Source organism: Bos grunniens, chromosome 8 (assembly GCF_055505025.1).
Source record: "Bos grunniens cultivar Pamir isolate PY7600 chromosome 8, Bosgru_T2T1.0, whole genome shotgun sequence".
Taxonomy (NCBI): domain Eukaryota; kingdom Metazoa; phylum Chordata; class Mammalia; order Artiodactyla; family Bovidae; genus Bos; species Bos grunniens.
Genome location: NC_141172.1, coordinates 70935904 through 71080082, shown reverse-complemented (window position 1 = coordinate 71080082; position 144179 = coordinate 70935904). Strand labels below are relative to the sequence as shown.

Sequence of the window (144179 nt, the reverse complement as noted above, 5' to 3'; positions counted from 1 at the left end):
ACATAAGAGCTTATTAGATAAGACTGATTAAAATAACCAGAATTTTTAACTGCATGTTCCCACACTGGAAGTGGATTTAAAATTTTAATAATGAGTTATTAAAGAAACTTATGATCAAAGAATACCAATTATCTATTTAAAATATTTTACACAAAAGGAAGAGAATCGTCTCTTCTCATTCCTATCAAACTTTCTTTTAAAATAAGCATAGGAAAGAAAATAGTGGGAGAGAAAGTATACTGACACTAAAAACAAAAGAATAGTTCCAGCAACACACCAACACTTTGAACAGAACTGAAGGAAAATATCTGAAATATACCTGGGTGTGAGACAGGATTGAGGGAATTACTGAGTGGCCTGCTGTTTACTACAGAGTAGAAAAAGCCTGTTTTTGAGGAACACAGAATTCACTACCAAATAGAGCTCTAGTAACATCTCCTGGTGCAGAAAACAACACACCGGAAGGAAAGAAGTCTCTGGTGGAATTGGTAAAAGCCTATTTTCTATCCTACTGATCTTTTTAGGGAAATGAAGTGAAAGTAAAAGTGTTAGTCTCTAAGTCATGTCTGACTCTTTGTGACCCCATGGACTGTAGCCAGCCAGGCTCCTCTGCCCATGGAATTCTCTGGGCAAGAAATATGGGGTGGGTAGCCATTCCCTTCTGAAGGGAATCTTCCCAATCCAGGGATGAAACCAGGTCTCCCACATTGCAGGCAGATTCTTTACTGTCTGAGTCACCAGGGAGGTAGAGTCCCCACCCCCACCTTTTTTAAGAGACTCCTTTTTTAAAGTCACACCTTTTACTTGCTAAGGAAAGAACAAGTCAAATAAAGTGTGGGTAGTAGCAATATTCCACTCGTCACATTTGGGGTTAGCTAGAGAGAATAATTCGGAGAAGGCAATGGCACTCCACTCCAGTACAGAAAATCCCATGGATGGAGGAGCCTGGTGGGCTGCAGTCCATGAGGTCGCTAGAGTCGGACACGACTGAGCGACTTCACGTTCACTTTTCACTTTCATGCATTGGAGAAGGAAATGGCAACCCACTCCAGTGTTCTTGCCTGGAGAATCCCAGGGATGGGGAAGCCTGGTGGGCTGCCACCTATGGGGTCGCACAGAGTCGGACACGACTGAAGTGACTTAGCCGCAGCAGCAGCAGCAGAGAGAATAATTACGGGTTATCTTCAGTTCTGTTCAGTCTCTCAGTCCTGTCCAACTCTTTGCGACCCCAAGGATTGTAGCACACCAGGCTTCCCTGTCCATCACCAACATCTTAGCGCATAATTAGATCTTACTGGCTAAGATATAAACAGGCTGCCATAATAGCTTGTATTTTTTTTAAGATTTTTATATGGATCATTTTTAAAGTCTTTATTGAATTTGTTTCAATATTGCTTCTGTTTTATGTTTGGGTTTTTGGCCACAAGCCATGTGGGATCTTAGCTTCCTCTGGAGATTGAACTCGCACTACCTGCATTTGAGGGTGAAGTCTTAATCACTGGACTTCCAGGGAAGTCTTGATAATAGCCTTGCAAAGGCAACTTTTAACCACAGAATCAAAGCTGCTCCCATGACATATAGTCCTCTATTACCACCAAAATTCTTGAATATGTGATGTGGCAAAATTAAATTCTAATAAACATAATTTTTTCCACCTCCTCTAGGGTATCAGTGACTTAAATAGGGACCCAAACATTATCCGAAAGTACCCATTTCAACTCTCTAAAAAACATGATCTCGTTCTATTAGATTAGTAAACAGAAGTGTCACTATAAATAGAGGAGAAATCAGTAAGTAAACATATCTTATGGAACGCAGCCACTGAAAGAAGTAAAAGAAAACTTTAGACTATCTTTAACTGAACTTTCAAAGAAATCTGAGCAAACACTGCAGCTATGTATATAAAAAAAGAAACAAATTCCCAACAGAAAAGAAGTTAAACACATGATTGCTAAACAAAAAAAGTATAAGGGAGGCAGTGTACTTAAAAATAAAACTTAAAAATTAGAGGACATTTTAATAAGTTACTTAGAAAAATCAGAGTAAGGCAATAAGGAAGTAAAAGATAAGAAAGAAATGATCAGAAATATAGATCACAGAACAAAGAGGTCAAATATAGTCATAATAGGAGTTTTTTAAAAAATGAATTGAGGAGAAGACATAATAAAGAAAAGGGAGAAAAACTGCCCAAGGATAAGAAAACTTTGATATTTAGATGCAGAGGGCTCCCTACTAAAAACTAGATAATTTTAATGAAAACATAACCCACTCCAACAATATTTTTGTCACTAAACATTTTATACTGCTGCTAAGTCACTTCAGTCGTGTCCGACTCTGTGCGACCCCAGAGATGGCAGCCCACCAGGCTTCCCCGTCCCTGGGATTCTCCAGGCAAGAACACTGGATGGGTTGCCATTTCCTTCTCCAATGCATGAAAGTGAAAAGTGAACGTGAAGTCGCTCAGTTGTGTCCAACTCTAGCGACCTCATGGACTGCAGCCCACCAGGCTCCTCCATTCATGGGATTTTCCAGGCAAAAGTACTGGAGTGGAGTGCCATTGCCTTCTCCGAAACATTTTATAGGGAAATTTAAAAAAATTATTTCTAGAATAAGAATATCTCACAAGTATCCAGTCAGAAAATGATATGAACATATAACTTTGAATAATAGGAAATAATATTAATCATTGGTTTACAAAAGCAGAAATCTAAATATCCAAAAACATATGGAGAAACAAAGATGTGAACAGAGTGACAGTTTTCTTATCATATTGAAGTAAATTAAAATAGTACAAAACTTGGTATTATCAAAAGTTTGGGAAAGGTGCACTCTAGTACATTTTTGAGGGTATAACCAAAATAAACTTTTTGCATAGCAGTTTTTAATATTTATTGGAGTATATTTGCTTTACAATGTTATATAAGTTTCTACTGAACAGCAAAATGAATCAGCCATACATACACATCTATCCCTTCCCTCTTGGGCTTCCTTCTCATTCAGGTCATCACAGTGTATAGAGTTCCCCATGCTGTACAGTAGGTTCTCATTACTTACCTATTTTATACACAATATCAATCGTGATATATGTATTAATCCCAATCTTCCAGTTCCTTTCACCGCCCTCTCTACCCATTGGTATCCATACATTTGTTCTCTAGTTTGCCTAACTAACACGTAGCTAATGCTTTTTTCAATTCTGACAAATTTTCCATCTCCTAGTGTTTATTCAAAAGAAAAAAAAATGTGTAAATATCTAGCCATAAGAATATTCAGCAAAAAGTATAATAAGAGTATAACTTCAGAAACAAATATCTAAAATTTGTCCTTTGGGTAAAGACAATATGATCATAGTAATACACTTAAATAGAAAAATATTCACAAAATTAAAAGAAAACAAGTTTTAAAAATCTATCAAGACTATATTTTCAATTTATGTTTACATGTTAAGTTTATTGCTATGTAAACAATATGTTCACCCTTTTGTTTCTACAAAGCCTTCCTCCCCCAGCCTTTGGTTATTCACTCTTTTCTGACTGGCTACCCCCATGCACTCTGTATCAAAAGTGTTGTCCTCCTCTGGGCTGTGAGTACATGTGGCTAATAAACTGTCGTCAAGCACACCTGTACAGTGTCAGATGTCATGTGTTTGACCATCCCGATAACCCTGCAGTGGGGATCCCTCTTTCACCAATATGGTTAGGAAGAGGCAAGTAAAACAGACAAACAACAAAAAAGAAATAACAGGGAGCTCAGCTGGGTGTTCTGTGACAACCTAGAGGGGTGGGATGTAGGAGTGGGAGGAAGGCTCAGGAAGGAGGGAATATATGTATACTTATACCTGGTTCAAGTTGTACAGCAGAAACCAACACAACAGTGCAAAGCAATTATCCTCTAATTTAAAATGCAAAACAATAAATAACTAAGGAGAATCTACTGTATAGCACAGGGAACTCTATTCAATGCTGTGTGGTAATCTATACGGGAAGGAAGGGGGGTATATGTATATGTATAGCTGGTTCATTATATGCTATACAGTAGAAGCTAACACAAAATTGTTAAGCAACTACACCAATAAAAATTAATTTTTAAAAAAGAAATTAAGGCTTGAGTGAAATGGAAGATTGATGGAACAATATCCTAGAGCACGGACAAGCTGATGGATTCCAACAGAAAGATAAATGATTTAATTTTGCCAAGAAAGAGAGCTTCATCCTCTTAAATAGAAGAAAGGGAGAATAGAAGGATGGTGATCCAGCTGTGCCCTTGCAGAATAGTTTGGGCCTTATTAGTAAAGTAGGAAACAATGACATCTGCTAAGACCAAGAGGCAACAATAAGAGTTGGACTTATGATGTTGATCCCTTAGGATATTTTTGTTCACAAGTAGCGTAATTGCCAACAAAGAGTAATTCACAAGCAATGAACTATCTCTGATGTAGGAAGCTTAGAAGCAGGCAATTTCAGGATGGGTTGACAGGCTCAACAAATATCAGGACACAGGTGTGTCATTTTAAAAACTTTCTCCATCTTCTGAAAGTGCTAAGATGGAGGTTGCATCACAATTTCCCTCTCCAAAGAAGGGAGAAAGAAAATAAAAAAGAAACACATTTTTGCCTGAATATAGATATTCAGTTAATAGATGATGATGATGATGAGTGTGCTAGTCACTCAGTTGTGTTAGTTGTTCTGTCACGTCCGACTCTTTGTGACACCCCATGGACTGTAACCCACTAGGCTTCTCTGTCCATGGGATTCTCCAGACAAGAATACTGGAATGGGTTGCTATTCCCTTCTCCAGGGGATCTTCCCAACCCAGGGATAGAACCCAGGCCTCCTGCATTGCAGGCAGATTCTTTACCGTCTGAGACACAAGATAGGTGATACATACATACATATATAGGTTGATAGATATAGATATATAGATAGATAGATATTATATATATATATTATATATAGAATATATATATTATAATATATATAATGTTTTACAGAAGCCACTGGCAAATATCCCCTAATCTCATTGGCCAACACTAGTCAATACACACTCCAGTACTCTTGCCTGGAAAATCCCATGGACAGAGGAGCCTGGTGGGCTGCAGTCCATGGGGGAGCTAAGAGTCAGACATGACTGAGCGACTTCACTTTCACTTTTCACTTTCATGCATTGGAGAAGGAAATGGCAACCCACTCCAGTGTTCTTGCCTGGAGAATCCCAGGGACAGGGGAGCCTAGTGGGCTTCTGTCTATGGGGTCGCACAGAGTCGGATACAACTGAAGCGACTTAGCAGCAGCAGCAGTCAATAAATAACCATAAATGAGAAGGAAAAAATGAGATTAGCATGACTGACTTAGAATAATTTGTTCTTACTCTGGGGTTAAGCATTTTTTTGCTTAATAAAATGGGGGTCCTGTTAGCAAATAACAAGGAAAGGGATAATTCAAATCAAGCAACTTACAGAGTTTGTTCAAGGGAGTTTGGAAGTTTTGGAAGAGCAGTTGTGGATAATGCCATAAGGAACCCATAAAACATGAATGAAAGGATTACTGGGCAGCTGTTAATACAGCATTGAAAGTGGAAAATCATGAATTTATAGAAAACATAATATTCTAGTTTGAGGCTTTCCTTGGAAACACATAACAGACTAGGAATCAGAAGTAACTATGTAGAGTATCAAAGGAAACAAGAATGCTAGGATATTCACGAAAAAGATTTCTAATGTGTCACTATGACATTCAGAACTTTAGAAGGATGGGCCTAGCTATGAGTTACAAGAATGGGCTCAACTATGTTACAAGAATTAAGGGAAAAAACATATAGCTTTGGGCATTTGGAGATCTGGATGAAAAAAAAAATAGAATTAATTAGCATTGTCATAAAGGGAATAAAGAGATTTTAGTAAAAAAAAAAAAAAAAAAAGGAATCCAAATTCACTAGCATTTGGAATAATTTTGCCTCAAAGTGTAGACATGGCAGAGACAGTCTGAGAAAATATGGGTATAAATGCAGTGGTTGTAAAGAGATTAAGAATATCAGAAGGATATTTTTTGGTGCAATGAAGACAGTGGCAGGAATACTTTTTATTTTGCCTATGTTTTCTGTATTCCTAATTATACTACATTTTTACCTCAGGTCAGGGAGCATATTTTACATTTTTTTCTTATCCTAATCTATGAAGTTGGAGAAGGAAACGGCAACCCACTCCAGTATTCTTGCCTAGAGAATTCCGTGGACAGAGGAGCCTGGTGGGCTGCTGTCCCTAGGGTCGCACATAGTCAGACACGACTGAAGCGACTTAGCATGCATGCATGCATTGGAGAAGGAAATGGCAACCCACTCCAGTATTCTTGCCTGGAGAATCCCAGGGACAGCAGAGCCTGGTGGACTGCTATCTTTGGGGTCGCAGAGTCAGACACGGCTGAAGCGACTTAGCAGCAGTAGCAGCAGCAATCTATGAAGAGGAGTGAGGAATGGTGATTGTGGTGGGGTTGGAGACAGTCCCCTAGGCTTCCAAGATTTCATATGGGCTTCAAATTTCAATGATCACGTTAAGCTTGCACAATTAGATTTTAAGTACTTTTGTAAATAATTTTAAGAATTTATAATAATTTCATATTATTAATTGAGTTGGAGATATTCTATTTGAATACAATTCTTTTTCCTATATCTTCAAAACACATGCTCATCTTATCTACCAGTGATGCATTTCCTCCAAATTCAATCTAGGTAAAGACTAGAAAATGCAGGTGCTGGGAAATTTAAGCCATGCCACTGAATGCCAGTTGCATATCTGGTATCAGAGTGGTATTTATTGTGCTTAGTTTAAAAACAGGAGGCTAGAAAAAAAAGTTTAAACAATAGTCAAGAGGTTGAGTAAATTGTGATATTTCTATAAAGGGATATCTTATAAGACATAGCCATAAGACAGTATTATTTTTAAAAATATGTATTGACATAAAATTAAAGCACAATTGAATTCTGAGAATCAATACTTTTACTCATGTGAAATATCCAACAGTTTTGTTTATAAGAATGTGGGTGATTTTCAAAGTGATCTTTAGGATTTTATTATTTTTCCAAAGCAAATATGTATTATTTAAATAATAAATCTTGGGTTCATGTATAGTTGTATCTGACTCTGCAACCCCATGGTTGTAGCCCACCAGGGTCCTCTGTCCCTGGGATTCTCCAGGCAAGAATACTGGAGTGGAGTGCCATTTCTTTCTCCAGGGGATTTCCCTGACCCAGGGATTGAGCCCAGGTCTCTGCATTGCAGGTAGATTCTTTACCATCTGAGCCACCAAGAAGCCCAATTCTTATGTGACAAATATCAGTGACAGACCTTAAGCAAACCAGTCCATCCTATAGGAAATCAGTCCTGAAATATGCATTGGAAGGACTGATGCTGAAGCAGAAACTCCAATACTTTGGCCACCTGACGCGAAGAACTGACTCCTTTGAAAAGACCCTGATCCGGGAAAAGATTGAAGGTGGGAGGAGAAGGGGAGGACAGAGAATGAGATGGTTGGATGGCATCACGAACTCAATGGACATGAGTTTGAGTAAACTATAGGCGGAGAAGGCAATGGCAACCCACTCCAGTACTCTTGCCTGGAAAATCCCATGGACGGAGGGGCCTGGTAGGCTGCAGTCCATGGGGTCGCTAGAAGTCGGACACGACTGAACGACTTCAATTTCACTTTTCACTTTCATGCATTGGAGAAGGAAATGGCAACCCACTCCAGTGTTCTTGCCTGGAGAATCCCAGGGACAGGGAGCCCGGTGGGCTGCCGTCTATGGGGTCACACAGAGTCAGATACAACTGAAGCAACTTAGCAGTAGCAGCAGTAGGACAGGGAGGCCTGGCATGCTGCAGTCCATGGGGTCACAAACAGTTGGACACGACTGAGTGACTGAGCTGAACTGTAGGCAAACTATCCTTTAAAAAATAAAGAGGATGATTGGATCCGGAAGGAAAGAATAAGAATTGTTGAGAGCACCAGAGGCTTTTCACGTGCACTGGGCAAGATTTCCACCCACTCATGGACTCCTCTCCCCTCCCTCTCTCCCTTCCCTTCTTCCTCTTCCTGCCAGGTAAGTAGTGAGATTAAGCTCTGAGTCACCATAGTTCTTATAGCTTTGTTTCTTGTTTGGGACTCAGGCTAGAAGATATGAGCACAGTCTGATTCACCCACTGTTTTAAATAAATATTATTTTAAATAAAGAAATATTACCCAAGGCTTTTCCGAGTCCCTCAGGCAATTTTCCTTCACCCTTTCAGCATGTTTGTGTTTTATCATCCTATGATGCCTTCTAGATTGCCTAATTAAAAACACTCCATACTTGGTCAAGATGCCTTTGAGGTCTCTGAACACTCCCATGTTCAAACAGGGCTGAGTGCATGACAGCTGTGAGGGTCCTTTGGTTTTAGCTGGGGCTCTATGAAAAGCAAGCGAGGAAGCTGAAGGGTGCTCCTAGGGCTGACGACTGGATTCCCCAGGAAGATCATCTATACCACTCTCACAAGTATCCTCCACTGGTACCCAGGACTGACTCTTCTAAAACTGCAGTATGAGTATATAAACAATCCTAAAGCAAATAAGCCAATGTCAATAATGATTACATCCCAGGATATTGCCATGGTCTGCTCCTCTTCTTGTTTTTCCTGATGCTTTCTTCATTTGTTCAGGTTTCTTCACAAGCCTTTCTCCTTTTTTAAAATGTCAATTATTCTCAAGGATCATTTCTATTTTCTAAACTGTCTGCCTTCATACCCCATCCTCTACTTGTTCTAACTTCTACAAACATGTGGATGAATTCTAAACTTAGGTCTCTTTCAGGATGCTTCAGTGTTCTGTCTAGATCCTTCTCACATCCCTTTTTCTAGCTCCGTGTGCCCAACCCCCAGGTTCTGCAAGTTTTGTTTCTGAAGGCTTGCTTCTGCAACCCTCTTTGGAAGGCAGTTCTTGGGCTACTGGAGTCACTTTGCCCGAACATGTGACGTAACTGGAATTTTGTTCCATGGTGCAGGCCATAGGTAATGACAGATGTGTGTGTGTATGTGTTAAGTCGCTTCAGTCGGGTCCAGCTCTTTGCGACCGTATACTGTAGCCCACCAGGTTTCTCTGTCCATGGGATTCTCCAGGCAGGAAAACTAGAGTGGGTTGTCATACCCTCCTCCAGGGTATCTTCCCTACCCAGGGATCAAACCTGCATCTTTTACCTCTCCTTCATTGGCAGGCGGGTTCTTTACCACTAGTGCCACCTGGGAAGCCTGCTAATGATGGATGCTACAGTATCAACACCCAGCTCCCTTGTTTTGAGCAGCATTGTTTTGGGTGTGGTTTGTTCTCCAGAGTTCCGTTTGGGATCAGAGAAGGCTGGAACTTCACCTGAGACTGCATCCTAGATTTTATTGGAGTGTAAGTCTTTACAATATCATGTTATTTTCTGCCGCACAGCAGTGTGAATTGACTATTTGTATACATAAATCCTGTCCTTTTTGAGGCTCTATCCCACCCCTCTAGCTTGTTACAGAGCATCGAGCTGAGCTTCTTGTGCTATACAGCCAGTTCCTGTCCTCCCCTTCCCTATTCAGCTTCCACTACTCCTGGAAGCACTTCTATAAATCACTCACACACGAATTTTTATCCTAGAATCTCATGGGGAAACTGACCAAAGATGCTGCTAGACTTGTAGTTTATTTATACAACGTATCTATCAACATAGTCATCTGGATGACCCCCATGTACCTTAAGTTCAATTTGTCAATAAGTGACTTTTGTCGTTTTTCTGCTAATCCTGCTCCCACTTTCATATTCTCTAATGTCTAAATGCACTCAGGCATCTGAGACAGAAGCATAGGAGTTATTCTAGATGTTTCTTTCATCTTCAACCCCACATTCCCTCAATCACAATTTTTACCCATGTTAATTCATTAGTGTTTCTTGAATATGTCCTCTTGTTTCCATTACCTTTGTCATTATATGTTTCTAGCCTCCATTCTTAACACTTAATCTTACCTAGACAGGGCCCCAGAGAGCATCAATTAGCCTTTTACCAGAACACTCCTTTCCTTTTCATTCCTTTCCTTCTGCCACAACCACCAACTTACCACTCTCAATCAGTTCCAGGATGTCTTATGTCCTCTTTCATATAGCTGAATACTGCTAGAAAATTATCACTCAACTGTCTTAAGTGTGCTTATACTTAAAAACAGGACTTCCCTGGTTGTCCAGTGGTTACGGCCCTGCATCTCCACTGCAGCAGGTATAGGTCCTTTGGTCAGGGAACTAAAATCCCAAATGCCAGGCAGCACAGCCAAAAAACTTAAAAAAAAAACAAACCTATTTTTAAATGAGTTTGCTCATATAACTCAACTAAATTTACTGATTCATTACTTGTCTTACACAGTACTTTTAAATTTATTTCTGTATAGTATTTTAAGGTTTTTAAAAAATTTATTTTAATTAGAGAATAGTTGTTTTACAGTATTGTGATGGTTTTTGCCATACATCAATATGAATCAGCCATAGGTATCCATGTGTCCCCTCCATCCTGAACTCCCCTACCACCTCCCTCCTCAGCATATCTCTCTAGGTTGTCACAGAGCACCAGTTTCGAGTGCCCTGCCTTGTGCATCAAACTCGCACAAGCTATCAATTTTACATACGGTAATGAATATGTTGCAATGCTATTCTCTCAAATTGGGTTAGGGCTCATTAATTTTGTCTTCTGGGATATAATAAGCAGTGAATTTTGTTTCTCTGGTCTCCAGTTACCTTACTGAATATTTTCATTAGTTGTGATAACTTTTAGATGTTTATCAAGAGTGCTTGAAAAGAATGTGTGCTGGATTTAGTTTTTATATATTCTACTGAATCATATGAAGTTAATTGCCAGTATTATATCAAGAATGTTTGAATAGTGGTAATTTCATAAGGTATGTATAGACCTATATGTATCTGTTGTTGTTGAGTCATTAAGTCATCTCCAACTCTTTGCAACTCCATGGACTGTAGCCTGCCAGGCTCCTCTATCCATGGAATTTTCCAGGCAAGAATACTGAAGTGGGTTGCCATTTCCTTCTCCAGACAATATTCCTGGTCCAAGGATCCAACCCATATGTCTCGCATCTCTTGCATTGTGAGGCACAGTCTTTACCACTGAGCCACCAGGAAAGCGTCTATATGTACCCCTATATCTATATCTGTCTATGTTTTCATTGTGTAACTTAAGTTTTATATATGCTTACTAAGATTTTTTCTTTCTGTTCAGTTAATTAGCTAGTGACATACTAAATTCTGTCACTGCAATGATGTATTAATATTTAAATGTTTCTTTCTGTAATTCTATCAAGTTTGCCTTATGGAGTCTGAAACTTTATATACTCTGAAGCATGCAAATTTATATCTTCTTGATAAGTTTTTTATCCTATAATTATGTGGTGACATATCTATGTTTCTGCCTTAAAGTATTTTTTTTTCTTATAGTACTGTAGCTTTACTAGCTTTCAATTGGTGGTTTGTCTATTGTAACTTTTATCTTTCCACTTTCAACCTCTCAGTGCTCTTTTGTTTTAGGTATGTTTTTGTAACAGTATTTTCTTCCATTTTTCCCTTTTTACTAAATTTCACAACTTTTTAGCTGATAAGCTTTGTCTTATTACTTACATTGCAAAAGTTATGTTTATCACATTTTTCTGTGTTTCTGTTTACCATGTTACTTCTACAGATACTTTCATTTTATTGTTTCTTTTATTCACTAAGCTTGACATTTATACAGTGTACTTCTGTTGATAGTTGATTACCCTAAACTTGTAGCACATGTAATTCCTTCACAATGTATTCAGTCTCCCAAAATATTCAGGAGCCTTAAAATGCTTAAATTTCAATTATTCCCCTTTCACCTTATATCATATTGTTGGCCGATATGTTAGTTGCACCTGTATATACCCTCTGCTAAATTAGTCTTTGTTATTATTAATACTATTATTTTATTCCATTAATGCTGGTTCTATTTTCCTTCATGTTCACCAGTTTATTTATTTACCATTCTGTTTTTCACATCCTATCTTCTTTTGGTTTTTATTGTTTTTCTTTCATAAGTAAATTGTTTAGGGATCCTTCAGTGAGAGTATGTTAATGGTAAACATGTTCTTCATAGACAATTTGTTTTCCGTTTCTGGTTATTTACAGAATCTTTTTTTCCTTTGGTGTCTTGAAGTTCCCTGTCATGTGTTTAGCTGAATCTAATTTTATTTATCCTTCGCTAGATTCCTTAGGCTTCCTAAATCTGAGCTTCTAAGCCATTATGTCTTCTTTTATTTCTGAGAAAATTCCACCCATTCCTTCTTTAATGCTGAATTCTCTTTGTTCTGTCTTTTCAGTGCTCCAATTGGCAGCACTATCTGAACACTTGGGCAGGAGAGGTTCTTGGATACCATATTTTAAAGGGTCCTGCAGATCACAGCGCACACACAGGGAATATTATAAAACTGCTGTCACTTGGAAGTCAACATTCAATGTTGGTACCCTACACTGCAACCTAAAACTAAATATCTGGTCTTACAAGTAACATCATTTAGACCCTAGAAACCTTCTCTTTTGAATTCTTGTGGGGGGTGGGGGGGAAATCAGTGAAATGCCACAAATATTTGAAAATTGCTTGACAACCATTGTCAAGGATGGACAATGCTTCCCAGTGTAGAGGTTAGTAAGACAAGGTTAGTTAGTTAGTGAAGAGTTAGTAAGAGAAAAAAACTATATAACTTGCCAAACCCTTCTTTTCCCAGAGATTGAGTATTAAAAGCTCTTCCGTAACATAATGTATTTCCAAGTAGTGCCTTAAGTCCAGTCTCTTGCTTCTCTCTCTCTTTCGGCAAGGCAGGGTCTTCATTGCTACATGGGCTTTTCTCTAGTTGTGGAGGGTAGGGGCTACTCTCTGGTTGTGGTGTACAGGCTCCTTGTTGAGACGACTTCTCTTGTTGCAGAGCATGGGCTTAGCAGGATGTGTGGGCTTCAGTAGTCGCAGCACATGGGCTCAGTAGTTGCGGCTCCCAGGCTTTAGAGCACAGGCTCAGTAGTTGTTGCTGCACAGGCTTAGTTGCTCTGCAGAATGTGGGATCTTCTCAACCCAGGGAATGAATCTGTATCTCCTGCGTTGGCAGGTGGATTCTTTACCAATGAGCCACCACAGGGAAGCCCTTTTGCTTCTCTTTTTATTATCTTTTAGTTTATTCCAATTTGTAGATTGTTAGTTCTGCCAGTTTTATTGTGCAGTCCTTAGGATTGTGTACAACCTGTTATATACATTACCTGCAAACAAGATAATTTTACTTTTTCTTTTCTGATATAAATGCCTTTTATTTATATTTCTTGGCTAGTTGCTCTTTGGATTTCTGATACTATACTGAATAGAAGTGATGAGAGTGGGCATCCTTATGTTGTTCTTGATCTTAGATGAAAGACTTCCAGGTTTTAACTGTTGAGTACAATGTATTTTGTTGAGAATTTTCACCTCTCTGTACATTAATGATACTGGTCTACAGTTTTTCTTCTCATGTAGTGTCTTTGCCTGACTTTGTTGTCAGGATAATGCTGGCCTCATGAAATTAGATTGAAAGTGTTCCCTACTTTTCAGTTGTTTTGGAAGAGTTTGAGAAGGATTGGTGGTAATTCTTTAAATGATTGGTAAAATTTATCAGTGAAGCCATTTGGCCCTGGGTTTTTCTTTGTTGGGAGGTTGTTGATTACTAACTTATTCTCCTTATTCATTTTTAGCTGTTTAGAATTTTCATGACTTAATCATGAGAGGTTGTGTGTTTTTAGGAATTTGTCCATTTCTCCTAGCTTATACAATTTATTGGTGTATGATTGTTCCTAGCAATCTATAATATTCCAGTTTATTTCTATGGCATTAGTTATCATGTCTCTTATTTCATCTATAATTTTACTTACTTAAGCCTTCTCTCTTTTTCTTCATCTATCTAAATGTCAATTTTTGATTTTTTTTCCTATTGTTCTTCTGATATCTATTTTGTTGATTTCTCTCTACTTCATTGTTTCCTTCCCTCTGCTAACTTTGGGCTTAGTTTGTTTTTCTTATTTGAGGTATAAAATTGGGTTGTTCATTTGAGATATCTCTTTTTCTTAATGTAGCATGTATCGCTAGAAGCTTCCCTCTTAGAACTGATTTTGTTGCATCTCATAAGTTTTAGGATGTTGTATTTTTATTTTCATTTGTTTCAGGATATTTTCAATTCCCTTTTAATTACTTCTCTGACCTATTAATTGCTTAGGGGTGTGTTGTTTGATTTCAACATATTTGTGATTTCCCAGTTTTCCTTCTGTTTTCTATTTTTATTTTCATACCAATATGGTTGGGAAGATAGTTGGTATAGTTTCAGTCTTCATTAGTTTTTTAAGACTTGTTTTATGGTTGAATATATGATCTTTCCTGCAGAACATTTTTTGTGCACTTGAGATGACTCCATTCCACTGCTATGGTTAAAATGATCTGTATGTGTCTGTTAGGTCCTTTGGTCTATAGTATTCATCAAATTCTCTTTTCTCATTGATTTATTGCTGGCATGTTTTATTTATTGTTGAAAATGGGGTTCTGAAGTTTCCTATTATTTTATTGCTGTATATTTCACCATTTCTTCCCTTCCTTCCCAAGGGGAAAGTTTCATGGCTGCACACCTTCTCCCAACCTTGCAGATCCATGATGGCTGATGAGCACCAATTGTCCATTTTCTTTGTTCTTATCTACCCCCAGCCCACTCATTGGAAAAAGACCCTGATGCTGGAAAGACTGAAGGCAAAAGGAGAAAATGGTGACAGAGGATGAGATGACTGAATAGCATCACCAATTCAAGGGACATGAACTTGGGCAAACTCTGGGAGATAGTGAGGGACAGGGAGTCCTGGCATACTGCAGTCTATGGGATTACAGAGAGTCACACGACCTGGTGACTGAACAACAACTACTCTCAGACTTTCATACTTTGTTAATTCCCTCAACACTTCAATTCAGTTCAGCCACTCAGTCGTGTCTGACTCTCTGTGACCCCATGATCCACAGCACTCCAGGCCTCCCTCTCCATCACCAACTCCCAGAGTTTACCCAAACTCATGTCCATTGAGTCAGTGATGCCATCCAACCATCTCATCCTCTGTCATCCCCTTCTCCTCCTGCCCTCAATCTTTCCCAGCATCAGGGTCTTTTCCAATGAGTCAGCTCTTTGCATCAGGTGGCCAAAGTATTGGAGTTTCAGCTTCAACATCAGTCCTTCCAATGAACACCCAGGACTGATCTCCTTTAGGATGGATAGGTTGGATCTCCTTGCAGTCCAAGGGATGCTCAAGAGTCTTCTCCAACACCACAGTTCAAAAGCATCAATTCTTCGACACTCAGCTCTCTTTATAGTCCAACTCTCATATCCATACATGACTACTGTAAAAACCATAGCCTTGACTGGATGGACGTTTGTTGGCAAAGTAATGTCTCTGCTTTTTAATATGCTGTCTAGGTTGGTCATAACTTTCCTTCCAAGGAGTAAGCGTCTTTTAATTTCATGGCTGCAATCATCATCTGCAGTGATTTTGGAGCCTCAAAAAATACAATCAGCCACTGTTTCTACTGTTTCCCCATCTATTTGCCATGATGCCAGGGACCAGATGCCATGATCTTAGTTTTCTGAATGTTGAGCTTTAAGCCAAATTTTTCACTCTCATCTTTCACTTTCATCAAGAAGCTCTTTAGTTTTTCTTTGCTTTCTGCCATAAGGTTAGTGTCATCTGCATATCTGAGGTGACTGATAATTTTCCCAACAATCTTGATTCCAGTTTATGCTTCATCCAGCCCAGTGTTTCTCATGATGTACTCTGCATATAAGTTAAAAAAGCAGGGTGACAATATACAGCCTTGACGGACTCCTCTGCCTATCTGGAACCATTCTGTTGTTCCATGTCCAGTTCTAACTGTTGCTTCCTGACCTGCATACAGGTTTCTCAAGAGGCAGATCAGGTGGTCTGGTATTCCCATCTCTTTCACAATTTTCCACAGTTTATTGTGATCCACACAGTCAAAGGCTTTGGCATAGTCAATAAAGCAGAAATAGATGTTTTTCTGGAACACTTGCTTTTTTGATGATTCAGCAGATGTTGGCAATTTGACCTCTGGTTCTTCTGCCTTTTCTAAAACTAGCTTGAACATCTGGAAGTTCATGGTTCACATATCGCTGAAGTCTGGCTTGGAGAATTTTGAGCATTACTTTACTAGCGTGTGAGATGAGTGCAATTGTGCAATAGTTTGAGCATTCTTTGGCATTGCCTTTCTTTGGGATTGGAATGAAAACTGACCTTTTCCAGTCCTGTGACCACTGCTGAGTTTTCCAAATTTGCTGACATACTGAGTGCAGCACTTTCACAGCATCATCTTTCAGGGTTTAAAATAGCTCAACTGGAATGCCATCACCTCCACTAGCTTTGTTCGTGGTGATGTTTCCTAAGGCCCACTTGACTTCACATTCCAGGATGTCTGGCTCAAGGTGAGTGATCACACCATAGTGATTATCTGGGTCGTGAAGATCTTTTTTCTACAGTTCTTCCATGTATTCTTGCCACCTCTTCCTAATATCTTATGCTTCTGTTAGGTCCCTACCATTTCTGTCCTTTATTGAGCCCATCTTTGCATGAAATGTTCCTTTGGTATCTCTAATACCATGTGGGGCCACCCAAGACAGATGGGTCATGGTGGAGAGGTCTCACAGAATGTGATCCACTGGAGAAGGGAATGGCAAATCATTTCAGTATTCTTGCCTTGAGAACCCCACGAACAGTATGAAAAGACAAAAAGATTGGACACTGAAAGATGAACTCCCCAGGTCGGTAGGTGCCCAATATGCCACTGGAGATCAGTGGAGAAATAACTCCAGAAAGAATGAAGGGATGGAGCCAAAGCAAAAACAACACCCTCAACACTTCACTCTGGGTTAATAGAGATAGAAGCAGGTCTCTTGGTGGAGACTTCCTTAATGGTCCAGTGGCTAAGACTCTGCACTCCCAATGCAGGGAGCCCGAGTTTGAGCCCTGGTCAGGGAACTGGCTCTCACATGTTGCAACTCACTATGAGCTCACCTGCTGCAACTAAAGATCCTGCATGCTGCAATGAAGATTGAAGTTTCAATGTGCTGCAGCTAACACCTGGCACAGCCAAATAAATACATATTTTATTTAAAAAGAATTAGATCTCCTGGGAAATACCCCCAAATACTGGAGAATTGATTGCATACCTCATTCTTTCTCCCAAGGGAGACATCCCAGGTCAAGGTGATCTTAGTACTGGTCTGTGACAGTTTGTGGGAGGGCCTAACATTGTAGAGTGATGCTGCTCTTCTTATTCATTTTAATAAGTTTACTCTTGGATTTGTGTTCATCTGGGACACTGCCAGCTCTTAACTGGATTCTGGAAATTGCATAAAGGTATTTTGATCCATACATTGATATTGTCAGTGCTTTTGTGAGAATACAAAGACTAGGGCTTCCTATTCCAAGATCATGATAATAACCCTAAGAGTCACTTTTATATCTCAAAGTTCTATTTTATTTCTTTTAACTCTGTTATCAATTAAAAAAATATTGAAGTATAGTTGCTTTGGGCTTCCCAGGCGGCCCAGTGGTAAAGAATCCACCTGCCAAGGCAGGAGACTCAAGAGATGCAGGTTTGATCCCTGAGTTTCGAAGATCTCCTGGAGGAGGAAATGGCAACCCACTCCAGTTTTCTTGCCTGGGAAATCCCATGGACAGAGGCTCCTGGTGACAGTCCATAGGGTAGCAGAGTCGGACACGACTGAGTGAGCACACATGAGTGTACACATACAGTTGCTTTACAATGTTGTGTTATTTTCGTTGTACATCAAGGTGAATAAGCCATTCATATACATACATATATATACACATATATTTGTGTATATATATATACATATATATATATATACACACACACACACACACACATACATATCCGTCTTTTTGGGATTTTCTTCCCATTTAGGTCACCATAGACCATTGAGTAAACTTCCCTGTGCTATACAGTAGGTTCTCATTAGTTATCGGTTTTAGGCATAGGTGGCTCAGATGGTAAAGAATCTGCGTGCAATGTGGAAGACCGGGTTCGATCCCTGGGTTGGGAAGAGCCTCTGAATGATGGCACCCACTCCAGTATTCTTGCCTGAAGAATCCCCATGGACAGGGAAGCCTAACCAGCTATAGTCCGTGGTATCACAAAGAGTCAGACATGACTGACTCTTTAATATTTTATTTAGTATTTAATTTAAATATTTAATATTTAATTTAAAATCACAACACAGCACACATGGTGTATATATGTCAATCCCAACCTCCCAATTCATCCCACTCCTCCATCCCACCTTGAGGTCCATACATTTGTCTTCTACATCTATGTCTCTATTTCTGCTTTGCAAATAGTTCATCTGTAGCATTTTTCTAGATTCCACATGTATGTATTAATATAATTTATATCATCTTTTTTGTTGTTTTGAGTCCTTTTTATGTGTATAAAAGCTTTAAACATTTTTCCTTAATAGCTCAATGATGTACTCTTCATTCTAGCCCCACCCCCTTGATTTTCACCGAACACAGTGTTATACAGGTGTATTTGGCTTGAGTGTGCCTATTTCAGGAAGCAGTGAAGATGATGTGCTGAAAAGGGGAATGTCCACACACTAGTGTGTGTATGTGTTTGTGTGTGTGTTTGTATTTTAGGTGGCCATTGAGATGGCAGAGAACACACATAAGATTAAACATCTATAATTTAAAAAGGTATAAGCATTCATTGTTTTACAGTGTGACAAAGTATTAGCAGAGCCTTGAAGGATTCATGCGTCTCCAAAACTGAAGAATATTCTCATCTGAAGTAAATTAGTCTCATAGCTGTTGATTATAATCGTCATCATAACAATAATGCAATTGCTATTTTGCTCAGTACTTTTTTAAAAGTATGTTTTTTCCATTGTTGAGATGGTTAAGCTGTTTCAGAAAATCAAAACAAAGTACAAATGAGTAAGTGAACATGCCATAAAAGTCTTTCCTAAATGATGAAAACCCTGGCTATCTCAGTTATCGTCAGCATTTTACCTGCCTCTTTTATAAATACTGCTTTTAACAGTCAGCCAGCACATTATTAAAGGTCCATCTGTACTCCTTGCTTGGGCTGAGGGTCTCAGAAAATTGGAATGATTATTGAAATCACTATATGTTCCCTTCTCCCTGTACTGTTATTATTTGTGCTTATAGCAAGGGAAAGTGTTAGTTGTTCAGTCATGTCTGACTCTTTGTGACTCTATGGACTGTAGTCTGCCAGGCTCTTCTGTCCCTAGGATTCTCCAGTCAACAATACTGGAGTGAGTTGGCATGCCCTCCTCCAGGAAATCTTCCAGACTTAGGGATCGAACCCAGGTCTCCTGCCCTGCAGGAATATTCTTTACCATCTGAGCCACCAGGGAAACAGCAAGAGAAGGATATTTAATTTAAAATGCTGGGCTTGAATTTTCTCTCTTTAGATTATCTGATTTCTCTGAGCCTTGTTGATAGCAGATCAGAGGAAAAAGGAAGAAGAGGTCCCTATACTCATAGTAATGGTTATTTTCCTACATCATAGACAAAATAATTTCTAAATCTTAGCCTCTGAAATCAACCATTTTAGGTAGGACACCTGACAAAAGACAGAAATACAACTTTAAAAAAAAATCTAAGGGAAAAATTGTGGATAAGAGAGACATTTTGTTTTGTTTGTTTGAAGAATACTGGAAGCTTATATACTCAAAGAGTTAAAAAGCAACCTCTGAAAACAGAAGCTAAGATAGTTCTAGTCCTCAGGCAATGAAAACTAGGATCCAGTTCTCAGCGTTCTCTCCCTCCCTCAGCTTCCCTTTTCATCTCCGGTTTTGCCTATTAGTTTTACTCTTTCCTATTATAAGCCAGTGTCTTCACACAGTGGGGGATTTTGACTCTAACAGCAATAGGTTCACAACCTCACAGCTTCAGACCAGAGATAATAGAGTTCTTTTTCTACAGCTCCAGCTAAAAATATTCTTGGAAAGGAATCCAATTAACCAGGCTCAGCTGGAGCCACATGCTCACCACTTGGATAAACCACTGTGACTAAGGGCTGAGGAGCATCACTATGATTGCCCCCAAATTAAATTACGTCCTCTCCTTTGACTGTCACTGAACTTTGATAAAAGTTACTGTCAAGGGGTATGGAGATGTGCTCTGAGGACCATTGAATGAGAGTTAGAAAAGGCAGTACTGTCCAAATGGCAGAAAAAAGGAGGGATTTAGGCAGGAAAAAAAAATCAAACTTAGCATAACATTGATTTTATGGGACGTTATGTTCTCTGTTCCAACAGTTCTCCTGATGAATGAACTTTGTGAACTTACGAGTTGGGGACCGCCTAGATCTGAAAAATTACTCAAGGGAAAAAAAGACAATAGTTATGGGAGAAAATGCATCATGTCGTTTATCATCTGTTTTCCCCTTGAAGAACAGGCGTGGCTTTCCTTTGGGTTTTTTGGTGGTTCCAGCAAGGTCGCTTCCTTAATGGAGAGTCCAGAGCCATTGACCTTCAGGTCAAAGCCCAAAGTCAGTCTGATTGTCAGCATTAATAAGGCCCTATAAAGTACAATCTCTCCCATCCTCTGAGGACTGAATGAAGAAATTCTTCACTTTTAGTGGAGTATAAAACATGTAGGTTATCTCATTCAGGTCAATGTTTCAGGTCAATTATAATATGCATAATATAAAGGTTTAAATTAACACCATAAGATATTTTATATATATATATATACTTTCTATATTATTTTACTTTATTCCAAAACACTTACTCTAAAGTTCACATTAGAATACTCTTTATGATGAGATTTTAGTAGTAATTATCCTTATACCAAATAGACATATTTTTGTTAGACCACGCCTACATAGAAACACTATAGTGTGCAGTGTATTCATTTTATATGAATGCCAAAAATACACAAATGAATACAACTCAAAAACCATGCTATGTTTATTTGGCCACTGAGCCCTGCTGTAGGGTATCTAAGTAACTCATCACTTCTGAAGAAAGATCTATAGGAATAGAGTGCAGGAAAATTTACTCAGAGATATTTGGCAAAGAACTCTGGAAAGATTTTTTAAAAGTCACTTCATAGTATTATTTTACAATTGTTGAAAAAAGAAAAAAAAAAAAACAGGACATGGAAAGCTTCCAAAAAATGGAAAATGCAAAATCCAACTATCAAAACTGAAATACAGTTCATAACAGCTACCAGATTCTCAACAACTTCCTATGGAATAACTCACAGAACAAGTTAACATCTTCTTGTTTGTAAAATAAAAATGCCCCCTTCTCCTATGCTTTTTTTTATTATTATTACTTTCTTTCCCTTCACTGTGAGAGAATGTAAGATTTCATAACAGCAGACATGCAGCATGCTTTTGATTCAGTCACTTTATGTAAATGTTAGACTATGCAAAAGAGAGAATTGGGCAAGGAAATACTCTTCCTATCTCTGACTGGCATTCTTCATTTACTCAGTGGAGCATTTGAGGTGACATCCTGGTCCTCAAAAGTTGTCACATTCTGTGATTTAATTAGAACCGCTCACTTTCAGGACAATTGAACTGAAGAGTTTTGCCTTGGGAACAATGTACCCAGTGTGAAACAAGCCAGACTTCATCAAGGAAGCCTTCAACTTCTACTGCAATTGATCTTGGATTTGTAGCATAGAGGAAACAAGTAAGAAACTTTGCCCTGTCTGTCTTCAACTTTGGCAAATCTTTTCTGTGGGATACAAATATTTTATTATTTTCTTCAGTGGGTGTTGAGAAACCCACTAAGATCTGCATCTGCTCTGTTGCAAAGCATTTCAACTGTTTATTTTGGCTTTAAATTATTTCTTTTAGTCAAATCCATTGTCCAACTCATCCCATTGGCATAGATGGAGTATTAGTTGGAATTAAAGTTTAACAAGCTCATGTGACTATCATTTCAATTCAAAGGGAAATTTGATCCCTGGGAACAGAAAATGGACTTATTTCATAAGCAGAGTTAGTAGTAACTCTTGTGATTTAATTTTGAATAATTGTCTAATGTCCATATACATCCCCCTAACTTTTAGCTAGACTTCTTAAAATTCACAATTTCAGAAATTATGTTAGGAGAAGCAATGGCAAGTACCCAAAGAATGAGTGTTTTCAAATTCAATAGTTGCATTTTTTAAGTAGTAATTAAGTGGGTAGTAATCAAGTGGGATTTCTATACATTAAACATCTCAATGATAATTTTTCATATTTTGACTTCTTTTCTTTTTTTATAAAATAACTGAGATTGAACAGTGAAAGGAATAAAGAGAAAGTGAAATCAAATTCGAGATCAGAAATTTTTATTTCCACATCCAGCACAAAGTCATATGTCATCTGGGACAATCTGCTTCAACTCACTGAGATTCAGTTCTCTATCTGGGTATTATTGAATGATAACTGCTATAACAAATGGGGCTTCCCTTGTGGCTCAGACAGTAAAGAATCTGCCTGTAATGTGGGAGATCTGGGTTTGATTCCTGGGTCAGGAAGATCCCCTGGAGAAGGAAATGGCAATAAATTGCAAAAAAATATTTTATTGTGTATAACAATCAATAATTATTAATACATAATAAAAAATATTCTCTTATCTTTAAGCTGGATGAAGATTTTCTATATCAGATGATTCTTAAATGGCCCTTGAGGTAGCACTCTGACAAGAAGTAATTTAGGGACCAGTCCCCTCCCATTGTGGCTCTGTTATTTTGGAGTCCTTCAGTTTTGGCTCCACGGGGAGAAGGAAAGCATGAAAGAACTTATGGGATGATTTTAGAGCCAGACCTGAAAACAACTTATATCACTTTTAACTACATTCCATAGACAAAAGCTCCAAGACATCCACAGGGTGGATAATCTACACTAATTCTGACAATTAGCAAACTAAAGAGAATTCTCTAGATGTAAGTCAAGTTGCGATGTTGGACACAGGGTATGAGAGCATTATTTTTGCCACAAAATGTAAAATGGCCTGGGCTATATCAGTTTAACATTTCCCTCCAAGGGTCTGTCATTTAGTGGAAAAATTAAAGAGAAAATACTGAGTAGGATTCAAGAAAGGCAGAACTAAGTCAAAGTTGCAAAGTGCAGCATAAAAGACTTGACTGTGAAACCCTGGGGAGTAAGAACTGTATGTGTGATATTTCTCATAATTTTCAACACATTTTCAAGAAACTTATGGACATATTCATATCTGCTGTTGATGATACTGGAAGCATCATTGACTTAAAGATAGGCTGAAACTCTTGCATTGTGTCTGTTGCTGGCCAGGCTCCTCGGTCCATGAGATTCTCCAGGCAAGAATACAAGGGTGAGTTGCCATTTCCTTCTCCAGGAGATCTTCCTGACCCAGAGATCGAACCCACATCTCTTGAGTCTTCTGCATTGGTAGGTGGGTTCTTTACCACTAGCACCACTTTGGAAGCCTGAAACTCAGGCTGAAACTCACAAAGAGAGAAAATAAAGGTTGGGTATTCTTCAAGATAAACTTTTTAACCTCATTGATGGCAAAAAGAGAAGAGGGTGGCAGAGGATGAGATGGTTAGATAGCATCACCAACTCAATGGACATGAATTTGAGCAAACTCCAGGAGATAGTGAAGGACAGGGAAGCCTGGTGTGTCCATGGAGTCCAAAGTCGCAAAGTCCATGGAGTCGCAAAGAGCTGGACACAAATTCGTGACTGAACAAAAACAATAAATGTATCAATAGCCAGTCTTGGCATGGTTTAAAAAAGTCACTATGGAGCCAAACAATCAGCTCAGAAGAGAACATACTCTTATATGACCTACCCCTTTACATGTGCATCTCCATTTCTGTTGAAGGGCCTGGGTCATATTCCCAATCATGGCATTGCAATTGTATATATCAAAACAGAGAGAAACGCCTTCTGGGGAGAAGGACAGGCCTTCAAAATCTCCTCAAAAAATTTTATTTTAAAATTTTGTATTGGGTTTATTTGCTGTTGATGGTTTTTTGTTTATTGTTTTTTTTTTTTTTTTTGAGATGAAAAACAAACACTTGTGGATCAAAGAGTCTTGTTTTTGTAGGGATTTTTCCAGGATCCATAAACTATCCATGAAGATAACTCTTCAAAAACACAATGATTTCAACAAAATAAAACAAAGCTGCTGGAGTTTTGCCATTTGTTGTCAGAATCAAAGGCGTGTCTCTTAATTAGAAAGCCTTTTACTATAGCCTAGCCACATGGCTTGACATTGCTTGCTGATTTCTATCAGTTATGATTCCAATATGAGCATGGTTTCTCAACTCAACAAGGGCAGTGAAAACACTGTCTTAAAAACACTTAAAAACACTCGTGCTCTCACACCAATACAGGAACAAACAAACTTCTAAGAAGTTTATCAGCAGTCAACAGTTTTTAAGTACTTCATTTGTGCCAAGCACTGTTCTAAGATGTTTGTATGTAATAACACAATTAATCTTGCCTTTGAGAGAAAGTTGCTATTATGGGCCTCAGTTTACAGATGAAAAAACTAAGGGAAAAAAAGGCGAAATATTTTCTCAAAGGGACATACTTAGAAAATAAGTAAAGTCAGAATTCAAACTCTTTTATCTATTGACTTCAGATTCAAGTTCTTAACTGCATCATCTATATTGCCTCTGGAGACATGAAATATCACAGTCAGTCATTTCCAACCATAAAGAAAAAGAAATTTTGCACTGAGAGAGATTTTTTTTTAAAGAGGATGATGCCTCTATTCTTAAAATTAGAGAATAAAGAGTTAGTATTCTAGGGACTTCCCTGGCAGTCCAGTGGGTAAGACTCTGCACTTCAAAAGCAGGAGGTGCAGGTTTGATCCCTGGTCTGGGAACTAAGGTTCCACATACCGTGTGGCATGGTCAAAAAAAAAATTAAGAGTTAATATTCTAATAGTTCACATTCGTCTTCCAGCATCTGTGACATATAAAGAGCTTGAAGTCATCACTTTCATCTTTATAACCAGAAAAAATTAAGCCAACTAAAATCAAGGAAAAACTAACAACTCTTCTTAGACCTACTAGAGAACTAAGGTTGTTGGGAAAACTGCCACCCCAAAATCATGATATAGGGGACTCCAAAGAATCACAGCTAAGATCTACTTACCTGAAGACCAGAAACCACTGGAATCACAAACTGGTAGAAACACTTAACCAGTAATTTTGATAAACTGCTGGAGATTGAATTGGACCAGCCTGTGGGAGAGAAATCCCTGGTGGCCAGAGTCTTTTGGGGGCACAATTTCCTAGACTTTACCTCCAGGAAACCCACCAGGTTCTCAGGGTGAAATGCTGAGAAAGATCCCCTTCTGGCTCCAACAGGAAAAGGAGAAAAATAACAATTGTGAAATATGCCCAAAGCCTTCTCCATAATGGACAACTCTCCAAGGAAAAGTAAAATGTCACAGAGCCTGACAGACCACAGAGCCTGGTCACACCTGAGATAAGGGCACTTCTCTCACTTTGTTACCTTAGAGCTTTTGTGATTCATGGAAGGAGGTAAGAAAATGTAAGACATACACGCCCAGACACTTAGTCGTGCCCAACTCTTTGTGACCCCATAGACTGTAGCCCTCCAGGCTCCTCTGTCCATGGGATTTCCCAGGCAAGAATACTGAAGTGGGGTGCCATTTCCTCCTCCAGGGAATCTTCCCCACCCAGGGATCAAACCTGCGTCTCACGTTTCCTGCGTTGGCAGATGGGTTCTTTACCTGGAAGCATGTGAAGGCTCATACTTCTCGGCTCACTTGGTGCCAGGTAGCCAGCCATCATTAACTTCAATCCCTTTGTGACCTAGGACTGCAGCAAACACTACTTCAGTGTCTCCCTTACCTGTGTGACGGTAGATCACGCCTGCCTGGCTCTCCAAGGAGCTGCTGCAGAAGTACAATGTCTGTTTCATGCTCATGTATAAGGACGACGAGGTCCAGGTGATACAGGGATACTACATAGGTTAGTGAATTGGGAATGCAGCACAGGTGTAGAGAAAGACATATATCATCTACATCAAGTGGATGCAGTGTGAGAAGGCAAATAGCACAATCGTCCACATGGCCATTCATCTGAGAAGGTGGTTATCTCTAGGTTAAAATAGGGGGAAATTTTCTTGCATGTAAAGAAAATCTTGAAAAGTTGGGAAAGAGAAAGACTGTGAGGTAAAAAGATCTTATGAGAAAAAGTAAGATTAAATGTAACCTGTTGTGCAACCAAGGTTCAACTGTAGATTTTTAGCTAGTTTGTGTTCCTTTGGAATTTTTCATGATGTCTCTGGTACATTTCGTTTCCCTCATGTTTTGTTATTGATCTGTGGCTCTGTAAATCTAGTTTTTCAATTTCCATCAGTAATCCTAAGGATAAAAATTGGCAATGTTTCCTAAAAAAATAAAAATTGTGAAGGTCACAGAACAGGGACATAGACCTACTAAAAGAAGGCGATTTGATCATATGATTACAAAATGGTTCTTCTCTCCCATCCCACACTACCCCCAAGCCTCCAGTATAATAACATCGGATTGCAGCTGCTAGTTTTGCGAGACACAGACTTCCTTTGGGGAGTAATATTTAGGGAAGTACAAAGTCAACAGAGGGGACAAAAACAAGGACACTAATTCATGGAGGACCGGCACCTACAGCTACAGTAAACATTAAACGCAACCCACTCCTACCTACATTAACACAAACGTCACACCAAAGGCCTACTGAGCTCACTTTCTATTCACCAACACATAATGTCAGGCTTTCAACAAAAATAACAAGGCAGGCTACAAGGAAAGAAAAGGCAGTCGAAGGATCAAAGCAAGTATCAGAACTAAACTCAGATATGGCAGAGATGTTGGAATTACACTGGAAGTTTAAAGTAACTCTGATTAATATGATAAGGGCACTAACGGAAAAAGTGGACAGGATGTGAAAACAAATGAGTAATGTAAGCAGAGTGATGGAAACTCTAAGACAGAATCAAGAGGAAATGCTAGAAATCAAAAACACTGTAACATAAATTCAGAATGCCTTTGATGGGCTCATCAGTAGATTGAACATGGCTAAGAAAAACACTGAGTTTAAAGACAGATCAATAAAAACTTCCCAAACCAACAAGAAGGTGAAAAGACAATGCAGGTAAGAGGAGAAAAGTTTCCCCAGACACACTGTAATTAGTAGACTTATACTACCATCTAGTACTAGGACTTGTATCTAATAAGAAGTTCAACTTGATTAAAAATCTATGTGTTCTAGTCTCTAGCACTGACATGTAGTCACTATTATGTGTAAAATATATAGCTAGTCGGAAGCTTCTGCATAGTACAGGGAGCTCAGCTCTGTGCTCTCTGGTGACCTAGAGGAGTGAGATGGGGGCAGAGTGGGAGGGAAGTTCAAGGAGGGAAGAATATATGTATACTTTGGCTGATTCACGTTGCTGTATGGCAGACACCAACACAATATTTTAAAACAATTATCCTCCAATTAAAAAGAAAAAAATAAAAATTTTTTAATTGAAGCTAGAGTATAGAGAAGAAAATATTTAAAACAATGAAGTAAAAAAATCTATGGGTGATTTTTCATATCTGAGCAGAGACAATTATTAATACAAAGGCTTTACCAGGCGGAAGACCTCATGTGGGAAATCTGCCCTCCTCACACGGGACTTGGTGCATAGCTGTGTGTTACAGTTTCTGAAAGGAGGTGTACTCTGGCTGGTTAAGAGCATACTATTTGCATATTTGTATTCCTAGCCCCATTCCTAAATTTGGGCAGATCTATGTAGATCCCTCTGCTAAAACCTCCTTTTGTAGGGGAACAACTTTAAGATACTGTACCTTCTTCAACTCTGTACCCAGCACTTTCACACTCCTTGCCTTTACTCCTCTCCTCCCAAACCCAAGGTCTATAAAACTGCCAGCCTTTTGCTGGAAGCTTCCTCAACACTGGGACAACCACTGTGTCCAGGCTGATCCACACAACTCTCAACTGGTTCCTGGTTCCATGGGGAAAAATGAAACACGAGAGTCAGTACTTTCTCTGATTTTAGCCTCTTGTTTATACTGTTTCAGTAAGAGATTAAATGTTTAACTCTTTCGTTTTTGCCTTGTGGCTTTAAATGACTACTCTGACAAATGGCAGCTGTACTCCCAGCTTAGCTTCACTCATGAAATCTAAAATACTTTTTAAAAGTTTACAGCTCAATGATAAAACAACAAATAACCCAATTAGAAGATAATCGAAGGAGCTGAAGAGTTTTTTTTTTTTCCAAAGAAGATAAACAAAGGGACAGAAGCCACATGAAAAGATCTTCACCATCACTAAACATGGAATTGCACAACAAATTAGATAATACTTCATATCCACTAAGATGACTATAATGAAAGAGACACGTAATAACAATATGAATGAGAATGTGAAAAAATTGAAACCTTCACTGCTGATGTGAATATAATATGATGCACCTGCTTTGGTAAACAGTCTGGCAATTCCAGGAAAGGTAAAAATAGAGTTACCATATGACTCAATAATTCTACTCTCAGTTATATATGCAGAAGAGGTGACATAAACTGAAAGATAAATGAAAACATAACCATATAAAAACTTGGGCTTAAATGATCATAGAAGCATTATTCATATTAGCTAAATAGTAAAAACAATAGAATGTCTATCAACTGAATGAGCAAAGTAAATATGGGATATCTATACAATGGAATACTATTCAACAACAAAAATAAATGAAGTATCATTACTTGCTAAAGCATTGATAAACTTTGAAAACATCATGCTAAGTGAAAAAGTCACAAAGGATCACATATCATGATTCAATTTATATGAAATGTCAAGAATAGGTAAATACACACAATATGTATATGTATACATATAAATACATATTATATATATATATATATATACAGAAATCAGATTATTAGTTGTCTACCCCTAGAGGGTAAGGTGGAAGGTTTGAAGAGTTATTTTTAAGGCACATGGGATTTAATTTGAGAGCAGTGATAATATTCTAAAGCCGATTGTGATGATAGATGCATTCAGTTCAGTTCAGCTCAGTTCAGTCACTCAGTTGTGTCCAACTATTTGCGACCCCACGGACTGCAGCATGCCAGATCTCCTTGTCCATCACCAACTCCCAGAGTTTATTCAAATTCATGTCCATTGAGTTGGTGATGCCATCTAGCCATCTCATCCTGTCATCCCCTTCTTGTCCTGCCTTCAGTCTTTCCCAGCATCAGGTCTTTTCAAATGAGTCAGTTCTTTGCATCAGGTGGCCAAAGTATTGGAGTTTCAGCTTCAACATCGGTCCTTCCAATAAACACTCAGGACTGATCACCTTTACAATGCACTGGTTGGATCTCCTTGCAGTCCAAGGGACTCTCAAGAGCCTTTTCCAACACTACAGTTCAAAAGCATCAATTCTTTGACGCTCAGCTTTCTTTGTAGTCTAACACTCACATTCATACATGACTCCTGGAAAAATCACAGCCTTGACTAGACGGACCTTTGCTGGCAAAGTAATGTCTCTGCTTTTTAATATGCTGTCTGGGTTGGTCATAACTTTCCTTCCAAGGAGTAAGCATCTTTTAATTTCATGGCTGCAATCACCATCTGCAGTGATTTTGGAGCCTCCAAAAATAAAGTGTGACACCGTTTCCCCATCTATTTGCCATGAAGTGATAGGACTAGATGCCATGATCTTAGTTTCCTCAATGCTGAGCTTTAAGCCAACAGTTTCACTCTCATCTTTCACTTTCATCAAGAGGCTCTTTAGTTCCTCTTCACTTTCTGCCATAAGGGTGGTGTCATCTGCATATCTGAGGTGATTGATATTTCTTCCAGCAATCTTGATGTTAGCTTGTGTTTCATCCAGCCCAGCGTTTCTTATGATGTACTCTGCATATAAGTTAAATAAACAGGGTGACAATATACAGCCTTGACGAACTCCTTTTCCTATGTGGAACCAGTCTGTTGTTCCATATCCAGTTCTAACTGTTGCTTCCTGACCTGCATACAGGTTTCTCAGGAGGCAGGTAAGGTGGTCTGGTATTCCCATCTCTTCCAGAATTTTCCAGTTTGTTGTGATCCACACTGTCAAAGGCTTTGGAATAATCAATTAAGCAGAAATAGATATTTTTATGGAACTCTCCTGCTTTTTTGATGATCCAGCGGATGTTGGCAATTTGACCTCTGGTTCCTCTGCCTTTTCTAAAACCAGCTTAAACATCTGGAAGTTCATGGTTCACGTATTGCTGAAGCCTGGCTTGGAGAATTTTGAGCATTATTTTAGTAGCATGTGAGATGAGTGCAATTGTGCAATAGTTTGAGCATTCTTTGGCATTGCCTTTCTTTGGGATTGGAATGAAAACTTACCTTTTCCAGTTCTGTGACCACTGCTGAGTTTTCCAGATTTGCTGGCATATTGAGTGCAGCACTTTCACAGCACCAACTTTCAGGATTTGAAATAGCTCAACTGGAATTCCATCACCTCCACTAGCTTTGTTCATAGTGATGCTTCTTAAGGCCACTTGACTTCACATTCCAGGATGTCTGGCTCAAGGTGAGTGATCACACCATCGTAATTATCTTGGTCATGAAGATCTTTTTCGTACAGTTCTTCTGTGTATTCTTGCCACCTCTTCTTAATATCTTCTGCTTCTGTTAGGTCCCTACCATTTCTGTCCTTTATCGAGTCCATCTTTGCATGAAATGTTCCCTTGGTATCTCTAATTTTCTTGAAGAGATCTCTAGTCTTTCCCATTCTATTGTTTTCCTCTATTTCTTTGCATTGATTGCTGAGGAAGGTTTCTTATCTCTCCTTGCTATTCTTTTGATCTCTGCATTCAAATGGATATACCTTTCCTTTCTCCTTTGCTTTTTTGCTCCTCTTCTTTTTACAGCTCTTTGTAAGGCCTCCTCAGACAGCCATTTTGCTGCAAGAGTGATCATCAACATTTTAGGAATCAGCGAACTAAAATGGCCTGGAATGGGTTAATGGGTTAATTTAACTCAGATTACCACTCTATCTACTACTGTGGGCAAGAATCCCTTAGAAGAAATGGAGTAGCCATCATAGTCAACAAAAGAGTCTGAAATGCAGTACTGGATGTAATCTCAAAAACAATAGAATGATCTCTGTTCGTTTCCAAGGCAAACCATTCAGTATCATGGTAATCCAAGTCTATGTTCCAACCAGTAATGCTGAAGTTGAATGGTTCTATGAAGACCTACAAGACCTTTTAGAACTAACACCCCAAAAATATGTCCTTTTCATTATAGGGGACTGGAATGCAAAAGTAGGAAGTCAAGAAACACCTGGAGTAACAGGCAAATTTGGCCTTGGTGTACAGAATGAAGCAGAGCAAAGGCTAATAGAGTTTTGCTGAGAGGACGCACTGGTCATAGCAAACACCCTCTTCCAACAACATAAGAGAAGACTCTACACATGGACATCACCAGATGGTCAACACCGAAATCAGATTGATTATATTCTTTGCAGCCAAAGATGGAGAAGCTCTATACAGTCAGCAAAAATAATACTGAGAGCTGACTGTGGCTCAGATAGATGCATTACTGTATGGCTATAAACAAGAGCCATTGAAATTTATACTTCAAAGTGACAAACTGCAAGTTATATAAACTATATCTCAATAACTCAAAACTAAGTCATACTTAAAGTGTTAAACTATATGCAATTTATGATTAAAGGTGAAATTATTTTAAAATGCCCTGACCATATCTTTATACAATTTAAAATGCAACTACTGTATTTTTCTGTGTACAGGTGTATTTATAGGTCTCAAGATAGTATTTAGTACGTGTGCTGTGCTGTGCTAAGTCGCTTCACTTGTGTCCAACTCTTTGCAACCCCGTGGACTCTAGCCCATCAGGCTTCTCTGTCCATGGGGTTCTCCAGGCAAGAATACTGGAGTGGATTGCCATACCCTTCTCCAGGGGCTCTTCCCCACCCAGGGATCAAACCTGTGTCTCTTATATTTCCTGCATTGGCAGGTGGATTCTTTGCCACTGAGCCACCTGGGAAGCCATTTAATACATAATGGATGGCATCACTGACTCGATGGACGTGAGTCAGAGTGAACTCCGGGAGTTGGTGATGGACAGGGAGGCCTGGCGTGCTGCGATTCATGGGGTCGCAACAGTTGGACATGACTGAGCAACTGATCTGATCTGATCTGATCTGGTGTTCAATAAATATTAAATTAATCAAAAGTTGTTATATTAGTGTAATTAGAATAGCAGCAGGAGAATAAAATGAGAATAGAAAATGAGAACTATATAAATTTATAATGGTTCTGAACTATTCAAAATTAATAACAGACATCAGATCAGATCAGTTGCTCAGTTGTGTCCAACTCTGCGAACCCATGAATCACAGCACACCAGGCCTCCCTGTCAAGGGACTCTCAAAAGTCTTCTGCAACACCACAGCTCAAAAGCATCAATTCTTCGGCGCTCAGCCTTCACAGTCCAAATCTCACATCCATACATGACCACAGGAAAAACCATAGCCTTGACTAAACGAACCTTTGTTGGCAAAGTAATGTCTCTGCTTTAGAATATGCTATCTAGGTTGGTCATAACTTTCCTTCCAAGGAGTAAGCGTCTTTTAATTTCATGGCTGCAATCACCATCTGCAATGATTTTGGAACCCAGAAAAATAAAGTCAACACTGTTTCCACTGTTTCCCCGTCTAATTCCCATGAAGTGATGGGACCGGATGCCATGATCTTAGTTTTCTGAATGTTGAGCTTTAAGCCAACTTTTTCACTCTCCATTTTCACTTTCATCAAGAGGCTTTTGAGTTCCTCTTCACTTTCTGCCATAAGGGTGGTGTCATCTGCATATCTGAGGTTATTGATATTTCTCCCGGCAATCTTGATTCCAGCTTGTGTTTCTTCCAGTCCAGCGTTTCTCATGATGTACTCTGCATATAAGTTAAATAAACAGGGTGACAATATACAGCCTTGATACACTCCTTTTCCTATTTGGAACCAGTCTGTTGTTCCATGTCCAGTTCTAACTGTTGCTTCCTGACCTGCATACAACTTTCTGAAGAGGCAGATCAGGTGGTGTGTTATTCCCATCTCTTCCAGAATTTTCCACAGTTTGTTGTGATCCACACAGTCAAAGGCTTTGGCATAGTCAATAAAGCAGAAATAGATGTTTTTCTGGAACTCTCTTGCTTTTTCCATGATCCAGCAGATGTTGGCAATAGATTCAAGAATCTCAATCACTGAACAAGCTAAATACCAATAAAACAAAACCATACCTAGGTTAACATATTAAAACTGCAGAATATCAAAGACAGCTGAGAGGTAGGATAAGAATTATATACAGCACACTTCTTGTCACAAACCATGAAAGTAAGAAAAGAATGGAGTGTTGTGTGTGTTGAAAAAAAATATATCTTGTGTGTTGAAGTAAAAATCCAATCACCTAAAATCATTATTCTCAGGAGTAAAGCAAAAATAAAGACTTTCAAACAAAAAAAGCTGAGGTAATTCATTACAAAGAGATAAGATCCTCAAGAAATATTAAAAATAAGTTTTTCAGGAAGAAGGCAAATAATATAGATAATTTTACAGGTTGAATTTTGTCCACCAAAAAAGGTATCTTGAAGTTTTAACCCATAGCTCTATAGAAAGTGCTCTTATTTGAAAACAGGGTCTTTACAGAGGTAGTCAAGCTAAAATGAGGTCATTCTGGTGTAAACCAATATTAAGGGTGTCCTCTTAGAAAGAGGAAATTTGGACCCTGGGACAGACACAGATAAACAGAAGACAAAGTGAAGATGTAGAAAGATGCCATCTACACTCTGAAGAATGCCTGGAGTTACCACAGCCTGGACTATGAATCATACCCCAAGTTTCAGCCATAACTGATTTGAGTAATTTAGATAATGAGATTTTAAACTGAGAGTTGATGCTGGAATAATTGAAATTTGGGGGATAGAGGTGTAGGGTGGACAAGTCTCAGAAAGAATCGAGATTACTGACATTTTGATTTTGGACTTCCAACCCCCAAAACGATGAGATAAGTGTCTATTGTTTAATCTGCCCTGTGTGTAGTACTTTGTTATAGACACACAGGAAAACTAATACAGAAGATAGTAACAGAAAGTGGAGTGCTGCTGTAACAAATACTTTAAAATGTGAAAATGACTTTGGAATCTGGTAATGGGTAGAGGCTAGAAGGGGGCTTCACTGGTGGTACTAGTGGTAAAGATTAAGAAGACATAAGAGACTCAGATTTGATCTTTGGGTCAGGAAGATCTCCTGGAGGAGGGCATAGCAACCCACTCCAGTATCCCTGCCTGGAGAATCCCATGAACAGAAAAGCCTGGTGAGCTACCATCCATAGGGTTTCAAAGAGTTGGACATGACTGAAGTGACTGAGCATGCACACACTAGAAGAGACTAGAAGAGTTTGAGGAGTTTGATAGGAAAATCTAGGTTACCTTGAAGAGACTATTGTAGAAATATGAATGTTAAATATGCTTCTGGGGACATCTCAGACAGAAATGAGGACTATATTATTGGTAATGAGAAAGTCACCTTTATCACAAAGACAGAGAATTTGTATGTCTGCAAGTAGAACTTGTAAGTGGTGAACTTAAAAAGGAAATAATAATAAACCAAAGAAGGAATATTTTTAACTTTTTATTTTGTATTAGGGTATAGCCAATTAACAATGTTGTAACAGTATCAGGTGAGCAGAGAAGGGACTCAGCCCTCAACCATACTTATGCATGTATCCATTCTCCCTGCAAACCCCCTCCCATCCAGGCTGCCACATAACATTGAGCAGAGTTCCCTGTGCTATACAGTAGGTTCCCAAAGAAAGAATTTTTAATCAGAATGTGATGATACGGAAACTGTCAGCCAACTCATACTGCACAAAATTAAGAAACAGATTCTGGAGACAACTCCAGTGGGGTAACTGGATAACCATTTGCTAAAGAGATGGCATGTGACTTGTGATTCAGTGAACTAGAAACACTTAGCAGAAAGATTTGTAGCTTGGACTGAAGAAGATAGAGATGAGATGAAATAAAGGAAGGCTGTCAGACTTCTGGGATTCTATAGGCAGCAAACAGGAAAAATAGAGCTTCCTGGCTGTGAATGGGTAATATTTTTCTAGAAAAGGGAAGAATGACCTTAAGGGAAATTCAGAGACCAGTGGACCTGCACTGACATTAGAATTCAAAGACCTAGGAGGCCTTCTCAGTTCCAAAAGGTAGAGCCATATCATTAGCTCCATGGGGTGCTGTTGTTTCCCAGGAGAGAGGAAGCAGGATACCACCCAGGGCTGTCATCAGAGGGCCCAGAAGACAAAGCATTGACCCAAAGAGGGTTAGGCTCAAGCCCTAAAATCTAATGGAATTTGCTCTGCTAGTGTTCAGGACTCATGACCCCCTTCCCCTCCTATTTCTCAGTTTTGGAAAGGGAGTGTCTATTCTATGTTTGTCCATCATTGTAGTGGGCTGGCCAACAAGCTCGGTCAGGTTTTTCCATAAGATGTAATGAAAACACCTAAACAAAATTTTTGTCCAACGCAAACGTTTGAAAGCCCCCTTACATCAGAAAACTTTTCTTCTTTTAAATGTTGTTTGTTTTCACCTACATCCTCCTTCATCCTTTTAGTACAACCATACAGTTCAGCAGAGGACTGACCCACACGGGCAGCAGGAGTGAGTCCTGTCAGTGTCTTCCCCTTTGTTAATTTCTATCAAACTGAGTAGAGCTGGATAAATACAGGCTTATGACTATTCATTCACTGAGTAGGAAAGTAGAAAGAGATCCAGCTTAGGCAAGTGGGGAGAAACAACCATCCATCATTCCCTTAGGAAATCGTACAGTGATATTTCCGGATACTATCATACTATCTCAGGTTAAGCAACTGATTCTTTATCTGAAACTCATCTATGAAATCCAAGTTCTGGCACTACATAATCCAGGAAAGACAAAGAAACAATTTACAAGTAGAGAAAAAGTTTTTGTGAGTTCCTTTGCCCCACCCCCTCCTCTCCATCTTCTCCACAGTTTCTCGACAATCCATCTAATGACAAACCCCCACGAAGTAATTCCGTGCATTTTACATTTTACAACACATTCATCCAATCATGGAAGCCATCTCTTCAGCCTACAGTCATTCCCAATTTAGTATGCAAGTACTTCATCTGCTCATTCCAATTTTTAGTCAACCCATGACTTTGTAGGGGTCAGCGTTCTTTTACATGATGCTTTTTAGTTCACACTGCAGTACACACGCAATAAAATTGGTTCTTTGATTAGGGGACAAATAAGCAAGAAGTCCAAACTGAAACTTTATTTTCGGTTCTAGCTTCTATTTTGATAAGGGAATTTGCTTTAGCTACAAGACACGCAAATCCAAACCCAGAATGAATATCTAGCCCAGTGAAGACCCATTGGTATTCACCACAGAATCGTAATTTATCTGCCAGGTATGGGTGGACCCAGATCACCCTGGTATGAAGCCCATGGTTATATCGTCTCTCTCTGTTTTTTTTAATGTTCTATTTCATTTGTTTGTTTCTGACTGTGCTGGGTCTTGGTCGCTGCATGGGCTTTCCTCTAGTTGTGGTACACAGGCTTCTCACTGCGGTGGCCTCTCCTGTTGCGGAGCATAGGCTCTGGGGTGCAGTCTTCAGTAGTTGTGGTGCACAGGCCTAGTTGCCCTGCAGCACGTGGGATCTTCCTGGCTCAGGGATGGAACCCGTGTCTCCTGCATTGATAGCTGGATTCTTTACCACTGGACCACCAGGGAAGCCCTCTCATGTTCTCATTGACAAAAATAACATTTCTCAGTCACCTTTCAAGTTTCTGAGTGGGATAGTTGAATACATCATTTTCCTGCCCATCCTTGTATTGCTTGAGTGTCACTCCAGCCTCTGATTGCCTGTATCCAAAACTCCACCCTCAAAGTGCAAACGGGGCTTTTAATTTGTGGCTCAAGTCACCTTAGAAATCGAAAGGGGGCTTTTTGATGTACAACAGAATGTCTCGTTTTAATTCCCCCCTTCAAGTCCATAATCTTTTCCATAGCAGAGCACCCCAGGTCAATATTCCTTTCATTTTCTAGTCATCTAAGCTCCCCCTTTTCCAAATTACATTACCAGTCCATTATTCCTAATCAAATAATCCTAGCTATTGCCGCTGGGTGGCAGTAACAGACTTTTGCCAGAAGCTCTTGTCAGCAGAACTTCAAAGTAGAAATTTCCACAGCCATGCCAAGTTCTTTATTCAGTTCTCTTATCACGTACAGTTAACCTCCAGGATCTGTTGGCTTTTCTTATAGACTCCACTGAACTAGGAAGTAAAGAGTTTGTGGTCACTGATACCACTGTATATCACAGACCAATACTTAAAGCCAAAATTGCTTTCCAGGGCATCCTGTATTGTTTTAAATTAACCACTTGAGTAGACTAGGATAATTCTACAGTTTTCCTTCTAGCATGCCTAATTATAGTGGAGAAAGGAGAAAACTTGCATATCCATTCCCCAGTGATTTAGATGCAGAAAGAATTCCCGTTCAGACATCACGTCTATTGCAATGATACATTCTGTGCAAGAGCAAGGCAACAACCATGCACAATTTGTATTCATAAATCCCCATTTTGAACCATGCTTTCACTTGCAAGCCTTCCACACTTGTATCATCATATTCTCCTACTGTAATTACATTGCCTTTAAACCCTTCATGAGGAGCTTTAGGTACCAATGCCCAGGAATCCTAATAGATTTGTCACTACCTAAAAGCCACTGGAGCCACACCAATGTCAGTGGCTGGAGTTTTCCTGTGACTTGGGCTCTCCCATCACACAAAGTCCCAATCCTCTCTTTGCTTCACACTTCTCTTTCCATTGGCGAGCACTCTGAAAAGACTGCTTTTGTGTAATACTCGTGTGTTTAATCCATCAAGACCATAGGATAAATTGAGTAACTGTTATTTTATAATTTGAGGAGTTGCTGTTGGCACTTGTATAATCTTTTATAATGATTCATTAAAAGCTACTGACAATTTCATTGACCTCCTCCTTTTTCATGCCTTTTAAAATCAACTATAAGACATTTCTGCCTGGTTCAACTGTCCAGGGCCCCCCACCCCCACCCCCACCATCTCTCATATTCTTATCATTCCATTTTTTCTGAATCACCTTAATTTTTTTCCCTATCTTTAAATCCCATTCAGGGGAGCTGAGCAAGAAGATCTAAGGCAGCTTCCCTCACATCCTCTCACCCCCTCAATGATGTAGGTACCAAGGATCCCACAAAGTTGAAGCTCTCTTTTATCTCAGCATCATCATCACCCGAGTTTGAGTCATAGCACTGGGTTATGCATCATCATACAGACAATCTAAAGCTACTAGCATTTCCAGCTTTTCAGTAGCTTCAGGCTATTCCATTTAATACCTAAGAGAGCACATAGACAATATCCCTTTTCAGGACACAAACCACATACTCTCGCCTTTATGCGACTTAAGACTTGGAGTTTATCCCTCTAAACACATTTCTAGGAAAGCTGCAAGCTAGTGTAAGATCCTAGATAGTGTAAGATCCTGAGTAAGATTGTCCCACAGGCTGCCCCTTCTAATCTTCCAAATGCAATTTCCATTTCAAAAGCAATTCCAAAAAGAGCTGCAAAAGCTTTGGAAAAGGTAACTTAACTCTTTGTCAAATTCCAGTGAAAGCAAATTCCTCCTGGACATTCCTCCCCGTCACAGACAGTCACAGGTCCTAACACAGGGACTGGCAGCTTCACTGATTTCAGGCACCTTACTTAGAACAGGCTTCCCAGGTGGCTCAGTGGTGAAGAATCTGCTTCCCAAGCAGGAGGCACAGGTTCAATCCTGGGTAGGGAAGATCCCCTGGAGAAGGAAGTGGCTACCCACTGCAGTATTCTTGACTAGAAAATCTCATGGATAGAGGAGTCTGGCGGGCTACAGTTTTTAGGGTCACAAAAGAGCTGGACATGACTGAGCAACTAAATGGCAGCAACAGCAGTTAGAAAAGACAGGGGCAGAAAGGCACTTCTTCTTATTAAAAACATATATAGTTTTATATAATTTTCAAAGGCTGTTTTCCATTAAAGTTATTACATAATATTGGCTACATTCCCCATGTTGTACAAAGATGCTTGAGCTGATCTTATACCCACTAGTTTGTACCTTCCACTCCTCTTCCCCAATAACCCCTCCCTCCACACACACAGACGGTAACCACTGGTTTGTTCTTTATATCTGTGAGTCTGCTTCATTCTTTTTAAATTAATTTTTACTGGTGTATTGTTGATTTACAGTGTTGTGTTGGTTTCTGCTGTACAGCAAAGTGAATCAGTTCTACATATACATACAGCCACTCTTGTTCTGGATTCTTTTCCCATATACATCATTACGGAGCACTGAGTAGAGGTCCCTGTACTATACAGCAGGTCCTTATTAGTTATCTATTATTTTGATAGTGGTGTGTCTACGTTAATCCCAATCTTTTTTTATATTCAGTAGAAAGGCATCTCTTATTGACTTTCCCTCTGTTTGAATCTCTTGTGTTGTCTATTTAGCTTCTTCCTCAGGCCCTGGATCTGTAACTACATTTCTGTTCATCAGTAGAAGGAATATTTTTGTGACCTCAGCTTAGGAGTGGACAGGGAGAAACCACATAGAAACAATATTTTCATTCTCCACCCCTTACCTCACTTTTCCTTTCCCTAAACAATGACTTTGCCTTTCTTATCTAAATTACAGCATGGGGGAGGGTCGTTTCCCATGTGCCATCTGGGAGGCTGACTGTTTGGTGTTCAGCGAAGTATACTGTGTTCTCCAGGTTGGGTATGCCACCACTGGACTCTACAGCATGTACTCAAACGTGCTTTTATTTAAAAGTAAAGGATACAGGTGGAGAAAGGAATGGCAACCCACTCCAGTATTCTTGCCTGGAGAATCCCATGGACAGAGGAGCCTGGTGGACTACAGTCTATGGGGTCACAAAAGAGTTGGAAACCACTTGGCAACTAAACAATAACAACAAAGGATACAGGGGAGCAAGAAACAGAGAATGCAGGGGAGCATCAGAGGTCCAAGAGACACCACGTGGCCCAAACAAACAAGGACCTTTTCTCTGAATACCAGGCAAGGGACTGAGCCTCTCGCTTAAACCAGAAGATCTATGTCATGAATCTTAGAGAGAAATCCCCCAAAGCTTTCAATGGCTCTTTAAGTAATCAAGTTAGATTACAAAACTAGTTAGACTTGCAGACTATCAGTAAAGAAACTGACCTACAGATCACTAGGGGAGTTTCAGCACATTGTAAATACCACTGCCATTATCTTGGCTAAACATAAAACCAGACATCCAGGGGTCCCTGGAGATAAAGAGCCAGCATTTCCAGTCCAGCTGTAAGTCAGGTCTCTCTCCACATATCACTTCACCAGAAATCTTTAAGCATTTACTGCTTACATCATTATTGAATTGACAAATATTCAGTAAAAAATTTAAAGTTGTATATGTTTTAGCTCTCTAGCCATATCATAAGCTTTTTGGAGAGTGAGTCTATTTATGAATTGCTACATTCACACTTACTGAAAAAAAAAAAAAAAACATGAAAAATTATATAATTAATAAGTGAAAAGTTGGGGCTTCCCTTGTGGCTCAGCTGGTAAAGAATCTTCCAGCAATGCAGCAGACCTGGGTTCTATCCCTGGGTTGGGAAGATCCCCTGCATAAGGGAAAGGCTACCCACTCCAGTATTCTGGCTGGAGAATTCCATGGACTGTATAGTCCATGGGGTCGCAAAGAGTCAGACACGACTGAGTGACTTTCACTTTCACCAATACAGTGGGAAATTAGAAAAAAAGTCCCTACTTAGCCAAGATAATAAAACAGAATCTGTTGTCACCATGGGGCTTCCCTGTAGGCTCAGACAGTAAACAATCTGCCTGCAATGTGAGAGACCCAGGTTTGACCCCTGGGTCTGGAAGATCCCCCAGAGAAGGAATGGCAACACACTCCTGTATTCTTGCCTGGAGAATTCCACGGACAAAGGTCCATGAACTCTCAAAGAGTCAGAAACAACTGAGCGACTGACATTTTCACTTTTTCAGTTTTCATAGTCACCACGATAAAGACACTACTAGCCAGTTCCTGACTAAGGAAATCTAGTATCTAGATTTTGAAGACTTTGAACTTTTCAATGTTGTGTTAGTTTCTGCTATACAGGAAAGCGTATCATCCACACATATGCATATATCCTCTCTTGTTTCTTTCCTTCCCACTTGGGTCACCATAGAGCACTGAGTAGAGCTCCTTGTGCTATATCATGAGCCATCTTTTCTTTATGTACCCATTTTTATTCTTTTTTGATCAAGATATCAAGCCTTGGCCTAATTGTCCTACTTGGAGTTCATTTGATCATGCTAGTTCAACTTTAGTAAGCATGGTACTAAAAAGTATTTGTTGTTTAGTCACTAAGTCATGTCTGACTCTTTTGTGACTCCATGGACTATAGCCTGCCAAGATCCTCTGTTCTGGAAATTTTCCAGGCAAGAAAATTGAAGTGGGTTACCATTTCCATCTCCAGGGAATCTTCCCAACCCAGAGGCAAAACTTGAGTCTCCTCCATTGGCAGGTGGATTCTTTTACCACTAAGTCATATGAGGTCATACAAAAAAGTCCTGTATGAGAAAAAAACTATCTGATTGTCTAAACTGGGTTTTCTTCCAGATGCTGACACTCATTTCCTATTATGAATTATGTTTAATTTGTACATGTGACATGATCTAGTCTCCCTATTAGGTCTGTTTCTCTTTAAAGACCAAGATTCCATCAAACTCATCACACTTGCCCAAGTATCCTGACCATTCTAAGCATTAAATTATGTGTGCTAACTTTATTTTTTATAGCTGTCACTCAATTACTCATTTATTCAATACAAAAATAGTATAATGGAGAAATTTTAGAGTTCTGTTTTTTTTTTCTCCCCACATTTTGGTATGCAAGGCTAAATAATTAATAGGCACAATACGTTGCATTATTCTTATTTGGGGGAGTAAGAGGAAAACTTGATTCCCTTTGGATTTCATGCTTCCCAAGTCATCTCACAAAGTGGAAATTAAATAGTACTGCTATTTGGCTGAACAGATGCAGAACAACAATTCAAATTGGACTTTAACAAGAACATGCCCAATAGTGATGACACCACATGCATTTACAAAGCATTCTGAAGTGACCAACATTCTTTCACCTTTAACCCTCATGACAACCCTTTAAAGTCAGATATTCCTAAGAGGTATTACCATAGTTTCATGGATAAGGAAGCAGTTTTTAGTAATGCTATGTTATCTGTTCAAGTGACCTGCCAGAAGCAGGGAAGTCAAGCTTGAATCCAGAACTTTGGAGTCATCCAGGTGCTCTTTACACTATATGATACTGAGGTTTGCAGACTTCGTACTGCATAAAAATAATCAACAGAGAAATATTTTGTTTCAAAATGTAAAGCCACTGAATTAAAATAATGAACTATAAATCAAATATCAAATCATACTTAAAGAAGATAAAATGAAAATGGAAGTATAAGCAATATAGTTTTTGTGAATAAAATTAATATTTTTTTCCTTCTCATAGATAGATGGCTTATTCACAGCTGAATTAATCAGAGATTTTTAGATTTTTTTTTTTGTTTATCATCTGTCAACCCCAAATGTAGTAAGACTAAAAATCTATACTTGCAATTTTTTAAAGTTACCATTTTTTGAGTGCCTGGCATGATACAAAGTATTCTATAATTTTCTTTAATCCTCATAATGGTCTTATGATAGAGATAAATATTAACAACTTTCTATTATAGGCAAGAATCTGATATTTAAAGAGGTTAAAAATTGTCTAAAGAGACATAAACACTTATGTCAAAGCTAAGATTTGAACCTGGGTTAGCCCAAACTACAAAGTGTGCTGCTACTGCTGCTAAGTTGCTTCAGTCGTGTCTGACTCTGTGTGACCCCATAGATGGCAGCCCACCAGGCTCCCCCGGCCCTGGGATTCTCCAGGCAAGAACACTGGAGTGGGTTGCCATTTCCTTCTCCAATGCGTGAAAGTGAAAAGAGAAAGTGAAGTCACTCAGTCGTGTCCGATTCTTAGCGACCCCATGGACTGCAGCCTACCAGGCTCCTCCGTCCATGGGATTTTCCAGGCAAGAGTACTGGAGTGGGGTGCCCTGTGAGCTCCTAACAATTCTGCTGTCTGAGCCTCCCATATGTAAACAGAAGACATTAGAAGAAATTTTAGAAATGATCTGATTGTAATTTCCACATCAGTCAGGGTTCAATCACAGACACAAAATCATTAGGCTATGCTTGGATTTGTTACAGAGACTTTATTTTATGCAACTGTTGGTCTCAGTCGGGTTGTATTTGTGACCAATTCTGGAGTCCAAAGTTCACAGGACAGAAGTTGGGAAGGGGAGATGGGTATGGAATGAGGAAGAAGAAGATCAAGCAGGAACCCATGAGCACAGATGAAGGTCGGTATGAAACCCGCATCAGTTTCAGTCATCTCTGAAGTCTATGCTGAGGAAGGAGCTAGGGACACACATACACCTGGCCCAGGAACTGGAGAACTATAAAGAAGATAACTGACACGGTTTAACAATCCAGGCTCATTTGCTGCCTCACACTAGCAAGGTGAGTCAGCAGACGAGTGGCAATGCATACAGTCTACAGAATGGCTATTACTTCACTTTCATCCTCTAAGTCTCCTGTAAGAATCTCTCTTCTGGTTAATGCTAGCTGGAAAGGAGATTAGGGGTTAAGTAATTCAGCCCAGCCATGCGGACACATCACAAAGTCACTGCAATTCTCTTGTTTTACACATAAGAAAGGTATATCTTGGACAAGTTGTGTGATATGTCTAAGACCTCAGAGAGAACTGAGAGGGAAGCAATCATGTTAGCTTGCTGTGCATCCTTCCTTTCCCTATAGACTGGATGGCCTATGGGTTTCATTTTACCAGTCAAGTATTACAGACTGGTAGTGGCTCCTGGAAACACTGTGAAGGACTCGGAGACCATAAGTTCTGTTACTGACTTGAAATGTCTGCTGTGGGCACAAGAGAGGGGAGCCATGATAAATATGACACACGGGTATCACCTTGTCTTCTACTACTCTGCCTTTCTTCAGAAAAGAAGATTGTAAGGGATATGGATAAATAAATCGGTGACAGCACCATATCTTGCTTAGAAATGCATATAAGTCTTTACTTACAAGCACACTTTTGACATGCAAATTATAAACATAAAGTACTTGATATTCTGTAATTACTCATAGGAAGTAAATTACTTGTGTTTTAACTAGTACTGTTTTTAAAGTTGGGTTTTCATTGCAGCAGGCTAGGGCAGTGAAGGGTTGAGAAAATGTTCTTCCACTTAGACATAGGAAGGTTCTGCAAAGTTTACAGACATTTTTGATTAGAATCACACAAACATGTATCTTTTCTATGCATATTCATTATCTCACTCAGAAGCAGATATAATTCCTATTTTCACAGATGAAGAAATTCAGGTTCACAGATGTAAATTTACTTATGGTCCCATAGCTGATGAGTGACAATATAGCAATTCTAATTTCAGTTTAACGACTGCAGGGTCAGCTGTATATAGTTTTCCTGATGATTATATCATATATAAATACATATGTTGACACTAGCAAGAAGGAAAAACTTTCATTTTGAGATTGACTCAGGAAGCATGCCAAGGAATTCTGCTTTCCACCTGAGTCTCCATTCATTGAGTGCTTTGTCATTTACTCTCATGAAAACCTGCTTGAAACACACATTGCTATTGCTACTGCTAAGTCACTTCAGTCGTATCCGACTCTGTGTGACCCCATAGATGGCAGCCCACTAGGCTTCCCCGTCCCTGGGATTCTCCAGGCAAGAACACTGGAGTGGGTTGCCATTTCCTTCTCCAATGCATAAAAGTGAAAAGTGAAAGTGAAGTCGCTCAGTCGTGTCCGACCCTCAGCGACCCCATGGACTGCAGCCTTCCAGGCTCCTCCATCCATGGGATTTTCCAGGCAAGAGTACTGCACAAGGGTAAAACTGTCTCCCTCCTTGATAGGAGACACACACACACACACACACAGAAAAGTAGGAACAAAAGAATAGTAGGGGATGCTGGAACATTTTTAGCTCTCTAGCAAATTTCTATCCTCAAGTATATGCATCTATATTTATGTTTGCCTTAGCTACAGTAGAATAAGTGTTACATTAAAACAGAAGATAAAAATAGGGCCTTTCCATCTGAATGTGTGGCGCCTTGACAACTATGAATGTTTTTTAAAATGTGAAATTTGTTCCTTTCAGACAAGCTAAAAGGATGAAAATCACAGGAATTTGCAAAGGGAGCTAATATTTTCAGAACATGGCATTCTGAGTCTCATTTAACCTTTGCAACCAGGCTCTAAAATAAGTGTCGTCATTCCTGTTTTATAAGTGAATAATTGAAAAAAACTTGAGGGGACTGCTAATGGCCCCAAACAAGTGAGAGACTTTTCTTATTCTTGTTCTCATGGAATTCTTCCTTACTGAGAAAAAAAATTTCCTTGTTTCATTTTTTTGGCCCACAGATGAAGTATAAATTTTGTGCAAACAATAAATCTTTAAGGACAGATAATGGGTGAAACCTAAAAGGTAGAAATCACTCTTTAGGATGATAAAATACAATCAGGCAATGGACAATGGTCAGGGATTTGAGTAGACTGCTGGTGGGCTTCCCAGGTGGCACAGTGGTAAAGAATTCGCCTGCCAATGCAGGAGATATAAGAGACATGGGTTCGATCCCTGGGTCGAGAAGATCCCCTAGAGTAGAAAATGGCAACCCACTCCAGTATTCTTGCCTGGGAAATTCCATGGACAGAGCAGCCTGGTGGGCTACAGTCCATGGGGTCATGAAAGAGCTGGACATGACTGAGTGACTGAGCATACACACATCATTAAATATGACATTGGTTGTGAATTTTTTGGTAAATGTTCTTTTCAAGTTAAAGAAGTTCCCCTATTTCTCTAGTTTGATTAGTTTTTATCATAAATAGGTGTTGGATTTTGTCAACCGCTTTTTCTGCATTTACTGATATGATCGTGTAATTTTTCCTTCTCTAGCCTGTTGATGTGATGGATCACATTAATTGATATTTGAATGTTAAACCTGCTTTGACTATATGAGATGAATCCCACTCGGTCATTGTGTATCATTCTTTTGATATATTGTTAGGTTTGACCTGATTGTATTGTATTGAGGATTTTTGTGTCTATGTTCAAGAGACGTATCAGCCTACGGTTTTCTTTTCTCATAATGTCATGTCTGGTTTTCATATTAGTTTAATTCTGGCCTAGAAAGAGTTAGGGTTTATTACCCCTGCTTATATTTTTGGAAGAGATTACAGAGAAATGGCATGTCTTCATTAAATATTTGCTGGGATTTACCAATAAACCTATCTAGGGTTTATTGTGCTTCTTGCTTGGGAAATTTATTAATTTCTGATTCAATTTCTTTAATAGATATAGACCTATCTATTTCTTCTTGTCTGAGATTTGACAGACATTTCTTTAAAAGAATTGGTCCATTTCATCTAGGTTATCAACTTTGTGGGCATACAGTTGTTCATAATATTCCTTTGTTCTTGGGGTCCAGCCCCGATTGGATCCAGGGATTCCCTCAGGATGACAGCATCAGCGATTAGAATAGCAATAGCTTAATTAGGTATTAATTAGAGATATAAAGAGTGGTTAAATAGGGATAGCTCAGTGAGAAAATGCAGTGGAGAAAAGAGGCTGAATAACTTGGTTTACGTGGAAAACCAATAAAACTCCAAGACAAGGAGTTTGCATCACCTGCGTGGGCCACAGGCATCCTCCCGTTCTCCCAAAGGAGAGGAGACACTAAGCCCTCCCCGGTCAGATCTTAGAAGCCCAGGCAAAATTAGTAGGCTTGACAAGCCTCCACACTCCAGATGGGAATTCAGCCAAAAGATGAGAAAAAGAACGACATGGGGAGACCAAGCTTTGGTGAGCAAGGCCCATAGCTTTATTTTCAACAGGGGCTTTTATACCCTAAGTTGTACATAGAGGATAATAGGGGGTGTGAAATCATGCAAAGTCAGCAGTCTTTGATCCTTATTGAGACCAGGCTTTCTTTTCTGCAAATTTATCATATACAAATGGTTTAGGTGATTTACATCATCTTCTGGCCAGAAGGCCTGTTAACATTTTATGACTCTGACAAAGGTTTGTCAACCATAAGACTTATTTTCTCTAAGAGTAATTATTTTAAAGTTTGGCACCATCCTCCGAAGGTGTTAGATAAAGTTGCATTCCTATAGGGCAAAGGTGCAGTGGGTTTACAACAAAGGAAAGAATTTATTACCTTAAGGGTCTAAAGTTGTTAACACCAAGGCCACTACTTATTTTTTCTACATACCAACTATATTAATTAATACACTTCCAAGGATACAATAGAGGGGATGTGTAAACTTGGCAGCAAGCATTGGCTCAACAATGAAATCTTCTACTAGTTCTATTCTGACGATTTCTAACTCTCTGAGAGGCTCTATACTATTTGAATATCTTAAGCTCCCCGTGCCTCTCACGGTTGGGAGACTGTAAACAATCGTATGCGTAGCTGTAGGAGTCCGGGTAAACCTGTCAGGCAAGTTAGAGAGCCATCTGAGGGGTTTGGACTGAAACACTCCTATTATGCCCAAGAGGCTAATCATCTAGAGCTCTAAGTTGATTTCCTTCAGAGACAAGGTGGTAGGGGATAGCCCCCCCAACCCCCGACCCATGACTGTCAGAGGAGTTGGTGAAAGTCATGAAGCAGTAAAACAGACAGACTCTGGTTTTGGGGTAGATGCTCAGGCAGATCCAGGGAGGGGGCCCTCGAGCCCTGACTCGCCTTTGCATATCAGGGCTCTCAGCATGACCTTTGCCATGGGTGGGAACTCCCGTGCTGGCTCCCGGCACTTCATTATCTTTTTAATATTCATATAATCTGTTCTGAGGTCCCCTCTTTCACTTCTGATATTTGCAATTTCTATCCTCTCCTTCTTTTCTAAATCATTCTGGCAAAAAATTTATCTATTAAATGATCTTTTCAAATTACCAGCTTTTGGCTTCATTGATTTTCTCTACTGAATTCCTATTTTTAATTTCATTGATGGCAACTCTAGTAGTGTATTTTTCACCTGGTTACTTTGAATTTCAGTTCAGTTCAGTCGCCAGGTCATGTCCGACTCTGCAATCCTGTGAACTGCAGCATGCCAGGCCCCCCTGTCCATCACCAACTCCCGAGCCCACCCAAATCCATGTCCATTGAGTCAGTGATGCCATCCAACCATCTCACCCTCTGTCATCCCCTTCTCCTCCTGCCCTCAATCTTTCCCAGCATCAGGCTCTTTTCAAATGAGTCAGGTCTTCCCATCAGGTGGCCAAAGAATTGGAGTTTCAGCTTCAACATCAGTCCTTCCAATGAACACCCAGAACTGATCTCCTTTATGATGGACTGGTTAGATTTCTTACAGTCCAAGCTGAGGGCTCTTTATTGTGTCACATGGGCTCAGTTGCACTGCGGCATGTGGAATCTTAGTTCCTTAACTAGGAATCGAACTGTGTGCCTGGCATTAGAAGGTGGATTCTTCCACTGGACTGCCTTAAAATTCTTTTTTTTTTTTTAACTTTCAGTTCAGTTCAGTTCGGTTCAGTCACTCAGTCGTATCTGACTCTTTGCGACCCCATGAATCGCAGCATGCCAGGCCTCCCTGTCCATCACCAACTCCTGGAGTTCACTCAGACTCACGTCCATAGAGTCAGTGATGCCATCCAGCCATCTCATCCTCTGTCATCCCCTTCTCCTCCTGCCCCCAATCCCTCCCAGCATCAGAGTCTTTTCCAATGAGTCAACTCTTAGCATGAGGTGGCCAAAGTACTGGAGTTTCAGCTTTAGCATCATTCCTTCCAAAGAAATCCCAGGACTGATCTCCTTCAGAATGGACTGGTTGGATCTCCTTGCAGTCCAAGGCACTCTCAAGAGTCTTCTCCAACACCACAGTTCAAAAACATCAATTCTCCAGCACTCAGCTTTCTTTATAGTCCAACTCTCACATCCATACATGACCACTGGAAAAACCATAGCCTTGACTAAATGGACCTTTGTTGACAAAGTAATGTCTCTGCTTTTTAATATACTGTCTAGGTTGGTCATAAGTTTCCTTCCAAAGAGTAAGTGTCTTTTAATTTCATGGCTGCAATCACCATCTGCAGTGATTTTGGAGCCCAAAAAATAAAGTCAGCCACTGTTTCCACGGTTTCTCCATGTATTTGCCATGAAGTGATGGGACCGGATGCCATGATCTTAGTTTTCAAAATGGGAAACTTTAAGCCAACTTTTTCACTCTCTTCTTTCATTTTAATCAAGAGGCTCTTTAGTTCTTTTTCACTTTCTGCCAGAAGGGTAGTGTCATCTGCATATCTGATGTGATTGATATTTCTCATGGCAATCTTGATTCCAGCTTGTGCTTCCTCCAGCCCAGCATTTCTCATGATGTACTCTGCATATAAGTTGAATAAGCAGGGTGACAAATTTAGTTTGTTCTTCTTCTCTAATTTCCAAAGATAGAAATTTAAATTATTGATTTTAATCTTTCTTCTTTAATAATATGTGCATTCAGTGCTGCAAATTTTCCCTAATCACTGCCTCACTCTATCCCACAAATCTTAATAAGTTGTATTTCCAATTTATTTTATTTTTAAACCTTTTTAAATTTATAAACACTCTTGAAATTCCATGGGCTATATTTAAAGCAGTTGGATGAGTAAAATTTTGACTTTAGCTCTGATAGGTTTTTAAGAGTTGCCATCAGTGATACCATCCAGCCATCTCATTCTCTGTTGTCCCCTTCTCCTCCTGCCCCCAATTCCTCCCATCATCAGAGTCTTTTCCAGTAAGTCAATTCTTCGCATGAGGTGGCCAAAGTATGGCAAGAACTGAGATCAAAAGCACTCTGGAGGGAACCAACAGTAGAATAACTGAGGCAGAAGATAGGATAAGTGAGGTGGAAGATATAATGGTGGAAATAAATGAAGCAGAGAGGAGAAAAGAAAAAAGAATTAAAAGAAATGAGGGCAACCTCAGAGACCTCTGGGACAATGTTAAACACCCCAATATTCGAATCATAGGAGTCCCAGAAGAAGAAGACAAAAAGAAAGGCCATGAGAAAATACTTGAGGAGATAATAGTTGAAAACTTCCCTAAAATGAGGAAGGAAATAGCCACCCAAGTCCAAGAAACACAGTGAGTCGCAAACAGGATAAACCCCAGGCAAAACACCCCAAGACACATATTAATCAAAAGAAGATCAAACACAAAGCACAAATATTAAAAGCAGCAAGGTAAAAACAACAAATAACCCACAAGGGGATCCCAATAAGGATAACAGCTGATCTTTCAGTAGAACTCTTCTAGCCAGAAGGGAACGGCAGAATATACTTAAAGCGATGAAAGAGAAAAACCTACAACCCAGATTACTGTACCCAGCAAGGATCTCATTCAAATATGAAGCAGAAATCAAAAGCCTTACAGACAAGCAAAAGCTCAGAGAATTCAGCACCAAAAAACCAGCTCTTCAACAAATGCTAAAGCATCTTCTGTAGACAGGAAACACAGAAAGGTTTATAAACTTAAACCCAAAACAACAAAGTAAATGACAACGGGATCATACTTATTAATAATTACATTAAATGTAAATGGGTTGAATGTCCCAACCAAAAGACAAAGATTGGCTGAATGGATACAAAACAAGACCCCTATAGATGCTGTCTATAAGAGACCCACCTCAAACCTAGTAATCAGAAATCTTCGAACAAACAAAAGCCCAAGATCAGATGGCTTCACAGCTGAATTCTACCAAAAATTTAGAGAAGAGCTAACACCTATCCTACTCAAACTCTTCCAGAAAATTGCAGAGGAAGGTAAACTTCCAAACTCATTCTATGAGGTCACCATCACCCTAATGCCAAAACCAGACAAGATGCCACAAAAAAAGAAAACTACAGGCCAATATCACTGATGAACATAGATGCAAAAATCCTTAATAAAATTCTAGCAAACAGAATCCAACAACATATTAAAAAGATCATACACCATAATTAAGTGGGCTTTATCCTAGGGATGCAAGGATTCTTCAATATTCGCAAATCAACCAATGTGATACACCACATTAACAAATTGAAAGATAAAAACCATATGAGTATCTCAATACACACTACAATATTTAAAATAGATAACCAATAAGGATCTGTTTTGCACAGAGAGCTCTGCTTGATATTCTATAATAAACAAAATAGGAAAAGAATTTGGCCCTTTACTTTTGTGTTTTCTGTCTTTATTACTCTGTGGGTGGTTACAGGCAAAGCAGAGGGTAAATTACTCCAGTCATTTTCTTGGAGGCACTCTGCTGCCTTTTCATCTGGAGAGAACACCAGTCCATCCACCTTCCTAGGGTCTTTCTATTCTGTATAATCTCCCTCAAGACCCTGGGCTTCTCCTTCTCTCTTTGTGAGAAGCTGCCACAAGCAAGGCTCAGCGCATAATTTACGGTTTGGAGCATCCATTGAGCAGCACAGCTATCTCTTTGGAGTCCTGGGATGGCCAACGATATAAATTCCCTTGCCTTTACTCACTTAAAGTTACACTTTTCCTAGTTCACCCCAGGGATTGCGGTCTCAATATCCCTCTTAGGGGAAGCCATAATGATTACATCATAGCATAACCCAGTACCACAGAGGTATTCAGCTGCTAGCAAAGGCTACTCTTCCAACTGTACTTAAAAGATTAGCCACAGCCTCGTGTGTGTGCCTTATTGGCTTGTTTACCTACTACACAAGTCCCTAGAAATGAGGGCATTTTTTAGCTTCAGGGAACCCCAAATCACTGGTCTAGCTGTGGAAATTCCTGCCACTAATGTGTTAGCTTGTTATGGGGTCATCAGTGGCTCCTACATGGTCTGCATGAATGCTCATTTGCTTCAGTCATGTCTGACTAATTGTGAATCCATGGACTGTAGCCTGCCAGGCTTCTCTGTCCATAGTATTCTCCAGGCAAGAATCTGGAGTGGGTTGCTATGCCCTCCTCCAAGGGCTCTTCCCAATCCAGGGGTCAAACCCATGTCTCTTATGTCTTTTGCATTGGCAGGCATGTTCTTTACCACTAGTGCCACCTCGGAAGCCCTTATAATAGAATTAAACTGATAAAATATGCCAAGTAGCTTCTTGTGATAATACATATCAACTAACTTCTACAGATTGAGTTTTGCTATTGTCTTTGGTTTTTTGCATGATGATAGTCTTTATCAAACCAGGGTAAATTAAATATTTTAGTATTTTACATTTAATTAACCAATTAAACTATGGATGGATCCAGTTTTAAAATATGAAGAGTGTAATGTTAGACATTACCATCATACTGATAGAAAGATTTATGTATCCCAATAAAATTACAGCTCACTTCTAACTAAAATTTATTAAAATTTGGCATTATTTACTACGAACTCGCTCTCAAGATATTTTTTAATGTATTTTAATTCACATCAAATTCAGATTTGGTAATGTGAGTTGTCAATAAAGTGTGGAATATTTTCCAGTTATGGGCAAATGTGGGAAAGGAAAAACCCACATCACAGGTCCACATCATGGCTACCACCCTTTCAGATTATTCACCAGTGTGTCTGTTTAGTCAGTGAGTTACAGGGATATATATTAACCCAGGGCTTTACTGTACTACAAAAGCTATTTGTCCTTTCTTTTTGTAAAGACTTTTTCATTCCTTCTAGCAAAATACCGAGGTTACACTAAAAATAAACCCTGTCCATTAGTTTTAGATTAAGACCATCACGAGCAACATTGTGGAGAATTACTGTAAATGTGTGTATACTGATTGCTCCAAGTTGTACCAGTAAATTACCATGGACAAAATCTGAAGTATTATAGCTAAATGAAAAGAATAAGTTGCTTTTGGATGCAAAACCCACACTATCTACTTCCAGAAAAAGGACACGGAAAATTAAGGAAATCATCTGGGTGATTTACGACTAAATTTCCAAACAATCAAAGCTTGAGTAGTTGAATTACTCTATCTCCCTTCCCCAGCTCCCAAAGTATATATGGATCCAGCCAGAATAGTTTTTAAAGTTCATGTATTTCCTAAGTCCTGGTGTTTCACAAGAGAGAATACACAATGAGAAGGCTTCCGGTCCCAGTGGCATAGGATGTTTAACAGGGCTTAATCACATCCATAAATGTCTCTCTCAAAACAAAACATCTTGCTTATGAATGACGTCTGTTGCTATGTGATGTTTCTTTCAGGTGGTGAATTCGCAGATGAAAAATGACTAACACGCAATACCCCAAATAAATTCTATCTCCTCCATCTCTATTGCCCACAAACTTCTTCCCACACACTTCTTCCCTCTTGTTTTAAGAGAATGGAAATAAAGGCAAAACAATCTAGACTGCCAAATTCCATTGTGTACAGAGGAGTCATTTTCTTCCTAGGGTAGTATCCCAACCTCTTTTCCTCTGCCTTTCATTCATGTCCCTGTTGTTGCTGTTGTTGTTTTTATTTTAATTACAGAAAGCAGTCTTGTTGGACTCCTGCCCATGAAAATGCAGAAGCACTTTTAAGTTGTCTTTTTATTATCAACATATCCTAGTGATAGATTGTCGAATAGAGGTGACTGAAAGATAACACTGCACCAAAGGATACTGGCACATACTTGAGTCTTCTCTGAGCAGCAAGATTAAAGAACTTCTATAATGTAGAGCTGAGAAGGATTTAGAGACTGTCTAACTCACCCTCTTTGTATTAAACCCAGGACAGAGGCACGGACAAGCCAATGCCTCCTCACGCCATGTGCTAGTAGGTTGCTACAAAAAGTAATTGCTGCTTATGCACTGTTAAAATTTGCCTTTGATGTTGGAATATATTCTTAAATAAATGTGGTTATGTTATACATCATTTTAATGCACATTTTCCGTTTTGTTTGTTTTTCCTAAATGGCTTATTACTTGCTGTTTATTTTGTATTCATTAAGAGTTCAGACTATGGAAATGGTGTTAGACAGAAAGCAAATTTGTTTTTGTGTTAGACAAAAAGCAAAATTCTAGCAATTTTCTTATTCGAGTTCAAAATGAGCAGTTAAGAAGTGGAGACGACTCGCAACATCAACAATGCATTTGGTCTAGGAACTGCTAATGAATGTACAGTGCAGCAGTGGTTCAAGAAGTTTTGCAAAGGGGATGAAACTTGAAGATGAGGATCACAGTGGCTGGCCATCAGAAGTTGACAATGACCAACTAAGAGAATCATTGAAACTGGTCTTCTTACAACTACACAAGAGGTTACCAACGAACTCAACGTTGACCCTTCTATAGTAGTTCAGAATTTGAAGCAAATTGGAAAGATGAAAAAGCTCAGTAAGTGGGTGCTTCATGACAGCTTTCTGAATCCCAGCAAAACCATTACATCTGAGAGGTATGCTCAGTAAATCGAAGAGATGCACTGAAAACTGCAACCCCTACAGGTGACACTGATCAACAAAATGAGCTCAATTCTTTTCCATGACAATGCCCAACCACACATCTCACAACCAATGCTTCAAAAGTTGAGTGAATTGGGCTATGAAGCTTTGCCTCATCTGCCATATTGACCTGACCACTCACCAACTACTGCCACTTCTTCAAGCATCTCAATAACTTTTTGCAGGAAAAATGCTTTCACAACCAGCAGGATGCAGAAAATGCTTTCCAAGAGTTCATCAAATCCCAAAGCACAAATTTTATGCTACAAGAAGAAACAAACTTACTTCTCATTGGCAAAATTGTGTTGGTTATAATGGTTCCTATTTTGATTAATAAAGATGTGTTTGAGCCTATATATAATGATTTAAAATTCATCTGAAACCACAATTAAGTTTATACCAACCTAATAGTTCTACATAACCCTTAATAAATTGCCTTTCCCACTCTGCCAATCTACCTAGTTGCTAACATAGCACAGACTCAGGATTAGAGCCACTGCCCAAAGCCATGTGGCTGTTTAGACCTCAAGCTAAATATTTTAAACAGGAAGAACCAAATACTGACTAAAATTGAGATTTTCTAAAGGAATCAGGTAAGTAAACACAGAGGAAAAAATTAACAAACTTGAATTATACTTCCTCTCATGTAATCCTTATTTCTTTTCCAGAGGATGTTAATAAAATAGAGAATTAGGAGAGTTTGAAGGAGGAAGGGATAAGCAAAGATCTTGATGACTCCCCAAAACAAGTAATTCATGGACTATTAATTCCAGTCTCATCTATTAAAATTGATAAACCATGGGTTTCTCAGCCACTCTATAGCACCCAATGGATTTTTTGGTGAACTGAATTAAGTAAATGTGGAGAATAATATTAAATCAGATTAAGCTATCTATTGTATTTATTTCATGTTGTTTTGCCAGGAGGAGCAAGAGTCATTTATGTGAATCCTGTATTGCATATTTTCCCTCTTGCTTTATTGGTTTGGGAAATCCAGACTTAAATTTTTAACCTCTTTGTACCAACAATAGCATTTTTATTGCATATATTTAGTATACTAACACTAATTATACAACCAATTTATTTTTTTCTCTTATTTTTAAGTTATTTTACATTCTTTTTGGAATGAGCTATAGTTTGAATCAATCATATAATCCATAAATTATACAGTTTTTCTCATTTCTCAAAACAAGATGAAATGTTTATAGGCATAAGCTGGAAAGAAACATGCAGGGTAAAACATATTCTATGTAGTGGTAAGAATGCCATTTATAAAGCTTAACCAATAAATAACACTCTCCTTTGTCTCCTGCTGCTAAGTCGCTTCAGTCATGTCCGACTCTGTGCGACCCCATAGACGGCAGCCCATCAGGCTCCCCCATCCCTGGGATTCTCCAGGCAAGATTACTGGAGTGGGTTGCCATTTCCTTCTCCAATGCATAAAAGTGAAAAGTGAAAGTGAAGTCGATCAGCCGTGTCTGACTCTTAGCGACCCCATAGACTGCAGCCTACCAGGGTCCTCCGCCCATGGGATTTTCAAAGCAAGAGTACTGGAGTGGGGTTCTCCATTGCCTTCTCTGCCTTTATCTCCTACATATGAATAACTCCATTAGAACTTGATGTAAGTTGTATGATAATATGCAGAAATAAACAGGACCATCCTCAAGGAAGCAGAACTTGGAAAATCAATTACGCTTCCTCCTCCAGCGCAAAATTAATTTTCAGATGTTAGGTCCTTATAATGAACACTATGTACTGCCTTTGAGGTCAGGGAGATGTGCTGCAAAATGTGATAGAACTTTTAGTCTAAGGTGGGCCTGAGGCAGGTGTGTGTGTATTTGTGGTTCCCCTTGGTGTCTGCCTTCCATGTCCAATTTCTTCCAGTTTCAATCAATCTCAATAAAAGCTGTTAAAATAATTTTCCTAAACCACACTGTTATTACTCTCCTGCTCACATTTTCAGTGGCTCCCTATTACCTGCAGAGTAAATCCAAACTCCTTGCAATGGCCACTTGGAATTCAGATACTAAAACTCTCTGCTTTTTGAAATTCTACACATTCTTCAAGCCCCAAATTCCTCTCTCCCAATCCCCTACCTGAAAGTAGTTTCTCCATTTTGTGCTCTTATACCACAGGCTGCCAGTAATTATAGGTATTTGTGCTCATTTGGGGGCCTAGTTGTAAAGAATCAGACTGCCAAGGAAGGAGACACAAGAGACATGGTTTCAAACCCTGGGTCAGGAAGATCCCCTGGAGGAGGGCATGGCAACCCACTCCAGTATTCTTGCTTGGAAAATCCTATGGACATAGAAGCCATGGCAGGCTGCGCAAAGAGTCAGACATGACTGAGCATACATACATACATGCTCATTTTATCTCTCAGACTCTATTGTGAAAATATGGATAGTAGGAAAAGACAGTCTTTTTCATCTTCCTGTAGTTCTCACAATTCTTTGCACAGTGAAGACACTGAACAAATGTCTATAGAACTGAATCGAATAGTGGTTAGTAAAATTAAGTTGGCATTAGGTTTTATATGTGCAGTCACCTTCTCATAAGACTATACCAATCCTTCTAGTCCAGAGACTGGAATCCATCAAAGCAAAGGACAAAATCTGGAATTACAGATGCCTGATATACTTGAGACCACTGTGGTCAACAGTATTCAAATAAACATCCCTTAGTTGGTTGCTTTTAAAGATGGTAGTAAAATATACATAGCATAAAACTGACTATCTTAACCATTTTTTAAGTGCACACTTCAGTGTTAAGTACATTCACACTGTTGTGCAACTATCACTACCATCCACCTCCAGAAAATTTGACATCTTGCAAAATTGAAACTTTATACCTATTAAACTGCAACTTCCCATTCTCCTCTCCCTGCAGGCACTGGAAATCCTCTTCTACTTTCTGTCTTTAGGAATTTGATGATGCTAGATTGCTCATACAATTCCTCACAATGGCTATTGTGGATAATGCTGTTATGAATGTAAGTGCATAAAAAAAAAAAAAAAACCTCTTGGAGGGCCGTTTTCAATTCTTTGGTGGAATATCCAGAAATGGAATGACTGAATCACATGGTAATTTTATTTTAAAATTTTTACAGAACTGCCATAATGTTTTCCATGGCAGCCGCACCATTTTGGATTCCCACAAACAGTGAACAATGGTTCCAATTTCTCTACATCCTCATCAACCCTGGATATTTTCTGTTTTTGTGAAGGAGCCATCTTAATTGTGCAGAGGGGTATCACATCGTCATTCCATTAGTTTTTGAAACAGAATTTTTAGAAAATTGCTCTGCATTTCAGCCATTACATTTAAGAGGACAAAAAAGTATTCAGTAAAAGATGAGTAGATTTACAAGTTATTCATAAGAGACAGCAATCCTCACCAACTTTAACTTGGTTAATAATATGAAAAAAAGACCTATTCTTTCCTAAGCCTCAAACTCCTTGCCTAAGGTCTCAACCACTGACACTGAAAACTATGTAATGGTGTAAATTACCAGGCATGACTGGTAGTGATTAGTCATGACTGCTAAATTTCTTCTAGAATAACAATAGGTGGCAACAAAGAAGATCCTAAATGGGCCTGTCTATTTAAAGACAATGAAGACATTATAATATATCCTTTTTACTCTTTTTTTCCCCCTAAGCATTCTGCATTTGATAAAACCCAAAACACACTTAGCCTTGAGCAATCAGCACTCCCCTCTTTTTTTAAACACATGTGTGTCTCAAGAGAATGAATCCATATGTTTCTGATTCATTTACAATTAATTCATCAAAATGTTGTTTTGATGTCCAAGAAGCTTTATTGAGGCTCTCTTATGAGTCTTTTTTCTTAGAAACAGGAAATCATGCCTTGCCAAGAACCAAACTCAAAACACTCCAAAGGATTTTTGAGCTGAGTTTGAAACATTGAGACTTCAACATCTAAGTGACTGCCAAACTTCAACAAGAACATCTCTTCATCTAGACATGTAAGCCAAACCCAGATTTGATGTCAGATTAATCTGTAGCTTTTGAGATGCCCAACATGACTTGAGACTTTTGGAAAAGCAATGTAAGATTCCAGGTGAGCAGAAAAACTGTATGAACATGAGAAGGAAGACCAACAGAATTTTTTAAAGTGTAGACTAGCAAGACACAATGATCTTACAAAAACGCTTATAGACAGCACATCCGCTGATAAACCTCTGAACATTCTTCTTTCTTTCCTTTTTGTAAGCTATCTCAAATAGGATGGCTTAACACCAGGTGATACTAAGCAACATAGAGTCCAGGTTGTTCTTTCATTTACACGCTTTCCCTAATACCAAACTTTCCTCTTACAGAGGTCAAGGCCATTTCCTTTTCAGTGCTCCAGGCATTAACATTTCAACCATCTGGAGGGTTCTGCTTCTCTTCTACTTGAACTTGTTCAAGTTTAAATCTTATATCAGTACTCCACTAATGCTCCAATCTAGCCAAACATATCAGCTTTCTCCAAATCTCATCTTATGCTTTCAGATCAAATCTTGGCTCACATCATTCCAGGTTTTTCTACCTCTCTGAATCTCATCATCTTTCCTACTTGAATCTTGTTTGCTCTTTAAGGCCATACAAGTCAACCTTAAGCTAATGTCATCTTGTTTCCTTCAGAATGTATATAGCACTTATTTTTAAGATATATGATTATTACATGTACTCCTCTGTAACACCTCTTTTACTGTCATCAAATATATAATAAAAAGATTAAATTTTCAAATACTTTATTGGCTCCACAACTAGCTGCTACCTAGCTGCACTGGGGAGAAACACGAAATAAAACTGATTGCACTTAGAGAATCCTACATGTGACAAGAAGTATAGAAAAATATTTCAATTTACATACGATTCTAGCTTTGTAATTTATGAAAGCAATAAGATGGTTCTAGAGGAACAAAACTTAAAGAGGGATCAACTTGAGGTATAATTCTGCTAGAATCAGATATATCAGGTTTACTCCTGAGTTGCCTTAAAGTTAGTTGTAAGTATCAGAGAGAAAAGAAAAGATAAAATATTCTTTTCACCTTAATTCAGATCAATAAAGACTGACTGGTTAATAATAAGAGAGTATGCTCTCAGAGTTCTCCAGAGAAACACAGAAGCAACAGGAATTATAGGAATTAACTTATGTGATTATAGAGGCTGAGAAGTCCCACCATTTGCCATCTGCAAGCTGGAAAGCCAGAAAAATCTGTAAGGTAATTGTAATCACAAGTCCATCCCTTGTCAATGAGGCATCCACATGCATTTCCTTAAACCAAACTTAATCCATAAGTAAAAACATTAACAGGTTCATAATTCTGCCTAACATGATACAACTATATCCTGCATAGAGCCAAATACCTTCCCCAGAAGAGGAGGCAAAGTCCTTAAATAACATGTATCTGATATTCTGTAATTTAAATACTAGATGTGAATACTGATATAAATCAATTATTATATAATTGATTATACATTTATATAATTATATAATAACATCCATTATTATATAATAAGGGAATAAGAGAGGAAATAAAACAAAACTATTTGACATATATGAAGTGAAGTGAAAGTCACTCAGTCATGTCCAACTCTTTCCAACCCCATGGACTATAATTTGCTAGGCTCCTCTGTCCATGGAATTCTCCAGGCCAGAATATTGGTGTGGGTAGCTGTTCCCTTCTCCAAGAAATCTTCCCAACCAAGGGATCGAACCCAGGTCTTTCACATTGCAGGTGGATTCTTTATTGTCTGAGCCACCAGGGAAGCCCATTTGACATACATCAAAATGTGTGTATATGTATTTTATATATATATATATATATATATGTATACACAACATATTCATAACTAAAGAGGAAATACTTATGACAATTACAGTTCTTATTTCTGGAGGTGGTCATATGGTCATGACTGGCATTTATAATTACCTTTTTTTACTACCCATTCTGTATTTGCTTTGTCTTCAGCAAGCACATTAGCTATTCATTGTTCTTTACCTACTGGAGGGACCCAAATTTTCATCCTTGAAGGGTCTGGGCCACTACTCATTCTGCCTAGATTGAATTATAGTTTCCATTGGCCTTAATTGCAGGGCATGATAATACTAAGAAAAACCCTAAAGGATCTTCTATGATCCACATATAATCTTCTTTACCTCCATTATAGACTAGTAGTCCAGTTTTCTCCAGTTAACCCAGCCAGCACCATAACTCTCAGCTTTGTTTGTTGATTCAGAGGAATGAATAACCCAAAGAGGCTTAGTGGCCAACTTAACTTCCAGTTCAATGACATTACTGTTGTATCTCCTGGTGGAAGATTCCTCCCTCTGGAAATGAGACTTGTGAACCAGTGGAGCATAAAGTCATGGAAACAGGAAGTAAAAGTTTGCTAGTGGAGCACTAGAGCTACTATTGAGTGGTGTCATTCCTGTTTCCACCCCTTAATCTCCAGACCTATGAATTCTTACTATGGGAGAAACAGCACCTATATTGGATACTGACTCAGAATATATATAGTCTTCTGGAGGCCCCAGCCTTGCAAATCATGGTCATCTAACTGCTGGCGCCCCACTCCAGTACTCTTGCCTGGAAAATCCCATGGACGGAGGAGCCTGGTAGGCTGCAGTCCATGGGGTCATGAAGAGTCGGACACGACTGAGTGACTTCCCCTTTCCCTTTCAACTGCCACTGTAACTGAGTCTTCAAAGGGCTATTTTCATTGTTCCATCAAGCCAACTGCATCAGGATAGTAGAAGACATGGCTAGATCAGCAAATTCCTTCATCATGGGCCCACTGCCACATTTCTTTTGCAGTGAAATAAGTTTCCTCATGGGCTCCCCCAGTGATTCAGTGGTAAAGAATCTGCCTGCAATGCAGAAGATGCAGCTTTGGTCCCTGGGTCGGAAGGGCATGGTACCATATCAAGAGCTCAGTGTTGGTCTCTGCTGCTAGCAGGTTGAACTTTCATGCATGGCCATAGTCAGATAAGCATTGGTGAGTGGAATTCAATGTTTCTGAGTCCATGCCTAACCTCCATCCCTGACACCATGGCTAGTATATTCATGAGTCCATTGGACAATGACAGGAGTGCTGAGGAAAGAAAGTGCTGGATGGGTAGACTCTTGATGATTAAATCTTCCTCTGCTGAGGTCACTCTTTTGTGGAACACAAATATCTTCATGTTTTTGCCAATTCAGTGAGGTCTATCTATATACCTGTTTGCTGAAATTTCTTTGTCACCAATTTTCCAATCATGTTCCATGACGTATTATCTTTTGCCAAGGTACATCATACACTGGGGAAAGGGAAGCAGTCAGACTTCTTGGGGACTATTGGACAAGAGCTCCAAACTGACACTGATTCCAGGAGATACAAATGTCACTGTGGCCATGCAGTCAGAGTAGGGGCGTATCGGTAGGGCTCTTGAATCCCTTCTGTGGTTATTTCCCCAGTTGTAGAGCATATAATTATAATTGACCTACTTAGCAGTTGGCAGAATCCAGCAATGTTTCTCTGACTAATGTGGAGTGAGACCTGTTGTGATGAGAAAATCTAAATAAAAGCCATCAGAACTGCTTCCACCTAGGAAAATAGTAAATCAAAAGCAATGCACATCCCTGGAGGAATTACAGAGTCTGGTGTCACCATCAAGGACTTGAAAGATGCATGACTGGTGATTCCCAGGGCATCTCCAGTCAGCTTTTCTATTTAGCCTGTGCAGAAGGCAGATATGACCTTGGAGAATGAGAATAGATGATTTTTTTAAATTTATTTTTAATTGGATGAAAACTACTTTACCAACATTGTGTTAGTTTCTGCCATACAACAACTCAAATCAATCATAAGTGTACATATATTGCCTCCCTGTTGAGTTTCCCTCCACTCCCCCTGCCCCATCCCATCCCTCTAGGTCATCACAGAATGCCAGGCTGGTCTCCCTGTATTATACAGCAGCTTCCCACTAGCTATCTATCTTATGCATGATTCTGTATATATGTCAATGCTACTTTCTCAATTCGTCCCACCTTCTCCCTCCTCAACTGTGTCTACAAGTCTTGGAGAGTGAGAATGGATTATTGCAAGCTTAAGTGGTGGCTCCAATTGCAGCTGCTGTACCAGATGTGCATTCACTTCTTCAGCAAGTTAGCATAATCTTTGGTATGCAGATAATAATCTTGCGAATGTCTTTTTCTCCATACCTGGTCATACCAGAAGCAACTTGCTTTCAATTGCCAAGGCCAGGAATATACCTTCATTGTTCTATCTTAACAATATATCAACTCTCCAGACCTATGTCAGAAATTAGTTTTCAGGAATCTCAATGACATTGTGCTGACTGGATAGAAGGAGCTAGAAGGAGAAACTACCTAAGACTTATTGGTAAGACATGTGTTTGTTAGAGAGTGGGAAATAAACTATATTAAAATTCAGGGGCCTTTTACTTCCATGGAATTTCTAAGGGTCCAGTGGTGTAGGGCACATTGGAATATCCCCCTTGTAACGTGAAAGATTAATTGTTGCATCTGCTCTGTCCTATAGGTAAGAAAAGGCTTCCCTGGTGACTCAGCAGTAAAGAACCCGCCTGCCAATGCAGGAGATGCAGGTTCAATCCACGTTTCAGGAAGATTCCCTGGAGGAGGAATGGAAACCTACTCCAGAATTCTTGCCTAGGAAATCCCATGCACAGTGGAGCCCAGCAGGCTACAGTCCATGGGGCCACAAAAGAGTTGGACACTACTTAGTGACTCAACAACAATAGCCAAGAAAGAAGCACAACATGTAGCAGTCCTCTTTGCATTTTGAAAGTGGTATCTTCCTAATTTGGCTGAGTTATCCTAGTCGGTTAATAGAGTGACCAGGAAAGCTGCTCATTTTGAGAGGAGCCTAGAAAGAGAGAACGCTTTACAATAGGTCCAGGCTGCTGTGTGAGATGTTCCACCAGTTGGGTTATATGATTCAGAACATTCAATGATGTTGAAGTGTCAGTGATAAGAAGGAATGCTATTTCCAGACTTTCATTTCAGTTCAGTTCAGTCGCTCAGTCGTGTCCGACTCTTTGTGACCCCATGAATTGCAGCACGCCAGGCCTCCCTGTCCATCACCAACTCCCGGAGTTCACTCAAACTCACGTCCATCGAGTCAGTGATGCCATCCAGCCATCTCATCCTCTGTCGTCCCCTTTTCCTCCTGCCCCCAGTCCCTCCCAGCATCAGAGTCTTTTCCAATGAGTCAACTTTTCGTATCAGGTGGCCAAAGTACTGGAGTTTCAGCTTCAGCATCATTCCTTCCAAAGAACACCCAGGACTGATCTCCTTTAGAATTGACTGGTTGGATCTCCTTGCAGTCCAAGGGACTCTCAAGAGTTTTCTTTAACACCACAGTTCAAAAGCATCAATTATTTCGCTCGCAGCTTTCTTCATAGTCCAACTCTCACATCCATACATGACTACTGGAAAAACCATAGCCTTGACTAGATGGACCTTTGTTGGCAAAGTAATGTCTCTGCTTTTGAATATGCTATCTAGGTTGGTCATAACTTTCCTTCCACAGAGAAAGGCAAATGCTGTACTATTTTACTTATATATACAATCTAAAAGAATAAAAAAACAAACGAACAAATACAACAAAACAGAAACAGAGTTATAGATACAGAGAACAAATTGGTGGTTGCCAGAAAGAAGACAGTTGAGGGGGGCGAGGGAGGAAAGGAATTGGTGAGGGAGATTGAGAGACACCAGCTTCCAGCTGTAAAACAAAAATAAATGAGTCACAGTTACGACATGTACAGTGTGCAGAATATGGTCAATAACTATGTATTATCTTTGTATGGTGACAGATGGTGACTAGACTTACCATAGTAATCATTTTGAAACATGTAGAAATATTGCATCACTTTATTGTGTAACAGGAACTTACATAGTATCAGAGGGCAATCATACTTCAAAAACAAACAAACTCATAGAAAAAGAGACCATATTTGTGGCTACCAGAGGTGAGGGTTGCAGGAGGGGGAATTGTATAAAAACAATCAAAAGGTATAAACTTTCAGTTATAAGATAAATAAGTAATAGGAATGTAATGTATAATGACAAATATAATTAATGCTGCTATATGCTGTAACAAAATTGTTAAAGTAAATCCTAAGAGTTCTCACCACAGGAAAAAAAAATTTTGTACTCCTTTGATGCTTTTATCTATGTGAGACAGTGATGTTCACCATTTGGCAATCATTTCATGATGCATGTAAGTCGAATTATTATGCTGTATACCTTAAACTTATATAGTGCTGTATTTCAACTACATCTCAATAAAACTGGAAGAAAATACAAATTAAAAAATAAATTAAATACTAAAAAACTCTCTGCAGCAATATAATAAAGAGAATCAACATGGAAAGAAGCAAATTAATAAACAGAAACAATGAAGCAATGTGGAAACATTAATGGTAAACTGAAACTTTCTAAAGGATACAGGGGGAGATGAGTATGCTGGAGATATTTTTCTGTCAATCTTAATCTGGATATGTAGTACAAATCCACCTAACACAGGAATGGCAAAAGTGGAATGAGGTTTTCCTTTAAGGATTCTTTTATGCTAGAAAGATCGAAGAAAATGAGGAGCCCTGCCCTTGAACTCAAAATTACCAAAACCATCCCCTGACGTCAGATGAAAGAGATCAAGTCAGGGAGAGTTTTGACATCAATATGCTGCCTGTGCTAGTGGTAAAGAACCTACCTGCCAGTGTAAGAGACATAAGAGACACAGGTTAGATTCCTGGATCAGGAAGATCCCCTGGAGGAGGGCATGGTAATCCACTCCAGTATTCTTGCCTGGAGAATCCTATGGAGAGAGGAACCTGATGGGCTACAGTCCAAAGGGATGCAAATAGTCAATCTTTGGCAACTTGGCATGCACACACATAAGAATAAAATTTCCCTTAAGGCCAAGTCATGCTAGGTTATGCTTAACTCCATAAAGTTACAGTTTCCACTTTCTGTGGAGAAAGGGTGAAGTATTGGAGAAAGTTTCTGATAACTGCTTGAAAAGATTGTACACAATCAGGTTTCTAGTTCTTAATTGTCAGTAGAATTATGGATTTACGGTTCAAAAGGATAGATATTTGGTATTTAATTTTAATATAAAGGAGGCTTCCCTGGTGGCTCAGACAGTAAAGAATCTGCCTGGAATCTAGGAGACCTGGGTTCAATCCCTGGGCTGGGAAGATCTCCTGGAGAAGGGAATGTCTACCCACTCCAGTATTATTGCCTGTAGAATTCCAAGGACAGAGGAACCTGGAGGGCTACAGTCCATGGGTTGCAAAGAGTCAGACATGACTAAGCGACTAACACTTTAACTTTTTCTTTAACATAAAGAGAATTTGACTGATCAGCCTTAGTGTTCGACATTCTAGACTTTCAAAAGGCTACCTGAGGAACCAGTTTCTGATTCACAAATTTGCAGTACTGATGATAGCCGGCATACTCTAGAAGCCTGGGGACTTGTGGAAACAAACAAAAAAAGAGAGCTGAGGACAGGCAGCAGAACTCGAGCACTTGTGGTACCATTGATAGACATGAGAGGGAGCAAGAATTCACAGATTTCTGAAAAAGGAAATCAGCAAATTCCTCAGACTGATATTTACACACAAACCCAGAGAAGATACATCCTCAGAAAAGGTTTGAGAGACCCCCATAATCTCTAGACAAACTTATTGGTGAAGTTCTTATAAGGTCAGTTCGTACAGATTGTAAAAGGTGTTTTGTTTGTTTGTTTGTTTTTCCAGTGTATAGATCCTAACAAAGACACATTAAGAAACAGGAAAGCATGGGCCATTCAAAGGAGAAAAATAAATATGAATGGAAAACCTAACTCTAACCCTAACCTAACCCAACCCTCCAAAACCTAACTCTAAACAAACGGAAGTTTATGAATTATCCAACAGATAAGTCAAAATAACCTTTATAAAGATGCTCAAAAGCGCAAGAAAAAGATGCATGAACAAAATGAGAATATAAATTATAGGTTAAAAGACATTAAAAAGAACCAAACAGAAATTTGGAGCTAAACAACATAATAATGCATTTGAAAAACTTACTAGGGGCAGGGGAGGAGCATTCAACATTAGACTTTTTCAGGCAGAAGAAAGACTGTGGAAAGAAAAGAAAAGTGGACTTGAAGCCATATCATTGAAAATTATCCAGTCAGAGAAGCAAAAAGAAAAAAAGGATGAAAAAGTATAAAGAAAGCCTAAGCAATTGATGAGATACCACCATAAAGAGGAATACATGCATTATGGAAGTCCCAGGAGAAGAGACAAAAAGGAAGAAAGATTACTTGAAGAAATCATGGCCAAAAATGTCTCAAAGCTGGTGAAGAAAAAGTACATTTAGTTTCAAGAATCCCAGTGAATTCCAATCAGGGTGAACCAAGAGTGAACAGCCAGACACGTTATAATCAAATTGTCAAAAGTCAAAGACAAAAACAATTTTAAATGGAGCAAGAGAAAAGCAACTCATTACATACAGAGGAGTAGCCATTAGATTATTAGCAGACTTCTCAACAGAAACCCTATAGGTAGAAAGGAATGGAATGATATATTAAAAGTACTAAAAGAAAAAAATTCCCATCCAAAAATGCAAATTCTGGCAAAACTGTTCTTTAAAATGAAGGGGAAGTAAAGAATTCTATAGATGAGCCAAAGTTGAGAAAGTATCTCACTTCTGCTGCTGCTAAGTCGCTTCAGTCGTGTCCAACTCTGTGCGACCCCGTAGACGGCAGCCCACCAGGCTCTGCCGTCTCTGGGATTCGCCAGGCAAGAACACTGGAGTGGGTTGCCATTTCCTTCTCCAGTGCATGAAAGTGAAAAGTGAAAGTGAAGTCGCTCAGTCGTGCCCGACTCTTCGAGACCCCCACGGACTGCAGCCTACCAGGCTCCTGCATCCATGGGATTTATTTTCCAGGCGAGAGTACTGGAGTGGGGTGCCATCGGCTTCTCCAATCTCACTTCTAACCAGCCTTAAAAGAAATGTTAAAGTGAGTTCTTCCAGGTGAAATGAAAACATACTAGATAGTAACAAGGCATATGAAAGTATAAAGCTTGCTGGTAAGGGTAAATGCATAAACAAATATAGAATACAGTATTACAACAGTGTTGGTAGATTAAATCACTTTCAATTATGGTGTAGAAATTAAAAGGAAAAATGTAATAAGAACATGTTAAAAGATATATAATATAAAAGATATAAATTGTGACATCAATAATATAAAGTGTGGTGAGAGATGGAAGAAGTTAAATAGTTTCTATATGTAATTTACTATCAGCTGAAAACAAACTTTTATAAATAAAACCATATAAATGAATTTGCTTACAAAACAGAAAGAGACTCACAGACTTACAAAAGGAACTTATGGATAATTATTTTTTGGCCTGTATGAAAAAAATATTTTGCCAGGGGAAAGGGATAGTTAGGGAGTTTGGGGTGGTCATGTACAGACTTCTATATTTAAAAGGACCTATTGTATAGCACATGGAACACTGCTCAGTGTTATCTGTAGTCTGGATGGCAGGGGTATTTGGGGGAGAATGATACATGTACATGTGTAGCTGAGTTCCTTCACTGTTCACCTGAAACTATCACAATATTGTTATACTCTCATACAAAATAAAAAGTTTAAAATTTTTTAAATAAATATATATAAAACAAAGCTGACAAGTTAAAAAAAAAGAAAGATAAATAAGATGTTCCATGTAAGCACAATTGTAACCATAAAGAAAATATCCGTAGAAGACAAAAAGAAAAAGAAATGAATCTCACCTAAAAATCAATAAAACACAAAGAAGAAAGCAAGAGAGAAAAAAAAGGGACAAAAATGTTATAAACCAAACATAAAACAATTAACAAAATTGCAACTATATGAGCAGTTATATGCCCTAAGTTGGATAATATAGAAGAAATGGATAAATTCCTAAAAAACACACAACCTAACAAAACTGAATCATGAAGAAATAGAAAATCTGAACAAGCTTATAACTAACAAGTGTATTGAATCAGGATGCAAAAACCTCCCATCAAAGAAAAGCTCAGGACCAGATGTCTTCACAGGAGAATTCTACTAAACATTTAGCAAAGAATTAGTCCCAATCCTCAAACTTATCCAAAAACCTGAAGAGGAGGGAATATTTCTTAACTCATTTTATGAGGCCAGCATTACCTTAATACCATGGCCAGGAAAAGATACTATAAGAAAAGAAAACTACAGCCCAACATTCCTGATGAGTACAAATGGAAAAAATCTCAACAAAATACTCATAAACAGAACTCAATAGCACACCAAAATGATCTTACACCATGACCAAGTGGAACACATCTCTAGGTTGCAAGGATGATTCAACATATGAAAAACATTAACAGATCAAAGGATTAAAATCATATGATCCTCTTAACAGATACAGAAAACCACTTGACAAAACTGAATACACTTTCATGATAAAAATTTCAACAAACTAGGAATAGAAGAAAATTACCTCAATATAATAAAAGCCATATCTGAAAAGCTCACAGCTAATATTATATTCAAAAGGGGAAAACTGGAAGTTTTTCCTCTAAGATCAGGGACAAGGCAAGGATGCCCACTCTCACCACTTTTGTTCAACGTAGTACTGGAAGTCCTAGCCAGAGCAATTCGACAAGAAAAAAAGCATCTAAATTGGAAAAAGAGAAGTAAAACTATCTCTGATTGCAGATTATATGATCTTATATGTAGAAAATCCCAAAGATGCCAAAAGAACTGTCAGACCTAATAAAAAGAAATTCCATGAAGTTTCAGGATAAAAAATCAGCACACCAAAATCAGTTGCATCTCTATACACTAACAACATGCTAGCTGAAAGTAAAATCAAGAATAACAAAATCATTTATGATAGCCTTGAAAAACTTAAATGGGATAAAACTTAACTATGGAGGAAAATGATTTATACACTGAAAGCTGCAAAACACTGATTAAAAAATAAAAGAAGATACAAACAAATGGAAAGACATACAGGTCCATGGATTGGAAGACTTAATATTGTTTAAATGCCTATACTGAAGCATTATAACGATTCAATGCAATCCCTGTCAAAATCCCAATGGCATTTTTGAAGAAGAAAAAAGAGCAATTCTAAAATTCTTAAGAATCCATAAAGAGCTTTGAATAGTCAAAACAATCTTGAGAAAGAAGAAAAAAGATGGAAGTACCACACTTCCCGACTTCAAACCACATTATGAAGCTATAATAATCAGAACAGTATAATAGGGGCATAATGACAGTCATATAGACCAACGAAATAAAATAGGGGGCCCAGAAACAAACCCACACGTATAGAGTCAACTCATATTCTATAAGGGTGCCAAACCTACATGAAGGGAAAGAATACTCTCTTCAACAAATAGTGTTGGGGAAACTAGATCTCCACACACCAAGGAAATTGGACCCTTAATTTATACCACACACACAAAAAACAACTCAGAATGGATTAAAGACTTACAAACAAGAACTAAAACCACAAAATTCCAATAGGAAAACATAGGGGAAATTTTTTTATAACATTGGTCTTGGCAAAGATTTCTTGGATATGGCCCCCAAAACACAGGCAACCAAAGCAGAAATAGACAAGTGGGATAATATCAAACTAAAAACCTCCTGCACAGCAAAGGAAACCTTCAAACCAGAGTGAAAAGGCAACTTACAGAATGAAAGAAACTATTTGCAAGCCATGTATCATCTGATTAGAGGTTAATAACCAAAAAAATATAAGGAACTCATAAAGCTCAAAAGCAAAACAAAACAAAACAAAAAACAAATAATCTTAGTAAAAATGTGCAAAGGACTTGCATAGACATTTCTCCAGAAAAGATTTACAAATGGTCTACAGGTATATGAAAAGATGTTTAACATCATTAATCATCAAGGAAATGCAAATCAAAATCATAATGAGATACTACCTATTACCTATTAAGATGGCCTACCTCTCCAGAATTACTGAGATGGTAACTGTAGCCATGAAATTAAAAGACACTTGCTCCTTGGAAGGAAAACTATGACAAATGTAGACAGTGTCTTAAAAAGCAGAAACATCACTTTGCAGACAAAGGTTCACATAGTCAAAGCTATGATTTTTCCAGTAGTCATGTATGGATGTGAGAGTGGGATCATAAAGAAGGCTGAGCACCAAAGAATTGAAGCTTTCCAACTGTGGTGCTAGAGAAGACTCCTGAGTGTTCTTTGGACAGCAGGGAAATCAAATCAGTCAATCTTGAAGGAAATCAACTCTGAGTATTCATTGGAAGGACTGATGATGAAGCTGAAGCACCAATACTTTGGCCACCTGATGCAAAGAGCTGACTCATTGAAAAGGACCCTGATGCTAGGAAAGATTGAAGGCAGGAGGAGAAGGGGAGTACAGAGGATAAGATGGTTGGATGGCATCACTGACTCAATGGACATGAGTTTGAAGAAACTCCAGGAGACAGTGGAGGGAAGGGAAGCCTGGGGTGCTGCAGTCATTGGGGTTGCATAGAGCTGGACATGACTTAGTAACTGAACAATGATTAAGATGGCAGAAAGAAAGAAAGATAGAAAGATATATAGGAAGTAAGAAAGGAAGAAAGAAAGGAAGGAAGATGGAGGAAGAAAAGAAGAAAGGAGAGTGCGAAGGAAGGAAGAGAAGGGAGAGAGAAAAAGGAAGGTAGAGAGCATAGAAGTGAAATAGAGAAAGAAAGAGAATAAAAGAATATAACAGGTATTGATGAGAATGTGGTGTGATTGGAACTCCTACATCTTGGTGTGCATGTAAAATGGTGCAGTCACTATGAAAAACATGGAATTTCCTAAAAACATTAAAAATTCAGCTATCTTATGATACAGTGATCCCACTTCTGGGGATTTATCCAAAAGTATTTGAAATAGGATCTTGAAGAGGTATTTGTATTCTCATGTTCATAAAAGCTTTATTCACAGTCACCAAAAGCTGGAATCAATCCTAATGTCCATTGATGAATGAATGGATAAAGAAAATGTGGTCTACAGACACTTGAAACATTAAAGACTTGGAAAAGAAGGAAATCTTGTCATACGCTACAATATGCGTGAACTTTGTGGACATTATGCTAAGTGAAATAAGTCAGTCACAGGAGGACAAATACTCCTTGATTCCACTTGTACAAGGTAAATAAAGTAGCCAAACTCACGTGCTGTGTGCTAAGTCGCTTCAGTCGTGTCCAACTCTTTGCCATCCTATTGAGAGGGTAACAAGCAGGAAGGCTAGGGGTCTGCAAGCAGAGTAAATAGACTGCAAGTGTGAGACACTTTTTTTTTTTTTTCTCACTTAAGCAGCGGGAGCAAACAAACTACAAGTGTCAGACTTTTTCCTTTCTCTATACAAAATTAAAAGGAGGTTTCTTTTAAAATTCTTGGTTGTCCTGACGACACCTGGTTCCACCCTAACTTAACTTTTCTCAAACCTTTAGCTAGCTGATGCATTTTTCTTATGGAAATGTTTTTCTTAAGCCTTGTTACTTTTCTATTAATTTACTTTAAACTCTTTCTTCAAGTAGCTTCCACTTAAGATTCAGAACCAATAATGGCTCAACAAACCAGTATGTTTTACTCATGGAAATGTTCTCTTAAGCTCTGTTAATGAAACTATGTATTTGTTAGGAAACCTGCCTTTCTTCAAGATTCATGTCAATTGTTTTATGGCCTGGGATGACTCACCTTTGCCAGTGCGATCTCAAAATGCATGTTGTGGATGAGGGGCCTGGTGCCACTCTCTGAGTTTGGAGACATTTCCTTTCTCTAAATAGCAGCTTGCTAATAGGTATATAACTTCTTGCTAAAAACTAGCAAGAGGGCACTCTTTCTGCCCCCTTCTGATGTCTCTGTCAGAAGTTTTCTCTATCTCTTTTATACTTTAATAAAACCTTATTATACAAAAGCTCTGAGAGGTAAAGCCTCATCACTGGCCCCAGATCGAATTCCTCTCCTCCAGAGGCCAAGAATCCTGGTGTCGTTCATTGCTCATAGTGGCAACCTTTCACTATGGACTGTAACCTGCCAGGCTCCTTTGTCCGTGGGATTCTCCAGGCAATAATACTGGAGTGGACTGCCATTTCCTTTTCTAGGGGATCTTCCTGACCAAGGAATCGAACCCGTGTACCTTGTGTCTCCTGCACTGGCAGACAGGTTCTTTACCACCAGCGCCACCTGGGAAGCCAAACTCATGGAAGCAGAAAATAGAATGGTGGTTGCCAGGGGCTCGGGGAAAATGGGGCACTGCTCAGTGAATAGAGAGTTTCAGTCATGCAAGATGGGAAAGTTGTTGACATCTGCTGTATAACCATGTGCATGTAGCTAACAGTACTGTTTGTAGTATACACTGAAGTACCTTTTAGGAGAGTAGATTATGTGTTATATGTTATTTAACCACAAATTTTAAAAAAGCAATACAAAGGTCAAATATAAGCAAAATAAGACTCACAATGCTCAAATAAATATTAGTTGGGGAGATTTGTAACATTATTAATTCAATCCAGTCTGGCAATCATGGTTCATGGCATTTACAAAAAGAAGTTAAAAACTTCTGTCTACAAAATTGCATACAAATGTTTATAGCAGCTTTCCCCAACCCTGCCAAAACTTGGAAACAACCGAGATGCCCTTCGGTAGGTGAATGGATAAATAAATGTTGGTACATCCAGACAATGGAGTATTGTTCAGCACCAATAATGAGCTAACAAGTTATGAAAAGACATAGAGGAAACTTAAATGCATATTGTTCAGTCGCTAAGTAATGTCCAACTCTTTGCAACCCTGTGGACTGCAGCACATCAGGCCTCCCTGTCCCTCACTAACTCCTGGAGTTCGCCCAAGTTCATGTCCTATGAATCAGTGATGCTATACAACCGTCTCATCCTCTGCTGCCCTCTTCTCCTTTTGCCTTCAATCTTTCCCAGCATCAGGGTCTTCAGTGCCAATCTAAATGCCACTCTTAAAATGCCAGCCTTCATGAAAATGCCAATCTAAAAATTCTACATATGGTATGATTTCAACTGTATGACATTCCAGAAAAGGCAAAATTCTGGAGACAATAAAAGATCAATGGTGTCCAAGCTGAGGCAAGGGATGAATAGGTAGAGTACAGAGGATCTTGAGAGAAGAAATGTATAATTTGTTGATGAATCTTAGAGCCTGTAGCCTTTCAAAAATTATTGCCTAAAAAAAGAAAAAACCATATGTATCTGTCATGTTTCAGTCTATTCATACATGTATCTTGAATCTTCACAATGTTGTAAATTAGATACTATCTTTGCTTAATGAATGAGGAGACAGTGGCTTCCAGAAGTCAAGCTACTCACTAGAGTTACACAAATGGGAAGTGCAGGGCTGGGTTCAAGGTCTTCTGAGTCTGGGCCTCATGCTTCTATAGGGCTGCTTTCTCTAACACTTCCTATTTTGCTGTTTGACTTGATCAACACCATTACGTTGTCTTAGTCAACTGCAGTGACTATAACAAAATACCATACTTTGGGGGCCTAAATGGAGCTCCCCTTGTGGCTGAGTGGTAAAGAATCCACCTGCAGTGCAGGAGTCACAGGACCTGCGGGTTCGATCCCTGGGTCAGGAAGATCCCCTGGAGGGGCAACCCACTCCAGTATTCTTGCCTGAAGAACCCCATGGACAGAGAAGTCTGGTGGGCTATAGTCCATAGGGTTGCAAAGAGACATGACTAAAGTGACTTAGCAGGCATGCACAAGGGCTTAAATGACAGGCATTTATTTCTCACAACTCTGGAGACTGAGAAGTCCAAGATCAAGGTGCCAACAGATTCAGTTCTTGGTAAGGACCTGTTTTCTGCTTATAGACAGTTTCTTTCTTGCTGTGTCTTCACATGGCCCTTCCTCAGTGCCTTTGAATAGAGATAGAGACTTCTGGTCTTCTTCTAAAGACACTAATCCCATCCTGGAAATCCCACTCCCATGACCCCATCTAAATCTAATTGTCTCTCAAAGGCCCTACCTTCAAATACCATTATGTCAGGTGTTAGAATTTTAACATACGAATTGGGTGTGGGGTGACACAAATATTCATTCCAAAGCATCTGCTCTCTATCAACTTGTCAGCTCTTGGTCACTGTTCTGACCATCTCTGAGTCCTCAGCTTCTCCTTAAAGCTAGAAGGTGAAAGCAACACCAATCATCATTAATCCCTATCAACACTTGTCAATGACTTTCTGTCCCTTTGACTACATAGATGTAATTAAGATGATTTTATGCATCTTTAAAAACATTTATATGAGCTAGTATGACTTCCCTAGTGGCTCAAACGGTAAAATGTGTGCCTACAATGTGGGAGACCCGGGTTTGATCCCTGGGTCGGGAAGATCCTCTGGAGAAGGAAATGGCAACCCACTCCAGTACTCTTGCCTGGAAAATCCCACAGACAGAGGAATCTGGTAGTCTACAGTCCATGGGGTCGCAAAGAGTCGGACACAACTGAGTGACTAAACTTTCACTTTCAGTATATTTCATTAATTCACATATTCAATAGATCCTTAGAAGTTTTAAGCTGAAGGTGAACATCTCGTTTTTATAGATGAAGAGATTGAGGTTCAGGGAGAAAAAAGAACTTAATTCACAGCCTCATTTATTTATTCCACAGTATGCATTACCAAATGAAATCATTTCATTTATGTGTTTTTTGTTTTGTTTTGTTTTAAACTTACTAAGCCCATAAGATAGACTCAGTGAAGGCAAAAGCTGTTTTTATCTTCTCAATGAGATTAATTCCATGAGAACAGGGATTTTTGTCAATGTCATACCCTCAGAGTTTACATAAAATACATTTTTTAATATTTTAATATACTCTCAATTTAAATTATATGATTTTGGAGATAAACACTGTATTAAGTATAAACATATATTTAAGTGCAGTAATAACATTCATTCATACAAATGAACATAACTACAGTCTCTTCATACTTGAAGGCTTATTCTAAACCTTATATATTCAGAAATTACAGTATTTTGAAACTTTCTGCCTTTCAATAGCATGTGAATCCTCAGACATGTAACTTTTATCTCAATTACTCTTTTTTTTTTATGAGACTTAAGTCAGATACACATATAAAAACATGGATGGCATCATCAACTCAATGGAGATGATTTTGAGTAAACTCCAGGAGATGATGAAGGGCAGGGAAGCCTGATGTACTACAGTCCATGGGATCACAAAGAGCTGGACGTGACTGAGCAACTAAACAACAAAATCCCAAGGTAACTTGGATGTCACTTGATCTTAGTTACTTTAGATCACCAATGTAATTTCATGATATACAAAGAATCCTGAAAATTTTTTCTTGTATTTCCTTTTGGTTGAATTTGTCTTTTATATCTCCCAAAATTCACTCATAAACACCTGACAAAAAGATTGTTGATAATTTGAATCTCATATTATTTTCTTGAAGTTTTGTTTGCCTGCATTTTTTGCATACACCATGGGTCTACCTTGAGAGACTTGACAGTTTCTGAATGACTCTTCTAGAGGCTTCCCAAATGGCTCAGCAATAAAGATTCTATCTGCAATGCAGTAGGCACAGGGGATCCAATTTCAATCACTGGGTTGAGAAAACCTGCTGGAAGAGGGAATGGTAACCCTTTTCAGTATTCTTGCCTGGGAAACCCCATGGATAGAGGAACCTGGTGGGCTATAGGTCATGGAGTCTCAAAGAACTGGACATGACTGAGCACATGACTCTATTTCTGTATACCCAGTAACTTGCACTAAGATACTGCCACATAGACCTATCTTTTCATTACATAATTCTTGAATGGGTAAATAAAGGCAGAAAGAATTGGACTATAATTTCCAATTCAAACTTTATCCCCACCACATCAGGTTGAAGAGCAGCTGTGAGTATAAGCTTATATAGCATTGATGGGTATTTTAAAATTGCTTTGTGCTCTGTGCTTTACAAACCATAATACCTCAGATAAAATTTTAATAAAGATCTTATTAATATTAATCAAGAAACCAAAGGGGTAAGCTTGTTGCTAATGCCTTAAGGAATCTTAATGCCAATCAATGATAAGATGTAAAAAAAAAAAAAAAATCACATACCTCCAACAAATCTACTTAATTCTTTTACTCTGAATACTATTCTGAAATAATGGTGTGTCTCAGATTCTTGTGAGTATCCATAACCTCCTTTCTCTCCCAATAAAATATAGAACCAATAAATATTTAAACAGGGAAAAAAAAGATAAAGGAAGGAATTTGAAAAGTCAAGTTTCTTGCAATAAAATGTGTTTCTTAAACTTCAGTGTTTACTTGGTTGAAATATATCTTTGCCCATAATTGATTACTTTTAAGGTTTCTGGTGTTTGTACTATGTCCAAATCATAAGACTGACTGAAAGGCAACACATTTCCATATAAGCTGAATAAAGGATATAAGAACAGTGGAAAACAGTGAGACATGTGAAAGAGCAAAACTAAAACAGGAAAATATGATGGCAAACTAATGTGGCACAGTACCCATGCTGTCTCAAAAGGTTTGGCTTCAGTTGTTGTTTTGAGAAAGCATTCCTTGGAAATATTTGTCTTTAGCTATTAATTGCCCCACATGGGCACTGTCAGGCCATCAGTAACTTCCAAAGCTTTAATTTCAAATGAGTAAGCAAGAGGAAAGTATTTCAATGTCACCCAATTTCGAAATGGAAGGTGGTTTCCTGAATCAAACACGAGCGTGCCTTTCACGAACTGATATCAGGCAAGGGAAGGGATATCAAAAATATTCAAGATGTTACAAAACAGATTTTATAAGCAGAGGTATTGACTTCCTTTTAATTTTTTTTTAATTTGAGGTATGATTTGCTTACGATGTCATGTTAATTTTTCCTGTACAACAAAATGACTCAGTTATTCCTATATTCTTTTTTATATTCTTTTCCATTTTGGTTGATCATAGGATATCAAATATAGTTCTCTGTACTACACAGCATGACCTTTTTGTTTAGCCATTCTATATATAATGGTTTACATCTGCTAACCCAACCTCCCACTTCACCCCTCCCCCAACCCCCTTGGCAACCCCCTACCCCTTGGCAACCACAGCCTGTTCTCTATGTCCATGAGTCTGTTTCAGTTTTGTAAATAGGCTCATTTGTGTCATATTGTAACACCAAAAACATTTTGTACTGGGGTATAGCTAATTAAAAATGTTGTGATAATTTCAGGTAAACAGTGAAGGGACTCAGCCATACATATGCATGTATCCATTCTCCCCTCAAGCCCCCTCCCATCCAGGCTGTTGTGCCAAATTTTAGATTTCACATATGAGTGATATCCTATGGTATTTGTCTTTCTCTTTCTGACTTTCTTCACTTACTGTGATAATCTCTGGTTATATCCATATTGTGACAATGGTATTATTGTTACAATGGTATTATTTTGTTCTTTTTATGGCTGAGTAACACTTCAGTATATATATATATATCACATTTTCACATTTACATCTATTCATACTGACATATATTTACATATAAATATATGTAATGTGTGTAAATAAATATATTTACATACATTCATGTTTATATGTTGAATAATTGTATTTAAATATTATTCATATTTACATGTATGTGTATATATATATATCACATTTTCCTTATTCCTTCATCTGTTGGTGGACATTTCAGTCATTTCCACATCTTGGCTATTGTAAATAGCACTGCTCTGTGTCCTGGGTTTTCATTGGAAGGACTGATGCTAAAGCTGAAACTTCAATACTTTGGCCACATCATGCAGAGTTGACTCGTTGGAAAAGACCCTGATGCTGGGAGGGATTGGGGGCAGGAGGAGAAGGGGACGACAGAGGATGAGTTGGCAGGATGGCATCACCGACTCGATGGGCATGAGTTTGAGTAAACTCCAGGAGTTGGTGATGGACAGGGAGGCTTGGCGTGCTGTGATTCATGGGGTCACAAAGAGTCGGACATGACTGAGCGACTGAACTGAATTGAACTGATGAACATCAGAGTACATGTATCTTTTTGAATTATAGTTTTATCTGGTTGACTTTTTTTAAGTGTATACTATTGAAGCTCTGTTTCACTTTCTGAGAGTCCCCAGATTTAAAATGAAACGGTATACTTCCTTCCTTTACATCATGTTGGAGAAAAAATTGAAAAACCGTCTCTGTCCAAGTAACCAGCTGGTCTGCGAACGGATGAGAGTAAACAATATCTAACATCCAAAAACAAAAATATATTGAGTATTGTAAAATAAGTGGAGGGAAACTATTAGGAAGAAACTCAGAAGCTTGTAACAGCCAGTCTATAACAGTAAGAAGGTAAATACACCAGCCTCTGTCACTTTGACATCAATTGACTAATTGGCTCCAGGTTTTCTTGAGGTTTCTCTTAGTGTATTTATAACCACAAAAGCATTTATTTTGGTCCCAAGATAAAAAGGTTTTTACGCAATGGTGCATATTTCTAAGGTAACTATGTTTCCATTGTCAAAACTCCCATCAAAGAGGGGTAAAGGGGTGAACGCTACCTACCCCATTTATTTTGTTAGGCAACAGCTTTACCAAAGTATTGGTTTGGAACTTAACCTATTTTCTATTGCACAGTTGCTAGTTGAAAGAAGGAAAAATGCTTTTCAAATAATTTCATCTTTTTTGATATCATGAAGAAGGAAAATATCTTAGACACCAATGTCCTAGGACATTCTATTCTCTAACCTGGTACCCAGAACTCGTGCATGCTGATTAAATGCAAGGGAAGAGGCAGATGTCCAAAAGATAAGTGAATCCAGATGTTTTCCCTGCTTTTTATTAATGCCATGCTCCAGCTGTTCCATCTTTATACTGGTAAAGTCTCAATCAGTATAAAGGATGAAATAGCAGAAAGTAGAGGTGTTCTGGAACACTGAAGTGACAAAATAATATATTATACAAAATTGAAGATAACACCCAAAAACTAGGCCCAAAAATTTCTGCATATTGACACTTTTCAGAAGGAAATAGTTGCTGACCACTATCCTCCTACTGGAAAAACAAGACAACAGTCTCCATGACTCTATTAGCCAATTGGCAAATCCCCAATTGTCCTCAATTAAGACTATCCCCAAGAAAATACCAAAAGAAAGAGAGAGAAAATATGTGTGGGTTTTTTTTTTTTTTAAGCCTTTCTTTCTCACACACAAATGAAGTAGACCACAAGAATGAACAAAGTTTAACAATAGCAAAAACAAATTAAAAGTAGTACCAGCCTTCACTTTGCTGGAAGCTACATGCAGCTCAACGATGACAAGTAAGATGTTCATTCTTAGTCTAAAAAATGTTTTCCTGGGACAGCTGGAGGGCATGGCTCAGTCTGAACATCTGGTTTGATGTACCTAGACTCCTTGGAGCCATGGTCTGAAGTCCTGGTATGATTTAGTTAACTCTTTATCTTTTGCAGAACTAAACAGAATTCCCAACTTTTTAGTGTGTGATTCTTGAGAAGTTTGTGGGAAGATGTATCCACCCTGGCTCTGCTTGGAGATAAAAGATTTCAAAGGATTAAACTTGACACTTTAGCCCCAAGTTACTGACATTCTATTGTTTACTGCCACTGGAAAGCCATATTTGTTGTTTATGTAGGGTCTTTCATTTAAGGATTTCAAAGTACTCACTGACATGGTCTGATGGCAGAAATGAATAATGTTCATATTTGAAGGATGAGAAAGAAGAGACATCAGAATCCCACAGTAAGTTAAAGGAAATACAATAAAAAAGTCTGGCCCTTACATTGTAATGCACAGTCATTTTATATGATAGAGTTCTCTAGGGGGAGGATGAAAGTCAGATCAATGTACATCTTGGACCTTAAATAAAAAATTGGTACAAGTGAAATTGTAACCAAACCCAGGCTCAGTTGCTCGCTGCTTATAAGCCAATAACTCAAAAGATAAATCTCGGTAGAAAGGAAAGCTGCTTTAATCAGAAAAGGTGGTAATCTGGAGAGATTGTGGTGGACTCATGACCAGAGACAAACTCCAAAGATTCTGCTCAGTCATGACGTTTTTTTTTTGTTTATTTGTTTTCTTTTGACTGTGCTGGGTCTTCACTGCAGCCCAATGACTTTCTCTAGTTGCAGTTCATGGGCTTTTCTTTTTCAGGAACATGGCCTCTAGAGCATGCAGTCTTAGGAGTTGCGGTGTTCAGGCTCAGTTGACCTGCAGCCTGTGGGCTCTTAGTTCTCCGAGTAAGAATCGAACCTGGGGAGGCGATCCTAAGATGGCGGAGGAATAGGACGGGGAGATCACTTTCTCCCCCACAAATTCATCAAAAAAACATTTGAACGCTGAGTAAATTCCACAAAACAACTTCTGAATGCCAGCAGAGGACATCAGGCACCCAGAAAAGCAGCCCATTTTCTTTGAATGGAGGTAGGAAAAATATAAAAGACAAAAAGAGACAAAAGAGGTAGGAACGCAGCTCCGACCCAGGAAGGGAGTCTTAAAAAAGAGAGAAGTTTCCAAACACCAGGAAACACTCTCACTGCTGAGTCTGTGGCGAGCCTTGGAACCACAGAGGGCAACATCAGTTCAGTTCAGTTCAGTTCAGTCTCTCAGCCGTGTCCAACTCTTTGCGACCCCATGAACTGCAGCACGCCAGGCCTCCCTGTCCATCACCAACTCCCAGAGTTCACTCAAACTCATGTCCATCGAATTGGTGATGCCATCCAGCCATCTCATCCTCTGTCGTCCCCTTTTCCTCCTGCTCCCAATCCCTCCCAGCATCAGAGTATTTTCCAATGAGTCAACTCTTCGCATGAGGTGGCCAAAGTACTGGAGTTTCAGCTTTAGCATCATTCCTTCCAAAGAAAGCCCAGGGCTGATCTCCTTCAGAATGGACTGGTTGGATCTCCTTGCAGTCCAAGGGACTCTCAAGAGTCTTCTCCAACACCACAGTTCAAAAGCATCAATTGTTTGGCGTTCAGCTTTCTTCACAGTCCAACTCTCACATCCATACATGACCACTGGAAAAACTGTAGCCTTGACTAGACGAACCTTTGTTGGCAAAGTAATGTCTCTGCTTTTGAATATGCTATCTAGGTTGGTCATAAATTTCCTTCCAAGGAGTTAGCATCTTTTAATTTCATGGCTGAAATCACCATCTGCAGTGATTTTGGAGCCCCCAAAAATAAAGTCTGACACTGTTTCCACTGTTTCCCCATCTATTTCCCATGAAGTGTTGGGACCAGATGCCATGATCTTAGTTTTTTGAATGTTGAGCTTTAAGCCAACTTTTTCACTCTCCTCTTTCACTTTCATAAAGAGGCTTTATAACTTGAAGGAAAAACAAATAAATAATTAAAACTCACAGATTATGTGCCCAATGGTAACTCCCCCAGTGGAGAAGCAGCACAGACCCCTGCATCCGCCACTAGCAAATGGGAGCTGGGCAGGGAGGCACTGGCTGCATTGCTTAGAGTAAGGACCAGGCCTAAATGCCCTGAGGGAAATCTGAAGGAACTAACTTGGGCTAGCAAACCAGACCGTGGGATAGCTACCACACGGAAAGCCCTAACCTAAGACACCATCAGGCCCACTCACAGAACAAAGGACTGAGCAGAGCTAGATGGCTGCAGACCATCCCCCTCCGGTGACAGACAACCAGAGCCGGAAGGGGGCAATCGCAGCCCCAGAGAGGCATTATCTACCAAACTGCAAGCAGGCTTCCTTGCTAAGACTTCTTGGGATTTTGGACGGTCAACATCCACCTTAGAAGGTGCACCGGTTGTACACCCAGAAAACTGAGCAGCAGGGACGGGGGAGACAATAATTCACAGCAACTGTGCTCACCAAACACCTGGTCACCTGAGCTTCTCAGACCTGGGAAAAGCACAAAACGCAGGCCCAAGAAGTCTGCGCCTCTGAGGACTACCTGAGTACTTGAACCTGAACAGCTTAGACCTGAGAAGTGCATACAACCCAGGGCTGGCCTCAGACAGTTCCCAGCAGAGCAACATAGAGCCTAAGCAGTGTTCACAGGGAAAGCACACACGCCGTCAGTGGGGCCAAACACAGTGTGGCTGAGACACTGCGAACACACGCCACTGTTATTTGTTTGCAGCGTCCCTCCCTCCCCACAGCACGACTGAACAAATGAGCCTAAAAAAGTGTCCACCACTGGCCCCTTGTGTCAGGGTGGAACTTAGACACTGAAGAGACCAGCAAACAGAAGAAGCTAAAACAGAGGGAACCTCCTTGGAAGTGACAGGTGCAATGGATTAAAACCCTGTAGTTAGTACCAACTACACAGGAAGGAGCCTATAGATCTTGAGAAATATAAGCCGGATCAAGGAAGTATCCAAAAATGAACTGACCCCACACTGCCCACAACAACACCAGAGAAAGCCCTAGACATATTTTTACTATTTTGACTATCATTCTTTATTTTTTTTAATTAAAAAAAAATTTTTAAGCCCTCTATTACTCCTTTAATTTTCATTTTTATAACCTCCTATTAGTTTGCAAAAAAAAGAGAGATCTTATTTTTTAAAGCAAACTTCATATATATATATTTTATAATTTTTGTGACTTTTTTTCCTTTAATATTGTATTTTTGAAAATCCAATCTCTACTCTAGATTTTTAATCTTTGCTTTTTGGTATTTGTTATCAATTTTGTACCTTTAAGAACCCAATCTTCAGTACCCATTTTTACTTGGGAGAGAGATTACTGGCTTGACTGCTCTCTCCCCCTTTGGACTCTCCTTTTTCTCCACCAGTTCACCTCTATCTCCTCCCTCCCCCTTCTCTTCTCTACCCAACTCTGTGACTCTCTTTCTGTGTTCCAGACAGTGGAGAACACTTAGGGAACTGATTACTGGCTGGATCTGTCTCTTTCCTTTTGATTCCCCGCTTTATCCTCCTGGCCACCTGTGTCTCCTTCCTCCCTCTTCTCTTCTCTGTATAACTCCATGAACATCTCTGAGCAATCCAGACTGTGGAGCACACATAAGGAAGTGATTACTGGCTAGCTTGCTCTCTCCTCTTTTGATTCCACCTCATCTCATTCGGGTCACCTCTATCTCCCTCCTCCCTCTTCTCTTCTCCATATAACTCTGTGAACCTCTCTAGGTGTCCCTCAATGTGGAGAAACTCTTCATCTTTAACCTGGATATTTTATCAATGATGCCGTATAGATGGAGAAGTCTTGAGGCTATTGTAAAAATAAGACTGAAAACCAGAAGCAGGAGGCTTAAGTCCAAATCCTGAGAACACCAGAGAACTCCTGATTCCAGGGAACATTAATTGACAGGAGCTCATCAAACGCCTCCATACCCACACTGAAACCAAGCACCACCCAAGGGCCAACAAGTTCCAGAGCAATACATACCACACAAATTTTCAAGCAATACAGGAACACAGCCCTGAGCTTCAATATACAGGCTGCCCAAAGTCACTCCAAACCCATTGGTATCTCATAACTCATTACTGGACACTTCATTGCACTCAAAAGAGAAGAAATCCAGCTCCACCCACAAGAACACCAACACAAGCTTCCCTAACCAGGAAACCTTGACAAGCCACCCATACAACCTCGCCCACAGCAAGGAAACTCCACAATAAAGAGAACTCCACAAACTGCCAGAATACAGAAAGGCCACCCCAAGCACAGCAATATAAACAAGACGGAGAGACAGAGGAATACCCATCAGGCAAAGGAACAGGATAAATGCCCACCAAACCAAACAAAAGAGGAAGAGATAGGGAATCTACCTAATAAAGAATTCCAAATAATGATTGTGAAAATGATCCAAAGTCTTGAAAACAAAATGGAATCACAGATAAGTAGCCTAGAGACAAGGATTGAGAAGATGCAGAAAGGTTTAACAAAGACCTAGAAGAAATTTTTAAAAGTCAATATATAATGAATAATGCAATAAATTAGATCAAAAACACTCTGGAGGGAACAAATAGAATAACAGAGGCAGAAGATAGGATTAGTGAGGTAGAAGATAGAATGGTAGAAATAAATGAATCAGAGAGGAAAAAAGAAAAATGGAATAAAAGAATGAGGACAATCTCAGAGACCTCTGGGACAATGTTAAATGCCCCAACATTCAAATCATAGGAGTCCCAGAAGAAGAAGACAAAAAGAAAGACCATGAGAAAATACTTGAGGAGATAATAGTTGAAAACTTCCCCAAAATGGGGAAAGAAATTATCGCCCAAGTCCAAGAAACCCAGAGAGTCCCAAACAGGATAAATCCAAGGCAAAACACCCCAAGACACATATTAATCAAATTAACAAAGATCAAACACAAAGAACAAATATTAAAAGCAGCAAGGGAAAAACAACGAATAACACACAAGTGGATTCCCATAAGGATAACAGCTGATCTTTCAATAGAAACTCTTCAGGCCAGGAGGGAATGGCCAGACATACTTAAAGTGATGAAAGAAAATAACCTACAGCCCAGATTACTGTACCCAGCAAGGATCTCATTCAAATATGAAGGAGAAATCAAAAGCTTTATAGACAAGCAAAAGCTGAGAGAATTCAGTACCACCAAACCAGCTCTCCATCAAATGCTAAAGGATCTCCTCTAGACAGGAAACACAAAAAGGGTGTATAAACTCAAACCAAAAACAATAAAGTAAATAGCAATGGGATCATACTTATCAATAATTACCTTAAACGTAAATGGGTTGAATGCCCCAACCAAAAGACAAAGACTGGCTGAATGGATACAAAAACAAGACCCCTATATATGTTGTCTACAAGAGACCCACCTCAAAACAGGGGACACATACAGACTGAAAGTGAAGGGCTGGAAAAAGATATTCCACGCAAATAGAGACCAAAAGAAAGCAGGAGTAGCAATACTCATATCAGATAAAATAGACTTTAAAACAAAGGCTGTGAAAAAAGACAAAGAAGGACACTACATAATGATCAAAAGATCAATCCAAGAAGAAGATATAACAATTATAAATATATGTGCACCGAACATAGGAGCACTGCAATATGTAAGACAAATGCTAACAAGTGTGAAAGGGGAAATTAACAATAACACAATAATAGTGGGAGATTTTAATACCCCACTCACACCTATGGATAGATCACTAAACAGAAAATTAAGAAGGAAAGACAAACTTTAAATGATACAATAGACCAGTTAGGCCTAATTGATATCTATAAGACATTTCACCCCAAACAATGAATTTCACCTTTTTCTCAAGAACATATGGAACTTTCTCCAGGATAGATCACATCCTGGGCCATAAATCTAGCCTTGGTAAATTCAAAAAAATTGAAATCATCCAAGCATCTTTTCTGACCACAATGCAGTAAGATTAGATCTCAGTTACAGGAGAAAAGCAATTAAAAATTCCAACATAAGGAGGCTGAACAACATGCTGCTGAATAACCAACAAATCACAGAAGAAATCAAAAAAGAAATCAAAATATGCATAGAAATGAATGAAAATGAAAACACAACAACCCAAAACCTGTGGGACACTGTAAAAGCAGTCCTAAGGGGAAGGTTCATAGCAATATAGGCATACCTCAAGAAACAAGAAAAAAGTCAAATAAATAACCTAACTTTACACCTAAAGCAACTAGAAAAGGAAGAAATGAAGAACCCCAGGGTTAGTAGAAGGAAAGAAATTTTAAAAATTAGGGCAGAAATAAATGCAAAAGAAACAAAAGAGATCATAGCAAAAATCAACAAAGCCAAAAGCTCGTTCTTTGAAAGGATAAATAAAATTGACAGACCACTAGCCAGACTCATCAAGAAACAAAGGGAGAAAAATCAAATCAATAAAATTAGAAATGAAAATGGAGATCACAACAGACAACACAGAAATACAAAGGATAATAAGAGACTACTATCAGCAATTATATGCCAATAAAATGGACAACTTGGAAGAAATGGACAAATTCTTAGAAAAGTACAACTGTCCAAAACTGAACCAGGAAGAAATAGAAAATCTTAACAGACCCATCAGAAGCATGGAAATGTAAACTGTAATCAAAAATCTTCCAGCAAACAAAAGCCCAGGTCCAGACAGCTTCACAGCTGAATTCTACCAAAAATTTAGAGAAGAGCTAACACCTATCCTACTCAAACTCTTTTGGAAAATTGCAGAAGAAGGTAAACTTTCAAACTCATTCTATGAGGCCACCATCACCCTAATACCAAAACCTGACAAAGATGCCACAAAAAAAGAAAACTACAGGCCAATATCACTGATGAACATAGATGCAAAAATCTTTAACAAAACTCTAGCAATCAGAATCCAACAACACATTAAATAGATCATCCATCATGACCAAGTGGGCTTTATCCCAGGGATGCAAAGATTCTTCAATATCCACAAATCAATCAATGTGATATACCACATTAACAAATTGGAAAATAAAAGCCATATGATTATCTCAATAAATGCAGAGAAAGCCTTTGACAAAATCCATTTATGATTTAAAAAAACCCTCTAGAAAGCAGGAATAGAAGGAACATACCTCAACATAATAAAAGCTATATACGACAAACCCACAGCAAACATTATCTTCAATGGTGAAAAATTGAAAGCATTCCCCAAAAGTCAGGAACAAGACAAGGGTGCCCACTTTCACTATTACTATTCAACATAGTTTTGGAAGTTTTGGCCACAGCAATCAGAGCAGAAAAAGAAATAAAAGGAATCCAGATTGGAAAAGAAGAAGTAAAATTCTCACTGTTTGCAGATGACATGATCCTCTACATAGAAAACCCTAAAGACTCCACCAGAAAATTACTAGAGCTAATCAATGAATATAGTAAAGTTGCAGGATATAAAATCAACACACAGAAATCCCTTGCATTCCTACACACTAATAATGAGAAAATAGAAAGAAATTAAGGAAACAATTCCATTCACCATTGCAATGAAAAAAATAAAATACTTAGGAATATATCTACCTAAAGAAATAAAAGACCTATATATAGAAAACTATAAAACACTGGTGAAAGAAATCAAAGAGGACACTAATAGATGGAGAAATATACCACGTTCATGGATCGGAAGAATCAACATAGTGAAAATGAGTATACTACCCAAAGCAATCTATAGATTCAATGCAATCCCTATCAAGCTACCAATGGTATTTTTCACAGAGCTAAAACAAATAAGTTCACAATTTGTATGGAAATACAAAAAACCTCGAATAGCAAAAGCAATCTTGACAAAGAAGAATGGAACCGGAGGAATCAACCTGCCTGACTTCAGGCTCTACTACAAAGCCACAGTCATCAAGACAGTATGATACTGGCACAAAGACAGAAATATAGATCAATGGAACAAAATAGAAAGCCCAGGGATAAATCCACGCACCTATGGACACTTTATCTTTGACAAAGGAGGCAAGAATATACAATGGAGAAAAGACAATCTCTTTAACAAGTGGTGCTGGGAAAACTGGTTAATCACTTGTAAAAGAATGAAACTAGAACACTTTCTAACACCATACACAAAAATAAACTCAAAATGGGTTAAAGATCTAAACGTAAGACCAGAAACTATAAAACTCCTAGAGGATAATATAGGCAAAACACTCTCCGACATAAATCACAGCAGGATCCTCTATGAACCACCTCCCAGAATATTGGAAATAAAAGCAAAAATAAACAAATGGGACCTAATTAAACTTAAAAGCTTCTGCACAACAAAGGAAACTATAAGCAAGGTGAAAAAACAACCTTCAGAATAGGAAAAAATAATAGCAAATGAAGCAACTGACAAAGAATTAATCTCAAAAATATGCAAGCAACTCCTGGAGCTCAACTCCAGAAAAATAAAGACCCAATCAAAAAATGGGTCAAAGAACTAAACAGTCATTCCTCCGAAGAAGACATACAGATGGCCAACAAACACATGAAAAGATGCTCAACATCATTCATTATCAGAGAAATGCAAATCAAAACCACAATGAGGTACCATGTCATGCCAGTCAGAATGGCTTCTATCCAAAAGTCTACAAGCAATAAATGCTGGAGAGGGTGTGGAGAAAGGGAACCCTCTTACACTGCTGGTGGGAATGCAAACTAGTACAGCCACTATGGAGAACAGTGTGGAGATTCCTTAAAAAACTGGAAATAGAACTGGCATATGACCTAGCAATCCCACTGCTGGGCATACACACCAAGTAAACCAGAATTGAAAGGGACACATGTACCCCAATGTTCATCGCAGCACTGCTTATAATAGCCAGGACATAGAAGCAACCTAGATGTCCATCAGCAGATGAATGGATAAGAAAGCTGTGGTACATATACACGATGGAATATTACTCAGCCATTAAAAAGAATACATTTGAATCAGTTCTAATGAGGTGGATGAAACTGGAGCCTATTATACAGAGTGAAGTAAGCCAGAAAGAAAAACACCAATACAGTATACTAATGCATATATATGGAATTTAGAAAGATGGTAATGATAACCCTGTATGCGAGACAGCAAAAGAGACACAGATGTATAGAACAGTCTTTTGGACTCTGTGGGAGAGGGCGAGGGTGGGATGATTGGGCAGAATGACATTGAAACATGTATAATATCATATGTGAAATGAATCGCCAGTCCAGGTTCTATGCATGATACAGGATGCTCGGGGCTGGTGCACTGGAATGACCCAGAGGGATGGTATAGGGAGGGAGGTGGGAGTGGGGTTCAGAAAGGGGAACACGTGTACACCCGTGGTGGATTCATGTTGATGTATGGCAAAACCAATACAATATTGTAAAATAATTAGCCTCCAATTAAAATAAAGAAATTTATATTTAAAAAAATAAAAAAGAGTTGAACCTGAGTCCCCTGCATTGGAAGGTAGATTCTTAACCACTGGACCACTGGGAAAGTCCTACCATGACACTTTTTAAAGGGAAAATGGGGAGGACAAATCTCAGCAAATCATGGAGGCAGGAGGTTGGGTTCTGCATCATTCTCCATTGAATGTAGACTGACTCTTTCCTGAGTTGTTTTCTAAGATTATGGCATCCTGTCCCATCACTTCATGGCAAATAGATGGAGAAGCAGTGGAAACAGTGGCTGATTTAATTTTGGAGGGCTCCAAACTCACTGCAGATGGTGATTGCAGCCATGAAATAAAGAGATGCTTACTCCTTGAAAGAAAAGTTATGAGCAACCTAGACAGCATATTAAAAAGCAGAGACATTACTTTGCTAAAAAAGGTCCATCTAGTCAAGGCTATGGTTTTTCCAGTGGTCATGTATGGATGTGAGAGTTGGACTGTAAAGAAAGCTGAGTGCCAAAGAATCGATGCTTTTGAACTGTGGTGTTGCAGAAGACTCTTGAGAGTCCCTTGGACTGCGAGGAGATCCAACCAGTCCATCCTAAATGAGATCAGTCCTGAGTGTTCTTTGGAAGGACTGACGTTGAAGCTGAAACTCTAATACTTCAGCCACCTGATGCGAAGAGCTGACTCATTGGAAAAGAGCCTGATGCTGGGAAAGATTGAGGGCAGGAGGAGAAGGGGATGACAGAGGATGAGATGATTGGATGGCATCACCAACTCAATGGACATGAGTTTGAGTAAACTCTGGGAGTTGTTGATGGACAGGAAGGCCTGGCTTGCTGCAGTCCATGGGGTGGCAGAGTCAGACACAACTGAACGACTGAACTGAACTAAATGTCTGATCCCAGACTCCATTCCTTCCCTATGACTGGGATTAGCAGAGGCAAACTCTTATATGTAGAAAAAGAAATAACAAGGTCCCACTGGAGAGTACAGGGAATTATATTCAATATCCTGTGGTAAACCATAATGGCCAAGAATATGAAAATGAATATATTTTTATATTTACGAATACATAAGTGAGTCACTTTATTGTACAGCAGAAATTACACACATCATTGTAAATCAACTATACTTCAATAAAGTTAAAAAAAAACAAAGGCAAACTCCAAAATTTTCCAGTTGTGAGTGTGATTTTCAGTCAAAATAATAATAGATTTTATATAACTGCATTTATAAGATATGCATATAGGAATTCCACAGTATATAGGAAAGGAAAGAAACTAAAAGGAGCTGGGAAAAATACCAAAAATAAGGCGGAGGGGCCTTGATGTCTGAATAATCTGGAAAGAGCAAGCCAGCAGAATTTCCTTCACTTGCATTATTCTCTTTAATACAACACACCCTCCATTCGCCTACCCATTCAGCCATTCTGTTACACAATCAGTTTGCCCTTTTTTGTTTTTGGCTGCACCACACAACTTGTGGGACCTTAGTTCTCCCACCAGGGACTGAACCCCAGCCCTCAGCAGTAAAAGCCCGAGTCCTTACCACTAGACTGCCAGGCCATTCCCTCTGTTATGCATTCACTATACATTGAAGTATTTACTATGTGGCAAATGCTACTGCTGCTAAGTCGCTTCAGTCGTGTCCTACTCTGTGCGACCCCATAGATGGCAGCCCACCAGGCTCCCCCGTCCCTGGGACTCTCCAGGCAAGAACACTGGAGTGGGTTGCCATTTCCTTCTCCAATGTAGGAAAGTGAACAGTGAAAGTGAAGTCGCTCAGTCGTGTCCGACTCCTAGCGACCCCATGGACTGCAGCCTACCAGTCTCTTCCGTCCATGGGATTTGCCAGGCAAGAGTACTGGAGTGCTAAGGATACCCAAAACAGTAAGTCAGATCCTTACAAATGGTTTCAGAGTCTAGTGGAGACAGACAGATGTGTATACAAGTAGTTGGGAGGCAGAAGGATGGATGACACAATAAACTGTTTAACTACTATTTAAAGACAGCTAATGTGAGATATAATTCCCTTTACTTCCCAGAGTATTCTGCCCATATCAACTATTCAGGAAGATTTTTTTCCCCAAAATCAGATATTAATAATGATAGCTATTAGCATATAATCTTCTTATAGTAATCTGCATATAATCCACTGTTATTCTCATCCATCACAGAGGGTGGCTGAAAAGATTAAGTGAGTTATTTTACATAAAGCAGTTAGCATGGTGCGTGTACCCACAATCCTTAAGGAAATCAATCCTGAATATTCATTGGAAGGACTGATGCTGAAGCTGAAATTCCAATACTTTGGCCACCTGATGCGAACAGCCAACTCATTAAAGAAGACCTTGATGCTGGGAAAGATTGAAGGCAGGAGGAGAAGGGGACAACAGAGGATGGTTGGATGGCATCACCGACTCAATGAACATGAGTTTGAGTAAGCTCTGGGAGTTGGTGAAAGACAGGGAAGCCTGGCGTGTTGCAGTCCATGGGGTCGCAAAAGTCAGACATGATTGAACAACTCAACAACTGCACCCATAAAGAAAGCACTCACTAGCATTGTTATTTTAATTATCATAATAGGGGACTTCCCTGGTGGTCCAATGGTTGAGAGTCCTCCTTGCAAACAGGGGATATAGGTTTGATCCCCGGTCAGGTAACTAAGACCCCAAGTTTCCGAGAGCAACCATGCCCATGCACCCCGAACACTGAGCCTGTGTGCCACAATGATCAGTTGTTGTGCCACAACTAGTCTATCAATGCACCACAATGAAAAAGCCCACACAACACAATGAAGTTCCCATATGCTGCAACTAAGACTCAATGCAGCCAAGGCAGCCAAATAAACAAATAAATATTTTAAAAATAATTATCATCATAATAATAACATAACTAGTACATCATGATAATAACACAATCATATTATTACTATAATGCTATCATTAAGTATAGAAAAATTATGTCCCAACCATCCTAACAATGGGGAAAGGTCAGTGGGAATGAGGAGGCAGACAAAGTCTAGGCTCATGTATACAATCAAAAAGGGTCCTCAGATAAGCTGTAAATGTTTGATTTACTCAACCTCTATCCAGGTTCAAGGTCACATAAGTCTGAACTTCAGCTGTTCTGAAAGGTAAATGAAATAAACAAGTCACTTTAAAAGCATTTCAAGAGACCTCCTGACAGGTGTGTGTTAGTCGCTCAGTCATGTCTGACTCTGTGACCCCATGAACTATAGCCAACCAGGTTCCTCTGCCCATGGGATTTCCCAGGAAAGAATAATGGAGTGGGTAGCCATTCCCTTCTCCAGAGGATCTTCCCAACACAGGGACTGAACCTGGGTCTCCTGCATTGCAGGCAGATTCTTTACTATCTGAACCACCAGAGAATCCCTCTCCTGACAGATACCTCCATAGCATACTGATTATAGGTTCTTCATAGTCCCCTATTGAGAAACTCATCTTGAATATCCTTGGAAAAATCAAATACTTCTCTGAAGCACTGGTCTTCAGCCAGCAGAATATTTTGCTCCCACTCTCCCAGAAAATATTTGCAATGTCTGAAGATATTTTTAATGGTCACAACAGGGTAAGAGAGGGTGGGGAGTAAAGGAGTGCTACTTGTACCTAGTAGATAAAGGGCAGAGATGCTCTACAGATCCTACAACAGCATCATCTGGCTCAAAAATGCCATACTGTTAAAGTTGAGAAATCTTGCCATAAACAAACACATAATTATTTAGACCTACTTAGTTAGCCATTCCCATACGTTGTCTTTTTCATCTAATTTCAAACTATGGTGCAAATAACTGAGATATATCTTCCTTAAACAAGGATAAATGAGGTGAGGTGGGCTGGAGAAAAGGTAATGAGCAACAAGATAGTTAGAGGTAAGGGAGAAGAAGGAAGGCATATAAGAGATATGAAATTTTCCCTATTCCATATTTTCTTGTTGTTTAGTCACTTACTTGTATCTCACTCTTTTAAGACCCTGTGAACTGTAGCCCACCAGACTCCTCTGTCCATGAGATTTCTCAGGCAAGAATACTGGAGTGGTTTGCCATTTCTTTCTCCAGGGGATCTTCCCAGCCCAGGGATCAAATCCACATCTCCTGCATCGGCAGGCAGATTTTTTGTTACTGAGCCACCAGGGATACCCATTTCATATTTTACCCAAGGCCAATCTCAATGCCTTTCCTTGCAACAAACATTTTTATTAAAATAGTTGGAAGGTACACATACCAGGAGCTCCATAAATTCCCACTGTATAATTGACTTCAGTTATAAGTCCAGATTGCATTTTGTCATGCCTCTGAGGAAAATCAAACTAGAGTTTAGAAGATTCAAGAGTTTAGCAAATGATTTAACAACATATTTTTAGCACCTATTATAAGTCAGGCAACGTTCTAGATGCTTGAGAAACATCAGTAAAGAAAACAAAAGATACCTAACCTGAGGGCCCAAATTCAATGAAATTTTGAGGAAAAGACCAAAAATTCTTGAGTTGGAATGTTTCTACTTATGGCATATTTTCCCAACCTATTTCTCTTACTTGATTAAATAAGAGAAATGAGTTTTAGGAGAGCTTTTATCTACATTAGAAATTAATCTATTTCCAAGGCAACGAAGCAAAATAGATGACATTAGTAAGCCAGTATCCTGCAGATTGTTGTTTAAGAAATTAAAATTTATGGTGTGTAAAAAACCAACATGAGGGAGACATCCAAGCTGGGTGTATTGCTCTGGTTCAGGTAAAAATGGAGTGGAAGATGGAAAGATTTTTACTATGATTTGCCCTGCTTTAGCAGGAAGGCTTTAAAAAAAAAAAAATCTTTATTTTTAATTGGAGGATAATTGCTTTACAATATTGTGTTGGTTTCTGCCATACATCAACATGAATCAGCCATTAGGTTTACATATGTCCCCTCCCCTCTTGAACCTCCCTTTCACCTCCTACCCCATCCCACCCCTCTAGGTTGTCACAGAGCACCAGAGTTGAGCTCCTTGTGTCATACGGTAAATTTCCATTGCCTATCTACTTTACATATGCTAATATAAATGTTTCAATGCTACTCTCTCAATTCGTCATATCCTCTCCTTCCCCTACTGTGTCCCTAAGTCTGTTCTCTGTGTATGCGTCTCCATTGCTGCCCTGCAGATAGGTTCATGAATATCGTCTTTCTAGATTCCATATATATGCATTAATTTGTTTTTGTCTTCCTGATTTACTTCACACTGTATATAGGAGGAAGGCTTTTGTAACAAGACAACTGGCAACTTTTGAAATAGTCTGCTATGATGGTGTTAATAACAAAAACCGTTTAAGTATTTAGTTTGGGTGTGGCTTACACTTGAGAGTGCAGAGCTATTTACACTGAAATCTCCCTGATTAACTTCACAGATGGCATTTATTTATTTTTAAGTTTTTTTTTTTTTTAATGTGGGCCACTTTTAAAGTCTTTATTGAATCTGTTACAATATTGCTTCAGGTGTTTATGTTCTGATGTTTTGGCCATGAGGCATGTGGGAATCTCAGCTCCCTGACCGGGGACTGAACCCACACTCCCTGCACTGGAAGGTAAAGTCTTAAGCATTGGACCGCCAGGAAAGTCCCCAGCGATGGCATTTAATCACTCCTCCAGTAGTTCCAATATTGAAAGACTAATGACAACCTGGATTTGTCCCATTTCTGTACTCTGAGAGCCTATATAATATGCAGGCAGATAAATGTTAGTGTAGCTTGAAAGCTCTGCTGAAGCTCTGTCCTTGTGAAGACACCAATAGCTCTGGGAGACTTTCCTGGGTTCTCTTTCTCCCCGTGTTTTTCCTATAAATTTGTATTCATTTGTTGAACTCATCAGATGTGTGGAATTCCATGAGGAGCTTTGAAAAGGATTTGTGTTGGAGCCTGTTCTATGTCTCACCACTGAGGCATATGGCTCCTTTGCTTCTTTTTGCCGGCTTCCCACACAGATGCTACAAGTCAGTAGCCCCCAAAACCACTGGAGCCACCAGCAACAGCAAGCCTTTATATCACTTTGGGTTCTAGAACTTGGACTGGGGCATAACTTAAGCAAAGAATGTCACACATTTATACTAACATTTATGTAGGATGATTTCTGTCTTACAGTATAGTTGCTCAGTCATGCCCCACTCTCTGTGACCCCAAGAATTGTAGACCAAAAGGCTCCCCTGTCCAGGAGATTCTCCAGGCAAGAATACTGAAGTGGGTTGCCATTCTCTTCTCCAGGGGATCTTCCCAACCTAGGGATTGAACCCTTATCTCCTGCATTGGCAGGCAGTTTCTTTACTGTTTGAGCCAGCAGGGAAGCCCTCACCTCTGTACTTATTTGCCAAAGTCAACTTTGCAAACTAAAGAAATAGTACTGTGAGGTCACTGTCAGACTGTTTTTAAAAAGGAGATGAGGTGACATACTGAGTCTTTTGACTCATGATAAGGCTCATGGTATGTCTGATGAATTCTAAGGTTTATACCCCGGCGGTCTGGATATCCCTGTGGCTATGATGAAATATTTATAGCTCCAAGAGGCCATCATTCAAGCCATGCAAGTTTCTGTTCACTTTTTGACCTTCCCACCAATGCATCAATGCAGAACATTCATCAGGCATCAGGCATGGCGTCTTAAAGCAAGGAATCAGAGAAAGCTATGTGGTTTAAGATGAGAGGAATTCACAAACTTAAAACAGATAAAATACTTATACCTTGATTTTTTTAAATTGGAGAATGTTTGCTTTACAGTGTTTTGTTATTTACTCCTGCACAACAAAGTAAATCAGCCATTTGCATACATATTCCCTCTTTTTTTGGATTTCCTTCCCATTTAGGTCACCATAGACCACTGGGTAGAGTACCCTGTGCTATACAGTAGGTTTTCATTAGTTATCTATTTTATACACAGTAGTGTTACATGTCAATCCCAATGTCCCAATTCATCCCACCCCATTCTTTCCCCCCTGGGTGTTCTTTACATCTGCATACCTCTACCTTTTATTAAGACTTAATATGTGGCTCTGAGAAGTCAAATTCAAATCTTACCATCTATTAAATACACTCATGGTAGTCAAAGATCTTCAGTGAGCACAGTAGTTAGAAGGAAAAAGTGAATTCAGCAGTTAGATCTTGAAATGAAGACAGTGGGAGGTCAGAGAATGTTGGAGAAATATTTTAAAAGATCTGGTGAGGCTAGGGATTGAACTTTTTTTTTTTTTTTTTTTCATTTTTGTGGTTTAAGGTGGCAGGTCACTATATAAGTGATCGTGAAATCAGTTTAGTGGTGCACCAACAAGCATTTTTCAAATAACTTTAAAAATACTATAGCACAGGGAGCTCAGCTGGTGCTCTGTGATGACCTAGAGGGTGGGATGGTGGGTTGGGATGGAAGGTTCAAGAGGGAGGGAATATATGTGTGCATGCATGCTAAGTTGCTTTAATCATGCCTGACTCTGCAACACTATGCACTGCAGCCAGCCAGGCTATTCTGTCCGTGGGATTCTCCAGACAAGAATCCTGGAGTGGATTGCCATGCCCTCTTCCAGGGGATCCTCTTGACCCAGGGATCGAACCTGCATCTCTGACATCTCCTCCTGCATTGACACGTGGATTCTTTACCACTAGTGCCACCTGGGAAGCCCAGGATACATATGTACATATAGCTGATTCACTTCATTGTACACCAGAAACTAACACAACATTGTAAATCAATGATATCCAAAATAAAGCAGTCTGCATGTGTTTGTTTATGGGTTACAATATAAAATGGGTTTCTGGGAAACATATCAAGTATGTTGACCTATAGAGATGTTTACTATGTGCAAGAGAAGGTGCAAGAGGCTTTTTAAACTTTTCCTGAATCTTTTTGGGAACAAGTGAACTTCATCATCACCTGGTCTGAATTAGTTCAGCATTTCTTCCTTTCAAAGTAGTCAAAGAATTTGATGACCAAGTTAACTATTCGGCAGGACTGAGAGTTGCTGTTAGCCAAAGAGTATTGTTGTATGGCCTTAGCAAGTCTCTTAACTTCCTGAGTCTCAGTTTCTAAAATTGGAGTACTGATGAACTATGGATGGAGGTTTGTGACATTGTACAGGAGACAGGGATCAAGACCATCCCCATGGAAAAGAAATACAAAAAAGCAAAATGGCTGTCTGGGGAGGCCTTACAAATAGCTGTGAGAAGAAGAAAAGTGAAAAGCAAAGGAGAAAAGGAAAGATAAAGCATCTGAATGCAGAGTTCCAAAGAATAGCAAGGAGAGATAAGAAAGGCTTCCTCAGCGATCAATGCAAAGAAATAGAGGAAAACAACAGAATGGGAAAGACTAGAGATCTCTTCAAGAAAATTAGAGATACCAAGGGAACATTTCATACAAAAATGGGCTCAATAAAGGACAGAAATGGTATGGACCTAACAGAAGCAGAAGATATTAAGAATAGGTGGCAAGAATACACAGAGGACTGTACAAAAAAGATCTTCACGACCCAGATAATCACGGTGTGATCACTGACCTAAAGCCAGACATCCTGGAATGTGAAGTCAAGTGGGCCTTAGAAAACATCACTACGAACAAAGCTAGTGGAGGTGATGAAATTCCAGTTGAGCTATTTCAAATCCTGAAAGATGATGCTGTGAAAGTGCTGCACTCAATATGCCAGCACATTTGGAAAACTCAGCAGTGGCCACAGAACTGGAAAAGGTCAGTTTTCATTCTTATCCCAAAATAAGGCAATGCCAAAGAATGCTCGAACTACCACACAATTGCACTCATCTCACACACTAGTAAAGTAATGCTCAAAATTCTCCAAGCCAGGCTCCAGCAATACGTGAACCATGAACTTCCAGCTGTTCAAACTGGTTTTAGAAAAAGCAGAGGAACCAGAGAACAAATTGCCAACATCCGCTGTATCATCAAAAAAGCAAGAGAGTTCCAGAAAAACATCTATTTCTGCTTTACTGACTATGCCAAAGCCTTTGACTGTGTGGATCACAATAAACTGTGGAAAATTCTGAAAGAGATGGGAATATTAGACCACCTGACCTGCCTCTTGAGAAACCTTTATGCAGGTCAGGAAGCAACAGTTAGAAGTGGACATGGAACAACAGACTGGTTCCAAATAGGAAAAGGAGTGCATCAAGGCTGTATATTTTCACCCTGCCTATTTATCTTATATACAGAGTACATCATGAGAAACGCTGGGCTGGAAGAAGCATGAGCTGGAATCAAGATTGCCAGGAGAAATATCAATAACCTCAGAAATGCAGATGACACCACCCTTATGGCAGAAAGTGAAGAGGAACTAAAAATCCTCTTGAGGAAGTGAAAGAGGAGAGTGAAAAAGTTGGCTTAAAGCTCAACATTCAGAAAACTAAGATCATGGCATCTGGTCCCATCACTTCATGGAAAATAGATGGGGAAACAGTGGAAACAGTGTCATACTTTATTTTGGGGGCTCCAAAATCACTGCAGATGGTGATTGAAACCATGAAATTAAAAGACGCTTACTCCTTGGAAGGAAAGTTATGACCAACCTAGATAGCATATTCAAAAGCAGAAACATTACTTTGCCACCAAAGGTCCGTCTAGTCAAGGCTATGGTTTTTCCAGTGGTCATGTATGGATGTGAGAGTTGGACTGTGAAGAAAGCTGAATGCCGAAGAATTGATGCTTTTGAACTGTGGTGTTAGAGAAGACTCTTGAGAGTCACTTGGACTGCAAGGAGATCCAACCAGTCCATCCTAAAGGAAATCAGTCCTGGGTATTCATTGGAAGGACTGATGCTGAAGCTGAAACTCCAATACTTTGGCCCCTCATGTAAAGAGTTGACTCATTGGAAAAGACCCTGATGTTGGGAGGGATTGGGGGCAGGAGGAGAAGGGGACGACAGAGGATGAGATGGCTGGATGGCATCACCAGTTGATGATGGGCAGGGAGGCCTGGCATGCTGCAGTTCATGGGGTTGCAAAGAGTTGGACACAACTGAGCGACCGAACTGAACTGAACTGAACTGAGTGTCTACTTCATAGAGTGTCACAGTTATACCTGATGGCAAGCAAAAGCATTTAAGACAGTTTCAATACAGAGTAAGAGCTATATAATAAATGTTTCCTTTTTTTTCCAGCTTTCATTCAGGGAAAAAGACACCTTCTTCCATTGCCTGTTCTCCTATAAAGAACCAGGGTCACCTTTCACCCACTGCTCAGAGTCGGGACGCTGTGACATTGTCAAGTGTTTTTCTACTGTCAAGTTAATGAAGGATTGCACCTGCCCCCTCTCCCTGGTCAGCACAGCTTGCTTATGGAAAAATCAGAAAATATCTGAGAGCACTAAGCGAGAATCAGCTCTGTATAAAAGCAATTTTCTCCAGCTTTATGAGTGAGGGCAGTTGTAAATCACTCCAGCTATTTGCATTTATACTGCTTTAAAAAAGGGGTAGTAATGGGAAGATGGGAGGGTTAGTTACCCAATGAGAAATGTTACCCTGGGACAGAGAGCAAATGTTTCCAAAATCACCCCCCTTTTTGGGCCAGTGACTGGCTGTTTATGCCAGGAGAATGGGAAGAAGGGGTTGCATCAAGCTCCTGGAGTAAAACTTGGAATTGGAATACCTGTTCACAGAATTAATATCTAATCATTCTCTTTACTTGGCTTTTCTTACCAAATGGAGGGGGCAGAAAAGGTTACTTTAGATAGCTTAATTGTTTTGTAATGCCTGATACATAAAACCAAAGAGAACACTCACAGTGTCAGTGATGGACCACTTGGCTTCGACCATCTCAATGACATTTACTCAATTTCTGAGCAATTTTAGATAAGCTCAGTAAGCAGCTGGGGAAATCCCAGCTGTAACTAAGCCTGATGGCCTTGCTTTAGTTAAGAGAAAGTCCATGAGGCTGAATCCAAGCATGCCAAGAGAGAGAAAATATTTTCCACTACCAAGGACAGATAATGTGAGCTATGCTAAACCCAGTCCCTGTGGAATTCTTACTTGAACATTTCTCACTTGGAGGTAAACCGAGGTCGCTTGAAGAATGTCATAGAAAATTTATTGAGGAGTCTTCCATTTTCAGTAATCGTTTTGCTCTAGAAATAAAAGCATGCCAGCAGAGATAGCAAAGGAGGACTGTTCGCACAGGCTTGGCCCGGGTCAGTAGTCGGTGCTATGATCTGACCATAACTGGTGTCCCAGTCAGGAATATTTCCCAAAGAATAGAATTTATACCTCCTCCTGGGAGATACGGGAAATCATCAGCTAGATTTAAAAATAAAATCATATTTTAATTTTAGGTCAAGAGAGGGAACAATTGTTTGGAAAAGCAGATGGAGTCCAATGTCAGACCTCCTCCTATTTCCAGACTCCTGTTCCACTCAGACTCATATGGAGGGAAACAGGGCAATTACAGCCATGTTACCATTTCTGTGTGAAGGCTAATTTTCAACTACTAGACTATATTTCTCCTTTCCTTTAAAACATGTTGCTCAAATAAACATTGTATAGTTTTCACATTCACTGTCTTCTTTGAGGCACCAATTAATTCTTGCTAGCCAAATACAATTTTTTTAAAATCCAGTTCTATCATCTATCTATCTTATCTAATCTACCTTTATAAGTCCGAATCTTTTCCTTTTTTAAGTATCTTGACCTCTCTTTATACCTCACTTTCATTTTGGCTTCTTATTTATATAATTTTGACTTATTACTGTATGATTTTACCACTTTTACCAATTTTCTCAACTGGAAAATGATGTCATAAAGCATTATATTTATGGTTTTCTTCTACTTCCCAAGCCACTCCATTTGTTTTCTTCTTTAACTACCTTATTTTCAATACATCCCTTTTCATCACTGCTTATATCCAAAGATAAATCTAATGAAAATCAGTGCCCTGAAATTTCTCCTAATATCTTTCCTTCTCTCTGGAATGTTCCCTCTCTCTCCATTAACTTAGAGATTAGAGTTAAACTCATTCCTCAACACTTGGTTCAAAGACTGTGACATTTAAAAGCCATAAACAGGAACATTTGATTAGGTTTCTATGTTTGGGAAAAATAAAGATAATTTTACAGTATAAAAACAAAAAATGTCACCTAAATATATTTTGAAGAAAAATTGCTGAAGAAATATTCTATATAAGCAAAATTGAATCTGAGCTATACTTCAGGACTGGAGAAGACATGCTATATCAGAAACAGTGATAAACTCCAAACAGATAAAAGTTTGAGTAAATCTAAACACAGGTAAACCTTAGAGTAAATCTAAACAATTGCTCATGATGTCTGTGAAACTGACTGACATTATTGGGGAAAATATTCTTTATATACAAGTGGGAAATATAAAATAAAGTTGATAATATTAATAGCACCTAAGGCTAAAATTTCAGATTAGGTTAACAAAATTTATATTTTTGAAAAAAGACTGGGAGAAATAAAGGAGGAACATTCAAACAGGCTGAGACCTTATCTTGTTCAGAAAAGGAAGACTGTTAATAATTCTTCATTTTTCAGTTTTTTGTTTTCCCCCAGTATTGTTGAGATATAATTGACATACAGTACTGTATAAGGTTAAGCTGCGCAACATCATGATTTGACTTATATCATGGAATGATCGCAATGAGTCTAGTGAACACCCATTATCTCATACAGATATAAAACAAAAGAAAAAAAATACATTTTTCCTTGTGTTGAAAACTCTTAGGACTTACTCTTTAACAACTTTCATAAATAACACACAGCAGTGTTAATTACATTAATCATGCTGTACATTACATCCTTAGTTATCATTTATCTTATAACTGGAACTTTGTACCTTCTGACCTCCTTTGTCACCATACAAAGATCTATTATTATTGACTATATTCTCTATGCTTTACATTTCATTCTTGTAACTCATTTATCTTGTAACTGAAAGCTTGTACCTCTTAATTTCCTTCACCTATTTCACTCAGTTACTCACTCTTATCCCCTCTGATAACCAGGTTCGTAGCCTGTAACTATGACTCTGCTTCTCCTTTATGTTACTTCTTTTGAGTTTTAGATTCCACACACAAGTGAAATCATAGGGTACTTGACTTTCTCTGTCTTATTTCACTTAGCATACTACTTTCTAGATCCAACCATGTGGTCACAAATGGCAAGATCTCCATCATTCTTACGGCTGAGTAATATTCCAGTGTATATATAATATGCACCGCATCTTTTTTTATTCATCCACCTACTGATGGACACTTAGGCTCCTTCCATGTCTTGACTGCTGCAAATAATGTAGCAGTGAATATTGGAGCATATATGTTTTTTCAAATTAGTGTTTTTATTTTCTTTGGAAAAGTACCCAGACATGGAATTGTTGGATCATATGGTGGTTCTATTTTTAATGTTTTGAAGAATCTCCATATTATTTTCCATAGCAGCTGCACCAACTTATATTCCCACTAACACTGCACAAAGTTCCTTTTTCTCCACATCTTCACTAATGCTTGTTATTTGTTGTCCTTTTGATCACAGACATTCTATAAACTGTGAGGTGATATCTCATTGTGGTTTCGATTTACATTTCCCTGATGATTAGTAAGGTTAGCTTCTTTTCATGTATCTGTTGATCATCTACATGTCTTCCTTAAAAAATGTCTATTCAGTTGCTTTACCCATGTTTTATTTGGGTCACTTGGTCTTTTTGAAATTGAGTTAAATATGTTCTTTGTATATTTTGGATATTAACTCCTTATCAGATATATCATTTGCAAATATGTTCTCCCATTCAGTAGGTAGACTTTTCATTTCATTGAAATTTTCTTTGCAGTGTAAAATTTTTTAGTTTGATATACTCTCATATGTTTATTTTTGCTTTTGCTTCCCTTGCAAAAGGTGACGTTTCCAAAAAAATATTGCTAACATTGATGTCAAAGGGCATACTGCCGGTGTTTTCTTCTAAGACTTTTATGGTTTCAGGTGTTACATTTAAGTCTTTAATCCATTTTGAGTTTATTTTGTGCATAGTGTGAGAAAGTAGTCCATTTGATTCTTTTGCATGTAACTTTCCAGTTTTCCCAACACAGCTTAGTGAAGAGTCTGTCTTTCTCCCACTGAATATTCTTGCCTCCTTTGTCATAGATTAATTGACCATATAAGTGTGGCTTCATTTCTGGGCTCCCCACTGTGTTCCATTGACCTATGTGTCTGTTTTTGTACCAGCATCACGCTATTCTGATTATTGTAGATTTGTGGTATCATTTGAAATCAGGAAGCATAATACTTCCACTTTGTTCTTCTTTCTCAAGATTGTTTTGGTTATTCAGGGTCTTTTGTGCTTTCAGGCAAATTTTAAAATTATTTGTTCTAGTTCTATGAAAAATGCCATTAGTGTTTTCAGAAAATTACATTGACTCAGTAAATTGCCTCGGGTAGTATAGCCACTTTAAGAATATTAATTATTCTAATCCATGAGCATAGTATATCTTTCTATTTGTTTGTGTCAGTATCAATTAATTTCAGTAGTATCTTCCAGTTTTCCAAGTACAGGTTTTCTATGTCCTCAATTAGATTCCTTCATAGATGTTGTACTCTTTTGATGAAATTACACATGAGACTATTTTCTCAATTACTCCTTCTGATAGTGTGTTGTCAGTGTATAGATTTTTCATTTTGATAAATAATTCAAATAAATCTGTTAAAAATTTAAGCATACCTATTATTAGAACATACTTGAGATATATCATGCCCAAACCATTTAAGGAATAAAGAAGAAACAGAAAATGTATTTAACTTACAGATAAGGTAATAGAAAGTGGGAAAGGACATTAAACTTAAAAAACAGAGTATACACAAGTAAAATAAAATAAAGCAATATACTCTAAAATAAACCAAGCAGATATGAATTTATAATAAATAAATTAAAATTATCTATTTAAAATCAGAATATTAGTTTCAAAACAGCTCATTATTTCTCAAGGAAATATATAAAACAGAATGACACAGAAAGATTAAAAATGAAACCTGGACAAATATATCAGTAAAATGAAAAAATTAAAATGGTCATATAAATACACACTAAATATTCAGTTCAAATAATACTTCAGGTAATCCATATATAAAGAACTACAAACCCATACACAAATTCCAACAAATTTGAAAACATTCTCAGCCTCCCACGTTTTACAAAATTCAAAAGAAAGTGATAAAGGGATGCATCTGGAAAAGGAAATGGCAACCCACTCCAGTATTCTTGCCTGGAGAATCCCATGGACAGAGGAGCCTGGCAGGGCTACAGTCCATGGGGTTGCAAAAAGTTAGACAGGACTTAGTGACTAAACAGAACAAAGAGATTCAATTTTCCATATATCAGGTTGGTGAAGATGTGCTTGAGAATATTCAGTGTTTACCAATAAGAAAATAAGCCCACTCAAATGTTGTTTTGGTGGCTACAAACTGAAACAAAATTTGCAACTTGGCAATAGCTTCAAATTTTTGTATACATACACCCTGATCCAGCTGTTTACTTCTAGGAATTCATCCTATAGATGGATTACACAAAATTAAAAAGATATAGTTGCAAGAATTTTCTTTGTTGCATTTTTAATGACAGCAAAACCTAGAAAGAATTCATATATTCATCAATAGGGGGCAAAACAGGTACATTTTTTATATTGCTACAATAAGGTTTTAGAAAACACTTTAAAAGAATGGATTCTATATAGAAAAGGCCTAAAATATATATGAAATAAAAACAGTTAAATTTTACAATATTACTTTTATGTTGCAATTCCATCTGCAATTTTAAAGGGAAAAGACAAATTTCATTCATTGCACCATTGTGAATATCTTCATCAACTAGAGAAACATATAGAGTCATATCAAATTTATTTTTCTGATTATCAAACCTCAAATGTTCTATCAGTAGAAAATCCAGTATCTTCCTGGAAGGCTTCTCATCTTCCTAACTTTAAATTCTGTAACAAAATCTGATGGTTGGGGGAGGGACGTTTCCTTCAAGCCTGCTTCCATATATGAGGCAGTTTAAGAGCATTGAAGGGCTTCTTAGGTGGCACTAGCAGTCAAGAATCTGCCTTCTGTCACAATACTGTAATGTAATTATCCTCCAATTAAAACAAATAAAATAATTAAAAAGAAAAAAAAAAAAGAATCCACCTTCCAATTCAGGAGACCTAAGAGACGTGGGTTTGATCCCTGGGTTGGAAAGATCCCCTGGAGGAGGAAATGGCTACCCACTCCAGTATTCTTGCCTGGAGAATCCCATGAACAGATGAGCCTGGTAGACTACAGTCCATGGGGTCACAAGGAGTCAGACACAACTAAACAACAACAACACACACACACACACACATTGATCATAAACAGGACCATTCAGTTCTGTTGATTGATTTACTACTGTAACAATTCCACATTGCTTTCATTATTATGCTTTCATAATATGCTGACATATAAGGTACATTCATTTATATTTTGTTGTTGCTGTCAAACATGCTTGCTTTTCTATCCATTTTATCTTTCATGGAATTTTAAAATCTGCTTGTTTAGCTTCATAAAATATCTTATCAGGGACTTTAACTTCACGGTCCCTTGAATTTTACAAATAATTTTGCAATAATTGACAGTCTTTACAACATTCAATCCTTCTATCCAAGAACATGGTTTGTCATCTTGTCTTTATTTTGTCTTTCAATTGTTTTCCTATTGTCTTTGTATTGATGATGTACATTTCCTGTTAAATGCTCTATGATTTTGCTACTACGGTGAGATTGGCTATCTACTCCATCGTACTTTCCAATTGGTTGTAAATACTCATTAGGAAAACTGTTGATCACTGAACATAGATAGTCTAACCAGCCAATTTACTGCTGTCTTACATTCTATTAATAATAGCTTTCAATTTGACTTTCTTGAATTTTCTAGGCAGACATATTATCTGTTAATATTAAAAATTTGTCCTATTGTCATTACCTATAATTTTTATTTAATTGCTTTCATCTTATTTCTTTGCCTTTAACCTCCAATACACCACTAAATAATGTTGGTTATGGTAAGCAATTGCATTCGTCTCGCACGCTAGTAAAGTAATGCTCAAAATTCTCCAAGCCAGGCTTCAGCAATACGTGAGCCGTAAACTTCCAGATGTTCAAGATGATTTTAGAAAAGGCAGAGGAACCAGAGAACAAATTGCCAACATCTGCTGGATCATCGAAAAAGCAAGAGAGTTACAGAAAAACATCTATTTCTGCTTTATTGACTATGCCAAAGCCTTTGACTGTGTGGATCACAATAAACTGTGGAAAATTCTTCAAGAGATGGGCATACCAGACCACCTGACCTGCCTCTTGAGAAACCTGTATGCAGGTCAGGAAGCAACAGTTAGAACTGGACATGGAACAACAGACTGGTTCCAAATAGGAAAAGGAGTACGTCAAGGCTGTATATTGTCACCCTGCTTATTTAACTTATATGCAGAGTACATCATGAGAAACGCTGGGCTGGAAGAAGCACAGGCTGGAATCAAGATTGCCAGGAGAAATATCAATAACGTCAGATATGCAGATGACACCACCCTTATGGCAGAAAGTGATGAAAAACTAAAGAACCTCTTGATTAAAGTGAAAGAGGAGAGTGAAAAAGTTGGCTTAAAGCTCAACATTCAGAAAACAAAGATCATGGCATCTGGTCCCATCACTTCAAGGGAAATAGATGGGGAAACAGTGGAAACAGTGTCAGAATTTATTTTGGGGGGCTCTAAAATCCCGGCAGATGGTGATTGAAACTATGAAATTAAAAGACGCTTACTCCTTGGAAGGAAAGTTATGACCAACCTAGATAGCATATTGAAAAGCAGAGACATTACTTTGCCAACAAAGGTCTGTCTAGTCAAGGCTATGGTTTTTCCAGTGGTCATGTATGGATGTGAAAGTTGGACTGTGAAGAAAGCTGAATGCAGAAGAATTGATGCTTTTGAACTGTGGTGTTAGAGAAGACTCTTGAGAGTCCCTTGGACTGCAAAGGGATCTAACCAGTCCATTGTAAAGGAGATCAGTTCTGGGTTTTCTTTGCAAGGACTGATGCTAAAGCTGAAACTCCAATACTTCGACCACCTCATGCAAAGAGTTGACTCATTGGAAGACTCTGATGCTGGGAGGGATTGGGGGCAGGAGGATAAAGGGACAACAGAGGATGAGATGGCTGGATGGCATCACCGACTCGATGGACGTGAGTCTGAGTGAACTCTGGGAGTTGGTGATGGACAGGGAGGCCTGGCCTGCTGTGATTCATGGGGTCACAAAGAGTTGGACATGACTGAGCGACTGAACTGAACTGATAGTAAGCATACTTGTCTTATTTCTGCCTGTTTCAGTTAGATGTGTTCAGTTATAAATCATTTGGCTGAAGTTTCCTTCTCCCTTTATTGGTTAGGAGTTCACAGGTTGTTTGTATGGTACAACTCTTCAATAAAAGTGCCAGCAGTGAATTGGGCTCTTTAGATCATTCTCTGCATCCTCCTTAGTATGGTGGATTTCCTTTAGAGTCACTATTTGTGGGTTTCAAGATGGCTCCTTCTCACAATCAAGGCAAAAAGATGAGGGGAAATTAGGGACACTCTGGAACCTCCTTCTATCAAGAAAGCAAAAGAAGCCTCCAGAATGCACAGGGGACTTCTGTGTACAACTATAGTGGGAGGACCTCAATTCTATGATCACCTCTAACAGCAAAAGAAGCTGAGAAAATGAGTATATAACCAGGCATCTAGTTAATATCCCAGGAAGGACATTGACATTTTGCTAGCAAGGAAGAAGGGAGGAATAGACAACAGGTAGACAACCAAGAGGATCTGCCACACTGACATACTGGGGGCTGTGTATAATGTTCCAGAAATCACTAGGCTCATTTGTGTCATATATAGAATGGATAAACAACAGGGTTCTACCATTATAGCACAGAGAACTGTATCAATAACCTATGATAAACCTTAATGGAAAATAAATTTTAAAAAGAGTATATATTTTATATATATATATATATGCATAACTGAATTACTTTGCTGTTCAACAGAAATTGACATAACATTGTGAATAACTATAGTTCAATTTAAAAGAGAAGAAATTATTAGAATGTGTACTGTAATTTCCTGATAGAGCATTTTATCAGCCTAAGGAAGCTGGGTTCTATTCTTAGCTTGCTGAGGTCTTTTAAAATGAAGAAAGAATATTAAATGTTGTCAAAACTCTTGTGGCATTTATTAAGAGAGTATGTATTTGTATTTTCAATTAATATGCTAATTCAGAGTAATAGGTTCCAGTTGTTGAATCATTCTTGCAACCCTGTAATAAACAATGCCTGGAATATGATTTATTCTGTCAGCTATTACTATTTTTAATTTGAAAACATTATTCTCACATTGTATTTGCATTAATGCTCACAAGCGAAATTGATCTATAGTTTTCTCTATGCTATTGCTGTCCAGTTGTTTTTTCATGAAGATTCTGTAACCACGTAGAATATATTAGTGGACTTGTCTTTTTCTACTTCAACAGTTCAAATAGAATTACCTATCCTTCCAGCTTAGGTAGGATCCTTTTCAGTAATGTAACCCTGTTGTTTTATTAAAGTGACAGTTGTGTAATTGTTTTCTGTTTTCCCTTGATTATTCATATCTTCAGACATTCTATCCTCATTGAAACAGTGGTTATTTTTCTAGTTTATTGAGTGATATGTTTTACCTTCAGTTTTTTCCCCCAATACATAATTTTGTTTAAAACTTGACTCTTAAGTATTGCCTTGCACTTTGATTTTGCTAACATTTTCCTTCCTTCCAAAATAGACTGTCATTTCAACATTAATTTCTTCTTTTACTTGAGCAATTTAACAGAATTTTCAAGAAAATATTCATACAAATAGCAGAGCATATTTCTTTTGTCTTTTGTTGTTGTCATTTCCAGTACTCAGTGTCTGTTGTTTTGTGCTACCTAGCATTCAGCCACTCCTCTAATTTTGAGGTCAGACTCTGTAGGATGAGTCTTAGTGGAGAATCCAGAGATGAAGGCAGCAGCAAGATTCCAGTGGCAGCAAGTATCAAAAGATCATGCACGTGATGACACCTTGGCTGTTAGTTCTGCTTGGTTTGGCCTTCCTTGCATCTCTCCTTGTTTCCCTACCTGTAGTCAGTTCTATAGGCTCTCTACTATCCTTCCAATAAGTTTCTTTGATGCTTAAAAGAGTCATAGTAAGTTCTGTTGCTTGCAACTAGAAGTACGTTTACTGGTAATTTATAATCTCCTACTTTAGACCTAGAAAATGTTGTTCAAGATTCTGCTTTACAGAAATTTATGGACTTTTTCCTTTGGGGCCTAATACACAAATTTTATTAATAGTCCATTTTTGCTCATTCCCGGTTTATTAGATACATTTTATGTATCAAAGCTGTTTCTAACATAATTCAAGACCTTTCTTTTTTTCTCTTTGGCTCACTACCTTCTGAGATAAGTGGATTTAAGTCTCACATTGTTGTTACAATTCTAGCCAGGTCACGGACATTTCATTGGTGGACTCCCAAATGTTAGTATCTGTAGGCGTTTCTCTTGGGCCAGTTTTTTCAGAGAAGAATCTTCCAACCCTTTGCCAAGAGAGATAAAAGGCTAGCTGCCAACAGGCAAGCTGAAGAGTATCAAAGGACAGCCAAGAATATCTTCACCAGATATGTATTTTCTCTTGAAATACACGCTTCTCAACTGCTTTTTATACAATGCTTAACCTCTGGCCTAAGACAAGGCATTCCACGGTTATTTCTATTCCCCATAGAAATAACCTCCTGTCATCTGAAGTGCTGGTAAAGGTGAGCAAGTAAGTGTTTGGGACAGGAGGAGAGGTGTGTGTGTGCTTGGTTGCTCAGTCATGTCTGACTCTTTCTGACCCCATGGACTGTAGCCCACCAGGTTCCTCTGTCCATGGAATTCTCCAGCCAAGAATACTGGAGTGGGTTGCCATTCAGTGTACCTAATCCTTACACATACTTCCAACTCTAGTAGCCAAGGTGACCTACTGCCTTCCAGGATTCTGTGATTCAAATGCCCTTGCTTTTCATTTGCTTTTCTTCTCCAAGCCTTAGGTGTCAGCTTTCTCCTCTATGCTGAAAATATTCTATTCATCCAGTTATTTTCTTTGTTCCAAATCTGCTGACATTTCTGGTCCACATTTTTCCCCCTCAGTTCTTTTTCTTTGTGGAGATTATATACATACACACTATATGTATATGTGTAGTGTATATATATACACACACACACACACTAAGGGCTTCCCTGCTGCCTCAAACAGTAAAGAAAGTGAAAGTGAAAGTCACTGAGCCATGTCTGACTCTTTGCGACCCCATGGACTATACAATCCATGGAATTCTCTAGGCCAGAATACTGGAGTGAATAGCCGTTCTCTTCTCCAGGAGACCTTCCCAACCCAGGGATCAAACCCAGGTCTCCTATATTGCAGGCAGATTCTTTACCAGCTGAGCCAGCAGGGAAGCCCAGACAGTAAAGAATCTGCCTGCAATGTAGGAGGCCCAGGTTTGATTTCTGGGTCAGGAAGATCCCCTGGAGGAGGAAATGGTAACCCACTCCAGTATTCTTGCCTGGACAATCCGATGGACAGAGGAGATTGGCAGGCTACAGTCCATGGTATCACAAAGAGTTGGACACAACTGAGCTACTAACACTTTCATTTCATACCTACACACTAAGCCCCCTATATATGAACGAGTTCCAAGAGCACATTCACAAGTCCAATTTGTTATGTCCAACCAAGTTAGCCAAGGCATCCAACTAACACAATCAGCTACATAGTACTGTAGTGTAATAGTTTTATAATACTTTTACACAAATAATACATAAAAACAACATAAAAAGTAAAGACAACAGTTTTAATCTTACAGTATAATACCTTGAAAACACAGTAGTCCAGTAGAATGGCTGGCACACAGGGACTGGGATCAAGTGAACGGGCCAGAAGAGATACTGATTGGAGAAGGGAAAGGAGGTGGGAAGTGGTAGAGCTGAAGGATTATCAGCAAAAGGAGACAGAAGGCAAGCTGCAATTTCACTCATGCCTGACAGAAAGCCTTCTCTAGCACTGTATTCTAGATGCCTCCCTTGTCTTACCTTAGTCTTAATTCTGTTTAAGGCATTCCCTTGTCTGCAGGTGCACTCAAAGCATAGCACTCAACAGGAAGTCATACCATTACCAGAGTCATGAGACAGAATTTGGAGCTGCCAGAGTGGTTGGAAATTAGTGGAGGAAGTCACAGAAGAGGAGCTATAAAATTTATGTATAAATTTCTCTCAAATTTTTTGCTGATCCCTGAGTAATGCATGCATGAGACTCTAGGGAGCCTAGAAAGGGCTCAACATCCCTCAGAGGGTGATAAGCGTGTGCTAAGTCACTTCAGTTGTGTCCAACCCTTTGTGTCCCTATGAATTGTAGCTTGCCAGGCTCCTCTGTCCATGGGAGAATGATACCAGCATCCTAATTCTCTAAAATGTTCTGCAATGTCAAATCTAAAATAATTTATCACTCTTAGATAAAATAAAGTATTTTTAGATTCACAAAAAGTTTTAAAATATGGTCTATAATAAAGAAAAAATAATTAATAGAAACAAAACTACAAATATCCCCAACACCCCAAATTTAATTAACAAAGACTTTTAAATAACCATAATACATACTATGTTAAGGAGTCTACAGAAAAACAGAGGGGAAAAAATCTACAGGAAAAGATAGATCTAATGGCAAAAGGGTAGGGAATTTCAAGAAAGATATATTTTTTAAAGTAGTGAAGCCTTATTTCATATATTGAAGTTATAAATAAGAACCAAAGGAAATCTTAAAACATACGATTACTGAAATCATTGTTGGATGGTAACATTAATAACAGCAAACTGGACACAACAAAAGACTGGTAGACATGAAAACAAGTCAAGAGAAAATTTAAAAATTAAAGCACAATAATTTTTTTTAAAGGATGAAGAACATGTCAATGACAAGGGGACAGAGTTAACTGCTCTAATACATGTATCACTGTAATCTCAGAAGGAGAGGGGAAAGGCAATGGAGAATAAAAAAAATACTTGCAGAAATGCTAGCTGAAATTTTCCCAAAATTGATCAAAAGTGGTATCAGACAAATACAGGAATTTCAAGCAAGAGAAATACACAAAGCCATACATAGGTACACCACAGTCAAACTTCTAAAAAGCAAAAATAAAGGGAAAGCCTCAAAAGAAGTCCAAAGAAGGAAGCACATTGCCTATAAAGAAATGAGGATAGCAATAAGCTGACTTCTCAGAAACTATGGAGGCCATAAAACAGAGGAATGATACTTTTTTTAATGTTGAAAGAAAGGAACCATTAACCTAGAATTTTATAATCAGGTGAAAATATCTTAAAAATATAGCAAAAGAAAAGTCATTTTCAGATAAACCGAAGCTTAAGAATTTGTCTTCTATAAATCTACACTGCAAAAAATGCTAAAAGGAATTTTTCAGATAAAGATAAAATGGTATCAGATGGAAATTTAAATCTACAGGATTCTTACGCATCCAGAGAGTGCAATGGAAGCTATGGTCTAGGAAAAAAATGTTCTTTGTTACACAATAGAATGGCAATAAAAATAGATACAGGTACCTAAAACTAACAGTAGGAAGCATTAAAGATGTATGATCTATCAGAGATAAATGAGTTGAAATACTATTAAGATGCCTTAACAATTACAGGTTCTATGCCTGCATTGCAGGCAGATTCTTTACCAACTGAGCTACCAGGGAAACTCACATATAGGTCCATGGTTATGATTAAATGCTTGAATTTTAATTAATATATATGGACTAAAAACATGAAGATATGGTTCAAGGAGGGGAAACAAATGAACATTCTATCATTTTCAATTTGTATCCATGGTGATTAAGGCCAGAAAAGGAAAGTGAAATTCTCTTTTTCCTCTGTGTTCCACCCTTCTGTCTCCATCTGTGTTTTGGACATCTCCCCCCACCCCCCATTTTCCTAAACATCAGTTTTCTTATCTGTAAAATGAGAAATTTCCATTTAGGCAGTGACTCTTAAATCCTTCATATATTCATTTGATAATTTCACAAAACTGATAACTCTTCTCAACTGCATGAAGCTGGACAACTGTTTTCCCTCTCACATTCTCTATTTTCCACAATGGCACTTTTCACGATCAAGCTAACAATGACAGATAGTTTTAATAATTTAACCCTCTGGCCGATATGGAAACTTGATGTCTGATTGTTTTTAGAGATTTCATCCACTAGCCAGGCTTCTGATGTTTTTCCTTTCATACTTCCCTATACACAGGAGCCTCCTGCCCTCTCCAGCAAGTGAAATACCAAACACACAAGAAGGTGAGGACTCCAGAGAAAGAGAAGCAGTTAAAGGACCAAATGACTGGGCAAAGGGGGAATTAGAACACGAGTAAGGACATCACTACTGGTAGATAAGTGTCCACAGTGGGTTCCCCACATGTTTCTGAGAGACTCCTTTCCTTTCTAGATAGGGAACAAACTCAGTAATTTCTCCCCATTCTTTGGACTCTGTATGGATTGTACTGTATCATTTGAACATAAATGAAAGACTTAATCTTTAAGGGACTCTGTGTGTGTGTGTGTGTGTGTGTGTGTGTGTATATGAGAATGAGTGTGTGCGTGTGTATGTAAGAATGTGTTTGAGTGTGTGTGTGAGACAGGGAGAGAAAGAGTGAGAGAGAGAGAGAGAGTGTGTGTGTGTGTGTGTGTGTGACATAGAACTGAACTTGCTTTTCTGCTCTACAGGATATTCCTAGAGTTTTGTATGGATGATGAAGACTCAAAGAGAGCTTCTCATGGGACTTCCCTGGTGGTCCAATGGTTAAGTCTGCATGCTCCCACGCATTTGATCCCTGATCAGGGAACTAGATCCTACATGCTGCAACTAAGAGTTCATATGCAACTAAGAGTTCCTGCATTCTGCTGCTAAAACCTGATGCAACCAATAATTTAAACATACACACAAAAAGAGATTCTTGTGAGTCAAACCAACCAACCAGTTGTTTTGTATGGCTTTTCACCTCCTCCCCTACTTATAAAATTTTACATGTGATTAGGTGAATTCAAAACCCCTAATGTCTATACCATGGCTCCCAGGATGAGAACCTTTACAAAAGATAATAACTCAGTTCCTTCCTCTTCTAAAACTTGGCACCTATACTTATCTGTGCATATGTCTTTATGAAGCAAAGAAGTTATCTTTTATGTTAGAGAAAAGAAACACACAGAGCAGCATAACTCTTCTCAATCACACAGATGATCCATGAGGAGCCATTCCTAGTGGTAGATCTCTCTTAGGCTTATTATTAAAGAACTGTGTTAACCTTCACCGTTTGAAATGACTCAGCCACTTTTGGATGAGAATGAAGAAATTCAATGGGGATCCATACTGAACAAATTTTACCTAGCTAGTGAGAATTCAACCAAAGAGATTAATGAATTCCTTATTCAGTAAAAGTCCCGGATGACAGTCAAGGTTTTTCCAAGTAGATCAACAACCCCCATCACCGGAGCCCTCACCAGAGTGCACAGCTTTTCTCCCTACATGACCCTGCACATTCAGTCAACGCCCATGTGTTCCAAGGTCAATAGTCTCCTCATGAATTCGCTCAGCTTCATTCTGAAGGATTTCTAATGCAACAAAAGTTAATCCACCGCAAAGATGAAAGAGCTGCTTAACAGCTGTGATAAAGGAAATTAAAACAATTTGACACGCTTTCCATCGGGAATTAAACTATTTTCACTAAGACCCACACATACCAGCGCCCTGATAGAGCTGACAACAAACAAATTGAAATGAATGATGACAAAGCAAATCCACTCTTACATTTGGAACTTATAAAAAAGGCAAAATACTTGCAGAGAGAAGCTAATTTTCATTTTTAAAAGGCTTACTTCTCTCTTGAAGGAAATCTATCACTCTAAAATGTCTTGACAACTCCTCAATAGATTTTTTTTGGCATAGAAACATGATAATTTTATAAAGTCAATAATGTCAATTTGTATAAGTTTACTGGAAATATTTCATAAATATAGTAAAACATCAGAAAGACAGTTATGAAATAACAGATGAGTCACTGTAGCTCATTGAATTAGGTGTATGTATCAGGCAGAGTTGGTCTTCCCAGGTGGTGCTAGTGGTAAAAAAAAAGAAAAAGAAAAAAATACCTGCCTGTCAATGTAGGAGATGTAAGAGCTACGGGTTTGATCCCTGGGTTGCAAAGATCCCTGGAGAAAAAAACAGTTACCCACTCCAGTATTCTCACCTGGAGAATCCCATGGACAGAGAAGCCTGGCGGACTATGGTCCATAGGGTCGCAAAGAGTCTGACACGACTGAAGCAACTTAGCATGCACATCAGGCAGAATTATGATTCATCAAAAATGCTAATTGAAGACGGTTTGATAAAGGGACCATTTGCAATATATATCTAGTTAAAGTTCTCCTGGGAAACAGTGTGTGTGTATATATATATATATATATATATATATATACACACACACAGATTTATTATAAGTAATTGGCTCATGTAATTATGGAAGCTGAGAAGTCTCAAGACATGGAATAGGCAAGCTAGAGAACCAGAAAAGCCAATGAGTGGTTCCAGTCCTAGTCCAAAGTCTGGATAACCCAGAGGACCAACAGTTATAAGTTCCAGATTGAAATCCAGATGGAACCCAACAAAAGCTAATGGTCTAATACCAATCTGAGGGTCACAGAGGACTGATGTTCCAGCTCAGTAGTCATGCAGGAGGAGTTCTCACTTACTCAACCACTTTGGTCTATTCAGGTCTTCAACTAATTGGATGAGGCCCAACCGCAAAGCAGGAGGGCAATCTGCTTAACTCAGTCTATTGATACAAACATTAGCTGTATCCAGAAAATCCTTCACAGGCACACTCAGAATAATGTTTGACCAAATTTCTGGGCACTCCATAATCCAGTCAAGTTGACATAAAAAAAATTTTTAGGATTGATTGACTCATTTATTTTTTATTGTGATAAACATATGTAACATAAAATTTATCATTTAACCACTTTGAATCTGGACTTTTTATTTTATTTTAAAAATTATAATTCAGCAAAGCTGATTTTTTGTATGCATTTTTATCAGTTCTTACACACATATCAGTGACAGATTTTTTTTTCTTGGGTTCCAAAATCACTGCAGACAGTGACTGCAGCCATGAAATTAAAAGATGCTTGCTCCTTGGAAGAAAATCTATGACAAATCTAGACAGCGTATTAAAAAGTAGAGATATCACTTTGCCAACATAAGTACATAGTCATCTACAGATGTGAGAATTGAACCATAAAAAAGACTGAGTGCTGAAAAATTGATGCTTTTAAACTGTGGTGCTGGAGAAGACTCTTGAGAGTCCCTTGGACTGCAGGGAGATCAAACTAGTCAATCCTAAAAGAAATCAACACTAAATATCCATTGAAAGGACTTATTCTGAAGTTCCAGTACTTTGGCCACCTGATACGAAGAGCCAACTCACTGGAAAGACCCTAATGCTGGGAAAGATTGAGAGCAAGAGGAGAAGGGAGCAACAGAGGATAAGATGGTTGGATGGCATCACTGACTCAATGGGCATGAGTTTGAGCAAACTCCGGGAGGCAGTGAAGGACAGGGAAGTGTGGTGTGCTGCAGTTCATGGGATCACAAAGAGCTGGACACAATTTAGTAACTGAACAACAACAACAACACACATACAGATTCACAAAACTACCACCACAATGAAGATACTGAAAACTTCCTTGGACTATTCATTTCAAGTTAAACCCTCTACTCACTTCTAACCTGTGTAAACTACTGATCAATTTTTTATCACTATAGCTTTCTTTTCCAGAATGAAGTTGACATAAAATTAATCATTATAAAAGAAATTGTCTGAGTTTACGAAAGCCAAGTGCTTTGGGTTAGAAATAGAATCCATATTCTGGGTTAACAAGAGCCAAGAGGCTTAAAATTCTCCAAGCCAGCAATATGTGAACCCTAAACTTTCAGATGTTCAAGCTGGTTTTAGAAAAGGCAGAAAAACCAGAGATCAAATTGCCAACATCTGCTGGATCATCAAAAAAGCAAGAGAGTTCCAGAAAAACATCTATTTCTGCTTTATTGACTATGCCAAAGCCTTTGACTGTGTGGATCACAATAAACTGTGGAAAATTCTTCAAGAGATGGGAATACCAGACCACCTGACCTGCCTCTTGAGAAACCTGTATGCAGGTCAGGAAGCAACAGTTAGAACTGGACATGGAACAACAGACTGGTTCCAAATAGGAAAAGGAGTGCATCAAGGCTGTATATTGTCACCTTGCTTACTTAACTTATATGCAGAGTACATCATGAGAAATGCTGGGCTGGAGGAAGCACAAACTGGAATCAAGATTGCCAGGAGAAATATCAATAACCTCAGATATGCAGATGACACCACCTTTATGGCAGAAAGTGAAGAACAACTAAAGAACCTCTTGATGAAAGTGAAAGAGGAGAGTGAAAAAGTTGGCTTAAAGCACAACATTCAGAAAACTAAGATCATGATATCCGGTCCCATCACTTCATGGCAAATAGATGGGGAAACAGTGGAAACAGTGTCAGGCTTTGTTTTTTGGGGCTCCAAAATCACTGCAGATGGTGATTACAGCCATGAAATTAAAAGACACTCCTCAAAAGGAAAGTTATGACCAACCTAGACAGAATATTAAAAAGCAGAGGCATTACTTTGCCAACAAAGGTCCATCTAGTCAAGGCTATGATTTTTCCAGTGGTCATGTACGGATGTGAGAGTTGGACTATAAAGAAAGCTGAGCACCGAAGAATTGATGCTTCTGAACTGTGATGCTGAAGAAGACTCTTGAGAGTCCCTTGGACTGCAAGGAGATCCAACCAGTCCATCCTAAAGGAGATCAGTCCTGGGTTTTCGTTGGAAGGAATGATGCTGAAGCTGAAACTCCAATACTTTGGCCACCTGATGTGAAGAGCTGACTCATTGGAAAAGACCCTGATGCCAGGAAAGGTTGAGGGCAGCAGGAGAAGGGGACGACAGAGGATGAGATGGTTGCTTGGCATCACCGACTCAATGGACATGGGTTTGGGTGGACTCTGGGAGTTGGTGATGGACAGGGAAAGCTGGTGTGCTGTGGTTCATGGGGTCACAAAGAGTCAGACACGACTGAGCGACTGAACTGAACTGAACTGCACTGAAGAGGCATTATGACACCTAGGCCTGGAGGAGACCATCCTAGCACATCCCAGAGAGAGCCAAGGTTGCCCAAGGATTGATACCTTTGGCAGGGAAGTAGCAATGAAATGAATACCCTAAAGATTAGCTAATCCTATCATAGATCAGGATAGAAAAGATAAGACATTAAACATGGATAAGCAAAAGAAAAATGTCTAGTATAGCCTTAACTTTGAACTCAGGGAAACAATGAAAGTTATAAAAGCTATAGCCAAGAATGCATGCCTGAATCCACTTGATACCTTGCTTGGCCTGTGAGTTATATAACAATGCAGCTGCTATAAAACAAAATATAGATTCTGAGGCCTCACTCACGCCAGTCAAACAAGAACCTCGGAGACTTGATGCTAGGCATGAGTATTTCATAATGTATATACATATATAATGAAAAATATATATGTATATGTTTTCAATTGTGTTAATTTATTTATTCAGACATGCTGGGTCTTTGTTGCTGTGGAAGTCTCTTTCTAGTTGCAATGAGTGGGCTTCTCACTGTGGTGCCTTCTCTTGTTGTGGACCATGGGCTCTAGGTGCTTGGGCTTCAGTAGCTGTGGCTGGCGGGCCTAGAGTGCAGGTCAGCAGTTGTGGCTCAGGGGCTTAGTTGCCCCGCGGCATGTGGAATCCTTCCAGACCAGGGATAAAACCCACATCCCCTGTATTGACAGGTGAATTTTTAACCACTGAACCACCAGGGAAGTCCATGGGCATATTTTTAAGTTTCTACAGGTGATTCTTTTCCACACCCCCAATGTAGGTTGAACAATGCTTATATTTTGAACAATGCTTATACATCTTTCATCTATTTCTTTTGAAATTATAACCCTATTTTCAAAATAAGCTAGAAGAATTATTTTTTCAAAGATAAAGTGTTTCTGTGATGCTAAAATCTCAGGTAATTAGCCTCCAATTAAAATAAATAAATTTTAAAAAATAAAATAAAATCTCAGGTGGCTACATTGAGTATTAAAGTGTTATACAGCAAATATACACATATCTAGCTATAAAATAGATCTTAATGACCCAAATAACCATGATGATGTGACCATTCACCTAGAGACAGACATCCTGAAGTATGAAGTCAAATGGGCCTTAGGAAACACCACTACAAACAAAGCCAGTGGAGGTGATGGAATTCTAGCTGAGCTATTTCAAATCTTAAAAGGTGATGCTGCTAAAGTACTGCACTCAATATGCCAGCAAATTTGGAAAACTCAGCAGTGGCCACAGGACTAGAAAAGGTCAGTTTTCATTCTAATACCAGAAAAGGACAATGCCAAAGAATGTTCAGACTACCGCCCAATTGTACTCATTTCACTTGCTAGCAAGGTAGTGCTCAAAATCATCCAAGCTAGGTTTCAACACTATGTGACCTGAGACCTCCCAGATGTATAAACTGGATTTAGAAAAGGCAGGGAAACCAGAAATCAAACTGCCAAAATCCACTGGATTATAGAAAAAGCAAGAAAATTCCTGAAAAACATCTACTTCTGCTTCATTGACTAGGCTTAAGCCTTTGTGTGGATCACAATGAACTGTGGATAATTCTTGAAGAGATGGAAATACCAGACCACCTTACCTGCCTCCTGAAAAACCTGTATGCAGCTCAAGAAGCAATGTTAAGAATTGAATGTGAAACAACAGATAGGTTCAAAATTGGGAAAGGAGTGCATTAAGGCTGTGTATTGTCACCCTGTTTATTTAACTTATATGCAGAGTAAATCATGCGAAATGCCAGGCTTGATGAAGCACAAGCTGGGATCAAGATTGCCAGGAGAAATATCAGTAACCTCAAATATGCACATGACACCACCCTTATGGCAGAAAGCGAAGAGAAATTAAAGAGCCTCTTGATGAGGTAAAAGAGGAGAGTGAAAAAGCTGGCTTAAAACTCAGCATTCAAAAAATTAAGATCATGGCATCCAGTCCCATCACTTCATGGCAAATAGATGGGGAAACAATGGAAACAATGAGAGACTTTATGTTCTTGGGCTCCAAAATCACTGTATATGGTGAGTGCAGCCATGATATTAAAAGATGCTTCCTCCTTGGAAGAAAAGTAGTGACATACCTGTATTAAAAAGCAGAGATATTACTTTGCTGACAAAGGTTCATGTAGTCAAAGCTATGGTTTTTCCAGTAGTCATGTACAGATGTGACCACAAAGAAGGCTGAGTGCCAAAGAGTTGATACTTTCAAACTGCTGGAGAAGACTCTTGAGAGTCTTGGACAGCAAGGAAATCAAGCCAGTCAATCCTAAAAAAAGGAAATCAACCTTGAATATTCATTGGGAGGACTGATGCTGAAGCTGAAGCTCCAATACTTTGCCACCTGATGGGAAGAGCCAACTCATTGGAAAAGACCCTGATGCTGGAAAAGACAGAAGGCAGGAGGAGAAGGGAATGACAGAGGGTAAGATAGTTGGATGGCATTACTGACTAATTGGACCCAAGTTTGAACAAGCTTCAGGGGATGGTGAAGGACAGGGAAGCCTGGCATGCTGCAGTCCATGGGGTCTCAAAAAGTCAGACACAACTGAGCAACTCAACAACAACCTGTCAGTCTAAAGCACATGGTGGTAGAAATAGCACATCTACATACTTTCCCCATGAGAGCAATGCTCCCAGAACAACAGGGAAAAGCTCCCCAAAATTAGGAAACCAGGGTCAAAAATTGATGGTCACAGTCAGGGAAAATTTCTCAATCTCATCACTTACCCTGGAGCATTTTATCCTGAAATGACATCTCTTGTTAATTCTTTCCTTGATCCTATTTTCTTTATTAAATCCTTTTGAAAGCTGCAATTTCATCTTAAACTTCTAAGAAGTGAAATATTTTGAGGACATACTCTTCACACACAATGAGAGTCATAATGGGAGGATAAATATGAGTACATTTAATAAACAGCCCCACAGGTAGGTGTTTTATATGACTTCCTATTAAATATTTGCAAGTATTCTCTGTTATAAGCATCATTTATGGAATTTTTTAAATGATACATTTGTGAGTCATAGAGATTAATGAATTTGCCTGAGGCCACATGGTTATTTAGTGGCCACACCAGGGTTTTAATTACTTTAGAGACTGTAGTCTTTTGGCTATCTTATTCTTGTTGTTCAGCTGCTAAGTTGTGTCCAACTCTGCACCCGCATGGAGTGTAGCTCACCAGGCTCCTCTGTCCATGGGATTCTCCAGGCAAGAGTACTGGAGTGGGTTGTCATTTCCTTTTCCAGGGGATCTTCCGAACACAAGGATGGAACCCATGTCTCTTATGCCTCCTGAATTGGCAGCTGGGTTTTTTACCACTAGCACAACCTGGGAAACCCAATATATGTTGTATTGGAGTATAATTGTTTTATAGTGTTGTGTTAGTTTCTGCTGTGCAACAAAATGAATCTGCTATATGTGCACATATATCCCCTTCCATGTTGCACCACCAACCCCTTCTCATCCATCTCAGTCATCACAGAGCACCAAGCTGAGCTCCCTGTGCTATACCGCAGCCTCCCACTAGCTATCTATTTAACACATGGAATGTATAGATGTCAATCCTAATCTCCCAATTCATCTCACCCTCCCCTTCAAAGCTGTGTCCACATGTCCATTTTCTATGTCTGTGTCTTTATTCCTGCTTTGCAAATAGGTTCATCTGTACCATTTTTCTAGATTCCAATTATATATGTTGGTATATGACATTTGTTTTCCTCTTTCTGACTTACTTCACTCTGTATGACAGATGCTAGGTCCATCTACATCTAAAAATTTAGTATTAAGCTCACAGCCAACAGCACTGCAATTACTGCCTAGAGAAGTTTATATAACTCTTGTTTTCTCCACAAGGCACATCACAGTCTTCCTGCACTTTGCAGCCCTAAGCAGCCCTATGTTTGGGGGTCTTTGTAAGCAGAGAAATCACCAACAAAAAAGCAAAATGTAAAAAAATGTAGGACTAAATAAAATGAAAGGACATTCTTTTCTAGTATGAGAAGTGAAACAAGAAAGCAGAGAGTTACTTTATCTTAGCTGAGAACTTGCATATCATGAGGAACTGAACTTGTTTGCAACTTTGTGTGCGTCTGCAAATGACTGCAAAGGCGCCACAGCATTGATTTGGGGGTTACAAATTGGTTTTAGCAATTAGGCAAATTCACAAACACAGCATCCATGAGTCATGAGGATTAACCATATGAGAATGTATGAAACCTAAATAACAATCAAAGATACGATAGAGTGAAACTTTTTCAAGCAAAACCCTACTGTATGAAATCAAGAAAACTCATCACATCCCAGGTGAAAGAAGAGGCTGACTGTAATACATTCTGGCAAAATATCAGAGCTACAGTCACAGAAGGAGCATTCAAAATGGAAATAAAAAGAGATTAGCCTAAATAAAGCACTAAGGAAAAATACTCCCCAAAGAATAATGGGTAAAGTACATAAACAGAATGTTCACATGAGGAAAAGTAGGTAGCCAATAACCATAAAGTGATTGAAACTCAATAATAACAAGGGAATGAAATCACTCACAAATTTATCTTTTTTATGTCAATATCAAGTGTTAGCAAAGGTATGGAGAAATAAGCAATCCAATAATTTTTTGGTAGGATTTTCAATAAGGACAATAGTTTTGTGGGCAGTTTGAGAATATGAATCAAAAACCAAAAATTTTTTGAGCTAACAGCATTTCTTATAAACCCCTAATATGAATGAGCATAAATCTATAAAGACATTCATCAAACCACTATTTAAAATGAAAAATTGGAAATTCTGTAAATACCCAAAGCTGAATTAGAATATAAAATAGAATTAGAAATAGAACCATAAGATAGACTATTACACAACCATGAAAATGAGATGGTACAGCATTCAAATTATAAATATATCTTAAATGCAAATGTACTGCAAATATACACATATGTATATGGTCAAATATGCATATAATCAATGCTTCATATAGTGGATATATATCAAAAATACACATATCAAAATACTAACAGTGGTTACTTCTAAAATTTGAGTAATTAATGATTTTATATTTTTACTAATATTTTACTTTGTTTTCCAAATGTTCTAAAGTAAATATCAATTACTTTTAAGTCAAGAGGAGATGTGTTTAAAAACAGGATCAGTCATAATGAAAAGAATTTTAATTTTTAAAGAAAAATTTGGCTGATACAAAGCTTTTCAAAGTTAAGCCTTCTACATAAGATTATCAGTTTTGTTTTTATTTCTTCCTTCAACTTCCCTGTGTTCTCTGAAAAATAACACCATGCACTGCTCTTCCAAGACAAAGTTCAAATATTAACCCATTCTCAAAGTACTCAGGTTTGCCTGTGTTCCACAGAAAATGATCTTACCAGAGCTACTAATATGTTCATACTTGTTTAAGTTTCCTTCCACTTTTAATTGATTTAAAACTCCAAATAAATGGATCACTGTCATAATAAAATTGACTTGGAATGATCCACAGCTTTGGCATCCACAAACATTGTCAAATCCAAAATTCTAATTAGAAAAGATACATGCACCCCAGTGTTCATGGCAGTGCTATTTACAACACCCAAGACATGGAAACAATCTAAATGTCCATCAAAAAATGAATGGATAAAGAAGATGTGATATATATATATATATATATATATATATATATATAAAATGGAATACTACTCAGCCATGAAAAAGAATGAAATAATGCCATTTGCAGAAACACTGATGGATCTAGAGATTATCATGTTAAGCAAAGTAAGTCAGAAAGAGAAAGACAAATACCATATGATATCACTTACATCTGGAATCTAAAATATAACACAAACAAACCTATCTATGAAATAAAAACAGACTTATAGAAAACAGGCTGGTGGTTGCCAAGTGAGAGCTTGGGAGAGGGGAGAATTGGGAGTTTGATATTAGCAGATGCAAACTATTATATGTTGTTTAGTTGCTAAGTCATGTCCGACTCTTTGCGACCCCATAGATTGCAGCCCGCCAGGCTCCTCTGTCCATGGGATCTCCCATGGACAAGAATACTAAAGTGGGTTGCCATTTCCTTCTCCAAAACTATTATATACAGGATGGATAAATAACAAGGTCTTACTGTATAGCACAGGGAACCATATTCAATATCTTGTTATAAATCATAATGGAAAAGAATATGGAAAGAATATATATGTATAACTGAGTCAATTTAATATACAGCAGAAATTAAGCACAACATTGTAAATCAACTGCTGCTGCTGCTAAGTCGCTTCAGTCGTGTCCAACTCTGTGGGACCCCATAGACAGCAGCCCACCAGGATCCCCCACCCCTGGGATTCTCCAGGCAAGAACACTGGAGTGGGTTGCCATTTCCTTCTCCAATGCATGAAAGTGAAAAGTGAAAGTGAAGTCACTCAGTCATGTCCAACTCTTAGCAACCCCATGGACTGCAGCCTACCAGGCTCCTCCGTCCATGGGATTTTCCTTCCCTGAGCCCCACACAGACTTGTGTCTAAGGTACTCAATTTGGATTTGACAGTGTTCTAAATGTTTTACTGAGGTATAGTTGATTTACGGGCCATTCCAGTACTCTTGCCTGTAAATCAACTATACCTCAGTAAAACATATTGAACACTGTCAAATCCAAATTGAGTACCTTATACACAAGTCTGTGTGGGGCTCGGGGCAGGAAGGTGTATCCTTGGGGATAAGTGGGAAGGATTTAGCATTAGAGAAAGGAGGGCATGCAGTGTTCTTGGTAGGAAGAATAGATTCATGCTCATTGGATTTAAATACACACACACAGGCACCCTGTTGTACGCGACTGATTGAGAAAATGAGTAATAGGTGATTATCCCTTGAAAGAGAGTGGCTTTAAAAAAATATTGGGTTGAATCCTGATCTGCAGCCATAGGCAACAAAGACCTAGGGTGTGTGTGTGCATGTATATGTGTGTGTATTAAAGGTTGAACTTTCCTATGGTGGAGTAACATAGAATCTGAGAGTGTGGCTGGGCACTGGTCCCTAGGAAGTCACAAAGAGGTGAAAAGCTGCTCTGTTTCTGCTGGAAGAGCAAAGAAGGAAGGGGCTAATAGCCAGGGAAAGAGGCCAGACCGTGGATATTCAACCCAAAGAAAGCACAAACACATGTCACCCTGAAAATAGTACTGGCTGGACAAATGATGGACTAGAGGAGCCTGTTGAGAAAGAGATCACTGAGAACGTTTTCATTCTCTTCAACCATCTGACATCTGCCACCATTGTAAAAACCATAACAAAGGGAGAAAGGCTTACTCACTGTGGGAGGGAGCCTGTGTGAAGAAGGTCACCCCCACGAAAGATGTGCTACTGAGCAGATGTCCCTGTATCATCTCCTGGGGCAATAAAGTTCTGCTCACTAATTCATGACATAGAAGCTTAATCATCCCTCCCTTCTGGTGTAGGAGGTCACGAGGTCTGGTCCAAGAGGCCTGATGACTGGTCCTCCTTGTAACAGTTTTCTGTGCCCATTTTATTCAGCACAGTGTTGGGATTCTTCTATCTACCTACTGATCTGCGGACTCATTATTTGAGACACAGAAACCTTGAGAAGCCATGGACTCAGCTAGAAAAGAGGCTAGCTGAGACTCTAGAAAAGAGTCTAGCTAGAAAACTTGTATGACAAGTTAGGCTCAAGTCCCACAGAAGATACTCTGGATCAGATGATTCCTGACAAGCATTATCAATAATCCCTAATGTAAGGAGAAAGGAGATGTACAATTTATCAATAAATTGTGGGTGTAAAGTGCTTATCAGGACATATAGGGTATATTTCACCATGGATGAAAACTCATCTCTAGAACAATAGAGAATGAGAGATTAAAAAATGCAAAATTCCTAGCTCACTCAAAACTGTAAGCCTGTTCTTTTTTCATTCATTCTTAAAGCAGCTTTCTCATCAAATCAAATTTTCACTTGGGGAGATAATAAAGCATGTAGGGAAATATTCCTATTTAGGGAGAAGAATTCATTTTGAGTAATCACAGAGCCTTACAAAGATAAGTAATGTATTCATCAGCAAGAGATAAGCATATCACAGAGAACAAAGTAAAACTCCTCATTCACTTGGGTTTACTCAGAGCATCGGTTATGCCCATGTGACCCAGAGTGTCATCTGAATATGTGTCATATCCATTATGGAATCAGGCAGGGAGGTTTCATTTCTTCTCTAATTCACTCTTCTAGTAGTTATGCTAATAAGTTGCAATGTAGCCTTCCATGATTTTTTATTATATTTATAGGCATTATATTCTCACGAGGGATGTTACACTAAGCAGTTCGTGTTTAAATCTATAAAAAACATTTTGCATTTTTCATAGACACACTTAAGGGGGTTGTTATTCTCAACATTACTTCTAATTGCTAAGTTAATTGTTTTTCAATCACATGCCTGCTTTTACTGCCCTGAAGCTTTAGAAATTATCATAAATTAAGCAGCTTTCATAATTTTATTTTTCCTAATTAAACTTTGGGGAAAACAAGTGTCTTCAAATTCTTACCTTACCCTTAACTTCATCTGGGTAGTCATCACTCTCATGACTAATTCACAACAATAAATTCCTCTCCAATTTAGTCTTTCTCTTTCCCACCAAGTATAATTATGACTGCCCTGAAGAGGGTCACCATGACAAAAGCATGGGTTGTGTCTGTGTGTTGAAGAAGCGCAGGGGTAAATATCTTCATGAGTTTACATGTCTGTTTCACAAATAATCCTCATTCAATGGACAGCATACTCTCCCAAATTGAAATTTTGAAATATGTAGGGAAGTAGGAATTGGGAAGGGAGTATAAGAAACTGGGGAAAGACTGCACCCTTACTCTTTCTCTCTCTCTCTCTCTCATTCTATAATTATGCTCATGGTAATTTCTTTAAATTTTTTTTATTTGTGTGGATCTCTAAACAGGAACCTGGAGCAAGGATTTCCAGTATAAAATTCAAACTCTTGGTCTCAATATCTACTAAGTTCCACCACCTTTTGTTTTTAAAATATAATTGTATAGTAGCAGGGGAAAATCAATGTTTTAACCATCATTCACAATCTAATCTTTCCAACTATCATTTTAACCTTTTATATATTTTTTACCATATTTGTACCAATGTATGCCACACACAGAGATATTTTACAAGTAAATGAAATGATACATACACTGTTATATACCTATATAATATAATGCACATATGTATATTATGAAGATGCATGCATGCATGCTAAGTCACTTCAGTCGTGTCCGACTCTTTGTGACCCCATGGACTGTACCCAACCAGGCTACTCTGTCCATGGGATTCTCCACGCAAGAATACTGGAGTGGTTTGCCATTTCCTCCTCCAGGGCATCTTCCTGATCTAGGAATCGAACCCACGTCTTTCATGTCTCCTGCATTGAAAGGCGGGTTCTTTACCACTGGCAATACCTGGGAAGTCCAATTATGGATATATATATATATATATATATATATATATATATATATATATTTGATTATTGGTTACATGAACATTTCTTGATTATTGGAAACATGAACATTACCCATGTGTTCATTTAGAATTTGATAGATAGCTATTTAGTTATCAATTATTTCTCTCATTACTGTGACCACAATTGCCATTCATTTTGGCCTACCCAGCCAAACTTTCTTCTTTTTTGTTCAAATTTCCTTTTTAAATTCTAAATAAAAGCCACATATTGTGCTGAACAATGGAATATAAAAGAATCAGATGTACAATGATTTTAGATATCTAGTATTTAGAGGAAAAAAGTTTACAAAATATATAGAACTTTACAGGAATAGATAGTAAACATAAACATTAAGAGATCAGTACTTATTAATTTAATGGAAGGAGTTAGACGTCAACAACCCTTCTCAGTTTCATAAGAGATTTAGCTAATAGAGGTGGGATGTTCAGCCATACTTTCTAAACCTCAATTACTTCCCTAAAGAAAAAAAAAGTTTGAATAATAATATCCACCCAAGCTGCTTCAATAAAATATCAGGAGCCCTTTAGCACGAAAAGCACTGTGAAGCGATCAAGCCTGTGGAACGAAAGACGCTACGGGCATTGTCGGTGTGTCAGTGTCTTACCCTCCTCTCCAGGGAGAAGTTTCTTCTCCAGGTGAGCTGTTTCTGCCATGCCCTCACATTCCATTAGGATATTAACGCATATATGTGGAATCAAGAAAAATGGTACAGATGGTCCTATTTGCAAAGCAGAATAGAGACATAGACATATAGAACAAATGGATGGATACCAAGAGGGGAGGGAGTGGGAGGAATTCGGAGACTGGGATTGACACATATACACTATTGATACTATATATAAAATAGATCGCTCATAAGAACCTACTGTATAGCACAAGGAGCTCTGCTTAATGCACTGTGGTGACCTGAATGGCAAGGAAGTCCAAAAGGGATGGGGTTTATGTGTATGTACAGCCTATTCATTTTGCTGTATAGTAGAAATAACACAGCATTGTAAAGCAACTATCCTCCAATCAAATTAATTTTAAAAAGACATATCTCTTACCTCAAGACCCAAATGACAATTCAAACTCTACCAGAGAGGCTTTTACAATGAATTCTACTCTACACTCTATAACTTCAAAGGATACGTTCTCAGTGCCTTTGTGGCTGAGGAAGAAACTTGATGAAAAAGGGCTAAATTCTCATCTTCTATAGTGAAAAGCCAAAATATTCAGTACAATGTCTAAAACTATAAAACAATAATAAAAATCAAGAATTAACTTTATTAACATGTTATTCAAGACATGCTAATACCAAGTGTAAAAGCTAAAAGAATTAAAAGCTGTTACCTATGAATGATGGGCAATGATACAAAGTAAGTTAGAAAAACTTTCTCTTACACTAATTTTTGTAGAATGATTTGACTCCTTAATATATATGCATATATAAGATTTATTATTTTTTTTAAATTAATTTTATCGGAGTATGGTTGCTTTACAATGCTAAATTCCACTGTACAGCAAAGTGAATTGGCCATGCTACTGCTAAGTCACTTCAGTCATGTCCGACTCTGTGTGACCCCATAGACAGCAGCCCACTAGGCTCCTCTGTCCCTGGGATTCTCCAGGCAAGAATACTGGAGTGGGTTGCCATTTCCTTCTCCAATGCATGAAAGTGAAAAGTGAAAATGAAGTCGCTCAGTCATCCCCAACTCTTAGCGACACCAAGGACTGCAGCCTATCAGGCTCCTCTGTCCATGGGATTTTCCGGCAAGAGTACTGGAGTGGGGTGCCCCCTCTCTTTTGGACTTCCTTCCCATTCAGGTCACCACAGAGCATTAAGTAGAGTTCCCTGTGCTATGCACTATGTTCTCATTAGTTTTTTATTTTATTTATAGTATCAAAAGTGTGTACATATTGATCCCAATCTCCCAATTCCTCCCACTCCCCCTTTGCACCTTGGTATCCATACATTTGTTCTCCAAATTTTATAAAAATACAAACTTTTAAAAACTTTTAAATTGGAAAAAAAGTTTATAAAATGTCTTGCACAGTTACCTGGCTCGTGTATACCTGTGGTGGATTCATTTTGATATTTGGCAAAACTAATACAATTATGTAAAGTTTAAAAATAAAATTAAATTAAATTAAAAAAAATATATCATCTGTTTCAAATGAGAGATAGTGCTGCTTAAAAACTAAAATGAACACATGTACACTCGTGGCTGATGCATGTTGATGTATGGCAAAACCAATACAATATTGTAAAGTAAAATAAATAAATAAAATTTTAAAAAATAAAAAAAATAAATTCAAAGCATTCAAAATTAAAAAAAAAAAAAAAAAACTAAAATGAAACAAAACAGAAGTCTGATTCCTAAGTGTTCTCATTGCATAATGATCAATTTGACCTTCTCAATCATGGCCTGTGTCCCAGTAACCAGACTCCATCAATTAATCCTAACACATTTGCTCAGAAGGAAGAACCCAACCTCTATTAGTAACGATGCTCTGGAATTCCATCATTCCATGTCTTTCAAGACTGTTTACACGCTGATGAGTTGCCTAATTTATAATTTTAACCTTGGACTCCACTGAAAGCTCCAGATGCAGGTAATATGCACCCAAAGGCTTCACTTGGGAGTCTCAGAAGCTCAGACTCAGTATGACTGAAGCTGAACTGTAACTCTTCCCTGCCTCCTTCAGTGCAACTGAGTCAGTAAAAGGTGTCACCATAAATCCAGACGGTGCTCAAGCTGGAAATCAGAGAATCCACTCTGACCAGTCCCTCTTCATGTCCAATTCAGAACCAAGTCATGTGGATCCTAATTCAAACATACCAGAGAGTGGTACACTGCTCTTCATCATCTCTGTCACCAAATTGTGTGTGTGTGTGTGTGTGTTAGTTGCTCAGTCGTGTCCAACTCTTTGTGGCCCCATGGACTGCAGCCTGCCAGGCTCCTCTGTCCATGGAATTCTTGAGGCAAGAATACTGGAGTGGGTTGCTGGGCCCTCCTCCATGGGATCTTCCTGATCCAGGTATTGAACATGGGTCTTCTGCATTGCAGGTAGATTCTTTACCATCTGAGACACCATCTCAATTACAAGAGCTTTCTAACTAGTCTCCTTGCTTGTATGGTTTGCTCTTCACAGGGTTTCCACAGGCAGGCAAAGTGGTTTCATAAACATAATCTGATCAAGCTATTCCCTTGATTAAACCCATCAATAGGTTCCACTGTCCTTGTAGGTCCTTCAGGGTTTCTGGGAAATGATGCCTTCTCTTCATCTTGTACTGTGCTCCCTCATGTTCACTAAGTCCTACCATACCAACCTCATTTTGGCTTCTCAAAGGCACTAAACTTTGTCTCACTTTGGAGACCTTTCACACAAGACCACCATTGACTAAAACATTCTTCTAAGTGCCTGTCGTTACTGTTCAGTCACTCAGTCATGTCTGACTCTTTGCAACCCCATGGACTGCAGCAAGCCAGGCTTCCCTGCCCTCCACTATCTCCTGGAGTATGCTCAAGTTCGTATCCACTAAGTGCCTGACAACTAGCCAACATTCATTTACCCTTCAGGTTCCAGTTCAAATATCCTTTCTTGAAAGCGTCTTTCTTTTTTTCTTTTTTTGATGTACCAATCAAAACTAACATCTATCACAGTTTTCACTTTCATAGATTTATGTGAATATTTGCTGCTTCACTCCTAAATTGTGTCCTAGGAAGTCAAGGACCACTCCTATTTTGATATTCAAGGCCTCTTGTAGGTGCTCAAGTGCTATTTTAAGGCATCTTCTATAAAAGGTTAATTCATCAAAGAACCATAAAGTTAAACAGACTGCAGAGAAGTTGCCCATGGACAGTCTGTGGGGTTCTTGCTGGAATAAAGCCCTTGGAAAACAGCTTTTCTCACCCAGCCTTCCAAACTCCACAGGTCGAAGGCACAGCAGGATTCTTGATGACTTACACAAACTCACCTCAGGAGTGCCAGACCTTCTTCTTCCCTTTGGCTTCACTCTCAAATAATATGAACATTTCTTATTAAAAAGGAAAAGAGCATCTAAGGTATTTTATTAGGAGTATTTGTTCAGTGAAGTTTACACAGCTTGTGGAGAATTATTCAGCAGGAAATTAAACCTCCGTAATTCTGAATTTTCCCTTTGCTTTCAATTGGCAAAGCTTCCTGGCACACCACTCTCCCCTCTAGAACATTCGTTATACCACATCCGCCACCAAAATGTGCTTTCTGAGCCAAATCACAAAACAGGTTAGACAGGATGACTCTCTGGAGGTCTAAGATACTGGGTCGTTAGATAGGCTATGAACATGCCATGAGGGCATTCAGATATGGCCAGCAATTAATGCCTAGGTTTTGCATGACCATTTGAAGTTTACAAAGTATTCATGTAAGATAATGGATTAACAAGAGAAATTTCTCTTGTATCATCTATGTGAATATGTTATCTGATTTGAGCCTCTTAATGATTTTATGAGACTGATCTTATAACTATTTTACTAGTGAGATTAAGCAGCTTGGCAAGACTTTAAAAACTTGTCTACAATCACAAAACTAGTGCCCCGGACATAGAATTCAAAATTAGAGCATCTGACAATTGTCTTTTATCATCCCTTTGTGCTTTTCTTCAGCAGGAATCATTATTTGGCTGTTTCGTTTAGAGAAGAGAATTGACTTCATCTAGACACAAAGAGTTTCAATAGAGAAAGGATTCGTATGTTAAACAAACGACACAAGTGATCAAAAAAATCCGCCTGCCAAAGCAGAAGACGTAAGAGACGCGGGTTAGATTTCTGGGTCAGGAAGATTCCCTGGAGAAGGAAATGGCTACTCACTCCAGTATTCTTGCCTAGAGAGTCCCATGGACAAAGGAGTCTTGCAGGTTACAGTCCATAGAGTGGAAAAGAGTCGAGACTTAGCAAGCACGCAAGACACCATAGATTGCTTCACATACCATTATTTTTCTGCTTTTAGAAAGATAAAAAGAATACTATTCCAATTAACTCAGGGTAAACCAATGATAAGATGAATCCCAGTTTCAAAAATGTTTTTTAAAACTCTGCATTTAGAATCTATGAAATATATAAGAAATATAAATCGATATGACAGGAACATTTTTATTCCTTCAGTATCTTTAGAAATTTGTATCTGTTTTGTGTTCTTTTTGCTAAAATCTCAATTTAAACATTCATCTCTTTCCCCCTGGACAATTAATATGTCAAACTTAGCATTTTTCCATCTCAGTTCTCCTCTCTTCAATTCATTCTCAGTATTGCTGTCAGACTAACCTTCCTAAAACAGCTCTGAAAATATCTTGAACAGACTAAAGATTTTCACTGATTTCCTACCTTTTGTTGCTGTTCAGTCACTCAGTCTTTGAGATCCCATGGACTGCAGCACGTCAGGCCTCCCTGTCCTTCACTATGTCCCAGAGTTTGCTCAAACTCATCTCCGTTGAGTCTATGATGTCATTCAACCATCCCATCCTCTGCTGTCCCCTTCTCCTCCTGTCCTCAGTCTTTCCCAGCATCAGTCTTTTCCAAAGAGCTGGCTCTTTGAATCAGGTGGCCAAAGTACTAGAGCTTCAGCTTTAGCATCAGTCCTTCCAATGAATATTCAGGGTTGATTTTCTTTAGGATTGACTGGTTTGATCTCCTTGCTATCCAAGGGACTCCCAAAAGTCTTCTCCAGCACCACAGTTCAAAAGCATCAATCTTAGCGCTCAGCCTTCTTTAATGGTCCAATTCTCACATCCATACATGACTACATGAAAAACCATAGTTCTGACTATACAGACCTTTGTTGGCAAAGTGATATCTCTGCTTTTTAATACTCTGTCTAGGTTTGTCATAGCTTTTCTTCTTCTCTAAACTCCTTAAATGAGAGTCCAAGGCACTTTACAACCAGCCCCAACCTACTTCTATAATCCGTCTTTCTTGTGTCTCAGTGTGTATTTTACCTACACTCTTAGTTTCTCACCATTCTCCAAGACACCATACATGGAGAGGTGAACATTCTGTTTGCTCAGTATTATTAGTATCTCTCTCTCAGCCATAATTCTCCTTTGTTGGTAAATTCTTAGGCATTCTTCAAGATTCGGGTCAAATGAAATACTGTTTACAAAACATTCTCCACCCAATTCTAGGCAGTTGGAAGAGCTGTATGAGAGAATTGGTCATTATTTAGCCTAATCAATTCATCCCTTTTACAGATGAAGGGAAAAAAAGACCCAAACAAGTAAAATACTTTGCCCAACATCATACAGCAAATTGATGCTACACTGGCACAGGAATTCATGGTCCCTCACTTTGAGTCTACTTTTTCCTTCACTTACCTGGACATAAATGAAAAAATGGAGTGAAGGTAAAACCTAAGACCACACCTGGTCAGCAAATCTCCATAGTTAACCTCTAGCAGGCATTTTTGGGTTTGATTTTGCAAAAAGTAATTTAAATATTTTTATGATTGCTTCATGGGATATGGAGGTAAGACATGGAAATAAGATATGCAGGTTGGAAATGGAAAAATCAATCAACTGTTCATATTATGCAGAAATTGTTCAAATAAGTGTAGAATGTTAAGACTATCAATTAATTGGTAGGATTAGGTTTGCCATTTTATTTTTATAAATAAATAAATATTTTTTCAGAATGTATCTGAGTCCAAGAGTGAGAAAAAATAATGTTCTATTTCAGACTAAAAGATAAAGGTTTTTGAAAGTCTGTATTACTAACTGATTGAATTCATAATATCCTACACAGACCACAAGCAGGCAAAATAATGTTCTGTAATGTCAATTACAAGTAGATTCAAATCTTTTGGTTACTTTAAATCTCAGAATAATAATGCTTGTCTCACCAAACCCGGTTCGGATTAAATAAAACTTCTGTATTTTGTGTGTTTTGAATGCCTATCACAGTGACTAACATAATTAAGTTTCAAGGGTTAGCTCCTTTATCTGTATCCTACTGTGAGAGATCAAAATATGGTCAATTTTAGGTTAAATCCATTGTTAAACCACCAATGCAGTTAAAGAAATTTTATTTAATTTAATACATCTGAAAAAACACAGAGCTTTGGTATAAATTCCCCAGTGAAAGTAATGCTATCCTATTTATGTAATACACACGTGTTCACTTTAAGAATGGGTGGGTGGCATTGCCACCGAATGTCATGGCTTTTGGTTATTGACTCCCAGCTGAAAAATGGATCAACTGGGCAAACAGAAAAGCAAACAAATGTACAACTATAAATATCCACACACACACACACACACACACACTCAGAAATAGAGAGAGAGATCTAAGGCAGAGCATAGCTATCCAGCAGACACACCAAGAAGATTCACATTGGGACAAGCAAGATCAAGCACTGAGAAGACCTATTCAGGACTTCCAACCATATCTGGAGAGAAATCAAAGGCTCAATCTTTGGCTATTGCATTTCAAAATAAATAAAGGCTCCTCTACTTCCTTCACAAAGACCAGCCAAGCTAAATTTATGCTGTAGAATATTACCCTCGGAGCTGTCCCTGGAAGAAACCATTTTAACCCTCATACTGCTCTTTGTTTTGAATCCAAATCTTTTGCCTTTGCCCACACTGCCATTAGCAGACAAATTAGAAAAGCATTCAATCAAAAAATATTTATTGAGCAAAATGGTACAAAGTGCTATACTAGGGGAAGTGCCAGTCCCAAGAAATTATTGATGTATCTCTCTTAAACTTTTCTAAACTCCCTCTATTATTAGTTTCTCCTTTAGGGTTAAGCATTGCCTTTCTTTCTTTAAAAGATCCCCCTTTAGGTGTCAAATTACTGGTGTAAGAATAAGACATTCAATTGACACTGTCTTTCTAGAAGAGAATTTCTGACATTCAAGAGCATAGACTGGAAGATGTAATAAAACATATTAAAAGAGAAGAGAAATGAAAGGTAGAAAGAGAACCTAGAAACAATACATCCTACTTTAGTGAAGTTATATATTGTATAATATTGAGCCAAATTAAAGATAGATTTTATCTGTATACTAACTTCAACTAATGCAGACAGCTCTGTGCTAAGAATTGTGAGCCCATTTCTGGATAAGAGAGTTAGAGTGGTGGCACCCACAATGTGTATCCCCTAACCTTATTATAAATGAACAGCACAGTGTTAGGAGCCAGAGAGTCTAGATTTGAATTTGGGCTCTGCCACTTTCCTGACCACTTCCCTGGTGGCTCAGACAGTAAAAAATCTGCCTGAAATGCACGAGACATACATTCAATCCCTGGGTTGGGAAGATCCCCTTGGAGAAGGAAATGGCAACCCACTCCAGTATTCTTGCCTGGAAAATCCCAAGGACAGAGGAACCTGGCAGACTACAGTTCATGGAGTTGCAAAGAGTTGGACACAACTGAGCAACTAACACACTTTTCTGCCACTTCCAAGCTCTAATCCTGTGCACATCACTATACCTCTCTGATTTTGATTTCTTTATCCATGAAACAAAATACAGGAATATTATTATAATTGGTTAGGTTACTGTTGCAAAATATTTAGCCTCTGACTAAGTAAATTCATTATCAGATATTATGTGGCTAGGGCTTCCCAGGTGGTGCTAGTGGTAAAGTACCCATCTGTGAACGCAGGAGACATAAGAGACTCGGGTTTGGTCCCTAGGATGGGAAGATCCCTTGGAGGAGGGCATGGCAACCCACTCCAGTATTCTTGCCTGGAGAATCCCATGGACAGAGTAACCTAGTGGGCTACAGTTCATGGAATCACAAAGAGTCAGACATGACTGAAGTGACTGAGCACACACACCTTAAGTGGCTTACAAAATCATAAGAAAGCTGGAAAAGCCAACTCTAGGCTGACTTCCTGAAACACTTCCTAGTCCCCAGCATCACACTGCCTGTGCCATGAAGGCAAGAGAGCTGTCAGGAGCAGCTAAAGAAGGTGCGCTATAATGAAACCACCGACCAAAACCATCATGCCTGAGCCACAGCCCTACTCAGCAAGATGAATGTCTGCCGTCTGCTCTTTTCCCTCCTTAACTTGTTTCTGAATCAAAATCTCCCAGGAGTTCCTCTCATTGCTAGACTCCAAATCATATTGAGACCTCTAACTTCAAGGGAGTGGGAGACCCTGAGATGTTGGGCTTAAAGCACATCTAGTTCAGGAGGGCGGTGTTGGTAAGGTTATTTGGGGCACTGAGCAGATGCCCCTTCAGGAATAGGACCATGTTACTCCAGCTGCCAAGATCATTTGTAGCTGACATTTTCCAGCTAAGTCTTTCTCTGGGAATTACCATCCATCAATGGTACAGAGCTACCTCACTCAAGAGCAAGCCCACTCCCAGAGGCACACTACTTCTAATTACTGATCCCCATGAGGGTATGGGGCTTTCCCAGGTGGCTCATTTGTAAAGAACCTGCCAGCCAAGCAGGAGACACAGGTTCAGTCCCTGGGTAGGGACGATCCCCTGGAGAAGGACGTGGCCACCCAGTCCAGTATTCTTGCCTGGAAAATCCCATGGACAGAGGAGTCTGGCAGGCTATTGGCCATGGGGTCTCAAAAGAGTTGGACATGACTTAGCCACTAAACAACAACAAAATGAGGATATGGGGTCACAAAGAGCCAGACATGATTGAGCCACTGAGCGCACACACACACACACACACACACACATATAAACACATGAGGGTATAAAGAACCAGACTCTTTGCCTCAAGGCAGTATATCTCTATAGGTCATCCCAGCTCCAGAAGTCCTCGTGTAATTGATTGGCTGTGGCTTCCAGGTTTAATTCCTTTCTCTGTCCAATTCTCTGTGCTTTACTCTCTACAGCTATTGATCTCATGGTTACTTTAATACCAACTTTCTGAATACGAATATTCACCTTAGAATCTATTTCCTGTGGAACTGATGCAAGACAAACATGTTAGAAGTAGATGGAATAAAACTGAGCAAGCCAGCACTCAATATTTACTGTAATTTTTATTAAGAGTATGAAATGGTATAATACATATGAAAAAAATCTCTAAGATCTCACATAGTGTCTGGTCCAGGGTGAGCTAATCTATATTTTCTTAGTAATAATAGATATAGCTAACATTTATTGCCTGGAGGAGGACATGGCAACCCACTCCAGTATTCTTGCCTGGAGAATCCCCATGGACAGAGGAGCCTGGCAGGCTACAGTCCATGGGGTCACAAAGAGTCAGACACAACTGAGTGACTAAGCACAGCACACAGCACATTTATTGAGCACTGACTATATTTTTCAAGTATGATTCTGTTATTTACAACTCATTTCATTCTCATCAGAAGCTTAGGAAGTACATACTATTATCCATTTTACAAATGAAGTAAATAAGGCACAAATAGGTTTATTTCAATGTTAAATAGATTGTAAGTGGCAGAGTTAGGATTTGAACACAATTGTCTAATTTTAACCTACATAATTTTAGCCTACAGAGTATGTAGTCTTAACCACCTTTCTGTAGTCTCTGCTTTGACATTTCAAAAACTTGTTAGGAAGAAGAAAAAGGGACTAAAAGATTTTTTTATGTTACTATTTTTTAAAAATGTATCAAGGTAACAAAAAATTGACAGTATATAGGTTTACCAATGCTGCATGGAAAAAATAGCTATTATCATATATCTTTAGCAAGACTGTAAGTAAATAAGGGCTTCTCTGCCTGCAATGCAAGAGACACAGGAGATCCAGGTTGAATCCCTGGGTTGGGAAGATCCCCTGGAGAAGGGAATGGCAACCCACTCTAGTATTCATACCTGGAGAATTCCATGGACATGGGAGCCTGGCAGGCTACAGTCCATAGGGTCAAAAAGAGTCAAACACAACTGAAGTGACTGGTCTCCAAAAATATAAGAGAATAAATACATCTCTTTTAAGCCAGTAAATGTGTGCTAATTGCTTCAATGGAAACCAGAAACAAACACAGAGACATATAAAAGTATGTTATTTGCAGTATTATGTGGAAGCATCTATTGCAGAATTAAGAGTTAGATCTGCTAGTGATTACAGGTTAATAGGTAGAATCTAATGGACTCTGACAATTCTGGCCTTGGACTTGAAGACTCCCTATCATCATCTATTTCAATACATGGGACAGTTAACTGGTGAGGAATGAAACTCAAAAATACATTGGGTTGGCCAAAAAGTTCATTTGGGTTAAGACATTATGGAAAAACTCTAATGAAGTTTTAGGCCAAGTCAATAATAAATGTGTACTTTTCATCTGGAGAAGGAAATGGCAGCCCACTCCAGTATTCTTGCCTGGAAAAGCCCATGGACAGAGGATTCTGGTGGGCTACAGTCTGTTGGACCTGAAGATCCAAAGAGTCGGACACGACTTAGCAACTAAACAACAATTTTGTCATCAGTATTAATAGGTAAAGCTTCTCACCCCAAAAAATTTAATTTCTGGGAGTTATAAGTTGCACATAGGCCAGGGAAACCAGTAAATAATACTGGATATGATTCATACTTAATTTTCCGAGAAGCTTTCTCTGTGTTCCACTTGATAAGTAGCCTTACACATAGTCAAAACATGACCCAGAGTTGACACCCACATAAACCCAAATATGAAGCAGACAAGACCAGCTCCCATTCACTAATCATCTGTCAGAGGGTAGGAGAAAAAGAAGGAGGTCCCTCATCTAAAGGGCATTAAAATTTAACTTGAAAACAGAAAATGTCTTCCAAATTTAGAGAGCCTTACTCTATCTCTGCATTCTTAGCCCCTAAGCCAGGCTCCTTAAGTCCTTTCTGAAACAAAGTGGATATACTATAATAAATATAATAGATAGTTCCCTTTATCTTCACCATCTAGCTATAAACCGGGTTGGCAACAACCATGGTGTGAGTCAGGAAGTAGAAGAAATGGTCAATTTCTGAGTAATCTTAAATAACCATCTCAAAGAAACTGCAAGTAAGGTGATCTAGAACCCATGCTTCTCAAACCGTCAGTGGTGAGAGAACAATTTTATTTAAAATCTCCAATCCATCAAGTTTCAATCACTTTATAAATTCAATCAAAATGAATTACTAGAAAAGTTAAATGGTAAGAAAGACATATGAAATGCAGGACCAATTTCTTTTACTGATTAGATACAACAAACATAAAATTACTCTTTCAAAAGGCTATTCCAGTTTCAGAAAAATGAATTTTAATTTTTGTGCTTATTCTGTCACCAACTGGTAACAAACAGTTCAAGAACGGACATCAGTCCACATGACAGACTGAAAAGCTCTGGTCTGTACCAGCAGTCTCTAGGTTAAAATTCTAAGCAAATTTACTGCTAGATTCAGTATGCAAGATGCAATTCTCTAATGTCAGTTACAATTCTAGGTAACTTTAGCCAAGTGTGTCTTTCATTAACTCATTGTGCTAGCTTTGAGCATTCCCCACAGTTTTCTTTGAATAATTGAAACATTTCTATACCTATTAAATAAGGATGTTTGCTATTTCTACAATTTTTAAATTACCTTGGCTTATTTCTTAAGTTGAGAGCATCTTGAACTCCTTGGGATATTGGAATTGTGGAAGGTTGGACTAACAATGATGGAAACAATTCAGAATAATAGGCCAATTGAATGATTCTGTGAAAAACAAATAGAACTGATTTCTCAAAGACCTGCGCACCAAAAAATTCCATTCTCCAACTGTTTCACAAAATATAGGATAAAGAAAATCTACCAGATATTCACCTTGTGCTTTTTTAAAAGAGATATTATAGGGACTTCTCCAGTAGTCCAGTGTTTAAGACTTCATTTCCAAGTACAGAGGTTGTAGGTTCAGTTTCTAGGAGGGGAGCTCAGATCCAACAAGCCTTGAGGCCAAAAAAAAAACCAATACATAAAATGGAATCAGTATTGGAACAAATTCAAAAAAGATTTTTTAAAAGGTCCCCATTAAAAGAAAAACCTTTAAAAAATATAATATTACAGGGGCAGCACCACAACCCACTCTTTCAGCTTCTTTGTTAGTGAAACCTAAGAATTCACATTTTAAATTAAGCAACCTAAGTTTTTGGAAGAAAAGCTATGAGCAATCTAAATAGCATATTAAAAAGCAGAGACATTACTTTGCCAACAAAGGCCCGTATAGTTAAAGCTATGGTTTTGAAAGTGGAGAGTGAAAAAGTTGGCTTAAAGCTCAACATTCAGAAAACGAAGATCATGGCATCTGGTCCCATCACTTCATGGGAAATAGCTGGGGAAACAGTGGAAACAGTGTCAGGCTTTCTTTTTTGGGGCTCCAAAATCACTGGAGATGGTGACTGCAGCCATGAAATTAAAAGACGCTTACTCCTTGGAAGGAAAGTTTTGACCAACCTAGATAGCATAATCAAAAAGAGACATTACTTTGCCAACAAAGGTTCGTCTAGTCAAGGCTATGGTTTTTCCTGTGGTCATGTATGGATGACCACATGTGAAGAAGGCTGAGCACCAAAGAATTGATGCTTTTGAACTGTGGTGTTGGAGAAGACTGTTGAGAGTCCCTTGGACTGCAAGGAGATCCAACCAGTCCATTCTGAAGGAGATCAGTCCTGGGATTTCTTTGGAAGGAATGATGCTAAAGCTGAAACTCCAGTACTTTGGCCACCTTATACGAAGAGTTGACTCATTGGAAAAGACTCTGATGCTGGGAGGGATTGGGGACAAGAGGAGAAGGGGACGACAGAGGAAGAGATGGCTGGATGGCATCACTGACTCGATGGACATGAGTCTGAGTGAACTCCGGGAGTTGGTGATGGACAGGGAGGCCTGGCGTGCTGCGATACACGGGGTCGCAAAGAATCAGACATGACTGAGCGACTGATCTGATCTGATGGTTTTCCAGCAGTTATATATGGATGTGAGAGTTGGACCATAAAGAAGGCTGAACACCAAAGAATTGATGCTTTTGAACTATGATGTTGGAGAAAACACTTGAGAGTCCCTTGGACTGCAAGGAGATCAAACCAATCAATCCTAAAGGAAATCAATCCTGAATATTCATTGGAAGGACTGATGCTGAAACTGAAACTGCAATAATTTGGCCACCTGATGCGAAGAGCCAGCTCATTAGAAAAGACCCTGATACTGGAAAAGACTGAAGGCAGAAGGAGAAGGGAATGACAGAGGAAAAGATGGTTGGATGGCATCACCGACTAGATGGACATGAGTTTGAGCAAGCTCCAGGAGATGGTGAAGGACAGGGAAGCCTGGTGTGCTGCAGTCCATGGGGTCACAAAGAGTTGGACAAGACCGAGCAACTGAACAACAACAATCCAATTTTTAGAGGCACAAAGTATTAAGAAATGGTGCAATCATTTTTTAAAAGCACATTTATAGCACAAAACTGTTCTCTAATAAAATACAATTAAATTCTCTTTTTTTTCATTCTTACAATTTTTTTAGATCTTCATAAATATATGAGTGTTAGATCAGATGGTTTTACATTTCATCTTCTTTCAATTAAAGTAGCTAGAAATATTTTGAAAATAAACTTTTTTTTTTTTTTTATTCTTCCAATTTTATTTTATTTTTAAACTTTACATAATTGTATTAGTTTTGCCAAATATCAAAATGAATCCGCCACAGGTATACATGTGTTCCCCATCCCGAACCCTCCTCCCTCCTCCCTCCCCATACCATCCCTTTGTAGTCTTTATTTCAGAAATTGCTTGGCAGGAAAAAAGTTAGATACACATCAGGGGAAGAAGTGTAATGACTGACTTTAAAGAAAATGATACTCATGCTAGAATTGCTGGAAATCATTTGGGATTCATTTATTTCTGACTTAGTGAGGGAACAGAACAAATGAATCTAGAAACTGAGTGATTAGTACATGGTATCTACAGAGTAGCTAGTTCTGGAAATTTGATTGATAGGAGCTTTAAGTCACAGTATAATTTCAATCCCAAGATTGAAAAGGGTATGTCTTTACATGAACATCCCAAATTCTCAAGTTCAGTTCAGTTCAGTTCAGTTGCTCAGTCATGTCCGACTCTTTGCAACCCTATGAATTGCAGCACGCCAGGCCTCCCTGTCCATCACCAACTCCTGGAGTTTACTCAAACCCATGTCCATTGAGTCAGTGATGCCATCCAGCCATCTCATCCTCTGTCGTCCCCTTTTCTTCCTGCCCCCAATCCCTCCCAGCATCAGAGACTTTTCCAATGAGTCAACTCTTTGCATGAGGTGGCCAAAGTACTGGAGTTTCAGCTTTAGCATCATTCCTTCCAAAGAACACCCAGGACTGATCTCCTTTAGAATGGTCTGGTTGGATCTCCTTGCAGTCCAAGGGACTCTCAAGAGTCTTCTGCAACACCACAGTTCAAAAGCATCAATTCTTCAGCGCTCAGCCTTCTTCACAGTCCAACTCTCACATCCATACATGACTACAGGAAAAATCATAGCCTTGACTAGACGGACCTTTGTTGGCAATGTCTCTGCTTTTGAATATACTATCTAGGTTGGTCATAACTTTTCTTCCAAGGAGTAAGCGTCTTTTAATTTCATGGCTGCAATCACCATCTGCAGTGATTTGGGAGCCCCCAAAAAGAAAGTCTGACACTGTTTCCACTGTTTCCCCATCTACTTCCCATGAAGTGATGGGACCGGATGCCATGATCTTAGTTTTCTGAATGTTGAGCTTTAAGCCAAGTTTTTCACTCTCCTCCTTCACTTTCATCAAGAGGCTTTTTAGT

General features: G+C 38.7%; 1 long non-coding RNA gene across 3 annotated transcripts; it reads right to left on the bottom strand.

Annotated features, from left to right (window-relative positions):
* Positions 1–47232: 47232 nt before the first annotated feature.
* LOC147367393 (uncharacterized) lies at positions 47233–142957 on the bottom strand. 3 transcript variants are annotated; one of them, XR_015169189.1, is made up of 3 exons: positions 141193–142957; positions 140971–141084; positions 47233–49773 (listed from the first exon to the last, which is right to left on the bottom strand). It is a non-coding gene; the product is annotated as an uncharacterized LOC147367393 (long non-coding RNA). The 3 variants fall into 3 exon arrangements; XR_015169188.1 differs by lacking the exon at positions 47233–49773 and adding an exon at positions 62568–64559; XR_015169190.1 differs by lacking the exon at positions 47233–49773 and adding an exon at positions 75490–76485.
* Positions 142958–144179: the final 1222 nt, after the last annotated feature.